This window comes from Mesoplodon densirostris, chromosome 3, assembly GCF_025265405.1.
Source record: "Mesoplodon densirostris isolate mMesDen1 chromosome 3, mMesDen1 primary haplotype, whole genome shotgun sequence".
NCBI classification, from domain to species: Eukaryota; Metazoa; Chordata; class Mammalia; order Artiodactyla; family Ziphiidae; genus Mesoplodon; species Mesoplodon densirostris.
This window is the reverse complement of record NC_082663.1, coordinates 23,592,929-23,737,107: the sequence shown is the minus strand read 5'-3', so window position 1 is coordinate 23,737,107 and position 144,179 is coordinate 23,592,929. Positions and strand designations below refer to the sequence as shown.

The window sequence follows — 144,179 nt, the reverse complement described above, 5'->3', positions numbered from 1 at the left end:
AAATCGCTAAGCTCAATAACAGATGTTCATCATTTTGCTCTACTTGTAGCATGGTAGAATATATTAGTGTTCATCTATCTTCATTACCCTCTCTGTGATACCAGTCCATTCAGAAGTATTATACAATGTTTTCCTTTTGAACTTTAGACACAGCTATAACATGCTTCATGTAACTGAATGAGAGTAGAGATGACATATGTTATTTACAGACTGAGGATTTAAGAAATAGTGAATGGTTTACCACATTTTCTCTTCCTTTTTTCTGAAATTATAGAAGTATGTATTGAGAGGGAGCCCCATTTGCTATTGCAAAATGGACATATTGGATGAGGAATAATTACATTTTTTGTAAACTGTTGGGATTTTTGTGGGGGTTATTTGTTATATTAGCATAAGTTAACTTTTTTCAACTGTTCTTAGTTGTGGGGCAATTTTGCACATCATGTTTATTATTGTTAATCTTTTTTGATGTCATTGTGTTCATGTGTGATATATGAAAACACACTTTCATTAGCTTCCTCCATTACTAAGTTACTTGCAGGTTATTTTTTTTTTAATTATGGAGCTTCATTTTGTTTACTTCATTAAAATTCCATCATGTGGTGTGGTCACTTTCCTAAATAAAACAGTTTTTCAAAACTTTGCTTTATTCTAAGTTTCCCATCTCCTCTTTAATTGGCTTTGATGTATATTTTGTGTGTGTGTATGTATCTGTGGGGGGGGTGGTTTTGATCTCCACCTTAACTCCTTCATCTTTCCTTATAAGCACTGCTTACCACATGTCTTTCTTGATGAGGCCTCGCTTGCTCTGGCTTCTGACTTTCAATCCTCACCTCACTACAATTCATTCTGGTCATGTCGCGAATTTTTTTCTCATCCTTTTAGCTCCTGAGGATCAACTAGCTTACCACAGGCACATTAATCTGCATTTTTACCAGGTTCAGCCACAATAACTTAACAGATCCATATACAAACTTGCACTGAGCAGCACATTTTTCACACATGCTCTTTTTCTTACAATAGAATCCAGTCATTGTGAAGGGCAGTAGCTCAATGCTTTTCTTTTTATTGCTCTATCATAACTGTTCAACCTTATCAAGGACAAGTCCATTTATTTATTTATTTATTTATTTATTTGCGGTATACGGGCTTCTCACTGTTTTGGCCTCTCCCGTTGCAGAGCACAGGCTCCGGACGCGCAGGCTCAGTGGCCATGGTTCACGGGCCCAGCCGCTCCTTGGCATGTGGGATCTTCCCAGACCAGGGTACGAACCCGCGTCCCCTGCATCGGCAGGCGGACTCTCAACCACTGCGCCACCAGGGAAGCCCCAATTTATTTTAAATGTTGAAAGTAGGGTGGCATATGTCACTGGCCCTCTGATATTTTGTGAAGCCCTAGTAATAGTTTGTTCTTTTTGTTCTCACATTTAGATTTATGTAAGAAATGAATAGACCTGGAATCAAGGGAAATTTTAAACTAGCTTACAATATTTTCAGTGCTTATAAAAATATACAATGAAACCTGAGATTTTGTCATTTTAAAATAGAACACCAGGCAAGCTTTGACAGACATATTTCAGGTGTGTCATGCCATTCTTCTGAAGTGAGCCATCAACTTTATGTCGACCTAATATTACTCCTAATCACTAATAATCCTTGTATGACATATCATATCAATGTAACACAAAATGAACTAAAGCACATGCTTGTACCTACAGAGTCTTAAAAAATGAAATAAAAGTGTTAGGTTTGACCCTGGAGTAAGCCTCTTGAGTATGAGTTGTCAAAGGAAAATTTTTTTTAATTGTTTCAAAAGACACACAGCAGGCTTATTTTTCTCTCTGTAGTATTTTGACAGTGGTTATAAAATGTTTGATATTTAAAATTTTGTATTTACAAAATAAAATAGGGTATAAATTTAATTTTAATGCAGTGATAAACATAAGGCATAGAGTATTCATTAAAATGGCAGGGTTTTGTTTGCATATAACTCTACCTACCTTTAAAATAGCAGTATTCCACAAATATATCCATTTGCATTTATTGAGGGCCAGATTATTATATTTTTGTCCTAATTTAACTATAAGAGACATCTTTTCCCTTCCAGTTGCTGACAATTCAGACTCAATTGTGTGTTTGAAGGTAGGAGAGCTGAGGCATTCATATTTTCATGCCCAATAATTCTTTCATATAAAATTTTAAAATATTGCACATAAAGGAAATAGGAAGGCAAGATTAATACTAATAGAGAGGAGAGACTACATTCAGTGAAGTCTTCACAAAAAATAGCATATGATTTTAGAAGGAATTTTAAATAAGAGATGAGAAAAATACATGTAATAAGGTACATGTTATCAGTCTGTGCAGCAGTTCAAGACATGCCACTCCAAAACATGCTGCTTTAGTTTACTGATTATTTTGAGCGAAAGGCATTTGAGAAAAACAGCAAATGCAGGGAAAGTCTTTCTCTGAACTCCTGTTATTGGTCCAAAGACAAATCCTCTAAAGGAACCGGATTGTCACAAGTTCCCTCTCCAGGTGTTTCATCAACCGGGAAAGATTGATACTTATCACAGAAGAGGAGACTAAAAGTTGACCCCACACCCAGACAAATTTTATCACAAACGCTTATATCTCCTGTCTATCCTTCTAAAGGCCCCTTTATCTTTCCTAAAAGTGGTATATTCTCTCCTAAGTTGCTTCCATCTCCCCTCCTGCTCCCCTATTAAGATGGTACATAAGCTCTCCCATGTTTCTGCTTTTTGGGGGGTATTCACTTTTCTTCTGTAACGCCCTTGTGCATGTGATATTAAAAATTAATAAACTTATGTATCTTTTCTCCTGTTAGTCTGCCTCTTATCAGTTTATTTCATAGAGACAGCTGTTGAACCTAGGAGGGTTGAAAGAAAGTCTTTCCTACCCTACATCAGCTAGGGCTGCCATAACAAAATACCACAGACAGGTAGCATAAACAACAGGAATTTACTTTCTCAGAGTTCAGAAGGCTGAAAGACCACAGTCAAGGTGCTGGCAGCATTGGTGTCTCTCCTTGGCATGAAGACAGCCACCTCCTTGCTGTGTCCTCACATAGCCTTTTCTTTGTGTGCCTGTTCCCCTGGCATCTCTTCCTCTTCTTATAAGAACATAGTCTTATTAGATTAGGGTCCCACCTTATGATCTCTTTTAACCTTAATTACCTCTTTAAAGACACTATTCCAAATAGTGTCACATTCTACGGTAATAAGGATTAGGGTTTCAACATATGAATTTTGGGGGGTGACATAATTCATATGTTGAAACCCTAACAATACATTATAAAGAAATGGACAAAGAAGGATAGTAATGAACTTGAAAGTTAGGCAGTGATAATGTATATAAAATGGGAAAGATGTAGAGGAATATAAGAATGATATTATTTTACACAGTTTGGTTATAATGTTTTCTGTTTTGCCAAGGTGTGTATGTGTGTGTATACATGTCCATGTCCTTTGCATTTTTAAAAAAATCAGAATCAAGAGCTGAATTTTTATCAAATGACCTTTCATTCATGTAATATGAGGTTTCTTTTCTAGATTGCCTATTTTCTTAGTAGTTATAGATATAAATTTAACTATTCACTGAATTTCATTTAATATTTCACTCAACATGTCATCATCTGCATTTATAGGTGCTTTCATTTTTATAATTGTTGATTTTATTTTTATGATAAATACTACTTCACAAAACACACTAAATCATTTTCCATCTGCTATTATCAAAAATAGTTTACATAAAATGGCAATTGCTTCCTTTACCTATGACTGCATAACAAATCACCACAGCCTGAAGTGACTTAGAAAAACAATTTACTATTTCTCATAATGCTGTGCGTTGTCAGTATGGATAGGTCTTCTGTTGATCATACCTGACGTTGCTCATATGGCCATAGTCGCACGATGACTTCACTAGGATTTGAGTGTCTCAGATAGCCTGATTCACAGGTCTGGCAGTTGAGACTGATTGTTGGCTATGGTACCTCTGTTCATGTCCATCTTCCAAGAGACTCTTAAATTCATCTCCAAATGAATTCTGTTTTCAACCAGGCAATTAGTGACAAATACAATTCTTTGTCTTCTCTCAAAAAACTTACAGTCCAGTTTGGGATAATTATATGTATTTAGATAAATTGTTTAATATGTTATGATAGAAGTATGCATGGTAATATTTTAGCAAAGATAAGAATTTATTTTTTAACTATTTCATAAAGAAGGCACATTTAAAATGAATTATGAATAATGAGTAGGTTTTCAACAAAGAAACAATGGACATAAAATTAGTTTTTTTGCTTCTTTCCTCTTAAATTTTAGCTTTTCTTGTCATTCTATCATTGGCCTACTTATTTCTATTTCTGAATTCCTTATAATAGGAGCAATTATTGGAATTCAAAACTATAAACCAGTGCTAAAAGCTAATTTTATGTATATACAGACATATAAAGAGGTGAACTAATGGACAGAGGGATTGTTTTCCAGCCAGGACCTGCCTATTAAATATAGGTACAATGATATCTATACCAAATCATACTCTGGAATGTAATAACCTCCACTAGATTTCTGTAAACTTTAGAGTACTTACAGAGTGAATAACCTTACTTGCACTAACTTATTCTTTTATGTTACTTTCTTACTATCTGATATGTGGTTTTTGTGTGTTGCTTTTTTTAAAATTATTGATGTCTGGGTGTCAACCCATCTTGAGCCTTTTATTTAAAAGAATCATTGTTCAATTAATTTCCATAAGCTTGTATTTTGCTTAACATTATTTCAAATTATAAATACCTAATCATGGTTTTGAATACTAAACAAAGTATTTCAGGTAATAAGTAAACTTTAAAAGATGCCAGATGCACAGCCAATATGATTAAATTAAGTATATTTCTGAATAGTAGCATCAAACAATTTAAAAGTAAACTTTTAAACACCATTAATAACATCAAAATTATAAAATCAGCAGAATACATTTGATATGATTTCTATAACCTCTACAATAAAGAGTACAAAACATTGTTATAAAAACATTAAAGAAGTTCTAAATAATTAAACAGATACTAAATTTGTGAAAACATTGTAAAAATATCGATTTTCCTCACATTCTTATATAGTCACTAAAATCTCAATGAAAATGTCTAAGATTTTTTTAACTTTTGTATAAAGTGAGAAGGTGATTCTAAGATTTAGTTTGAAATGCAAAGAACCTACAATAGTCAATATATTCTTGAGGAGGAATAAAATTGGAGGACATACATCCCAGATTTGACAAATTACTGAAAAAGCTAGTTATTATCATCATAGTGTACTGGCATAAGAATAGACAAACAATATCAATAGTACTAAAATAGATCCATATATTTGTGCACTTGACTTATATCGAAGATTAAACAGGTGAAATTATGTTGAAGCAATAAATTAATAAAAGATAATTAAATCAAGTAATTTTATATCTATAATGTTAAAAAATAAATAAAATGACAACTATCTTATACCATTCAATGAAATTGACAAAACTTAGTTCATAGGCATAACTGTGAAAAGAAATCTAAAGTCTCTATAAGAAAACACAGAGGGATATCTATATGACCCTGCAATAGGTAAAGATCTCTAATATAGGAATCAAAAACACTGAAGAACTAGTCATAAAACAAAAAAATTAAAAATTGGCTTTATAATAAAGATTTTTTCCTTTGTCAAAAAACCTCATGAAAGAAGTGAAAACACCAAAGAAATAGTAGAAGAAAATACATATTTGCTGTATGTATGAGCTGTAGGACTCATATTCAGAATATAGAAAAGACTTCTCCAAATCAATAAGGAAAAAAATAAAAATAATGGGAAATGTCCCTTGAAAAGAATTTTCATATAACTTATATTTAAATAGCTAATAAGCATAATAAATATAGTCAACATCACTATTCATCAGGAAAACACAAATTAAAAATACAAAGAAATACTGTTACATAAATACAAATTAAAAGGACAAATAAATACAGCTACTAGGACAATTATAATTAACTAAGAAAGAAATTACCAAATGTGTGGAATAGGTGGAAAAATTGAATACATGGCTGGTACGGATGTAAAATTATAAAACTGCTTCAGGATAGCTGGCCATTTCCATTATTTCCACTCTTAAATGTATACACAAGAGAAGTGAGTCTACACAAAGACAACAATATTTATAACATATTTATTCATAATAATAAGCATCTGGGAAAAACCCATATGCTTAACAATAAAGAATGGATAAATTGTGGTAAATATTATGAAGGAATATTAAGAGAAGTACAAAAGAATACACTTCGAATATATACAACATGAATAAACCTAACAGACATAATACTGAGTGAAATCAACTCAAGACAAAAGTAGTAACTGCTATATGATTCCATTTACGGCAAGTTCTAGGATAGTCAAATCTAATTGATGAGGAGAGAATTCAGAATAGTAGTTAAATTTAGGGGCTAGTTTCGACTGAGAAAGGGCAAGGAAGTGCCTTCATGGGTGCTGAAACAGTTCTGTATCTTGTCCTAGGTGGTGATTACATGGGAGAATACACATGTAAATATCATCATGCTGTATTTGTAGATTTAGTTCACTTCATTCATTTTGCCATATGTATTTTGCCCCTTGATTTTCATAAGACAAGTAAATACTTACATATGTGGAAAATGTATCTCAGGCAACTACTGTTATAAACAAACTTATTTTTTATCCTAAGAAATGTAATATTCAAAAAGAAGAAATAGTCTGATTTCTTCATTATCAAAACAATAAATCCTTATTCTTGTCCTTAACAATTGATATAAAATAGGTTCATCTTGTTGCTAATAATCAATTTGGAGATAATATTATATAATAGAAATTGTATCGTGTATAGTCTCCTAGAGAATTTGCTATATGAATGTTGGCAGAAGGGTGGACTTAAGTATGTAAAAAATATGAAGAAAATAATCAAGAGTATTTCCACAACGATATTTGAACACTAAAGAGTAGCCAGATGATCTAGAACTTTAAGTAGTTATGCCAATTCAAAGTTATGTTCAAAGAGAAATACACAGTTAAGTAAGTCAAGTTCATTATCAGAAAACGGCCTGTCTGTTCAGACATAATATGTAGTTTCACACATTTTTGTTTCACCTTTTGAAAATTTCAGTTATTAATAGAGTCTTCTCAAAAAGCTTTAATCCATTGTGAGATTTTTTTCCTGATAAAAAGAGTATTATAATTACAAACTTTGATGTGGAAATTAAAAAAGCACATGACAGACATAGTTGCAAAGTATGTCTTCTAATTAGTCATTAGGGATGCTTTGGCTAATACTTCCTCACTAATGGTCTGTCTTTCTACAAAGTTTCAGACTTTATGGAAGGAACTCTTCCCCATAATGAGAACCTGCCAGCACATTAGTAGTACTTACCCTATCCTTTTAGAAGTTCATAATTAACACATATATTGTCCTCTACATTTCATTGTTTCATTCTTTATGTAATATTAAAGAAACCCAAAGGATAATTATTTTACTTATAATTTTTTTTTAACTAGGGAAACTGAGGGTCACAGAGGTCAAAAATTCAGGATTACAGTTAATAGGAAGTGGCAGTAAGGCTTGAAATTGTTTAGATTATGTTTCCAGAAGCTAAGCTTTATGGGAATGAGAAGATATTGTTGCTAATTTTTCTCAAATCATTATGGAATTTTAAAAGACAGTCTTTTATATCAAGTTTCCACCATAAGCCTGTGAATCAGATCTCACCATGCTGAGCGAAAGAATTGATTTAGGGTCAAAAGTCACAGATTGGATGTGACCTACATTTTTCATGAGTTCTTTAGTTACTGTCTCATTTATTGTGATCATCTACCATGAAAGATATTAAATCTGTTCTTGAAGTACTAACGATAACCCCTGAAAGATGCTGTTATAATTTAAGCAATGTTTTAATATTCATAGAAGGAATAAGTGATATGTAGCAAGGGAAGAAAGGCACCTTCACTGTGAAGGATCTTACTTATTGTCTCAAACTACATTATTTAAGAGACAAGACTATAAATCACACAGAGGGAGTCTAATGAAATTTACCAATCCACATTTTTTTTGAGCACTTGACTTAACTATATTGAGGTTGATTCTGAAATATAAAGAATTTACTATCTAGTACACCAATTAATAAAAAAATCACAGTCTAATGATAACAATTAAATACTGAATGTAAAAAGAAGAAATACAGTGTTATTTTGAGTAAGGTGATAGAGATGTTAAGAAAAAATCAAATGGAACTAATTAATGATTTTTTACTCTTCCATAACAGTGAAATTGTGCTAAGTACTTAAATACCAACATTAACAAAGTTTTCTTTCACCAAATTAAAGATTTTCAAAGATATTGATAGTGACAAAACACTAAAATAATAATAGTAATAATAATAATCTTAATATTATTTCAATGTCAAATAAAACACAATATTATTAATTTAAAATCATGGTCAACTACTAATGTATGTCTTATTCTCCATGTTTCTATATCTTATTACCTGAACATGAAATAAACATTTAATATTTAATGCAAGACAAAAATTGGTATTTTGGACTTAAGGAACAAAAGCTAAGACATGAAAATTTAAAACCCTGTATACTATTAGAACTTAGTATTAAGACATTAATTGATTTGACTTTATTTATATGATTCTTTTGTTTCCAAACAGCCAAAAATTAAATTAAGAAAATATTTTAATTGAATGTAATCATAAATATATATGAATATATTGAATTATTTATAACTTGAAAGTTAGGAACATCATAAATTACTTAAATATATATTCTTGTCTGTTTGAATAAGCTTTTGCAAAAAACTATACTTCATGTATTTAGCTGTATTCTTTTCTTAAAGGTGTTTATTTTTAAAAACATATTTTCACAGTGTTTGAATTTTCTCTCCAATTGTTTTACATCTATCTCACTTATCTTGAAGAATATTGGGAACAAGTCAAAACTGGAAATGCTTTATACTTTTTCATTACACATTTATATTTACCTTATACATTATTCACTAATTCTACACAATGAAGTCTATTAAAGTGACATGAACAGGGTACAAACATCTGTTAACTTACTTGGGTGATAGATATCATTCCTGCACTACTTCTGGGAGCATTTATACCCCAGACCTTCTAAATCAATCTCTCTCTCAACTGTCTGTCTTTCATTCTCTTTTGCACATATAACACATAAAATTCTTAATCTCCCTTCCATTCACACGTAAATTTGATCAACAAACGTAGTTGCACCTTTTGCATATTAAAAAAGTCTTAATAAGATCATTGTATTTGCATGTGCTTTCATAAGCTTAACCTTCATTTTCATGAAGCAAATTTTAAAATATAAAAAACATTTTAAAAACTCAAAAATGGGAAAATATAAGAACTTTCTCTAAAGGGATCTGCTTATTTTTTTAATAACTGGATCTTTGTAATAGCTGTTTAATTTTCTGCTAAGCACTTATTATGATTTGTATTTACTTACCTTTAATATTGTTTTTCCTATTTTCTCCCAGAATTGTGAGCTCAATGAGAGCAGGAATTTTTTTTTTTTTTTTGCTTTTTAATCACCATAATTCCATTATCTAGAACAGTGACTGACAAATAGTAGGAACTTAGGAAATCAGTGACCAGATAACAGGAGATAGCTAATAATTATTTGTTGAATAATAAATAAGTAAACACACAAATAAATCTAAAATTAGAACTGGAATTCCTACTAAAATATAATCTATAGAAACTAAGGAACTCTCTTTTTTAAATTGTCTTGAGTAACATTGAAAATTTAGAATTTGAAAGACCTATCTTTTTTTTCAGTCATTACAAATCTGAACTGATATTCTGAAATAAATATGAATCTATCACTTACATATTCTTAAACTTGCTGAAGTTAATTTAAAGAGCATTCTGTGTTTTGCTCTAATTTGAAATGAATCATGCTACTGGAAATAACCACTAATCTTTATTAAAATAAAATTATTTAAATTAAATTTCTATTGTTTCACTACTTATGTTTGTAAATAATAATTGTGAGTAAAATCACATGCAAATTTATTATATCAATAAAAATTCCATTCTTCTTAGATAAAGGATAGAAAAGTATCTAGATTGAAAATTCACTGAATTGAGGCTTATAACAAGGATTAATGTTTTACTTCTGCATTCCCAATGTTTTATGCTCCTTCTAATACTAAATTAGAGTGACTGGAGTATTAAACTCCCAATTGGGACACCTTAATTCTAGCTATAAATTCCCACAGTTTATTCACAAATCTATAACAGAAATAAACAAAAAAAGTTCTCCCTAAATATAAAAAAGGGAAAGATACTATAGTAGCTATGAATATACGTATTCTTAAGTTACACTTTATTTTATCAATACTATAGTATATATCATTTGACATTAATATGCTATATTTATAATGACATTGTTTTACAACATTCTTAAAATATAGGGTTTCACTTTTTCAATTCCTTATTCTTAATCATCAATAAGGTATTAAATTAGATGCTGGAGTAAAATGTCAAAAAATCCTAAACACTTTAGAAGGAGATGATTTTGTTATAGTTGCAAAACTAGTCTCTTTAATGCATCATATTAGGTTCTGACATTTCAATCTATTACAAGAATCCTTTGTTGACTGGATTTATCTATTTAAATCCAATTTATCTCCACCTAACTGCTACTTTTCTTGACACATAACATGATTTACCTGGATATTAGAGATAAAGTCTAATAATATTTCTTCACTTGCTTAAATATTTGCTACATGATATTAAATTTTCCTTTATTACTTTGGAAAAAAACATTATATAAAATTTTATACTGAGTGAGTAAGGAAAAGATACATAGTAAGTACCTAACATATTTTCCTTTCCCTTCATATTTTACAATTTTAGTTACCCTCCTCACTAAGTTTCCCAAAAATCACATGGTTCATTTAGTACTATCAAGTTTTCACTTTTCAAAATACAAAGCATTATTTAAGTAATCACTAAAAGAAGGAAGAAGTAAAAATAGAAACTATTAAAAGTATTTGTCTCTAGGAAATTGGGCTACTTTCAGGGAATGGTGAAGTAGGGGATTATTGCTTTCATTATAAATTGATTTTGGCTTTATAACTTTAAAAATCTGGTAAAAATTCTACTTACAATAACAATTATAAAAATACTAATTCTCAAATATCTGCAATTCAAAAGCATTTTAAAATTTTGTATTATGTGGCTCATGGAAACAGACTATGAAAAACATGTGCAAAAATAAAATGAACAGAATTATTTTAGAAAGGCATAAATGCTAAGAAAGCAATAAAATAGTACATATTCCTGAGAGTGATAAAGGATCAGGAGTTCAATGGTCAAGAAAAACTGAACAACAGTTCTCTATTTCCTCCTTCCCTGGACTTTGGTAACCAGAAGTCTACTCTCTACTTCTATGAGTTTGATTATTTTAGGTACCTTATGTAAGTAGAATCATGCATTATTTGTCCTTTTGTGACCAGCTTACCTCACTTACCATAATGTCCTCCAGGTTCATTCATGCTGTCACATATGGCAGAATTTCCTTCTTTTTTAAACCTGAATAGCTTGATTCATGCAAGATGAATAAGTTCTAGAGATCTGTTGTACAACAAGTTGCCTATAGTTCACAATACTGTCTTGTGCACTTAAAAATTTGTTAAGTGGGTAGATCTCACATTGTGTCCTTACCACACTTAAAAAAAAAAAAAAAGAAAGAAAAGAAATGAAAGAAAGACATGTTGGAAAGGTGAAATGGAGCAGATACATGAATGAGGGAGTCAGCCTTCAGAAGATCTGGTGGCAGAATATTCCATAAGAAGGAAAGAGAAAATATATATTTAAAGCGGAATAATAAAAAGACAAGTGACTATGGGAAAAGGGGAAATGAAAGTGAGAACAGAGAAGTAAACCAGGTCAGACTGGGCCTTGGAAGATGTGTTTAAAACTTAATCTCTTTGAGAATTCTAATAGGGTTATAATTCCAATGGGAATTGAATGTAGTGTTTGAAAAATGAGAATGATGTTACCTAATACATATATTAAAAATACAAAAATATTCTCAAAAAAAATGAAGAAAAATTCTAGAGGAAAACAAATTGTACATAGACATGTGATTGATTACTTCATGGGTCTTTGTAGATTTCACCAGCCAGAAATTTTCAAGGATGCTCTATAAATGGGGTTCTATTAATTACATCTTTCCTGTCTTGGATGGTGTCCTTGGTTGATCATCTTATTCCTGGATGGTGACATTGAATTCCTAAATAAAGTCTGTCACTCTATTAAGGGCATTTAGTTATTGTCAAAATAATTGTGAATAATTCCTCACATCTAACCCAAGCTCCAATAAAGTTTCTAGATAAAACAAAAAATGTCTGAGTTCGGAGCTGCTTTCCAGACCATTAAAAAAAAGTATGAATCATTAATATAATTTTTTTTCTAAGATTCCCTCAGAGATAAATGACACATAGTAAATTGTTCCAAATGACATAAACCTAACTAAGAAAATAGAACAAAGTGAGAAACGACTTGAGTTGAGAGTCAGGGGCTAAATAGCAGAATAACACTTTGGAATCCAACTCTAGAGCTGTAGATGCAAATGATGGAGAATAATCTCAATGCTGAACTAAGAGATTTGAAAATCGTTCCCAAGATAGAAGGGTACATTCCATCTGTCGTGTTTTGTGCTTCCTGTTCATAGTATACTGTGAAGAGAGAGAGAAAGAGAGAGAGAGAGAGAAGAAGAAGGAAGGAAAGAAAGAAAGAAAGAAGAAGGAAGGAAAGAAAAAGAAAGAAAGAAAGAAAGGAAGAAAGAAAGAAAGGGGAAGGGAAGGGTAAGAATGGGAAGGGATGGGAAAGAGGGAAGGAAGGAAGGAAGTTAAAAAAAGAAATTAAATAAAGAGAAAATGGGCACAGTATTTTTCTTCAAGAATTAGTCTTCCTGATTAAAGGAAAATTTTAAAGTATGTATTTAAGATTTATCCTAAGATAAGAACAGTGAATTACCTGGAAGTATAAGGTTTTGGAGTAAATATTTGAATTTTTTTACTTTTCTGTAAGTTCTTGAAAGGTTTCAACTCACTTCTATTCATATACTAATACACCAATTCATGTTAATTAAAAAGAACAACAGTAAATATAGTAAGAGTGAGTTTCACCAGAACTTTCACTAAAATTAGGACGTAAGCTCATAAGTTAAAATGTAGATATTTGTCTATGATATCACTATCTGAAGTTTTACTGCTGAATATGTGTGCTTTAAACTGACTATAACTCTACTAAAAAAATAATTGGAGGCTTGGATTTGTGAAATCTCCCACAAAGAGAATACTCTGATTCTTTCATAAATTTTCACTATCTGCTCCTTCACGCTGCTCTGTTCTACCTGGTTGTCTCCAACTATTACACAATTTTTCAGGCCCAGTTTAAAATACAACTCCCCTGTAGTAATCATTTAGTTCCATTGCTTTCATAGTAGACAACTGTAAATTAATATACCCTCTTTCCTTAAATATATTTATATCATTTTACCTTATACTGTAATCATCATTGGCATGTTTTTCTAAACCCCACCTTCCTTCCTAGTACACACAGATCTGAACCAGGTCAAATAACAAGGTTCTTTGTGGTAGATGATACCACTGATATAGTTGGATGAAAGCTGTAGGTTTCCTCTCTCCCCTAAACATTACCAGGTGGATGCTAAAATTAAAGCAAGTACCAGAAAAAAATCCACAACCACACACACCTATATTTATGAGTAAAAAGACACAAAAACTTGTACAATATTTTCTTAAAGATTCAGTAAATTCCTAGCTTTCTAGCCTTTATCCACCTTCATTCAACTTATGTAGGGTTTGTTTCTGAGAGAAGTAAAATTATTTTAGTGTAAGATGAAATTAATTTCAAGTGACAAAATCCTCTGAATCTAAGCCCTAGGACAATAACACCACTCAAAAGTGTGTATTATATTAGGTTTTTCTGTAAATTCAAAGTCAGAGATGTTATAATATTTCTAAGAAATCAGTATATCTTGAACATTTATTAAAATAAATAAAAAAGTATTTCTTGTAAAATTTTATTCTGATTAATAAATCTCTAATATTCATCTAGAAAATCTAGAATTTCTGTAGCATAGATACAACTGACACTTTTCCTCTCTTCCTCTCTGCCCCTCACCCCACACTCACATTCAGCTTTCATTCTTGAATAGGACACTTAAAAGTAATACATTTTGCATGTTGATTAAAATTCACTAATAGATTTATCTATAATTTAATTGCATTTCTGCTAGAATACTTGAAAATAAATTTTAAATAGCATATTTCACAAAGATCATATATAAAATTTCTTCAAGTCAGTATTGTACAAATTTATGATTGTAAAATCCTACAATTTTAGGATTGTATTAGTTTACAAAATATTTGTTGTCTCTTCACTATGAGAGGACTTACATTCTTATATCATTAACTCCAGGCTTGACTATTGTACTTACACTGAATTTGACCAATAAAATATGAACAGAAGAGGGATGAAGCACTTCCAAGGAAAATCTTTAAGAACCTTTGATGGTTCCATCATTTTATCTTTTCCATTTCCCATGAAAACAGAAATACATTTAACTGGGACTGGTCATATAGCTCAGTTCCTTTAATAAAAATGAGAAGAACATCCACAGGCAAACCATCATGAACATGTCACAATAATAGGAAATGCATCATTTTTATTTCCTTTTTTGTATGTGTCCCTGAAACTTTGTGGTTTATAACTTAAGCATAACTTAGCTAAGGCTGACCAATGTGAATACACAATTTTTTGTTTATTTGTTTGTTTTGCATATATATTGCTCCAAAAAAGAGCAATGTTACTTTTCAAATTTTAGGTGCTTAATAATTATTTTTTCCTATGACTGAGTTTTGCTGTCATATATTAAGTACAAACTTGCCATAGAATATTTAAATAAATTGTTTTTCTCTATTTTGGTATTTAGGTTAAAACACAGTTACTCATATCTCTCAAACCTTGTTATATCCCTAAGGAGTGTGTGGACGCATAGATAGATAGAGCAGCTCTATTTTGAAAATTGAATCAAAATCTCTGAAAGAGGGACCAGATATTTGCATATTCATCAACCTTACTCAGATAAGTATAATGCACACCAAAGTTGTAGAACTGTTGTTAAATGCGATGACACTTAAATCTTTTAACCATTCATGAACATAAAAATACAATGTGTCAGAAATAATTTTAGTTACTTGCCATGAAAAGCAAAGACAATTAAAATGTATATGCAATGTATAGGTGTTTTTTATTCAGGACTATTTATCAAATATATATAATTTTTTGTATATGTAATTTTATATATAAATTTCAAAATTTATGCAATCTATATATAAAATTTTAGAATCTATAAGTAAATTCTGGTATTCTCCACATTAATGCATTTATCACTTGAATCTTTCAGAATGGTTTGTCAGAGTTTCTCTTCCATATCCTTTTTTTTCACTTGGAGTTATTTTCATTTCTTTTAACTAAAAATTACAGATTATTTAAGAAAAAAGATTTGTCTTCTCATTAGGGAGAAAAAAATAAAGATTTATTAATTGCAAATTCCTCCTAATAAACATGTGGGGAAATTTACATTTTACAAGGAGATATCAATGTTTTTCCTTCTCTTTTTTAACTGTCCACTACTACTGTCCAAATAAGAATGACATATTAATTAAGCAAAATCAAGATGTTACCTATGAATCTCACATTTTGATAAAGATTGCCGTTCTTTTGATTACATTCCTCCTCAGCTTACCATTAACTAATCATTCACCTTCTCTCTTAACCAGATATGACAAATTATGGAGATACTACTACAAAGAAATGACACAATTTAGAAGAAAATGCTGGATAGGTTTTAGGATGGGTTCTGCTGCTAACAACAACAAAAATGTTATATACGTTTGAAAAATTGTCAAAATAGCAAAAATTGTCAGGTCAAGATTTGAGTAAAATAAGAAAGCCACAGAGGTAACATACAAAAAGATAACATACAAAATATGCAGTAGTTTTTTTTTTTTTTTTTTTTTGCAGTACATGGGCCTCTCACTGTTGTGGCTTCTCCCATTGCAGAGCACAGGCTCTGGACGTGCAGGCTCAGCGGCCATGGCTCATGGGCCCAGCTGCTCCACAGCATGTGAGATCTTCCAGACTGGGGCACGAACCCGTATCCCCTGCATTGGCAGGGAGACTCTCAACCACTGCGCCACCAGGGAAGCCCAGCAGTAGATTTTTAAAATTATATTGAGATATATCACAAAACACTTTAGACCAAGGTTCCTCAACCTTGGCACTATTAACATTTTGGATCAAATAAGGTTTGGTTGATGGGAAGGTTGTTCTCTATATTGCAGGATAGTCCGCAGCATCCTGGTTTCTACCTACTAAATGTCAATAGAAAAAATCCTGTTGTGACCAAAAAAAAAAAAAATGTCCCTTTGAGGGCAAATTAGCCCTCATTTAAGAACCAGTGCTCTAGGTCAGTAAATAAAATTGAGGTTAAAAAAAAGTTTTTTTAATTTCTGGAAATACATAACCTACAAAAATTGACACAAGAAGAAAATGAAAACAATCCTTTACTCATAGTAACAAATTAAATAGTACTGAAGCCACTATCCTCATCCACAAAAATTCTCCCCCCAAAATAATATTTCTAGATGGACCATTGCATAGAGGATTTCTACTGTGCCAACACAGCTAGGCTGATGCTGTCTTTTTCCAGAATTCTCTTTCCTACATAATTACAGGTTAGCATGGACCAAATGAAGCACTTTGCAAGAAATTTGGAAGGGAGACCTATGTAGCAGACACATTACTTTTACATAAGGAAGGTTTTTTTGTTTGTTTTTGTTTCTTTGCTTTTATGACTTCCAAATGGGCTGTGAAACTTGGAGCAAAAAAAAAATGATGAGTTCACAACACTAATTTTCCTGCCCAAATATCTTATAAGGGAGCTGACTACCATAAAATAAAACCTCATCTTCTATAGACATAGTGCTCATATTTATAAAAATCATACCTGCATTAAAGAGTGTTTTTCCTATGTTTTCCTCTATGAGTTTTATAGTGTCTGGTCTTAAATTTAGGTTTTTAATCCATTTGGAGGGTATATTTGTGTATGATGTTAGGTAGTGTTCTAATTTCATTCTTTTACATGTAGCTGTCCAGTTTTCCCAACACCACTTATTGAAGAAGCTGTCTTTTCTCCATTGTATGTTCTTGCCTCCTTTGTCATAATTAGGCAACCATATGTGCGTGGGTCTATCTCTGGTGTTTCTATCCTGTTCCACTGATCTATATTTCTGTTTTTGTGCCTGTACATATTGTCTTAATTACTGTAGCTTTGTAGTATAGTTTGAAGTTGGGGAGCCTGATTCCTCCAGCTCCACTTTTCTTTCCAGTATTGTTCTGGCTATTCAGGGTCCTTTGTGTTTCCATACGAATGTGGTGCTGATAAACACAGTGGCAGGGCAGGAATAAAGATATAGATATAGGGAATGGAGTTGAAGACACAGGGTGGAGGGGGAAGCTGGGGTGAAGTGAGAGTAGCATTGACATATATACACTGACAAATGTAAAATATTTAGCTAGTGGGAAGCAGCAGCATAGCACAGGGAGATAAGCTCAGTGCTTTGTGACAACCTAGAGGGGTGGGATAGGGAGGGTGGGAGGGAGGCTCACGATGGAGGGGATATGGGGATATATGTATGTATATGACTGATGTACTTTGTTGTACAACAGAAACTAACACAGTATTGTGAAGCAATTATACTCCAATAAAGATCTATAAAAAAATCATACCTAAATTATAAGATTACAGAATTGAATTCTCAAGCTTGCAAGGCTTCTTATGATAAATTTAGGGTATCGATTGGGAAGGATTGGGGTCCTAAATATTAGGATAGAGGCATATGGAAAAATTCCAAATAAGATTGGAAAGTTGAACCTTTAAACTCTGCTAAACTGCCTTTCTTTTTGAATTATCTCTTCAACCTCTTGTTTTAAAGAGGTTAGTTTCTTCTTGTTTGAAGAAACTATAATTTCCTCCCCACTGAGACAGTTCTCTTGCAAGAAGAGACTGCTTATCCTCTCCATATCCTATCTCCAACAATTCTTAATGTTCCTAGATCTATAACCAGAGTCAAGTTCCAACAGGACCCAGAAGGTAATGTACAAAGTGTGACATGGAAAGTATTACACATACCAAAAATTTTTCACACATGATTTTAACATTCTACATTTACTAAAACCTAGGTAAACAAGTGAGAATTAATCCTAAGGTTGTTAGATTAAGGTAGAAGAAATACAAATTTGGCTCAGGCTGAGTAGAGCGATAAAGTCTCACTTAGCCAAGATTCTGGATTCAATATGTTAAATCAAGAAGATAGGGGTAGCTTTAACATTTTCCTTTGCAAATGACTAAAATCTGAGACCAAAAAGTGCTTACATTTAATTAAATCAAATGCTAGAAATTCCCTGTCATATTACTGAGGGATATAACCAAAGTCTTAGTGAGATTGGAACCGTAGAATGTATTTATGATGTCATATTTGTTTGTCTCCTAATGTACCCCTCAGGTGGACCAGAATACACTCCCTTCATTAAGTCTGGAAGAAATATATTCATGGGGAGTCCCCAGTGTCCTTAATGAGCTCCTTTGTGATTACATATTTTTTTTCTTTTTAAATATTTAAATACTTATTTATTTATTTATTTAGCTACATCGGGTCTTATTTGGGGCAGGTGGGACCTTCACTGCGCCCTGAGGGATCTTTCATTGTGGTGCATGAGCTCTTCATTATGACGGGCAGGCTTCTCTCTAGTTGTGGATCACAGGCTCCAGAGCACAACAGGCTCAGTAGATGCGATGTGCAGGCTTCTCTCTAGTTGTAGCTCATGGGCTCCACAGAAAACAGGCCCTGCAGTTTTCAGCACGTGGGCTATCTAGTTGTGGTGTATGGGCTCTGGAGCATGTGGACTCAGTAGTTGCAACACACAGGCTCAGTGGCCCTGTGGCATGTGGGATCTTAGTTCTCCAACCAGGGGTGGAACCTGCATTCTTAACCATTGAACCACCAGGGAAGTCCCTGTGATTACTTTCTATTCATAAATACAAGCAGAAACTACTGTCATGGATCTGGGCTCCCAGAAATCAATGGGGATAATGGAATTCCAGGGTGGCAGATGGCAAATAGAGGCACTTAATCCCCAGAGACAAAATATTAATGATAACTCCATTGCAGAGCAGAGCTGAAGCAGGAATCAGAATGTCTATGCTGCAAAGATTTTGGTGTTGAATAGTTCATCAGTATGTACCTAGAACTGAAATAAATGAGTAGTCTGTTAAATTTGTAAAAGTAGATTCCCAAATGTGTTAACCGTGATCTGTTTTAGAACACAATACAGTCACAGACATCCCTCAATCAGTTTACAGTAACCAGAGTCATTTTAATGAAAAAAAGACTGAGTCCTCTTGAGGAAAGACCTAGCTATATAGCCCAAAATGGATATTGTTAATATTTCTCCTAGCTTTTCCCCAAAGACCTGCAAATATTTACCATGGTTACTATGAACTGGTGAAGGTGAAATCATCAGACTTTTCAAGGACATTTGACATTGACTCTGACCTCTCACTGATGCCTGGAGATAAAAATAAAACTGTAATGTACTAGTCAGAAAAGAGGCTTATGAAGGTCAGATAATCAACGGATTGTGTCCATTTCATAGTAGACCCAATGGACACCTAAACCCACACCGTGACTATCTTCTGAGTTCCAAAATACATAATCAGATAGCACATGCTCATCAGCGGACTTTGTTCTTTAACCAGTGGAAAGGGCATTGTTATGGTATGGAAAGCCTAGTGAAAACCCCTAGATCTCCCTTTACATATAAAATATAAAACCAGAAACAACACCACATCCCAAGAGGGATTTCAGAGATTAATGTCACTATCAAGCCCCTAAAAATGCTGGAGTTTATTCCTACCACAGCTAATTCAACTTACTTATTTTGCTTGTGCAGAGGACAGATGTAAATAACCATTATGAAATGAGATTATTGAAAATATAACCATGCAGTGACTCCAATTGCATCTGCTAATCTAGAAGTAGTTTCATTGCTGGAGCAAATCATTACATCTCTTGTCAACTGATAGGCAATGATAGATGTGGACAATGCTTTTCTTCTCTAAACTTTTGAGCAAAGAGGTAGTTTGCTTTCAGCAGATAGAGCCAGAAACACAATTGTACTATTCTAGCTCAGGGGTATATCAACTGTTAAGCTTTCTGTCATAGTCTAGTCTGTAATGACCTGAAACACCTCTCAATTCAAAAGGATGTCATGTTTATACATTACATTTATGATGTGATGATTTTGCATCTGATGAACAGGAAGTATCAGCAACTCTAGAGACTTAGGTAAGACATGCATGTTAGAATTTGGGAATGCATCCCACAAAATTCAGGGACTTGCCACCTTGGTGACATTTCTAGGAGCTCCACCTCATAGGAATGTTGAAATATCCCTTCCAAGATGAGAGATAAATTGCTGCATCTTGTCCCTCTACTATTGAGAAAAGTTTTAACAGTCTATGGGTCTCTTTAGATTTGGGATGCCACATATATCTCACTTTGCTGTATTATTCTTGCCCATTTATTTAGTATAAAATAAAAAAAAAAAGCTGCCAGTTTTGAGTGAGACTAAGTTTCTGCAAAATGTCCATCTGCCAAGAAAGCTGTTCTGCTGCTTGGACCATATGACTCAACGGATCCAATTTTGCTTTAAGTGTTTATGGCAGAAAACAAATGTTGTATTGAACATTTTGCAGGCTGGTATAAATGATTCATAGTATGGAGTTTTGGAATTTTAGAGAAAGCTATAACAGTTCCTACATATAACTTTCCTTCTGAGACATCACTTCTTTTTGATACCTTGCCTTAGCAGAGATGAAGTGCCTTAACACAGGGCAGCCAGTTATCATAAAGCCTGAGATGCCCATCATGAACTGGATTTATCTCAAGGAAACCAATTACTGCTAAGAAAGTACACACATACAAAAATACAATTTACAAAGTTCTATACAGGATGGAGGCTGACGTTTACAAATAATACTTTAATTTTTTTGGTTAAAGGAAAATCATTTTTATATTCAAATGCATATAAGTCTTAAGCAACTTACAGAATTTATCGTTGGAGTAAAAATGATTTTGGGAGCAAGACAATCACCTCAAAGAAGAGAAGCAAAGATTAAAGAATTGGGAGCCGCTGTAATCAAGGCAGGTTCTGCCTCCCAGATACCCTGCTCCTGAGCTGTGTCCTTTCTCAATAAAGCCTGCTGCCTGACATCACCAGCCTCTGTGCAGAAAAAAAAAATGGTTTATTTGTTTTGTTTTGTTTAAGTAAATCAATAAATGACAAATCGTCTTGAATCAGGAGGGAAGGGGGCAGGGCACAATCTTTAAAAGAATGATATAGCCATAGGACATGACAAAAACTGTTTAGAACCAACCAGGTCCAAGATGGCAGAAGATTTGACTCCCAGGGGACCTTGGGCTTCATTATATGCTCATTGTAATACATTAGCATGCTAAATGACACACCCACCAGCACCATGACAGTTACAAGGCTAACTATAAAAGGCCAAAAAGTAGGTGTTGGCCCAATTCCTGGAAATCCCCACCCCTTCCCCCAAATAGTTGGAATGATCCTCCTACTCATTAGCCTATGAAATTACTCACCCCCATGAAAACTGACAACCCTGTACCCTGGGCCTCTTACCTTCAGAGATGGCCCACACTCTGTCTGTGGAGTATGTATCTCAATGAATAAACCTTCTTTCACTTTACTATAGCTCCCTCTTGAATTCTTTCCTGTGTGAAGCCAAGAACCCACACTTGGCAGCCGTCCCAGGGACTCACCTGAGACCTGGGACATGACCATCTTCTTGCACTCCACTTTATCTCCTGCAAGTCTGAATTGAAATAATAAATATTATATTAGCTTTCTTCTAAAGGGATATTTATATTTTCTTTAGTTTATGATAAGCCTAGAATGTGTGGTAACTTGGAATAAGGAAAAAAAATAAGATTTGAACGCAAAAGGCTGTGATGAACTACAAGGGGATGATTGGGTTCTATGGATAAACTGAGGAAGATAAGGATGCCAAAGATTCCACAGTTAAGTCATTTGCTGTTTTGTGTTTAGTTATGAGTTCTCTCCTGTGTGGTCAGGTCACTGGAAGTTGCTGTTCTCTTGCTCTCTGTACATCCCCAGCTAGACCAGTGTCTGCTTCACCTACACCCTGCTCACATGACTGACCTTCCTACATACTGTCCCCAGGTCCCAGCTAGAGATTGTTCTTATCAAAGAGGAGGTGAAGGGTATGTCCGCTGATAGTTTTCCTGGTAACCACTGAGCTAACCTGACTTCAATTCCCCCTATAACTGGCAATCTCCTCTTCCCCCCAGAAGCAAAGACTGGCACCATGTCCTGCCCGCCATCTGCTGCACATGGTGGGGTGTTGCTTCAGAAGTATAAGATCCCACTATCCATTAAACCATTGATGTCTCTGTCACTGACTCCGGGCTCTATCTTTGTCTTGAAGTTGGGCAACTACAGGCCTTGAAGGCCAGTGGGGTGCACCCCAACACCTCCTTAATGCCCATATCTTGTTTACTGCATACAATCAAAGTTGTTATTGACAATTTAGAGAGTAATGTAAAGGACACATTAGTGGTAGGATGTCAGCAGTTGCAAAAAATAAGCCTCAAGTTTGGTGATTTCAGATTGAGCTGGAATAGAACTCTCTTGGAAAAATTTAAAGTATATTTATAATAATAAAACCAACAACAATAGTGGTAGTTGTAATGATATAAACAATGATAATGACTGCCAACATTAATGCACACTCTCTGACTCAGGTATTGTTGAAGTGCTTTACCTGGATTATCACTTAATTATCACTATAATATATGAGGTAAAACTATTGTTCCCTCTGTTTTCAGTGAAGAATTTGAGTCACCAAAAAATTTAAGAAACTTGCCAAAGATCAAACTTCTTACAAATGAAAGTCACAGAGAGTCAGAGTTGGTAGACTTAGCTAATCACCCTTACACTAGTATACTCTCCATTCACAGAAATGAGGGGAGAAGGTATTTAGCCTTTGATTTATATTAATTGATAGAGTAATTCTAGAACACTGAGCTTCTTTGGGTTATGAATGCTATATTTGTGTTTATTTTATATTAGTTTCCTACCTTTTAAGATTATTTTTCATTTTATTTATGTGAGACACAAATGTGTCATGAAATAAATGTCACTAGAAATATATTTCTCATACTGTCAACTGGTTGTCAAGTCACGTACTTATGACTGATTAAAACTGAGCAAGTACTATTATGTAAACAGATGTTTCATCCTCCATAAGACTGGTAATTTATGAAATACATTTTGTAATAAGTTACGAAGACTGTAGAAATATCACTTCCCCATAAAAGAAACAAAAGAATCAATTTATTACACAGAAAGTGGGTAATGTGGAAATTGGCTTCTGTGACAACCCATTGAACAAACAATCATGAGCAACCACAATAAAATGTAATTTCCTTTACCTTAAATTCTTTAAAGTTAGCAGTTAAAGCTAGATTATCATATATGCCATTCCATATCTTCCGAGCAAATGATTTTGTGTGTCAAATATCTGTAGCAAGGAAAATTCATGAGCTGATATTTTAAGGGTGAAGAAACCAATGAAACGTTGCACTGGTGTTCCTTTGCTTCAAACTTATAACTGCACAATGTTAATTTATTTTTCAGTTTTGTGTGAGCTCATGTAGTGGCAGGAAAGCATAATATAATCAAGACAGCAGGGAGCGTCTCTCTACAACTAGAATGATTTACATTTGTCCATTATGTAAATGATTCTTCACCATTTTCCTATTTGCCTATTTGAAGTAGCGGCAGAGTGAATTTCCATGTACACTTATGAAAGTGTTTTCAAAGTCTTTCTACAATGATAAAAAAATACTCATTTTTTCATTAATATTAAGATAAGTTACTGGTATATTTCTATCAGAAATAATAAATTGGTCAAATGTGTTCTTATTTTCTTTATTTATCTTGTATATGATTTATCCTGCAAAACTAAGTCTGTTAATAGATTTATTTCATAACCTGAATTAGCCATGATTATAGTTTTAGTAGTTGGAGGTCATTAAATACTTTTTATAATGTTTTTATAATAATTAGTAAATCCTCTAAATTTTTCACTTAAAAGGGTGTGAAAACTATGTGTTAAATAAGAACAAAAATAAAATAAAAATATCACATCTATGACAGATATCTTTAATCAATAAGTTCTAGAAATTTATCAAATAGAAAGTTTCCAGCCTCTGCAAGTTTTGAATTACATCCCTCTGGTTTTATTCTCTTGTAAGATAAATATAGTTGAATGAATTTTGCTGTAAATATGAAAAATATTTTCAACCCCAGAAGTTAAAGTGCATTTTAAAATGAATGCTTTTCAACATATTTCATTTAACAGTCAACTTTACTTTTGACTCAATGAATGCCATATATTTTTTATTCCTGAAATTTAGTTCATTTTATAGCAGTTGCACAAGTAGTCACTCACTCAGTCAGTGCAATTAATAACATACAGCAGGCAAGTAGTAAAAGTGTTTAAACCATTTATTTTCTTTAGTGCAGACTTGGGGAGGTTTGCTATGGCACAGATTTTTCACTAGTAAGCAAGTTTCTGTTGAGTAGTGTATATGACATTTTTTTCTGAGTTTATTGTCCAAGGAATAGTCTAAACTCACAGCTCCATCTTCCTCAATGAATACTTCTCCCAAATTGCTCATCTACTTTTATGCTTTAACTATCACATTTGTGGCCACAAACCTCATATTAACAACCAGTGCTCTAATTTTTTGTTTCTCTAATCATCTATTCAAAGCTACCTTCAAGGGCCTCCCTGGTGGCGCAGTGGTTGAGAGTCCGCCTGCCGATGCAGGGGACACGGGTTCGTGCCCCGATCCCGGAGGATCCCACATGCCGCGGAGCGGCTGGGCCCGCGAGCCATGGCCGCGGGGCCTGTGTGTCCGGAGCCTGTGCTCCGCAACGGGAGAGGCCACAGCAGTGAGAGGCCCGCGTACAGCAAAAAAAAAAAAAAAAAAAAAAAAAAAAAAAAAAAAAAAAAAAAGCTACCTTCAAGGTATCTCCATTTTTATTTTCTCCCAACCACACAAATTTAATAGTCATAAACAAAAAGCTGTCTTTCTATTGCTCTTGTGACTCTTCTTTCCCTAGACTTTTCTTTTGCATCTGTAGATCATGCCCAGTCTGTCCTCTGCCCAGACTTGGAGGCTTCATTTCTACTTCAGTGTCCACTTACGTCCAGTACCTTCCGTTGCTCTACTCTTGGCTTGTGTTCTTGTTTTAATTTGTTTCACAAAATGCCTTTGTTTTGTAGTACCTCTGTCATCAAACTAAATCCCTTAGGCATCTAAGACTTTTCCGTAACTAGCAGAATGAGTTATTTTCAGAGTCATGCTTATTTCTTATAACTATGCAAATCAACACCTTTAGTTAAGTCATCTTTATCAATACTACTTCTCCCCTTGTATCTCCTTCTACACACACACACAGACACACACACACACACACACACACACACACACTTTATTCATATTGGCAACTGTTCCTTTCCTCATTTTATGCCTCACATGGGCAACCGTTTCTAATATGCTCAATTAATTCAAACCATATATTTTACTCTAAAGGTTGCCTAAGAATTTTCTTACAAATTCTGAATTGCTTATGCTTAAATATTTCAATACTTGATATTCTCTTTTTACTACCTCATCCACTGTGTGATGCATGGTGACCTGGAATTTAAGGAAAAATTCTAGAAGGAATTTCTAGAGGGTGGATGTTTTCTTTCACTTCAATTTTAATTAAATACATTGACATTATTTTAACACAATAACAATTGTTTAAAAATGTTTCCTTATTTATAAATCAGTTAGATATAATAGTAAAGGTCATAAAAACCAATTGTAATAAAACTATAAACTTCAGGACTTCTATGGGGACCTAATGCAAAATGTAATTCAGAAGAGGAGATATGAAAGCAGATTCTGTAGGAATTCTCTGAGTTCAAATATGTCATTGTAGATTTTCACTCTGCTTCCAAATGACACAAGCGTGATTTAAAGTAAACCTCTTTAAAATTTTGTCATTTAAATTTGTGAATTTATTATCCATTCCAGGTTTTTAGTGTTTTTTAAAGACGTGGGTGGGATGCAGGCATTACTTCTTGCACCATTTTGGCTTCATAGCACTAGATTTAAGCATTTAACAGTTGGAAGCCTCTTACATGTTCATTTGTAGAAAATGAACTAGGGAGGATGGTTTCACAGTGACTCTCTTGCCTTCTCTCTGCTCCAAGTAGAACATCTGCTGGAGGTATATGCATTCTTTCTGCAAAGACATGATGTCCTTGTACCCATTTTCAATTTCTTAATGATTGTCAGTGAGAACTGGTGAAGCGTGAAGTAGAGAGTGCAAGTTTGGTTGTCAGGAACAGCAGTGATCTGTGCTAGATAGGAAGGTTAGATAGGAAGATACAGGTTAGATAGGAAGAACGGAGTTGATGTATTAAAAACTATGCTGGATTGAGGTCCTCTGGAAACCAAATCAGAGACATTTATTTGCATGAGATGTATCAGACAGTGCTCTTAGTCACAATTGTCATAAAGGAAAGGAAACAATGAGAGTTTGAACGTTGATGTAGTTGAAATAAAGGTTTCATTCACTCCTATGAGAAGCTCTAGAGTTTGTATGGCCAAATAGAGTACAAGACCAAAATGAAAATTTGCAATAATGACATAGTCAGAAAATTAAAAAGAGGAAAGAAAGAAATAATGAATGAAAGGGAGAAAGATTGACAAGAGACTAGTGAATAGCTGTAAAACTAATCAAATTGAAATGGAAAAAAATTTTAAATGAATAAAAAATCATAAATATCATGAAAAATAAATTAAAAATCATAAACTGTATATCTTGGCAGAGCATAACAGGAAATATCTCATAAAACTTTATGCACTGCACTAAATTTGGGTATCTTCACATAGTAAAAATTTATTTTGGTATTAACATAAAATTTCATGTTGTAAAGCCTCCTAAATAACCATCAACAAGATATAAGGACACATTTTTAACATAATTAACTTATAAGTTTTGATGCCTGGATTTAGGAATAGTAAAATAAATACTGGGTTTTGATAAGCTCAGTGGAACACCAGGATATTTGAGAAGATAAAAAAATTATTAACTTTAGTCATGAATTAAATCAATCAATACATAAAATATCTACTACAACATTAATAACACTTAAATACAACTGATTTTTTTCAGGCAGTATAGACATTTCTTCTTTCTTATTTTCCCTATTTTGCAACTTTTTGCTCTTTTTCAATTTTTTAAATTTCTTCTCTTGTTTTTTTCCATCTGCCTCTTTCTAATGTTTATTATTGAAGCTAGATTTATGGATGTCAAAGGAACATATTAAAACCCACAAAATTTAGTAATAATGACTCTTCTGAAAATATGAAGTAAAGACCAAATGCTGTTGAGTGACATGTAGATGGAAACTCAAGAAAAAAATAATATTTATTATAAAATTAAACTTATCATCAAATTTGTCAACATGTAAATGGTGTTAGAGATGATTTTCTGTCAGTTTCTCTATATCAGTAGAAAAGTCAACAAGTGCAGAAAAATAAACAAGCAAAAACAATGACCTTCCACATGCTATCTGCACTCTCAATATTTTTGTACTTATTTGACATAGCAAACTCTTAATGAAATGCATGCTAGGGTAAGGAATGGCGCTGGGGCAGATCATTGTAACACTCTGCTGGTAAATAACATTGCTCCCCTCCTAATTCTAAGAATCATTCAGTTTCTCTAAGGAAATATATATATTTTGTTGTTGTTATTGTTTGTGGGAGGAGGATGAGATGTCAATTTTGAAGCCATGGAAAAGAAGGAAAGATGTAAAGATAAAAAGTGGAAAGACTAATTCCAGAACTGATCTTCAAAATTGCCTGAGAGAAATAATCTATATTGTCAGAAATCAGGATAGTGATTTCCTTGGGGAGTTGCTACTAGAAGCAAAGATGAAGGAGGCTCCTAGACTAAAATGTTTAACAAAATTAGTGTACCCCCTAAAACAGTAGCTCATTTTTAATGCTTCAAGAATACTTAAAATAATTTTTAAATGATTAATGTGAACTATGGAAATAGCACACAAAATAAGTACAAAACTAATCATGGTAATTCATACCTGTTTTTTTTTGTTGTTGTTGTTGTTTGTTTTTTTTCGGCTGTGCCATGCGGCTGTCAGGATTTTAGTTCCCTGATCAGGGATTGAACCCAGGTCCCCTGCAGTGGAAGCCCAGAGTCCTAACCACTGGACCACCAGGGAATTTCCTCATGTCTGTATATTCTAATCATGTGATAAAGAAGATTCTAAGGTATTCCCCTAAGATCCCTGCACCATAGTGTAAATGACTTATATAATCTCCTTCTCTTGAGTGTGGGTGTAGTCTGGAATATAATGGGATTTCACTTCTGTGATTAGTTTACTAATAAGCTGACTGTGTGTTACGCAAAAGGGAGATTATTCTTGTGTGGCTGACCTAATTATGTAAGCTTTTAAAAGAAGGTGAAACATCAGAAGAACACAAATGAAGATGGGAATTCCATCAATAGTCTATCATAGAAATCAATTAATGAAATTTATTTTGAGTTCATAGATTTTTATTTTATTGCATTTTCTCTTTAAAATTTTAATCTAATTATTATTATTAATTATTATAGGTACAATTCTCTTATTTTATTAATTTCAACTCTTACCTTTCTAATTTTCTCTCTTCTACTTTCTTTGGGTTTAATTTGATTTTCTTTTTCCAGAATCTTAAGGGAATAATTTAAGTCATTATATTCATAATTCTTTTTTTTCCTAATATAAATACTTAAAGACACATTTCTCAAGACTGTTTTTGCTGTATTGCACAAATTTTGATCTACTGTGTTTCCATATTTACTCATTAAAATATTTTCTATTTTCCATTAAAATATTTTCTATTTTCTATTTTTTGTCCTAAGTGTTATTTGTGGGTAAATTGTTTAGTTTCCATACATTTGAATATTTTAATATGTCCCTTTTTATGAATTACTAATTTAATTATGTTGTATAAATGGACTCATACAATATGTCATATTTGTGGATGTCTTTTTATATCTGGAATAAAATGTACAAGGTTTTTCTATATTGTAGCATGTATCATTACTTAATTCTTAAAATGAATAATATTTCATTGTATGGATATAACACATTTTATTCGCTCATTTATCAGTTGATGGACATTTAGATTATTTCTACTTTTTGTTTATTAATAAACCATGCTGCTGTGAAAAAGTGAATAGAAGTTATGGTAGACATATGTTTTTATTATTCATAGGTATATACATATGAAAATACCTAGGAGGGGAATTTCTGGATTATATGGTAACTCTATTTTTAACATTTTGAGAAACAGCTGAACTATTTCCCATGGAGTCTATATCATTTTACATTCCTACCACCAATTTCTCAACATCCTGGCCAGCTAGTTTGATGATCTGTCCTTTTGACTTTAGTCATCCTAGTAGGTACTAAATAGTGAATATGCTGTGAATATCCTACTATATCAGTATCAGAGATGACCATGTGCTGTGTGTCATTTAATCTATTAATAGAGTATATTATATCAATAGTTTTTATGTGTAAAATTGCCAATGCATTCTCTGGATGAGCCCATTTAACTGTATATAATTATTTTTATATATTGTTGGATTCAATTTTCCGAGTATTTTTTGAACATTCTTTGTCTATATTCATTAAGAATATTGGTCTATAGATTGTTCTTATAATGTCCTTATACTAGATGGAAAATAACCACCTGTCTTATTTCTATAGCAAGGAAACTTTTTTTCACACTAATTCATGAACTCATTCTGTTCTATCATGATACATGCAGAAATAATGCAAATTTATATTAGCATAGGAAAATTAATCATCATTATCATGAGGTGTTTCTTTTCAATGAAAGAGAAACATGTAATTTCCATGTGAAGATGCACATTTAATGGGATCAGCTGTATGGTGATGGACAGAAACTACATTTTTGGTGGTGAGCACATTGAAAAGTATGCAGAAGTAGATAATATCATGTTGTACACATGGAACTTATATAATGTCATAAACTGACATTACCTCAATAAAAAACAAATCTAAAAAAAGCACACTTAAGAAGAAAATTATGGTCTTGTTTTATGGTGCTTTTAAAAATGATTTTCCTCCTTCAGTGTTTTTACTTCAAATCTAATAAATTTAAGATGTATATGTAGGGTAGTGTTATATCTTATATGTGGTTGGCCCATAAATATTATTTAAAATATGCACAGTTTTACATTAGGGTATTATTTCCTGACCTGTCAACTAACGTTTATAAATAACTGATTCTGACATTCTGTACATTGTAATATAAATGAGTATGGGGTACAATATCAACCTCTTACCATAACTAATCATTAACACTCAAGAATGTTTTATGTTGGAGTGGGAAAAAAGTTGACTATCATTGAATGGAAAACAGAAACATGATTATACTTAGAAAATAAAGGCAGTAAATGGTTCATTTGCTTTCTTTCCATTTGCAGAATTGTAATAAAAATGCCAACTAGATTGATATTTAGGCAAAAGTACATTGCAATGAAGTTAAGATTACAAGAGGAGCTGCATTAATATACAACATTCTTGTTTGAGCCTGCTTTTCTACTTCAATTTCAAGAGTACTTGGGTACTTTAATTTCAGTTATAGAAACCCATTTAGCTACTGATTTAAAGAGAACTCTCTTTTCTATAAAATAAATGTTAACACTTCTAAGTTATTCCATTTTACCATGTTTTCTTAGATTTTAATCTTAATATTTAAAAAAAATCACAACATTTGAAAGAAGTTACAGTCCTGTATATCACACAGAGTACTGAATGCCTTCTAGTTCACACATTATTAAGCTGCTGTAGCAGCAGCTGCATAGGATTTAGCACAACATATGGTGTTGATTCTTTCTCTTTTTTAATGAAAATCTGATTTATAAATCTCTTGCAACAAACTGGTGATGAAATGTTTAGCAAAGCTATAACACATATTACTTGATATTTAAAAATGACACCTTTTTTTCTCATGAGCAAAATGATGACAGACTTATGAAGGTATGCTAAAAGAGGAGCAGAAATAAAATGGAAGGAAAGAATGAGAAAAAATGTAGAATTACAAGATAATAACTAATACTTCCTAAAATGAGTCTCATAAAATAATGTTATTTTTATTGGTGAAATAATTATTTGAGTTGTAATTTTAGAGTTTAAAAAAAAATTTAAATGTATTAAGGATGTAATAAGGTGTTTTGTGTGTTTTATTGAGGGAGGGTAGAGAGGTAGTACAGCAGCTAAAGAAAAACTACACTATTTCAGGATGTGTTAGAATGCTATGTAAGACATTTCAAATAAATGTTCTTAATATGAACAATATCAATTTTTAAAATATAGAAAAATTGTATTAACAATTAAAATAAAATGAAAAGTGTCACGCAGGCTCTAGCTATACATATTCCAAGAAACAAACCTTGATGAAGATTGCCTTTCTTATTTATCAGTTCCTATTTTTCTATGCCCATGGCATTTATTCTTTCTAGAAATTAACTAGTGACTTGATATCATCTCATGTAAGAACTCATTCTGATTAAAATATTTTCCTTGGGCCTCCCTGGTGGCGCAGTGGTTGGGAGTCCGCCTGCCGATGCAGGGGACACGGGTTCGTGCCCCGATCCCGGAGGATCCCACATGCCGCGGAGCGGCTGGGCCCGCGAGCCATGGCCGCGGGGCCTGTGTGTCCGGAGCCTGTGCTCCGCAACGGGAGAGGCCACAGCAGTGAGAGGCCCGCGTACAGCAAAAAAAAAAAAAAAAAAAAAAAAAAAAAAAAAATAAAATATTTTCCTTATATTCTTGAAGATTCCATGTTATGGTACCTGGGATCTTTCCACTTAAATGTGGGACCACTTAAAACATCTTCCAATGAAAATATATTTATCAAGAGGAGATTTAAGAGGGGAGAAAACCATCCTTTACCTCTAAAGTGATATAATGCAGGTGTTTTAAGGAAAAATAGATTTTCCTTATACATACATATATGCAGAGAAGCTTGATTCTCAAACTAAGTTTTAAACCTCATTAAAGCACAAAACTAATATTTTGTTTATTAAGATGCTATCATAAGCTATACTAGCAGCTTTTCTCACAAACAACACTTACATCATCACCAGTGGTGGTATCTTATTTTTAAATGTCACTGGTAGATTACAGACTGGGAATTACATGTGTTTTTTAATAACCATTTACTTAGTGCCAAGTATTCATATGTTCATGCAGTCTGAGCTTGAGAATATTGGGAATGACAGTTTCTATTTTCAGGCTAATCTTTTCTCTCTGTTGACCAAGTAGCCTTTCCAGTCTTCACTTCCTCTTTATTCAGAATAAGTCCCCATCCCCCAATTCCTGCCAAAAGAGAGCCTTCATATTCTGGAATAATCTTCCTCACCCTAATTTAGATGTGTCAAACCATGTCTGAGTACTAGAGTGAGCGTGATTCAGCCACAAGCTGATAACTCCACTAAGACTAGTGAAGTCAATATCAGACCCCTAAGAAATAAAGCATTTAGGGCTAGCAAAGAAGCGATTTTTGAAAAGAAAAATACTAATATCTATTGCTGACTAGTGAATTTTTATTTATTTTATTTATAATAAACAGCTTAGATCTTATTATGCCAATTGATCTTATTAAGCCAATTAATAATGCTGGTACAATATTTATAGGTGCTTCTAACAGAATTCATTTTATGTATAAATGGCCAGTCACTATTCTTGTTCTCATTATTACTACTGTTATGCACATCCTCACTGAACACAAATAATTTACAGTAATCTGTGATCTCTCTAGAAAAGGAAATGGCATTAAGGGAAATCACAGATCGGCAGAGAGGAAATTACTTAAATATTAAATTAAATCTTGACAACAAGCTTTCAGAGGCAGCAAAAAATCTCTGTTGATGATACAAAGCAAATGCACTTAACATCTTTCCTCATCTGTAGTATCTCAATAGATACTATACAGATCTAATACAGACCTAGATAACAGATCTAATGATCTGTCACATGAAACACCTGCTCCAAAGTTTCTATTCTCCCAAATCCTAAAAACATGAGTTCTACAACCCAAGCTAGTAGGTAGATTTTTGCCCCTTTTTTTTTCTTCTCTCACAGTGCTTAAGAGTCTTTCTACTTCAGTTGTCTGTAACTCCAGAGTAGTTTAAGTTATTCAACTTTTTCTGAATTTCATTTTAATGCATCTCAAGAGGTTGACATTGATCAGACTCAGAGAATCTATCTTTTAATTCAAAGACTGGGTAAAAATCTGTAAATGCCTGTGCGTGAATGCATAGTTAGGGTCAATATTACTTTTTCAGTTCCCATATCTTTACACTGCACCTGACCTGTTGTACTGATAAACACAATCAGGTATTCTAGTTTGAGAAAAATGTAAGGACCACTTCACATGCATCTCTGGGGAACTAACTATTGGAACTGTCCTCAAATTTATCCTGCTGAGGCCAAAGTTTTCTTATCTATAAAATACTCTTCAGGGACTTCCTTGGGGGTCCAGTGGTGAAGACCCATGCTTCCACTTCAGGGAGCACAGGTTCAATCCCTGGTCAGGGAAAAAATATCCTGTATGCCATGACATGCAGCCAAAAATAATAATAACAAAATACTATTCATTTTATTCATTACTTAATTAAAAAAATAATGGGGGAAGCAGTAAAAGTCCTCAATTTCAGAGGGTGAGAAAGTTTGGAGATAGAGAGCTGTGAAGTTCTTTTAATTAATCCAGCACAGAAAGACTGATTTACCTAGAAATACCATTTGCTTAGTTTTCATGAAGTGCTTACTTCTGTGTCTATGACCCTTTCTTCCAACCCCAGGCCCTCTTTGCCCCCCTGTTATTTTTTGGTTTTTTTTTGTTTTTGTTTTGTGGTATGCGGGCCTCTCACTGTTGTGGCCTCTCCCATTGTGGAGCACAGGCTCCGGACGCGCAGGCTCAGCAGCCATGGCTCACAGGCCTAGCCACTCCATGGCACGTGGGATCTTCCCGGACCAGGGCACGAACCCATGTCCCCTGCATCGACAGGTGGACTCTCAACTGCTGCGCCACAAGGGGAGCCCTTTGCCCCTCTTTGACAGATGAGTCCTCTTCACTTGGTTCTGAATTCCAAGGCCAGGACAGTCTAGATGGGATTTCTCTCACCTGAATATGAAAGTGATGATGACTCATATTGGACCTAACTCAGTATTCAAGAAGACGCCTCTGGTAGGATCTGTGTTTGGCCATAGTTTGGCACCTCTGGTAGAACAATACTCAGTAGTCATCCAGATTGCACTGACCATTGTGCAGGATTTTGTTCCAGAAAGTTGGAAAACTTACAGCAACAGTAGGCTGCTGGCCATCTTCTTCAGATTTACCAGTCAAAGTAACTACGTGCAAATCAACTGGGACAGAGTTGAAAAAAGATATAAAGAAAGCAGGAAGACCTGATTCAGAAATGAGCAAATAAAGCAGCACCTGAAATCAGTGATATAATTGAAGCAGCAACAGAATTTATCAAACAGGACATTGTGATGTTCAGTGGATTTTTTGCCTCTTAAGGACATGAATGTTCTGTCACAGTGGATTCAACCTGAGAGGAGAAGGGGTGGTCACATGATGATGTCCCTACAGTTCCAGACACCAGATTCTCCAGGGTGTGAAGAAAAAAGTAGTTGGGCAAAATGGAACTCACAACTTACTGTTTGTCTTCTGACAAATCCTGCAGCACAGCCAAAAAATAAATAAAATGAATCCACTTTAAAAAATATATATGTTTGCAATAAACTGAAAGGATTGTAATGCCCTTTTGTGGAAGGTCTTAGAAATAATAGAATTATTGAATCTATTAAGTAGATTCTACTGATATAAAATAATAATAATGGGGGGAAAATCACTGCTGTTCTAGTCTCTGTGACATAATGAGTGCAGCTTGTATCTCCCAAATCTTATCATTCTGTTTATCTTGCAGGGCCAGAATACAGTGCTGCTCTTTGAATTCTCTGCTTCCCAGCACAGAAAACACTGGCAAAGAACAGGCAAGGTAGCTGGACATTTAAGCCACTCTCAACTACAGATTATTCTTGAAGGAGAATCTTTTAAGGAACTGAGATTTTGGTTTTACATGGATAGTAATGAATGTATACAACTGAATTTTACAGTTTTTTTTTTAATTTTTATTTATTTATTTTTGGCTGTGTTGGGTCTTCATTTCTGTGCGAGGGCTTTCTCTAGTTACGGCGAGCGGGGGCCACTCTTCATCGCAGTGCGCGGGCCTCTCACTGTCGCGGCCTCTCTTGTTGCGGAGCACAGGCTCCAGACGCGCAGGCTCAATAGTTGTGGCTCACAAGCCCAGTTGCTCTGCGGCATGTGGGATCTTCCCAGACCAGGGCTCGAACCTGTGTCCGCTACATTGGCAGGCAGATTCTCAACCACTGCGCCACCAGGGAAGCCCCTTGACAGTTATTTTTAAACAGTTGTATAAATGTTTCCTTAACTGAGAGATGACTAATTTTAGTTTTTCTGTTTTCACTTGTATTCATTACAATGTTTTTTAAATTATAAGCCTTGAATCAATATACTTATGTGAGTATTGATAAGAGTAATCATTTCTAAGCTTGTTTGTCTCATGCCATAATATGTACACATATTTCAAGATATTGAATTTATAGAAAATATATAGAAAAATATATGGAAGTGAATATTTAGAGAAAAAATCCCTAATGCTCACACCTCGTCAAATTATAAGATATGACAATTTCCCCTAACTATTGTCAATACAAATGCTATTAATGCATTTGTATATGCAATGAAACTTTTGAAAATTCATGTAGGAAAATTATATCAGACAGCTCACAGATTAGATTGTACAAATATTGAGTACATTAATGATTATTCATTAAAAACAATCCTAGGTAAAAACAGTAATAAGATGTCAGTATTAAGCCAATCCTTTGAAGTAAAACGTAATGGCATATAGGGTGTTAATAGATATTAGAGACATAAATTAAAGTGATTGGGCTAACTAAGGCTATAATGACACACTAGCAATTCAGATTATTATGAGTGTTTTGTAGTGCCAGCCTGGGAATGCTCAAGGAAGTATATTCCAAACTTCCTTAATGATAAATGTCACCAGACTAGATAGCTAAATGTAATGATTACCAGACCTCTGCCCCAAGAGATTCTCATTCAGTAGATTGTATTTTGACATTGTTATCAATAGTGTATCTGTAGTCCTCCTGGGGACTCTTCAGGCAAGCTTGAAAATCACCAAGGCTAAGAGAAGGTCTGTGACCTTGGCACACTCTGAGCCTTTTAATCTTCCTCATTTGTACTTAAAGTTTGTGAAATAAGTTATAATTGTCAGATTATATAAACTATTTGTTTTATTTTACAACATTTGCTCACTTGGACTTATTTGTGACTAACAACTCTGTGAACTACTTGATATATATTTCATATATTCTTTACTTGGATTTAAGAATGCACATGCATTCTCAAACTTAATGTGCATAAGGATCACTTGGACAAATCATTAAAATGCAAATGCATGCTCTGCCACATAGATTTCGATTCATTTGGTCTCTGGTGGGACCTAGGAATTCACATTTGAAATAAGCACTCCTGCTGATTCTGATGAAAGTGCTGTATAGATTACATATTCAGAAATCCCACTGTAGAGGACTGATGAATTAAAATCACAGTAACTGTTGGAAACCCACCTAAATCTAAACACACACTATGGAAATACTTCTGTGTGTGGAGCTTCCTACCAGCTGTCAGCGTATTACCTGAATCTTACTATAAATGGTGCACTTGAATGTCATAAGACATTATCTTTATTCATTGGAATTATTTTGAGATTCATTCTATTTAAAAAACACTACAAGGACAGAACTTCTAGGTGATTTAATTAAGACAAAACTTATATTATTTGTTATTTAGGTAAACTTTTTTTTTTAATGTCCAAGTAAAAAATTGTTTGCAATTGTAATTATACTTTTTACCAATATATCAAAAACTCCACAAAGAAATTAGTATTATATTTTCCTACAGGAAATCTTGCAATTTTGCAGTTCACATTTTTAGTTAGGTAAAATACAACTTTCATTACTATGCACAATGAGAATAGAGAATTTAGATTCATGTGAGAATTTAAATGTTTCTGATCCTTTCTGCAATAAAATGTTATGTACATGCTTTAAGACAGTTGAATTACTATGCTTCTCACTAATGGTGGAGTAAAATTTTACATGAATGTGTTATAATACTTCTGAATCTCATTAAATATTATATTCATAGAATTTTATTTCAGAACAATAGCTATCATCTCTTAATTGTTATGAGCCTAAAACACACCAAATGCATTTCACTTGGTCAAATTTGCATTGTAACTTATTTTAAATGTTTAATCTTAGACATCTGATTTATTAGAACGGTTGACTCAAAAATAGAATGTGTCTGGCTTGCAGAAGAATGAAACTGTCAATCCTATAATGATTAAAATAATGGATTAACAAATGTGCTAGCCATATAAACAGTGGCTTTTTATAATGGTTTATCAGTGTTTTAAATTAGGTAAAATTTGTCAATGTGATCAGCTTTATGTTTTTTACTTTCAGATGATATAGTCCAATTTAATGAGGAACAATAACACTGGCTTTCTCACAGAGTTATTACCACAATGCAATCAGCAATGCATATTAGCAATTTGTATAAACAGTCCTTGTGTGTGTGTGTGTGTGTGTGTGTGTGTATGAAAGTGCACATGTGCCTGTGTGCACACAGAGTACATGTTTATTTATAACATTGATATTTTAAAACACAGTTATATTTATCTGTGTGAACACATTTTATTTCTATTTTGAACAGTGTTAATAATTCAACCATGCTACTGACCATCTATTTCTGATTTCCTAAGTAATTATTTTAAACAGAAGTCATGTTCCTTTATCCTGGTTGGTTTTCCTCATCAAAACTGTGTGTAGAAGAATAATATCTTGATGAAAAAAAGAAGAAAGACTGTACAGTTTAACCCTAATTTGAGAGGGATCGCTTTATATCTTCATCCCTGACATCAAAAGAGGAGGTATCATAACATTTTAAAGCTTGAGCTTTTTTTTTTTTTTTTTTTTTTTTTGCTGTACGCGGGCCTCTCACTGTTGTGGCCTCTCCCGTTGTGGAGCACAGGCTCCGGACGTGCAGGCTCAGTGGCTATGGCTCACGGGCCCAGCTGCTCCGCGACATGTGGGATCTTCCCGGACCGGGGCACGAACCCTTGTCCCCTGCATCGGCAGGTGGACTCTCAACCACTGTGCCACCAGGAAAGCCCCAAAGCTTGAGCTTTTTATTTGACCGAGATTAGAAAATAAGGAACTCTGGATTTTGTACTTGTTTACCTGAAAATATCAAATTTAATACAACTCAAAAGATGTATTATATTCTAGTTTACCTGTCATATGCCATTGTTATAGTCAAATGTTCTCTTTTTTCCAAGACGATAAAGTTTTCCTTTGTGAATATTATTTTTTTAACTTTTCATTTTATATTGGAGTATAGTTTTTTGTTTTGTTTTGTTTTGTTTTTTTGCCACACCATGTGGCTTGTGGGATTTTAGTTCCCTGACCAGGGATTGAACCCAGACTCTTGTCAGTGAAAGTGCAGAGCCCTGGGCTTCCCTGGTGGTGCAGTGGTTGAGAGTCCACCTGCTGATGCAGGGGACACGGGTTCATGCCCAGGTCCGAGAAGATCCCACATGCCATGGAGCAGCTGGGCCCGTGAGCCATGGCCGCTGAGCCTGTGCATCCGGAGCCTGTGTTCTGCAACAGGAGAGGCCACAAGAGTGAGAGGCCCACGTACTGCAAAAAAAAAAAAAAAAAAAAAAAAAAAAAGAAAAAAAAGAAAAAGAAAGTGCAGAGCCCTAATCACTGGACAGCGAGGGAATTCCCTGGAGTATAATTGATTAACAATGTTGTGTTAGTTTCAGGTGTACAGCAAAGTGGGTCAGTTATATGTATACATGTATCTATTCTTTTTCAAATTCTTTTCCCTTTTAGGTTGTTACATAATATTGAGCAGATTTACCTGTGCTATACAGTAGGTCCTTTTTGGTTATCCATTTAAAATACAGCAGTGTGTACATGTCAATCCCACGCTCCCTAATCATTTCTTCCCCCCACCTTTCCCCCCTGGTAAACATAAGTTCATTTTCTAAGTCTGTGAGTCTGTTTCTATTTTGTAAATAAGTTCATTTCTTGCATTTGTTTTTAGATTTCACATATAAGGTATATCATACAATATTTCTCTTTCTCTGTCTGATTTACTTCACTCAGTATGACAATCTCTAGGTCCATCCATGTTGTTGCAAATGGCATGATTTCATTCTTTTAAATGGCTGAGTAATATTCCATTTTATATATGTACCACATCTTCTTTATCCATTCCTCTGTTGATGGACATTTAGGTTGTTTCCATGTCTTGGCTATTGCAAATAGTGTTGCAATGAACATTAGGGTTCATGTATCCTTTCAGACCATGTTCTTCTCTGGATATATGCCCAGGAGTGAGATTGCAGGATCATATGGTAGCTCTATTTTTAGTTTTTTAAGGAAACTTCATACTGTTTTCCATAGTGACTGTACCAATTCACATTCCCACCAAAAGTGTAGGAGGGTTCCCTTCTCTCCACACCCTCTCCAGCAATTATTGTTTGTGGATTTTAAAATTTGTATGGAGACACAGAAGACCCTGAATAGCCAAAGCAATCTAGAGAAAGAAAAACGGTGCTGGAGGAATCAGGCTCCCTGACTTCAGATTATACTACAAATCTATAGTCATCAAAACAATATTGTATATGCCCTGAGAAAACCATAATTCAAAAAGAGTCATGTACCACAATGTTCATTGCAACACTATTTACAATAGTCAGGACATGGAAACAACCTAAGTGTCCATCAACAGATGAATGAATAAAGAAGATGTGGCACATATATACAATGGAATATTATGCAACCATAAAAAGAAACAAAATTGAGTTATTTGTAGTGAGGTGGATGGACCTAGAGTCTGTCATGCAGAGTGAAGTAAGTCAGCAAGAGAAAAACAAATACCGTATGCTAACACATATATATGGAATCTAAAAAAAAAAAAAAAAAAAAAAAGGTTATGAAGAACCTAGGGGCAGGACAGGAATAAAGATGCAGACATAGAGAATGGACTTGAGGACACAGGGAGGGGAAAGAGTAAGATGGGATGAAGTGAGAGAGTGGCATGGACATATATACACTACCAAATGTAAAATAGATAGCTAGTGGGAAGCAGTGGCATGGCACAGGGAGATCAGCTCGGGGCTTTGTGACCACCTAGAGGGGTGGGATAGAGAGGGTGGGAGAGAGACACAAGAGGGAAGAGATATGGGGATATATATATATATATATATATATATATATATATATATATATATGTATAGCTGATTCACTTTGTTATAAAGCAGAAACTAACACAATATTGTAAAGCAATTATACTCCAATAAAGATGTTAAAAAAAAAAACAATATTGTACTGGAACAAAAATAGAAATATAAGGCAATGGAATAAGATAGAAAGCCCAGAAATAAATCCATACACCTATGGTCAATTAATCTACAACAAAGGAGGCAAGACTATGCAATGGGGGAAAGAGAGTGTTTTCAATAAATGGTGCTTAGAAAACTGTACAGTTACATGCTAAAAAAGTGAAATTAGAACATTCTTTAATGCCATACACAAAAAATAAGGTCAAAATAGATTAAAGACTAAATGTGCGACCATAAACTATAAAACTCTTAAAGGAAAACATAGGCAGAACACTCTCTGGCATAAATTGCAGCAATATCTTTTACGATCTGTCTCCCAGAGTAATGGAAATAAAAACAAAAATAAAGAAATGAGACCTAATTAAATTCAAAAATTTTTGCACAGCAAAGGAAACCATAAACAAAATGAAAAGACAACCCACAGAATGGAAGAAAATATTTGCAAATGATGTGACCAACAAGGTATTAGTCTGCAAAATTTACAAACAGCTCATGTGGTTTAATATCATCAAAACAAACAATCCAAACAAAAAATGGACAGAAGACCTAAATAGATGTTTCTCCAAAGAAGATATACAGATGACCAAGAGGCACATGAAAAGATATTCAACATTGTTTATTATTAGAGAAATGCAGATCAAAACTATCGATACAGTGAGATATTACCTCACACCAGTCAAAATGGCTATCATCAAAAAATCCACAAACAATAAATACTAGTAAATATTATTTTTATTTTGTATTATAAGTAAATTTGTTTTGTTTTGTTTTGTTTTGTTTTTGCGGTACACTGGCCTCTCACTGTTGTGGTCTCTCCCATTGCGGAGCACAGGCTCCGGACGTGCAGGATCAGTGGCCATGGCTCACGGGCCCATCTGCTCCACGGCATGTGGGGTCTTCCCGGACTGGGGGACGATGTCCCCTGCATCGGCAGGCGGACTCTCAACCACTGCACCACCAGGGAAGCCCTAAGTAATTGTTTTTAATAGCTAAGAATTAATACATTTATAACAATGTCTTAAAAACAGAGAAAATCACAATTTGTGAGAAATTAAAGCCAAAATAGAGCTATTTATTTCTCAAATATAAAATTGAAAAATGATTATTATTACAAGTATTCAAGTGTGGCATGAGCAGTGTTTAAAATGATTTATAGACTTGTATTTCATCTAATATAGGATATCATTCTAGATACTTATTTGTCCAGGGAATTAGTTAAACAAATGTCCCTAACCTATTTAAATTTGTCATCTCAATTGAAGACAGGGCTCAAGAAGTGAATTGGTGGACTCAAACACATGCACATACTTTGTGGCCGTCCTATTATTAGAAGCTGAAAGGTAATTAGAAATCACAAAGGTGGCAGCAGCTCGAAGGGGTCAGGTTAGAAAGACAAGGAGAAAAATTACGGTCTAATTTTTTAAAAAAGGGATGTGTGTTTAAACCCAATTGAGTTATTTAATGAGTAGATTTAGAGAAAGGATGGTACCCTGTCACACCATTTTAGCGTACTGAATAGCTCAAGGGGAAAACGTTGCTAGGAAGCTTTAATTAATTTCCTTCATCTAATCCTCTGTTAACACTAAACAAGCCTCTGTCACATGCATCATATGAATTCCAAGGACAAAGTAAAAGCCATTTAAAAGTAGTCATATCCCAATAAGGTTATTAAGAGACCATTTCTAAGTTCCTCATTAAAGTTAATGTATTTAACACTAATACTGTTCAAAATCCATATTACAGTCCAGCAATTTCATAAAATATTGATTGCTTTGGTGTGTCCTTATATACTAATGTATTATAATTTTAAGTAACTTAGTGAGGCAAAAGTCCAGGTTATTTAGTTTCAGCTTGTTGTGAAAGATTTCAACTCCTGTAACAGCTTTAAATTACAATAGCTCAAGCCTTTGGGTATATCAGTTTCTGTATCTAAAATGGAGTGCCAGCATCACAGCCTCTGTATTTTGTCTAGAGCTTTTCTTTCTCAGGGTTATACAAAGCAATACGAGATTAATGGGGTAACATATTAAAAAGTTTTATGAATGATAAATATTATCCCTATTTTTCTGTAGGAGAAATGGAGTCATATGTAGGTTAAGTAACCATTAAAACTGTTATAGAAAAGGATCCATTTATGCTGCATTTAACTGCATTCCAAGCACTTATTCTTTGCTAATCTTAACTGTCACTTTGAGTGCCAAAGGTGAGGTAAGGGTACGTATCCTGTATAAACATATGCAAATTTTGAATCATTTAAGCTGTCTTTTCAAATATTGATCAATATATCAAGTTTGATGATCAAAAACCAGAGTTTTGCTTACTCTTTGCCAAAAGGCCCCTTTTAGTGAGATTTTCTTTAATGTAATGAGGCGGGGTTGGGGAGAGGCATAGCTTTGCATATAAATGTATTTCCCATCAGTAAACTTACTTCCCCAAACATCTAGTACTATCGTCTCAATTGAAAAGCTGGTGTAGAAAGAGTGTCAAAGTCCATGCTGGAGAGTAAAATACTTCCCCACTGAAAACTGTAGAGCAGGTCTGAAGGGAATGACAACATCTCTCGCTATCTTAAGGAAATTCTATTTCTTTTATTTTTTTCCTGTCAAAATGCAGCTTAATTCAGTATGAAGACTATGTATAGTGGCTTGTTGCATAAGGTCCTACAACGTTTTTTGCATAATGGTAATAAAGTGTTTTAATGATACATTTTTCCATTAAGACTTTGGAAGAATATATTGTTGGCATAATGGGTAGAATGAGAGAGTATCTTACAGTGTACAGCAAGAGGAGGTGGGAAAGTTAAAGTAAAAGAAATAAAAATATAATTGTATATTATTTTACGTGAAATAAAATTTAATTAATAACAATAATTTGTAAAGTGATGAGCATAGCAAAACATGAATGTGAGTGAAATGAAACTAATATCAGAGACTAAAGAGAAATCTTCATAGATTCACTTTTCTGTAGAAATTGAAGACAGATAAAGGGAAAAGGGCATGGGGAGAATCAAGTTTTAAATTTTCATACAAAACATTAAAAATCCATTCAGGGGCTTCCCTGGTGGCGCAGTGGTTGAGAGTGTGCCTGTCGATGCAGGGGACATGGGTTCGTGCCCTGGTCTGGGAAGATCCCACATGCCACAGAGCGGCTAGGCCCGTGAGCCATAGCCACTGAGCCTGAACGCCGGAGCCTGTGCTCCATAAGGGGAGAGGCCACAACAGTGAGAGGTCCGCATACCGCAAAAAAAAAAAAAAAAAAAATCCATTGATATCAGATAAGTTCTTTGTATTTAGACCTCCAATGTGAGTGGTGGGAACTATTTCAATGTCCCTAAATTCTTTCTCAATGAATTTCAGATTTCCTCTACATATACTGAAGAGAAATGTCATGAATTTTTTTTAAGAAATTAGCTCAAATGGAAAATAAGAAGAAATGGAGACGAAAGAGAAGACAGAGGAGGTGAAGGATGAAGAGAAGAAGAACAAGGGAAAGCATATGATTAACATCTATGAAAACATATGGTCAAGAGAAAAATATACTCCCCCTACAAAGAACTGGGGAGATCAGTGTCTGGCCCTCTTTCTGCCAGTTTACTTTGTAATTGTTTTTTCCAATTTACCTTAGGCTAGCCATGTATTTCCTCCTTACTTTACATATGCATGGAAATTGCACATTTTCTAGGACTGGACTGAAACAAGTTGTATCTTGAACATGTGGCAAATTTCCTACTCTCTTCTAAGCAAAGTCAAAATATGCCAAGAAAATATACCACAGGGAGGTATAACACAACACATGGTAAGGTGCATTTGGAGGCAAGCAAAGAAGACTTTCCTAACAGATAAAAAACTTTCTAGAGCCCAGGCCTCCTGAAAAAGAAAGTTCAACATGAATATAAAGAGAGGAAGAGAATGCTATGGAATGAGCTTAAAAGAGTAGGAAGGGATCATATCAAGAAAAAAAAACTGAAATTATTCTTAGTTTGCGGTTGTATTAAGTAGAAAAGAGAAAGTGTGGAAATACCTTACATGTGATAACTGTAGGATGAGTTCGTGTTTCTGTAAACTGTTTCCTTTGCAATGTAAATACTGGATTGGAAAGCAAGAAAAACAAAAGGAATTCACATCAACAGGTTAAGGGTCATTTCAGCAGTTAACAGAAAGATAGTGGCAGCTGGAAAGAGGTGACAGTAGAAATGGAGAAAATAAATAATGTAGGAGGGAGAATAAAAAATTTTTGGTGCTTTGTGACAGATGGGCAAAGGTGTCTTGCATGATAACTGTATTAATGGAATGTCAATCCATTTACTAAGAAAGAGATTCAGGAATAGGAGAGATTTTGATGAAATAATATCACAAGTTAAGTTTGGGACAAGTAAAATTTGAGTGGAGCTGTCCAATTGTCTGCAAGATATTATCAAGTAGAAAAAATAAGATTTCTGGGCTATAAAGAAAGTGTGTGAGTACAATGGGCTTATAGACAAGAAGAGGTACTGGATAAATTGGGTTTAAAATCTTGACCATTTACAAATAATTTTCCTAATCAAAGGATTATACCTCGGTTTCTTCATCTGCAAAAGTGGAATTGCAGTGGCACCTCTTGACATTGATCTTAGAGGATTATTGTGGAAATTCAATGAGATATTATATGCAAGACACTTGTCATACATCTAGAGTTTTATACATATTCACAAATGTTAGCTATTATTGTCATCACTATCATCACCATTTAAACATCTGGGAATGTATGACTCTCTTAAGAGAAGAGATGTCTCGAGATTAAATGAGCAACCTCAGCATTGGAATACAGTTAGAGGAGGAGAATCCAGAACACAAAACTGAGTAATATGGGCAGCATTGGAAGTACATATGTAACTATGAAAATGTTGTGCAATAAATATGAAAAAAACTTCAGAGTCGAAAGAAAATGGGGGTTGAAAAATGTCCACTTTATTTAATAAGGACATATTAAATACACTTGCAAAGCAAATAAAAATATATAAATGTATCATTGGCATGGCTTAGGCATTAAATTTGTGGAGAGTAGCTATGCATAAGTAGCCACCAGTAGTAGATAGCTAATATTAGCACAAATTTTTTTGTGCATAGCAGATGGCAGAATTCTGGGAATTGAAGAGAACAAAAGGAGAAGAAAAAGAGAGAAGCTGACAAATTTATCAATTAATTAATTGGAGAAATAATCTTTCCATTTTTTTGGAGGAGAGCAAGCTTAGGGTTATAAGAGAGGCATATAGTCAATTAATTCTTTAGATATGCAAATATTGCCAATGGCTTTCTCCAGTGGAGTAGAGATCAGTAATATGATCTCTTTATGAACTGGTAGGACTAAGAAAAATTTCTGTTGAAAGTTGGAACAACTTATTTGGTCAATGATCCATACTGTGTCATACATGGAAATGTTGTAAAATATCAGCCAGATATCAATCATATAGATCCAACATCATTCCTTAAAGAGAGACATTTTACAGTGACTCAATCTTGGAATATTTATTCCTCCATATTTCAGAGACCATCTCTCCTTCAAAAAGAATCCTCCTCATCAGCAGTTGTTCATGTTTGTCTCATCAAATTAACCAAAATCCTGCTTATTAGCAAACCTTGCATAAATTATCATATTATTTCTCTCCTTTTCTTCATTAACAAACATCTTGAGAAAACTTCCTACTTTTAATTTCTTCTACTCTTTCTTTTTCACCTTTGTTAATTTTTCTCCATTTGCCTCTTAAATGTGAACATTCCAGTAGATTTTTTTTTTTCTAGCTTATAGTCTCTCCTCATTCTACATATTCTCATGCAGCAATTTGTTCTTCAGACATGTTTTCAGTCTGGATGATATGCAGACACGTTCAGCTCAGACTCAAATCCAATTGCTAACATTTTTAGTTCCAAACCAGGAGGTAGGAGGCTGACAGTGCAAATAAGTGGAAAGTCAGACAAGTAAACTGCCTCTGAAGCCAAGGCTTCCCTGAAGGCCTATGATGGTATATTTATCCCAGATCCCAAGGTTGAATAGTCTTAGTGGGAATAGGAGACAATATTTTGTGCTGACACAAGATGGTCAGCTGGAATCGATATTTTGGATGAAACTGGGACTTTGAAAGTGTTATATCTTTATGGAAAAATCAGCAGGAAATAAAAAGTGCATTTGTTTACATGACAGAAATCTAAAATGGCCTGAATGCTAGATGGAGAATACAAGGCAAGCTCTCATGAAAAATCATATACTGTAAGTCTACTATTTTGTAGGATTTGGGTTTTAAATTTACATTATTCATAGAGTCAAGGAAATGCAAACTCAAAAAGTTAAAGATATGACTAATTGCTATCACTCCAGAAACTTAATAGAAACAAAAGAAAATATTTTCCAGATTAGCCATTCTGATTGGTATAAAGTGTTATTTTGCCTTTTCCCCAACATCTAGGGAAGTTAAGCACCTTTTCATATATGTATTGGTTATTTGGATATCTTTGTTTGTAAAAGGCCTGTTCAAGTGTTTTGTTCATTTTTTCTATGATTTATTCATAGAAACTTATTTGAATAAATTCAAATTTATTCAATTTCTTAGTAAATATTTATGTGTGTCTTACAAATATATGAATTGAAAATATATTTTCCCATGCTGAAGCTTGCCTTTTTAGACTCTTAAAGGTGTCTCTTGATAAGTAGAACGTCTTTATTTTATGTAGGTAAACTTGTATTTTTTTCCCCTCTATGCTTAGTGGTTTCTGAATTTAAGAAATCTTTCACACTCAACAGAATAGGTAAAATTAAAAGAAAAACAGTATCAGTGTTGGCAATTTTATGGAACAACTGAACATCTAGTGTTCATTGACCCAACTGCTTTGGAAGACTGTCAGTATTGTACTAAAACTGAACAATATTATTCCATATTACCCAACAATTCCACTGTTAGAAAAGTAATTTATTTATAGAAATTACTATACATATTTACCTAAAACCTTGAACAAAACTATTGGTATCAACACTACATATAATGTAGCCAAAAAAATGGAAACAACCTTAATGTCCATCAATAATAGAATGAATACACAGAGTTTGCTACAGTCACACAATGGAATGATAAGGAATAAACTGGGTACACACATAGTAGTTCAATAAATTATTATTATTATTATTATTTTGTCTTGAGTATGCTAAGACTCTTTATTGAAAAGATCTAATAATTTCACTTTGGATATATCTTGACATTGATTATTATGACTACATTTACTTGTCAGCTTTAGATATTTTTTTATTTCAATAAACAGTTACAGGAGTACACAGGTTTGAGAATATTTTTGTTGTTGTTTTTGACTTATTTTTTAAACACTATGGGAAATACTTAAATATTTTTATACATACAGAGAAAAGAGCAACTGATAAGAGAACTGAAAATGTAGAAGAGAGAAAGTCCTAAATATAGGGCAATATTTCAGTACTGAAACAGATGGAAGAAGATAGAATCCAATGCAGAGACAGTTGATATAACCTTGCAAAAGAAATGAGCACCCAGCCTTTGGAACTGAGAAAAAGGAAGCATGTAGTTGAGTTTCTAAATAAAAAATACAATGTGATTGACAAAGAAAATACCTATCTGGTGTCTTCTGACCCTAATAATTCTAGTGGTACAAGGCAAGGTCAAGAGCTGAGAAAGAGGATAGCAATGACATAGAGGTTACTCTATATTGATGACATCTTGCAATAGATAATTCATGGGAAGCTTTAAGGTATGAGGAATTTGAGCAGAAGGGTAGTTCAAATGATTGGTGAGGGTTTAATAGAGAGCTGTGATCAAAAAACAAGTCTCGAATCAGAATGAATTGGTTTGAAACCCACTTCTACCACTTCTGTATTTTGTGACTTTGAGTGTCAGATTATTCATCTGTAAAATGAGAGTAAAAAAAATGGATATTCCTATAGGATTATTATGAAGATACAAATAAATAATAATAGGTAAAATGATAGACACACTATCTTAATTAGTTACTTGCATTTTTTTTTTTTGGTTAGTCAGTGGATCTATAGTGACAGGATAAGAAAGTAGAGAGATTAATAGAGTAGGAAAATGGCAATGAGTCAAGACTCATGATATATTCACCTTTATTTTTATAGATCAAAAGTCAGTGAAGTAAGGAGTGAAGGAGATAAAGGGGTAAATGGTTTTAGTAAAACAAAAAGAAGTAGATTAGCAGTCATCATTTAAGATATGGCAAAATTATGCTTGATGTCAATGTGTAAAATGTAAAAAAAAAATTACTAGAAAATGGAAAATTGTAAAGATTCTTAGTGGATTCAGGATGCCTTCACCTACATACCTACTCACTTTTTAACCAACCTCTGTGTGTGCTTGGCACCTAACCCTCAAATGACTTTGCTTTGCTAAGATCTGATATCTAATTTTATTTGATCTAGCAACAACATTCAATACAGTTGAACTCTTTTTCCTTTTTAAAATACTCACATTTCTTGACTGGCCTCCAAGTTTGTACATGTTTTTCACAGTCCTCCTACATCCTTGTCTGCTCCATCACTATCTTCTATGAAATTACGGCTGCCTTTCCAATGATCCCAAATACTGAATTTGGGTGTCTTCAGTGTATAGGTTGTATAGTTTACTTAGTTCTGGGGAAAAAAGTGTGAATTGAGAACAGGAGAGCACAAATCTATATCCAGAGCCAATTTAATATTCAGAGTTGCTTAGAATGGAAGAGTCTATCTTTCTCTACCATGATGCTGGCTGCTTGAATCAGTAAGAATAGCCATCCATCTCCATGGCTTCCTCTTTCCCATGGTAGGGAGAATAATCATGATTTACTCTTTTTGTAGTCTCCATCACAGTCCTTACTAAAGTGTTATAAATAATCCATATGTATTTTCCCTAGAACTCCTTAGCCCTAAGCTTCTTGCATTATTCTTTTCAGGCCATTGACCTCATGACAGAGTTCTCTACCACAGCACAGAATTTAGAGTATTTCCACACATCAGACATACATATTGGATAACTAAGTGTATTGCTTGTGTCTTTGCCTATTAGGAGTATTTTCCATCACCAAAACCCTGGTCAGACCAGGGAGAGAGGGGGCACTGCAATGAAATAGTAGTTAATTTTCCATAGTGGCACTAGAACATGCCAAACGTTCAACCAGGCCTTCGTCTTTTCCACCTCTATCTATACAACTTCTGGTTGTAGAGAATCCTTTAAAACTCCACCTAGCATCCTTACCTACCTCAGATATATTTATTACCATCAGATCTGCTGGATTATATACCTAAGTGGTAGTCTGCAATATCATGTAGCACCCTCTCTATGCTTCACTCAAATCAAGTAACCTTCTAAAATACCACATAAAAACACCAGAACCGTAACCACAAGCCCTCTAAAATTCAAGTGGTCCACTAAAAACCACACCTCATTTTTTATAGGCTGGAAATTCAAAGTATAACAAGTATTATAAATTAGGAGAATTTCCTCTAATATCACAGAACACTAGACACATAAACGTCACAGATAACTGCAGATCGATGAATCTTTGAAACTTTATCTCTCACCCTCTGGTTTGCCTGTGTCTTAGTAGATAAGACTACATGCTACTTATTGCTTCCCTGGTCTAATGAGTATATCACGAATATAGTGAATCAGCATGTTGTTTTCTGGAATATCAAAATGGTCTAGGTCCTAGAACTACAGAGCAAGAGACTTAACAGTGTCTGATGAAAGTTAAAGGTTTGAAAACTGAGTGGTAGAAGTAGGAAAATTCTTATCAACAGTCTTATGCCTCAAGAGATGAAATTCTCATCACTCCATCAGATAAATGACTGAGAATAAAAATGTTGTCCAAAGGTGAATGAAATCTAGAATGAATGGTAAAGGAAGTATAAGATAAATATCAACTTTGATTCTAGGATCACTTGTAACTTCAAGAAATATATTGAAAGATATTGACATTGACCTCTACTCTGAGGGATTGTACTTGCTCCTTCTTTCTTGAGATAGAATGAAGGGCCTCTTTTACTAATAACAAATTTGTATATCATAAGAGTGTATGCTATGTAATTGGCATGAAGGTTTAACTGTTACAGACCGAGTCAATACACCACTTATAGTTACTTGGGTCTCATTCATTTCTCTCACTTCCAGAGTGAAGGCAATGATTTTAAAATACTGGCTCCAGTGACTGCCTCTCATCTCTGAACACTGTAAATTGTCCCTGGGTGCCAAAGGACCAGGGATGGATATTAGACATGACCACCTGTGTGCCCTCCAAGGCATGAGCTACAGCAGCTACAGCATCCAGCCCACCTGAGCTGGACTCATGTCCAACTGCAAATTCCTGCCTTCCTAGTGGTCCAGTTTAGGTGAATTAATGCCTCACAAAGATTTTGATTACAAGAGACAGGAGGTGGAAAGCAACTAACAGAAATGTCTTTCCTTTCTTCCTTCAAGGAACTGCTCTATGTGGTGCTGTGTAATCTCATGGAGATGTTCCATAACTGAGCAATCGTACTTGTTTTTTTGAAACTATGTTCAGTTTGATAAAACATGACATTTTATTTCCTATCCCTCTTTTTCTACACTTTTGCTTTCAGTTGATTACCACTCCTCCAATAATAATTGAATATGTAAGATTTCCCTCATGTTCTGCTTTCTAGGAAACCAAGGCTAAAACATGATGCTTATCAGACAGGTGGATAAGATAAAACTGAGGGCAAAGTAGAAATTATTTAACATTTTATAATCCTGTGATTATCTGAGGCACAGAATTTGTGCCTTTAGTTACACTTACATTCCAAGCCCCACAATATTATTGAGACTATAGGCCATACCTAAAACAGCAGAACTATGAGTCTTTACTACAGGAAAGACTTGTACAATTATGTTTTCCAAAAACAGTTTTTCTAGTGTGAACAGATGCAACAAATTAATTTTTCTTCTTGTAAATCTATAAAAATATTGCAAATAACCTGTCAGTTATGACCTTTAGAATGATATTGACCTTTTAATCTCATAATGGTGAAAAAGTGATAAAGTATAGCTGCACGTAAATTATATTTCAACCCCACCCACCCATGAGAATTGATAAAACAATAAGCAGAAAAATACAGAGTTGTTCAGTACAATCACATACCAGGATTAATAGACATTGGGAGTGTTTAATGGACAATTAATTATTTTTCACATCCAGAAAAGAAACATGTGTGTGAGAATCTTGCTGCTCTCATCTGTATATAAAATAGGTTTTTACACAATGTTTGGCAAAATGCAGACCTAAGTTCAAAAGGTCTGTACTACTGTTAGAATGAATGTGAAGAAGACAGTGTTATAATGAGAAATATATGAAACAGTGAAAAGTTCATGCCTACTTAAAGGCAAACTTATATTACATTGAAGTTTATGTACCAGTACTAATGAAAAGGGGCAATAAAAGAGGTTATTTTATGCTAAGTTAAAGAAGAGCTGTATATCAGAGACTCTTTCTTGTTAATGCTTTAACAGAGGATCACCAAAATGATCTCTCTTTCAAGAGAATACCTGCATTACACATAGTCAGCAACTGGATACCTGTGTATCTATGCTAAAGCTCCAGACATGTTTCCTTCAAGTTCTCTGACAAGGATAGAGGCTCCAAAGCCACCTGTTTGAGCTACTAAACCTCCTTTATGTCACACCAGGTTCAAGGCTCTTGATCAAGTAGTCATTTACTTCTGGAAGGTAAAGGAATTGTGCAACGATGTAAAGGGTGCTTATACCTTTCTGCTCCCAGTCTCTTAAACTTCAGAATTTTTTTTTTTTTTTTTTTTTTTTTTTGCCACACCGCGTAGCATATGGAATCTTCCCCAACCAGGGATTGAATTCACAACCCCTGTACTAGAAGTGTGGAGTATCAACCACTAGGCAACCAAGGAAGTCCCCAACTTCAGAATTAAAGCCTTGTTCCAACCCACAGTCCTGTCTCTAGCATAGTTGACTCGATTCATAGATATTTTAACCAGTGAGTCAGGGAATTTTTAAGAAATAGCCTTATAGACTTTGGGGTAAAAGACCTGGAATCAATGAGATATGTGGTGTTAAGTCTTTTCTGGATGGAAAAGTAGGTAGGGGCAACTCAATTTGAACTCTTGGCCATGTTAGAGTGTGATAAGGAAATAGGTGAGCCAGACAACTAGAAAGGAGCCCTGTAATATAAATAAAATAATCTAATGTGATAGCAATGAACTGCTTTACTCTTATAAAAATGACAAACTGTAACTTAGACCCACTCTAACCTAAACAAAACACGTCATTAAAGACAATTAATGTTCTTTGCTAACTCCTATTTCTTCTGTTGGCTTTTCACATTTCCCAGTCTCAAGCTGCATAGTCATGCAGAGCCTGATTCCTACACCAGCTGCTAACAGAAAAGAGGAGCCAATGGGCTCAGTCATTTTTAATTCCCAAACATGTTTAACAAGAATGAATGGTATATTTAATTATTTACATTTAAACCATTACTATGTTTTTTGAGAAAAAATATATCAAATAAAATGCAAAGAAAAATTAAGAGAATATGGAAACTGCAGTCAAGTTTAAAACATTTTCCTATTGAGGTAAGTCCAATTACAATTACAAAAGAAAAGAAAAATTTCAAAAGCAAAGTTTCAAATTTACCCATAGAATAAAATTTGGAACCCTGCATATGTATGTCACCTCTAACTTTAATGAGTATGGGTGTTTTCTGACTCATGCGTTCCATGTATTAATAATGGATAAATGCAAAATTATAAGCAGTACCAAATAAGCAAAACTGCTAGGATACATTTAAATCTCTTAAGTATTTATAAAGGAATTGTTATAGTAATTTCATTAATTGAAAGTCAATTTATCCATACTCCCACCAAAAGAATTTTCAACAATATCAAAAGACTATGAGTTTGAATTAGGATTTTTAAACTATTGTGCTATGACAAAGTTAACTCATAGTATGTAATCCAGGAAGTTCATTGCTTCTATGAAATATTTCTTGCCTACAGCTCCCACATTATAATGAGAATTACAATTGCAATATTCCTCTTACTTATCCCTTTTCATCTATACATGCTTTTTTTTCCCTTAGAAAGTGATGACTTCTTCTGCTTGCCTAATCTTTTAGTTTGTTTAATTTGATATGAATGTATCTTTCCTTATTAGATTGTTCTAAAAGACTATATTTTATGTTACATTTCCAAATTGTGTGTGTGTGTGTGTGTGTGTCCTCAATTATCTGCATAGTTTCTAAGGCCAGTAAACAAACCCTTGAGCCATCATCTGACCCAAATTCTAGAAACACCTCACTGTCATTTGATGGATCATAATATTTTACACCAATGACTATAGGTTGTTTTGTTGTATATGTTTTTTTTTTTTTTTTTTTTTTGTGATACGCGGGCTTCTCACTGTTGTGGCCTCTCCCATTGCAGAGCACAGGCTCCGGATGCACAGCCTCAGCGGCCATGGCTCACGGGTCCAGCCGCTCTGTGGCATGTGGGATCTTCCCGGACTGGGGCACGAACCCGTGTACCCTGCATTGGCAGGCGGACTCTCAACCACTGCACCACCAGGGAAGCCCTGTTGTATACTTTTTATTTGTTATATACATTATGTGAAGTATGATAATGATTATAAGAAGGCATGAGAATTATTTTATTAAATGGACTTTTCCAAATGTCATCATTAATAAATCAATCTATAGATTTAACACAATCTAAGTTAATACTGCAGAAAAATATTTATTATTTTTGTAGCAATTGACAAGTGATTTTAAATATTTTATGAAAATGCAGAGGACCTGGAAAAGCCCAAATGATTTTCAAAGAGAAATAAAAAAGTTGGAACACATGTACTACCTGATTTCAAGATTTACTCTAAACATACTTTATCACACTGGTATGGTATTGGTGTAAGTATAGAAATATAGATTAATGTAACAGAATATCAAGAAATAGATACACTCATACATGGTTAATTAATTTTCAACAAAAATGCCAGTGAAGAAAGGGATGTATTTAGAACAAATCCTTTTGGAACAAGTAGATATCCATATGAAACAATAGGTAAATAACCTCAACTTTTACCTTAATAAAACAGAAAATTAGTTCAGAATGGATCATAGACCTAAACAGTAAAAGCTAGGAATAACAAGTAACTTTCTAAACTGGATAAGCTACTTCTAATATTTTATGTAATGGTAAAATTATAAAATTTACTCTTATGTTTGGGCACAAGAAGGTTTTTCCACTCTCACTAATTCTTTTCAAAAATGAACTAGAAATACTAGTTGGTGGAATTAGGCAAGGGAAAGAAATAAAGACTCTGTAGTTTGGATAGAAAGAAATACAACTCTCTTCATTCACAGCTGACCTGTTTGTATACATTGAATATCTTAAGGAATCTATTAAAAAAGCTACTAGAGCTTGCAAATTTGTTTAGCAAGGAAACAGAGTACAATATTAATATACAAAAGTCAATTGTTTTTCTATATACTAACAAGGAAAAATGGAAATTTGGTATTAAAAATACCATTTAGAGTAGCATCAACAAACATGAATATGTTGTGATACATTTGATAAAATATATGTAAGTGCTGAGGACTAGAAATTATAAAACATTGCTGAGATAAACTAGAGAAAACTAAAATAAATGGAGAAACAATATTATGAAGTTATCTCCAAGTTACTCTATAGACTTAATGCAGTCTTTTTACAAAGAAATAATCAAACTGATTCTAAAATTCATATATAAATACAAAAAATCTAAGATAGCTAAAACCATTTTGGAAGAGAACATACCCTACATAATTTCAAGATTTATTATAAAGCTACTATAATTAAAATAGTATAGTATTAACATAAGGATAAACAAACAGAATAGGGAGTCTAGTTATAAACTCATACATATATGGTCAAAAATGCTGATATCGTTCAGGGAGCAAAAGATGATGCTCTAGCACATGTGATGATGGAAGATAGGAAAATGCAAAACACATAAAATAGGAACTACTTTGAAGCTGGTATGATATTAACATACATTTTTGAAAGTGAGCTTTTCAGATCTTTATGTAAGTGTCAGTGCGGCAGGCTGGAGGGATTCGTAGGAAGAGAAGCACATGAAGGACATCGAGTAATAGAAGAGTTAAAATAAGCTGTCTTTCCAAAAGGAACAATACTCTGTGTCAGACCAAAGGCACTAAAGGCATGGTTTGATTATTGCACAACTTTGCATAGGATTGATACTTTGTAAATGTTAAAAGCTTTAAGAAGAAATCAGATAAGCAGTGTTGCAAATACTATACCAATCCACAATTTACTGACTACAAGCTCTGTGTTTGTGGAAGTGTGTGTGTGTGTGTGTGTGTGTGTGTGTGTGTGTGTGTGTGTGATTGAGAGAGAGAGACTATCTCTGATACTCCCTTCTGGTTACTTAGAAGACATCTTAGAAACTTTGGGTCATCTTTTAGGGTATATATACTGTGGCATTGGCAGCTAGAGGGTAATGTGAAAAAGAGGTCTGAAAGATAATGTTTTCTCCTGAGAGCTAACATTTTCAGAACAAATCCGGCAGCTGAGAAATATTCACTCTCCAGACCTCAGAAGATAGTTAAAATCAGTAATCTCAGAGTGGTCAAAGAAAACAAATACCAAAGGCTGACTCAGAACCCAAACACTTGTTGTGACTCTCTTCAAATAACTCTTGGGTGATATTTTTATTTAAATCAAAGTTTACAGATTTTGTCAAGTACACTCAAGCACTTTTTCAATAAATAATTGGAAAATTATTTATTTTCAATGTAAATGAACAAAAATAGTCCAATCCAAGATAAAAATAGAAAAAAATAAACATGATTTGAATCAAGTCTATATATTCTTTAGTACCTGGCATGTATAGTATATATAGTTCAGATTGTTTATTCTTATTCATATATTTTGTTTTATTTTATTTCACTGAATTCTGACAACAATCACTCTGCTCTTTATCAATAAGTATTTTCCATTTAATAGGAGAAGGAATGATGAATTTCTAAATATAATCTTGTTTATCTGCATGTTCCCTACTCTTAAAAGAAAGGAGTTTGTCATTTTTCCACTCACGTTATGTATTCAGGTTTAAGAACAAAACAGAGAGGATACTGAGAATAAATATTTAAGAATATTTATAAGATTTCTAGTAAGTTTGATATTCTTGGAAAAATAAATTTTTATACCAAATGGCATAGCTTGAATTCTTAAGTGGAAGAACAATGAGAATTTGAAGTGCTGTTATATTTGTTCAAGGACATTGCTCTTAAAAATTGGAGAAACAGTATTTAGTGTAATTGTTAAGAGCACAGATTTTAGGTCAGACTATTTGGGTAAAATAAATACATCTGCCTTTTATTGGCTGTGTTTACTTGAGCAAGCTATTTAATGTCTCTGGGTCTTTGTTCCTCATCTGTAAAATGGAGATAATATATTCATATCTGTTGTCAAGAATAAATAAATACATGAGAAACACTTCGAATTCAGCCTTATCTACATTAAACTACTGTGTGTTAGTGATTATATTTAGTCTGTTTTCCTATCCAGTGATAAAAATTTTCATTTCCCACTTAAATTCCTAGGGGCATTTTAAAACAACTAGAATCCACAATAAAAACAAAAAAAGTTCTCAACACAATTATTTTCACTTCCGCAACATGCTTTCCATATGTATGCATTTCCCCCTTGATTGATCTACATTCTATAGTTGTTTAACCTACTTTACTGAGATTTCTCCCTGATGATATTGTCCTCTCAAATTTCATTTCAGACATTCCTTCCTTCATCCTAAAGCCCAACTAAATCCCCTGATATAAATGATCATCTCTCCATCTTAAGTCCCATAATAATTATCACCTAAGTTGTAGCAAAGATTGCATTCTGCTTTGACTTTTTTTCATCCTCATCCAGATCTTAAATAACTTATCTATGAGCTTTGAGTTGAATCATTCTCCATCACATGTATAACTTGAGCTTTTTCTTTGTTGTTTCATAGGTAATTTTTAAATTATAAAACTAATGATTTTAGAATATTCAATGTAACTTAATACTTTATATGTATATGTAATACCTTATGTAATGTATAGTTAGAATTCAGATTCAATTATTTTCCAAATACTTTTATTTGTGGATATCTATATAAACATTTGCCCTTGCTCTGTTTTCTAATTTTAACTTTATAAAAAAGTAGTATTTTTCCTCTGTATTTACCAGTGGTTTTACAATATTTTAAAATGTATTTTTCTCATATAGTGCTCATCCATAATATTACAAACATTGGGTATTGCATTAATATGACTAAGTTGCTGTAACTTAGTTTATTAACAAGAATATATTTCAAGAAGTATACTGTCCAATTAGTTTTCTATTTTAATAATTTACAAACCTGAAAATGGATAATAGTGAATAATAAAAATGTCATACAAAGTAGTAAGACTTCTCTCTAATTATATAACTATATGATATATTCTAAATCTTTGGGCCTTAAACACAAGATAAATCTAAAAACCCTTATAATTTAAATAAGATACATAATAACAAAAACAACAGCAAAGACAAACATTCCTATAGTTCCTACTATTTATCACACAATTTAAGAACTTTACTAATGCATCTATTTGAAGGCAAACAAAAGCTTAACACTGACTATTTCTAGTTCTATTGCATGTGATTATTTCTCCTTATACTTTTTTGTTTTGTGCAATAATTTTGTTAACAAATATGTTACTTTGGGGCTGAAAATTTTTGCATTTATGCCTTTTTTCTTTATTTTATTTTAAGAAGTTACTTTTTGTTTTTCCAAATAATTGTACCAGAGTGGGTTTTTCATAATTCTGATACTCAGTGGAGGAGACTCTCATACACAAATGTTTTTTTAATGATTTGATCTTAAAAAATCTTATAGGATTTTTAAAATTCGAAATACAGGTATTTATTTCTAACTTAACCTCAAGAGAAAGTCAAAATAACTGCAACTATAAGATATAAGAAATAGGTATACATGAAATGAAAGAGAAAAAGAAATTCTTAAAATCAGCAACTATCAAAAAATCTTATATATTTACTATATACCATTTTCAACATATATATAATCATATGCCTCATTTTATGGAAAAAGTTGGCAATATTATATATAGTAAAAATGTAAAAGCATCAGCAAGTTCAATGTGAGTCTTCTTTATTTATAGAAAAATTTCAATGAAATGTTTATTATCTCATGATCTATCCCTTTAAAGAGGTTCTCTGATTCCACCTTATCCCCAACCCCATCTGTATATGTGTGTGTATTTGAAAAGTTTTAGATTTTTATTTGGAAGAAATTAAAATGGTGTGATGTGTCTCTCTAATGTGGGTCTCGTTTTTCAGACTTTTGTATACTTCAGTCTGAATGCAAGAAATAAGGTCACTGGTGTTATACTTTAAGGGTTTGGGGGTTTATTTTTGGATAACTGTGAGACTGGGACCATTTCCACATTAGCAGTGACTTGAAAATTATTCCATTGGGTAACAGACATATTCAAAAACCACAATCAATAAAATTAATATTTTAGATATGATCATAATAAAATATTATTAATAAGTCATTAGGTTTTGGGGGAAATATTTTATGTGTATTTTGTTAATAAACAAAATATAACATGCATTCACTTTTAAGTGAATAACCAGTAGCTCAAAGTACTGCCAGTATTGCAGTTTTGAAAGAAGAATTTCCCTTCACCAAATAAATGTTAGTCCCAGTATATTTCCTGAAACAATCTAACTTTTTATTTTCCAAGTTAGGTTTTTAGCCTATGAACTTCAGCATATGTTTGAATGTTTTTCTTTTTTTAAAAAAAATTTATTTATTTTATTTATTTATTTTTGGCTGCATTGGGTCTTCGTTACTGTGCGTGAGCTTTCTCCAGTTGTGAGGAGTGGGGGCTACTCTTCCTTGTGGTGCACAGGCTTCTCATTGCGGTGGCTTCTCTTGTTGCGGAGCATGGGCTCTAGGCACGCGAGCTTCAGTAGTTGTGGCTTGCGGGCTCTAGAAAGCAGGCTCAGTAGTTGTGGCGCATGGGCTTCATTGCTCCATGGCATGTGGAATCTTCCTGGACCAGGGCTTGAACCTGTGTCCCCTGCATTGGCAGGCAGATTCTTAACAACTGCGCCACCAGGGAAGCCCAAATGTTTCTAATAATGGTGAACCATGAACTAATTCAACACCGATCATTTTCACATACTGAATTTTGTTGTTTAAAACAATAAAAGCCACTTAACCACAAGGACATCCTTTATTGAGAAATAGGATACCACTTAGAAATGCAACACAATAGTTGCAGAATATATATTATCTAATATTCACTGTGCTCATTGTGAGACAGACTTGAGCTAGTAATAAAGCAACCTATTTTAGTAATTTTCATTTACTTAAGGGTCATTTAGTCCAAACTAAATATAAATTATCATTAATTCATTCAACAATATTTATGGAACACTGATTTAGGGTCAGGCCCTTCTCCAAGCTATGGAATTTCTATAAGTTTCCAAAAGACATCAGTCCTACACTCATGGAGCTCAGTCCTATAAATCTTAATTACATTAAAAAGTCTTTTGTAAAGAACTTTTGTTGTTGTTTCTAAAACAGGCTCAATTCAAAGAATTAAAGATAAATTATATACTCATATAAAATTTCAGGTTGATTTAAGTTAAGAAAAGAAAAACAAGAGAGAGAAAGTATATCTTTCAAATTTCAAAAACAAAATTATCCATTTCTCACTAAAGCATTTACCTTGTGTAAAATAAGGATGCTTCAGCTTTTTCTCTCACTTCCATAGGAAGGGATTTTTCTTCTTTTAAGACAGAATTTCCTGGCATTTTTCTTTTTTTACTAAAAAGAAACTATTCTTATATTTTTTACCGGATTTTCACAGCACCAGGACCTGGGGTAATCAAAGTCATTCACCAGAATGACCGTGCATTGTAACAAGGCCTTCTACTGCTGCCATCTGTCAAGAATGGAATCATTTTTTTTAATGTAGAGAAGCCAGGAAGAAATAAAATGGAATGTCTGCCCTTTAACATTTCAGAACTGGGAAACTGATTCACTCTGCCCTATTCCAGTTAAATGTAATAGATGTATTTTTGTACTTGTTCAAACCACAGAGCTTCTGATGGACATTCTTTTAAAATACTCCTATAGATAGAATATATTCTTCCTCTCTGTTTATTTTCTTTGGAATGGCAGCTGCCTCAAGTTAATGAGATTGAGACCATTTCTCTGAGGATCAGGTGCTAGTTCAGTGAGATTAATGAACAGTATGAAAGCTTAGTTTGATATTTGAAAAACTTATTTATTTATTTATTTATGACCACTACTCATGGAATTCTGCTCCATAACCAGCGAATTCTATTTCCTCAGGCCTGATTCAGGGTAACGTGTAGACTTTAAAATATGACCAATACTATATTTGTTCTAATTTTCCCAATATTCAACTCTAATAACACTGGGCTTTTGTTCATTTCAATAGCTAATTCTAGCAATAAAAGGTTATTTTTCTTTATTTACTATTTTAGACCCTCAATAATTATCCTCCTATTCTGTCAATTTGTTATAATTTCATCATGATGATATTTTGACATCCTTGACTCTCTAGTAGAATCAGTAGATTTTTAACAACATTTATTATTTGTTCAGAGATTTAGAGTTCATTCTTTTACATTATCTGTCTTATCACAGTGCCTGAGTGAAGAATGATGGTGATGGTTTCTATAAATACACATTCTCAGTTGAAGGAAACATTTTTTCTAATTCTTTCCTATGGTCATTAAAAATATTTTGAAAGTAAATATTAAATATTTTCAATACCAGTTAAAATTAAAGTATTATATCTCTGTGTATCTATTAATATTGTAATTGCATCGTAGTAGGCTGAAAAATGTCTCCCCGCAAAATATTCACATACTAATCCCTGGAACCTGTGAATGTTAACTTATATTGCAAAAAAACAGGGATATTTGCAGATGTGATTAAATTGAGATCTTAAGATAGAAAATTATGTTGGATTATCCTAAATGCCATCACATGTATCCCTATAAAAGGGTCTCAGATTTTACACAGATGGGGAGAAGGCAATGTGAAGATGGAGCAGAGAGATACTTAAAGACACAGGAATGATGGGGCCACATTTGACGGGATGCCTGCAGCCACCAGAAACTGGAAAAGTCAAGGAAAAAATTCTCCATTAGAGTCTCTAAGTGGACCACGGCTCAGCCGCCACTATGACTCAGATTAAGTAATACTGACAGAACTGTGAGAGAATAAATGGAACACATTTTGCTTGTTTTAAGCCAAGTATCTGCTGAATTGTTACAGAAACTTTTTATGACTTGGAAAAAATATTCTTATGTTATCTTCTTGATTGAGGGCTTAGCTAATTTATTTCTTAGTTTTTAGTTGATTCTTGAAACATCAATGTCTTTCTGAGAACTATTTTTATCATATTATATATTCATCAGCTCATAATCCATATGGTTGCCATTTAAGCAAATTTAGTGAGATTTTTCTTAGTGCCCATATTCTATGTGTGTAAAACATTATAGATGTTTGAACAGATTGAATGTTATTCATATCGTAGACACATATATTATAGGTTAATATATAGAGGGGTATGGATAGATAATTTTTAATATCAAGTAAAACCAAGTTTTATTATGATATAATTCCTTCTTTATTTTTTCCTCTTAGTTTTTTGCTTGCTTTTCTATATTTGAACAAAACTGTTTTCTATTGACTTATTACTTATACATGTCATACAGTTTGTAATGATTTCCTGTGAATTTAAAATATACATTGCTATGTTTTTAATTAATATACCATTAGTTAACCAGTTTCTACCTATAAGTGATATGTTGTTTCACCTGTCATATAAGGTCTTTAAAACTGGCCTTAAAATGCCCTAAGGCCAGCATCGTCACTGTTTTTTTAGCTTAAGACTTTTGTCTTGTGGTGGAAATAAAGGGGAAACATCAGGATACATATACTTGTCCCACCCACATGGCTGTGTTCCCCTCTCGAGTCTGCATCACTAATAAGCATTTCTAGTTGATCTTTCAGACCTTTACTGTGAGAGACCAATGGGGTTCATGAAGAAAGAGTCCTCCAGGGCATGCAGACTCTCCCAGTTTCTTCAGTGCAGGGTTGTTTCACATGGCATTCGCAGCCTGCAATTAAGCTTCCTCAAGGGTCTGTCCTTCTAGCTAAATTCTTCGTACCAGTGTCCTGCTGTGTCTATCAATTTTGTTTACTTTTGTGTTGTTTTAAGAACGTGTTTTATCTGTATGTAACAGTACTGTAGTGAAGAGATAAATTGGACTCCAGGTTAGATCTGTTTCTTTGCTTTTCATTGCTTTTGTTATTATATCATACATAATGGCCTGCCTCAAGGAACACTGCCCCTCTGCCTGAATGTTAAACTAAACTGCCTTTGTTCAGCTCACAGGGAGCCAATCTGACCCTGCCCACTTGTGAATGGCTGCAGATAAGAAGAAATTAACATATCACCTCCTATTTTGCAAGATAAATGGCCTTTTTACTTTACTTCTTCACCTCCCTTCCCTCTCTGTTCTATAAAAGAAACTGGCATCCAGACCCCAATAAGATAGTTTTCTGGGGACCTTAGTCCGCCATCTTCTCGGTCTGCTGGCTTTCTGAATGAAATCGCTCTTCCTTGCCTCACCACTTCCTGCCCCGATTTATTGGCCTGTCGTGTGGCGAGCAGAGGGAGCTTGGATTCGGTAACACTATTGCATTATTTGGAACATTAGTTACCTCTTAGATGTCATTTTCTAAGAAAGACAGCTTCACATCTGACTCTGACAAATTGTAAATTCTTAAGTATGTCTTAACTGTTAGAATTTTCTATTTTCTATTTCTTATTCCACTTTTTAGAGTATTTCCCTAATTCACATGTGTGTTATATTGTCCAAGTTTTACACATCTGTGATGTTTCTCTGCTCTTGTTTATCATAATTTTTACTGATATAAAGCAAACCCCTTGATTTTTAAATCATTTTTACTGTAAATTCTATTTTGACTGAGATTTATATTGAAAATCTTGTTTTAATCTTGCTTAAAATTTCCAGATCTATAAATGGAGATACTTTTAAATATCTTAAATTTAGGTTTTGATTTGTCTACTATAAATAATATAGTGATAGAATTTTAAGTAGTCAGTCTAGGAAAATTTGTCTTAATGCAAGCTTTATATCAATTCACAATTATTATGATCCATAATATACTTCATCTTATATCTGGTTTTCATTTAAATTCTTTTGCTTTTTCCCTTGTGTCTGCATTTTCTTGTATTCCAATTTAAAAACTTTTCTAGAAATAGCTTGTGTTTTATATTTATGGTTCTTATTTTTCTCTAATACTTAAAAATGTCTATCCTCTCTTTATAAATGGTACATGTGAAACCGAGCAGGGCCCTTTTGAGGCTCCCAGGCATGGAGGTCTCTTTTTTGTCCCCTATTTCTTGTTGGCGAGACTCCAGCCTCCATAACCTTCCCTGAGTTCCAAAGGGAAGATACAAACAGTTGATAATCAAGGGAGGAGCAGTCAAGAAACCACTTGAGTCGAGATTAGAGGGAGCAGAGAAGCTCATGGAGATTAGGAGACCAACCACTGAGACCCTGCACACACCCTAGTCTTGTCAGCAACCCCACACTTGGGAAGCGTTGTTATAAAACTCATCAAATCCTCCTGGGTGGGGACACACAGTTTTTTGAGGCAGAAGCCCACTGTGTCCCCCTGTGCCTGGCAAAGTTATAAAGTTATCTTCTTCTATCTCATCCAAAACTCCATCTCCAGGGTTTGATTCAGCACTGGTGTACAGAGAAGCTGAGCTTTTGACATCACAGGTAACTGAAATGACCATATCTAATGTAAAACAACTTTAACTGCAGCATAAACATCTATGTATATATCCCTGGTAAAACAAAAAATAATAAAAATATCAATATGCATAACTTCTCCTATAACATAACAATACATTTTGCATGGAATTTCTTGATCCTTCTCCCCTCCCTACCACTAAACCCAAGGGTTGGTCATACGATCTAAAATATCTTTTCTTTTTTATAAGTTTTTATATAGACAAACAAAAACTGCAAACAACATGAACATTCTTAAATGGTAAAAATGCTGAATAAATGATAGTACATATAAATACAGAAATTTTACCGTTTTTTATGTGACATGTATATCCGTCCTCACATGATATCCTGACTGTTGTTTAAGTGGGAAATGCAGGTTTCAGGGTACTGTGCATAGTTTGCTTCCATTCTTTATAGAAATAAACAGCAAACACATCTACATATGTGTTTGTGTGTATGTATGTTTTTGTATGGGTACGTGGTATTGAAGTCGAATCCAGCCTCTGTACCCTGACACTGAATTGAATCTCAGAGACAGAGTTTTGGATGAAGTAGAAAAGAATAGCTTTATTACTTTGCCAGGCAAAGGGGGACACAGCAGTATAATGTCCTCAAAACTGTGTGTCCAAAAAGGGAGGGGGGGTTGTGAGGAGTTTTATAGAGTTTTATAGTCAAGGGGGCAGGGTTGCTGATAAGGATCTGGCTGTGCATTCCTTCAATCCAAATTTCATCTGGCATCAGGTGGTGATGGGCAAACTGTTACCTTCTCCGGAATAAAGAGTGCTTCATCAAGTAGTTAACATCTTCCATTTGGTAAGGGTTTTAGTTCTGCAGAAGAGCTCAAAGATATTGTTAAGAATATCCTTTGTTGGGGGTGGGGCGGGACAAGGACCCTGCCCCTCAGGGCTGTACAATTGTTTCTTGACTGCTCCTCCCTTGTCTCTGCATCCCCCCCTCTCCTGATTAGCAACTGTTTGAACCTGGCCTTTGGAACTCAGAGAAGGGGACATAGAAAGGCTTTTGTGCCCAGGAGCCCCATAGGGTCCTGCTGGGTTTCAGTATTTTTTAAATTCATGAGGAAAGATGTAATAAGTTATATATTTAAAAAAAACCTCATTGCTTGAAGGAGCTAGAAAATGTTTTATTTCTGTGATTGCATTGAACTTGTATTATTTTACAATACAAATATTTAGTACTTAAATTGCATTACATTCCAAAGCAGTGTTGTCAAAAAGTATTTATGTTTTAGTTAGTTTTCTCCAGAAAAACAGAGCCTGTATCAGATATAAAGATATACAGAGAGCCCCACCTTGGGCTCTGGTCACACCTATAGACTCAAAGTGAAGGGGGATAAATCCAGTTACAAGTCCATTCATGTGGTTGTTGGCAAGTTTCTGTCCCTCGACACATGAGCCTCCTACAGGGCTGCTCGAGAAGGTGGCCTAACATGGTGATCAAATCCAAGAAAGCATGAGAGAAAGCAGTCAAGATGGAAGCCAGTCTTTTTACAGCCTAATTTTGGAAATGACAAGTCACCCCTTCTGCTATTCTATGTTACAAACGACTCCATAAGTCCAGCTTCCACCATTCACAGCCCCTCCCTCCCCGACCAACACCACCACACATACGCATGCACACTCCATCCTTACGATCTTCTCCATCTCACTGTCTATTGCTTCTGTGCCCAGGTTGACAATAAGCTGTGGCTGAACCATAAAAATCTTCACATATGCACAACCTGACAGTGCTTTGCAAAACGCCCATACTGTGCCCCTCTTACTCCTTGAGTAAGTCTGATGACTTCTTTGTTTGAGCCGTTATAGGACCTCATTTGGCACGTTCCTTTGCACAACCTGAAAGTATGTGGGAGTTAATGCCCTAAGGGATAAACTTTGAACAGTAAGATTCAGTAATTTGTGGGTAAATTTATTCCTATTTATCCCTTCCAATAGAAGGACCCCAAATGAAACTAGTATGGATTTTTGAGAGTAATCATGGTGTTCTGGAATTTGTCTTACTTAGTGGTAGGTAGTTCAATAATCTATACTTGTATTGTCTGTCCCTTCCTCCTTGCCACTTTGTCTTTCACTTCTGCTCCCTAGAAATGAACATAACTCCTCTGCCTCAGGCTCAGCTTTCTGAAAAGACTAAGCTACCAGTTTGTACTTAGAATGCTAATCTTCAAGGTGGAATTTCAAAACTGAATTTTACCCTCAACTGAAAGCAATAGGAACACCATGTAACAGCACAATCATTAAAGATTTTATGTGTCATTTGGATGAAGTATAGGTGGAAGGTGAAGAGTTCAGATTTATAATGGCTAAGGCACTTGAGCAGTATGACAGCAAAAAATTATAAGGACTGTGAAGTGGGTTGGCTTTTTATAAACTGCTAACCATAAGAATGTACTGTAAACTTTTGTTATTTTTAACCCAAATTTTAGTATAAAAATATGTGACCTTCAAAAATTAGAAGTTTTGCATTCCTATATTCCTTACCTAGAGTTTCCAGGTTTCATTATTTGCTATATATCCTTTATCTCTCACCCTCGGTCTATCTAAACATACACTCACAACAATACATATTTTGATTACATATTTATCAATTATTTAAAACTGAGTTTCTGATACTTCACACAAATATTTTAGCTTGTATTTCATTTTTTAAAAAAGATATTTTATCTAATTGTAATGTAATTATCACACCCAGAAAATTTAAGCCTGATATAAAAAAAAGATCTTTAATATGTATGTCGTGTTTAATATAAAAAAATACAAAGAGAAAGGTAAAAAACTTACAAAATGATATAATTTGAAGAAATTAGGAAGAAGTAACAGATAATGAGGACAGAAAAAATCATCCATTTGAAAGATAATTGGTATTTCTAGACACCTTAACAGTGAGAAGAAAATGATTTTAAAATAACATTTTTTTCTGAAAGGAAATTCATAAAAGAAGGAAATAACTGAATTTGAAGCCTACAAGAGCACACTGGGAAATGATACAGATAATTGACACCAAGACATATCCATTTTAAGTTGTAGAACTTCAAGAATAAAAAAAAATAATTTAAGCAACCAGGCAGAAAAAAGTAATATGATCTCATGAGGTGAAATTCAAACTGGGCACAGATCTCTTGTGAGTGCCATTCAGAGACAGAAGATAAAGGAGCCATTAGCATTTTCTTCAGGTAAATAAAATATGACCCTATATTATACCTAGTTAAGGTTTTGTTCAACTATGAAACCAGAACATGTACATTGTCAAACCTGAAAAGCTAAAAACTAAGACCTAACACCCACTGGTCTTTCTTGAAGACAAAATCCAACCAGACAAAAAACTCATAGAGAAGGAAGTGAAGGACTAATGTGATGTTTCTTCACAGAAGACAGAAGGGTTATGTCTGAAAACTTCTGAGAGAAATTGTGAAATAAAAATATTCTACCCAGCCTTTTTTTTTTTAAACTGGATAAAAGCAACACTCAAACATGCACAAACATGCAGAAACTCAGACACCTGCAAATGGCTTTCACAAATATTAAAAACAAAGAGGGAAAAAAACTAGACAATTAAATCCAATGAACTAAGACATAAATGTGAAAAAGTTACTCATGACTGGAGAAGCTTTGACAAAGAAACTGGTGGTCCTGCTGAATTATGGTGAGGACCCAAACATGTTCACTACAAAGGAAAACTAAGAAATGTAAGACTTCAGTACATTTGAATTGACATTGATATAATAACAGGAAATATCAGAAACATTCTGGCATTTTTTATGCTTATTACAATTGTTAGAATATTTCTAAAACAGCTGTGGATGAAGTGATGTAGATCCTAAAGCAATCTCTATTTGACCTTATATGGTGAAAGGACTTTAGTCTATTTTAAAATATAATTTATATAAAACATCTGTGGAATTTAAGGCTATAGCAGAAAAATTTAAGTAACAGAAATGATGAAAGTTGGAAGAGAATGGGTGGAAATGTGGGAGGAAAGGTAGGTGATCTAATTCTCTGATCTTTCAAGAAGGATTCAATCCCAATTCAAATTATGCATCTTTTTATATATATAAAAAGATAATGCTCCAAACTCTTAAATTTTCTTCACAGTCTACTTTCTTTTAACTACAAAGTAATATTTAGAAGAAACTTATATCTGAAAAACATACATTTGTATCTAAAATTCACCATGCCTTTCACTATCATTTCAGCTTCCTTTAGTACTTCAAATCCAAGTATAACTATTTTATTAATATAGCATGCATCTTATGGCAACTCGCTAAGAAAGAACAATTTAAAAAAAGGTATATGTGAATACATTATTGAGGAGGTGATCTCAGGGAACAACGGTGAAAAATAGTAGAAGGGAAACAGAACTGAAGGTAGGGCCGAAAGAAAGATATTCTGAATATTTCCATCACTAGGGGCTGCTACTTCCATGATTCCAAGGGACTGCCTGAGAAGCAGTGTGAAGTGTATTTCAGGACCAAGGAGCAAAAAGAAAAATCATTGATCCATCAGTTCCCATTGTATGTTTTTCAAAGATTTACTCCATAATATGTTGCGTATGTAAGGCAGCCAGGTTGTATTTAGAATGATTAAATATCCTGGTATTCCTGGGACTGAGGGGTTCCAGAGAGCCTTTTGGTGTTAAAAATAGGAAAGACCAGGAAATACTGAAACGAGTTGGTCTAGTCACCTTTGGTTATACCTTACCTCATGCCTTAGAGTCAACAGAGAAACCACGTGGTGAGGGGCAAAAGTCATCTGTTGTGACTTGAGGCAAGACTCTTCTATGCTGAAGAACAGTTCCCTTCAGTGGTGGCTGGAATAAAAGTGAGTAAAACAGCTCCTACAGTGTTATATAGAAACAGTCCACCATTTGTAACACTAAGATATCATATTCCTCCAGTAGTTCTATCTCTCATGTCACAAAATGGGTCCTGCATTGTTGGGAGAAAAATTTACCATCACTTCTTCTCTAAGAGAGGGGAAGTACGAGTACCATCCATCATGGAGACCATTTAAAATTAGTATCCATCCTCAATCTTTGAATGGACTCAAGGCAAGAGGATTAGTGAAAAAGCAACAGTCTACACTGTTTTAAGTGGCTCAGGAATCTAGGTGACTTATACATGCAGCTGGTTGGATCCTTTCATAACTGTTTGGCCTAATCCTGAATGTATCATTTTCATTATATAGTCAACTTCTGCTGTGCCTACTTGACTTTATGGCTTAATTATATGATTATGCCCAGTTGATGATGAGTAGCTCTGGTCATAGGATCACCTGAAATCCTAGTCATGTTTAAATAGAACATAGTGGCATGTGAGAAGCTCTTACTCAAACTAAGAGTAATTTACTGCCACAGAAACCAAGACTTTGTCCCTCAACTTCAATTAGGCTCTCTAATTAGGATATGATGTTTTAACATAATATTTCATTCCTCTCAGATTTCCTATCTTTGGTTGTAGGACCAGATGGTTTCACTGGTGAATTCTACCAAATATTATAAGAAGTCATACCATTCCTTCTCAAACTCCTCCAAAACATAGATGAGGAAAGAATACTTTCAAATTCATCTTACAAGGCCATCATTACCTGATACCAAAGCCAGACAAGGATATACAAAAAAAATTAAATTATAGGTCAATAATCTGTGATGAACATATATGCAAAATTACCCAATAAAATATTAGTAAATCAAATTCAACAGTACATTAAAAGGATCATACACCATGATCAAGTGGGCTTTGTTTCTGGGATGCAAGGATGGGTCAACACTTGCAAATTAATCAATGTGCTTCACCACATTACAAAATAAAGGATAAAATCCTGTGATTATCTTAATAGATGCAGAAAAAGCATTTGACAAATTCAAAATCTTTTCATAATAAAAAAAAAACTCTTAACAAAGTGGATATAGAAGAAATTTATCTCAACGTAATAAAGGCCCTATATAACAAGCCCACAGATAACATCATAATCAGTGATGAAAAGCTGAAAGCCAATGCTCTAAGATCTGGAACATGACAAGAATGCCTGTTCTCACTATTATTTAACACAGTACTGGCAGTCCTAGCCAGAGCAATTAGTCTAGAAAAAGAAATAAAAAGCATTCAAATCAGAAAATAATAAGTTAAATTGTCTCTGCTTGCAGATGATATGATATAATATTTATAATAGACTTCACCAAAAGACTTTTATAACTAATAAACAGTTTCAGTAAAGTTGCAAGATACAAAATCAATATACAAAGGTAAGTTGTGTTTCTATACACTAATAATACCTATCAGAAAGATAAATTAAGAAAACAATCTCATTTACAATTGCATCAAAAAGAATAAAATACTTGGTAATAGGTTTGATCAAGGAGGTGAAGGATTTGTACACTCAAGAATTGTTCCAGATTGAACGTTGAGCATCTTTTCATGTACCTGTTGGCCATTTGTGTGTCTTCTTAGGAAAATGTCTACTTAGTTCTTCTACCTATTTTTTAGTTGGATTATTTTGTATTGAGTTGTATGAGTTCCTTATATATTTTGGACATTAACCCTTTACTCCATATATGGTTTGCAAAAATTTTCTCCCGTTCTGTAGGTAACCTTTTCCTTTTGTTGATTGTTTCTTTAGCTGTGCAGAAGCTTTTTAGTTTGATATAGTCCCACTTGTTGATTTCTGCTTTTGTTGCTTGTGTTTTTGGTGTCAAATCCAAAAAATCATTGCCAAGACGAATGTTAAGGATCTTTCCCTATGTGTTTTCTTCCAGATGTCTTATAGTTCAGGTTATTTGTTGAAGTGTCTAATCCATTTTCAGATAATTTTTATGAGGAGTATAAGATATAGGTACAATTTCATTTTTCTCCATGTGGTTATCCAGTTCTCCAGACACCATTTGTTGAAGAGAGTATTCTTTTCCTAGCAAAATAAGGTATCAAAGAGGTATCATCACTTCTGTCATTATTGCAACTTTATTCAGAATAACCAAGAGATGAAAAAACTGAAGTGTCCATCAATGGATGAATAAATAAGATGTAAAATATATATGTATGTATATGGATAATTATATTATAATTAATATTATATATATATATATATATATATATATATAATTCATCCATGAGAAAAAATGAAATTCTGCAATTTACAACAACATGGATGGACCCTGATTTATTATGCTAAATGAGCCAAGTCAGACAGAGAAAGATTAAATGCTGTATGATATTATTTATTTGTGGATTCTAACAAAGATAAACTTGTAAAAACAGAGAGTAGAATAGTGATTACCAGGGTCTGAAGGTTGGGGGATTGGGGAGATGTTATTTAAGGATACAAACTTACAACTAGTAGATAAATAAGTCCTGGAGTTCTAATGTAGAGCATAGTAATTATAGTCACCAATACTGTATTATGAACTTCAAATTTACCAGGAGACTAGATCTTAATTGTTCTCATCACAAAAAAGAAGTGATAATTATATGACACATTAAAGGTGTTAGGTAACACTATGGTGGTAATCATATTGCAATATATAAATGCATCAAATCAACACACTGTACACCTTAAAATTACACAGTGTTATATGTCAATTGTATCTCAATTAAAAAAAGAAAAATAAAGTAATTGGTTGAATAATTTAGTTATCAGAATTGATGTATGTGTAACTTTACCACCTCAACGTGAAGCCCTGATTTCTTTCTAGTCTAAGCTTCAGAATTCAGTTTTACAGTTGTAAATTAGAAATGAGGATTTTGAAAAGTCTACACATAAATCCATGTAGATACATATAGCATGTGCACACACACACACATCATACTTTGTATATTTATTTTGAATAGAAAATGGAATAAACAGGTGAGTAGCTTCAAAGTTGAAGATTTATTCATTTTTGGAAATGTTTAGGTAATTTTAGTCAGTTTGATATAAATATCAATATACTATATGTTGGCTGCCATTGGTCTAAAAATCTACCAGATCTCCCAGCTCCATGCTACTAATAATATCTAGTACTGTTGTGAGCTGAATTGTGTCCTCCTGAAAGATATATTGAAGTTCTGAACCCAGGCACCTGTGCATGTGACCTTATTTGGAAACGGGGTCTCTGTGATTTAACCAAGTTAAGGTAAGGTCGTATTGGATTGAGGTGGGCCCTAAGTCCAATGACTAGTGTCCTTATAAGGAGAAAGAGACACAGAGAGGTAGACACGCAGGGTAAAGGGCCATGTGATGGTGGAGACAGAGGTTGGAGGGATGAAACTTCGAGTCAAGGCACGCCAAGTGTTTGCCAGTGATCATTAAAAGTTAGGGAGAGGCAATGAAGGATTCTTCCCGAGAGTCTCCAGAGGGAGCCTGGCACTGCTGACGCATCAATTCCAGACTTCTAGCCACCAGAACTGTGAGAAAATAAATTTCTTTTGCTTTAAGTCATATACTTGTAGTATTTTGCTATAGCAGCCCTAGGATATTAATACACATACGATATACAGTAGTAGATAGTAGATTGGCCAGTGATGTTCCAACTGGGTAAACATTTCTTTGACATGTTCTTACACAGATGGGCATTCAACATACCTTAATGACTTGCAATTTATAATTTTGCTTCTGTGACAGACCCATGATATGAACTTTGGAACAACAACAACAACAAAATGTACTGTGTGAAGGAACAGTATTGTTTCTCCTGAGAGACAATTAGAAACTGGTTTCAGACAGGCTGGAAGTGGAGAATGCAAATTTTCTGTTAAAAATCCGTGGAATAAAAGCGTTTTATTTCAATCTTATCTTTTCAACCCCTGGCAAATGCCCAAAAGAACAAAAGAATAGTAGAAAATTCAAGATTTAATATAATAGAAAAAAAATTTTCAAGGTACAAATATAATTATACTAGCCAAAAAATGTGAAATATTAACCTAAACAAGAGTGCATGATATTTATTTTCACAAACTTCCTCAGTCTCCAAGATATTTCTACATTTCCAAAAAGTCAAGTATCTTATTCTTCATAATCACTACAAAATGACAGTTAAGACATCAAGAGTTATAGGAAGGCTCTGGGTACTGTGGAATATATCCTGTTGGGACCCAGGTATTTGCAACAGAAAAGCAGATACCTGGCAAATAAAAAATAAATAAATAATAAAAATAAATAAAACCATCTGTACACTTTCTTTCCTAGCCTGAAAGTTGCTTCACTGAAAGCTGAATAGTGGAGAGAAGGAAAGGCATTGCCATAGACTAAATGTTAGTGTCCCCATTCATATGTTAAAACTTAATTTACAGTGGGATGTCACTTAAAGGTGGGACCTTTGGTTGGTGATCAGGTCATAGGGGCAGATCCCTCATGAATGAATGACACCAAACCTGCTGGCACCTGATCTTGAATTTCCCAGCCTCCAGAAGTGTGAGAAAGAAGTTTCTGTTGTTTATAAGTCACCCAGTCTATGGTAATTTGTTATAGCAGCCTGAATGGGCTAAGACAGGAATAGAGGCAATCCATGATTTTATAAGTTGAGGGGTGCTCTGGATACTCTAGCTTACAAAATGATGGGCTCTCAATATTACACTTTCCTTTCTGCACTTTCTTCTGTACTTTTGAGGGATAAACCTGCAAGCCACATATTTCAGACAACCTAGCTTTCTGAATTTCTCTTGATTTCTGCCAATTGGAGGCACTAAATGGAATTTAGAAGGAAGAAAATCTAAACAGAATATTACTTTGCTATCTCAGTTTTTCAGCACCTAGGGGCTATGAGAGTAGCAGTACCATAATGACAAAAGAAGGCATCTTGCTCATGTTCTTCTTGGCATGGAACCTCTATTCTAGGAGAAGAGTATGCAGGGGTGGAGGCAAAGAAATGCAGACCAGATCTGCAATATACAAAATTTATTGAATTAAATGCTCGCAAAATGGGTGAATTTTATAATATTTAACCTATATTTTATAAAGCTGTTTTTTTTAAAGGTGATTTTAGGCAGCAGTGAATGTCAGCAACTTTGAGAGTAATTTAGCAGCAATGGGAGAGTGGGTTCCTGGTTTTTGCTTAATAGCAAAATACATTTCTAACAGTAGCAGACACAGACAGAGAGCTTACCCCTCATACTGTCAGCAGCTCTGGGGCGAAAATGGTCACATGAGTTGTAGTCTAAGGCAGTGACAGTTTCTTGAGCTATGAAGAACAGCCCCCCTCTTCCCTTAACACCTTTAGCCATTCCATCACTCTAGTCACCGGTGATCAGCTATAAATTTCCCCATCCTTAAATACTGAATGGTTTTCACATCCACCAAATTTATGCTGAATACCAAAGAAGATTTTTCTGTCACCCAAGCAATTGGTTGAGGAAAAGTTTGGAGTCAACACCTCTGAATCCACGCCCCAGATAGTCTCAGTTACCACAGTTGTCAGCATCTCTGGCAAGCAGCAAAACTAATTCAAAGATGGATCATACTTAGAAAGAAAATGATATGTGCTCTGTGCACAAAACATTTTTCTTTAAATCAGTAAACGGCCATTTCCGATGAAAAGATGGTTACAGTAAAACAAAGGAATGAAATAAATGCTTCTCATTATTCTCACAGAATTTATAGATAATTTCATCTTTATAAGTAATAAACGAAATTTGAACAATGAGAAAAAAGTATTCCAAAGAGACTTTATAGGATGTCCAAAGAATATAGAATTGAGTTTCAAAATGTCACAATATGACAAAAAATGAAAAGCCAGTGTAGAGACTAAATGCCCATTATAGGTGGAAAAAGTTAGATGTTTATAAGTAGTTATGAGGGTGACTCAGAGAGAAAGAAAGAGAGGGAGGGAGGGAGGTGGAGCGGGGAGAGAGAAAAAGGAATGTAAACATGATCACAGAAGGAACGCTAGACTTTAAAAAGGTATATCTAACATGCATTATTGATATTTTTGAGAAGAACTAAGCAAATGAAAATATAGAAGGAGTCTAAAGTATATTTTTTCAACATTTTTCTGAAATAAAGACAAGTTGAATGTGTAGACTGAAGGGGCTCATAGATTTCCAAGAAATAATGAAACCTAACATTCATACATACCATTCCAAATCAAAGCATATTCTGGTAAGGATGTTAAAATTCAGGTACAAAGAAAGAATCCTAGGAGTAGGAGGGGAAAATATCATGCCCCCTACTAGTGTGAAATATCAAGATGGATTCGACATCTTCACAGTAATATTCATGCAAAGAGACAGTTTGATCAGTATCTAAAATATACTGAGAGGAAGAATATGTGATGCAAGAATTTTATAATCAGCCAAGTAATTCTTTGATTTTAAAGAGAATTTTTGAGTAAAAAGGAAAAGGGTGCACGAAGTTATGCCATTTATGAATAACAAGGTCTGAAACTCCTAGGGGACAAGGCTAGGCAGTGATAAAGAAAGAAAAGAGACAAAATGGAACTGAAATCAACGGATTAGGTGATGAGAACTAAAGGATATATTTTTAATTGACAGAGTAGACACCCACCTCCACCTGCCCAAATATGTTAAGATTAATTTTTATTTAATGAAAGTGACAGAAACGTGAGATGGTCACATGATCAGAGCAAAGGTAACGGGAATATTCAGCCAGCCTCCTTTGGGTTGCAGAGTCTGTTAATTTTGACTCTGTTCCCATGTGAGGACTCTTGTCAATATGCAAAGCTCATTTTTTCTAAGCTCAAAGCTTTTTCAGAATCAAGTCACCTAACACCATTCAGAAAGAAATTTAAGCAGCATCTATGTCCTTCCTGTGAAATATTTATGAGCAACTTGGATTCTGACTTTCCTGTCAAACCCACCAAAACCTAGTCTACATTCTCTTTTAAGGACATGATAGATGTTGGAAATGGAAATCCTGTTTATCCCCAGCCCACATCCATCTTTCTATTTTTGTTCTATTTCTATAGATGATAGATAGAGAATAGAGATATGGTTAATTTATCACTGAGCTTATTAAAAAATCTATTTTCTTACATGAAGTTACTTATATTATTTAATTTGATTTCCCCAATACTGTTAATAGTTGGCATCATAATTCCCATTTTACAGCATAGAAATTTCAATTCCATTAGGTTAAGCCAATTTGTTCTAAATTACACAGAAATTCAGTTTTGTGTCTGATATTAGAAGAATCCCTTTGTACTTTCACACCACCCCTTACTGTAGTTGTAAAATTCACCTATTGACAATCACATATGATAAATGATCATATGATTCCAGAGAATAAATTACAAGCATTAAACTTAAAAATAATGGTTAATTAGTTCCCTATCCCCACATCTTTAATGACAGAAATCACAGATCTTGTTCATGAGGATCACAGTTTTTGAAGTAAAATACTGGATTTTTATTTCTATTGCTATGACAGTATTATTACAGTAATACCAAAACAAGAAAAAGACAATACACAAAAAGAAAACTACAGACCAATTTCCATCATAAAATAAATGTAGAAATCCTTAGCAAAATATTAATAAATAGAATTAGAAGCATATAAAAATAATTATATACCATTACCAATCGATATTCATTCTCAGCATGTAAAGCCAGTTCAATATTCAAGAATTATCAATGTGATTTACCCAATCCTAAAAAAAAAAAAATTGCATGGTCATATAATTCAATGCAGAAAAAGGGTTTGACAAATTTCACAACCATTCATGTTGTGAAAACAACAAACAAATAAAAAGCTCACAGAAAAATAAGAATAGAGAGTAACTTCTTCCACTTGATAAACAGCATCTATGGAAATCAAAAACAAAAAGAAAACCAAAACCCCAAATCCCAAAGTTAACATTATACTTAATGATGAAAGACTGAATTATTTCCCTCCTCAAGATCAGGAACAAGGCAAGGATATTCACTCTCACCGCACTCATTTAACATAGTATGAGGTGTTCTAGCAAGTTCAGTAAGGCAAGAAAAATAATTAAAAGACAGATATGTAGGTAAGAAAGAAATGAAATTGTCTCTATTCACAGATGATATGATTATATACAAACTGAAGCCTAGGAATACACACATACTCAAAAAATATCCTTTTAGAATTAATAAGGTAAGCAAGGATACAGGATATAAAATAAACATAAAATATTAATTGTAAACCTATTTGCTAGGAATTAGCTATGGGTTATTTGATCAAATATGTTTCATGCAAACTGCCTAAGAACATCAAAACAACTAGTCAGACCCAAAATTCAATCTGAGTTAGCATTTATATTCAAAGATTTGAATTCAAAGGTAAGTTCATAGACCAAATATCATATTTTTATTTGTTTTGAAGTGTCCATCTGCCCATATGAAAAAAGCTACTGCAACAGTTTGGCAGGCAGTTTAAAGAACCAAAAAAACTACTCTGTGCAGGTCAGGTTCACAGGCAAACGGTTGTTGACTTGGAAAGCACAAAAAGTAATAATCACAGTGTGTGATACTTTACTGAGTAGCCAGCCAAAAGTGTCTGTCTAAATAGTCAAAAATTTCAGCTGTCATAAGAATCCTTTGAGGAAACATTATAAATACCTATCAAATTTCAACTATCAGTGGCCAACATTTTTAAAAACAGCATAAATATCTAATAAAACATTATAGAAAAGTTATAATAATCCTGAGGTACCCATAATTTATATCCTGGCACATTTAAAATGTCCCTTTTGTTTAAAAATGGGCTTTAAAGATATCAATAGTTTTACTTGTATATTTTATAAATATTTGTGTGCTAGTCAATAGTCTGATTTTTAATTGTTTAAAGCAAATCCAATGCCACAAAGAGCTACTTTAGTCATGCCTTGCAGGAGTTCAAGGGGAATATCCTCTATCTTCACCCCTCTGTCCCTCCCCTACCTTCAACTCTTCTCCTCACAGGTCTCTGCCTGGGAAAGGCGGACCTTTGCTGCTCCTTTTCTTGGAAGAGTGGCTGTTGAAAGGAGTTAAATATGGCTCTTGGGTAAGTAAGTCTGGGTTAGAGGACCATGAAGAAGGGTCAGCAAGAGGACAAGCTCCCTTGGTGTCCAGAACTTGTAGAATACCCTGCAATTTAGTGGACCACCAGCTGAGCTCCTTGAAGTGAGAGCTACAGGCTGGCAGGGAGAAGGGTGACCCCAGTGTCAACCAAGAAAAGTTAGATGTGGCTGCACTTCAGAGAGCTCACCAACCAGGTGATGGTCACCAATAATAGCAGGAGGATGTTCCCAGTGCTGAAGTTGAATATGTCTGGCCTGGACCTGAACACCATGTGTTGTTTCAGCTTGGAATTTGTGATGGAGAGCAACCACTTCTGGAAGTGTGTGAACAGAGAGTAGATGCCTGGGGGGTCAGTCCAAGCCGTATGTGCATATTGAACTCCTTACATAAATAAAAACTCTAAATTCATATAGTATGAGTTGAGGGTCTACAGGGGATGATTACCAGCCATGGCATTCTCAAGACTCAAGGCATATCTGCCAAGGCTTATCAGAAGGAGATTACGGCTCTTAAAACTAAATACAACTGATTTGCAAGGGCTTGCTGTGATGCAAAAAGAAACAGGGATCAAAAAGATAAGATGGAAGAACACAGAGACAAACAGCAACCTGGGTATTACTAATGGAAGTAGCTTATCCCTGGACTCAGTTCCTTCTACCTGCTGTCAACCCCCATCCTGAGTTTGTAGGTCCTGTCTCACTTTTCTCCACCCATGGTTGTGAAAAATGCTCTATGCTGAGGAACCACAGTTCACCCATCCCTGTCCCTGTCCTCAAAGTTGTGCCTAGGCCCCCTTCCCACTTGGAGAAACTCATACTTAGCCCATACACTCATTGGAAAAATTCTCCAACCTATTCTGATAATTCATTTGCAAGTTGTCCATGATCTGATCCCATGAACTTAGCCCAGCCTCAGCATGTGTGTGCATACTATCATGTTACTCCTGAGCACAACAAGACTGCATCAGTGCCTCAACCTGTGGTCAGCTAGCAGGGCACCTTCACACCAGGGTCTCAGGCAGCATAGCTGCCTAAAGGGCTGGGAGTCCAGTCCTTCCCAGTGAACACTATCTTACCCAAATAATCTCAGGTCCCTTCTCCTCAGGATTCTCACTCTTTAAGAACCATGTCATGGCCACAGATATTCCTGACAGCCAATATCACACCTTGGCTTCATAACCTCATGGATATCCCCGTCAACACCTTCCATGTAAACCAAAGCCTTTCCTTAAAATATACACTATTCTTTTTTCTTATGTCTACCAGTGTTGATTTGATCTAGGTACAAAATGACAGTCTCATGGGTCAAGAAAGAAAAAAAAATCTTATTAACTTCACTTTAAAATATGAAAAGGAATATATGTTCTGCTGTGCATCAAAAAAATAACCCCACCCATCATCTGCAACACAAGTGTAGCCCTATGTTGTGTTTATATGCTACAGATGAATTTAAGTATGGAAACAAAATTCAGTTGGACTATTAAATCACCATTACTTGATCATAATAAAATTTTGTTTGCTAAGATCCAGAACCTTATTTTTTTGTGTCTCATACAGCATATAGAAGGTTTGACACACTAGAATTAATAAACTCAACTCGTCTTATTTAGTGAAATAAAAAGCATAATTTCAATTGCATTCCTTGTTGCTTCAGAGTAGTTTTCAGGTCCCTTTTGTGACAGCTATCATACTTATAGTTAAGCTGTTAAGGACAAAATAATAAATTCATAGTTGAGGAAAACAGACTTTAATTGAAATGGAAATTTCACTGTTCTGCCCACTAGAATGTGTTTATTTTGAGCATATGTAATTGCCTCTTGTATTGTTAAACCTACAATGGCAATATTTTTCTTCTGAAAAAAATAGCCAAAGACAATCAGCAAAACATTTTCTGCAAAATAAAGGAAATATGCAAAAAAAAAAAAGAAACAACAACAAAAATCTAAATACAGTTCTAAAAAGATCTAGTGAGAGGATTTAGTACTAGAAATTAGTGAAAAATATAATCCACTAAAATTTTCAAAAGTTACATAGCTCAGCATTCACTCCAGGAAAAAATAAATTTTAGGATGGAGAACTCTTATTACATATGTATATTTTTAAAAAAACTAATGAATGATTTAAATGACTTTTCTTATTAATTATCTCCTCAATCTACCTCTTAAAGACAGATTAAAATGCAGTAATTTTTCTTTAATTTTTTTAAATTAATAGACTATTTATAGAGACTATTTTTAGTTTAATGAAAAAAGTAAATGTAAAATACAGATTTCCCAATTGCGCCCTTGATTGTGTTTAGCATTTTTTGTCTGGACTATAAAAGTCTCTGACTTAGTAAACTTCCCTTTTTAATCCATCCATTGTTAAAACTGTAACAGAAATCTTTTTAAAAAGAAAATCTTATCTCCTGTCATATCTGTGTGGTAAACTAGAGTTGAAATATTGAAAAATATACCAGTCCATTAGTGAACACCCCTGACTCTACCACTTACATAAAGACTTCACTGTGGTCATTGTTCTCACATGCAATGGGAATCACCTGAGAGCCTGTTCAACCCTGGGTTGCTGATTCAGGTTGTGAAACAATGGGTCTGGGTAGGCCTTGAGAATCTGCATTGCTAACAAGTTCCCAATTGATGCTGATACTCCTGGTCCCAGAGCCAAAGTGTGAGAACTACTGCCTTATAATTTTCCTATTTCTGATACATCTTGTCTTCTTCCTTCTGTAAGTGTTTTGTTTTTTTATTGCTGCATTAAAAAAATTCTGATATTTAATGACAATAAAATTAGTTTATTTAGCTCCCAAATCTGAATTCCTTTATGTCTCTTCTAAAAGAAAACTTTTTCTTCTCTACATCCTCAGCCAGTATATTTCTATCAGCTTTCTGTCTATAATATCTTATTATCTTGTCCACTGTTCTTCCACTCCTGTTCCCTTTGTATTGTAAGTTTGTATCATTTTAGTACTGAATATCATTGTATTGGGATGTCTGAAAAAAAGATAAAACAAACTTGTTAGGATCATCATTTTGGGTAAACATATCTTTATGATTTTATCATATCTAAATCTATAAATATAACTGTAGCATAAAAAGAGAAAAACATGAGGATGGATAACAAAAAAATCTTCATATTTATATTTAGGAACTGGTTATAAGAGAAAAGTGACCAACAGGAACAATCAGAGAAAATTTGGAGTTTGTATTGACATTAAAATCAAGAGAAGAGAGAAAGGAGTAATAACAAAATAAGAATAGAAAAGTGATGAGCTGGTTAGTATCTTCATGTATTATTTTGGCAAGAAGCTATAATTTTAAAACAAAATTTTGTAAGGCTACATGTCTTGCCCCTTAGGAAATATTTTCCTCTCTTCATGTAATACAAGGAGTAGAATTATCTGGAGAAACTCAAGGAGCTCACTCTGGGAGAAAGGGACAGTGAGTCCACTGAGACGAGGGTCTCCCATTTCCTTGCTCAGCTCTTCCTATGGGAAGTGTGTCTTTATTTCATGACAAGAATATCTATAAAAATCCTTTGGGCCCCAAAATATCTCTGGATGCTGGGAAACTCATTTGTCCAAATAACTCCTGTAAGTGGTTGGCACCTAGACTTCTTGACACCAAGCAGTCTGTTTATCCCAAAGTGACAAACTTTCAAGTTTGAACTATAAAAAGGAAGAGTAACTAGGGGTGGGTCTTTCCAATGAAAATCAGACTGACCATATTGGCCCACCAGCTTTACCATACATCTCTCCCTGTGGTAGTAGGGGAAGGAAGACCTGTGCTCTTTTTCTTTTTTTTTTTTTAATTGTGATAAAATATATATATACACCAGAACTTTTTCATATTCCCCAATTGAAACTCTGTAACATTAGGTATAACTCACCAGTCCCCCTCCCTGTTTCCTCTGACAAGCTCCATTTCACTCTCTGCCTTTATGAATTTGACTACTGTAGATACTTCATATAAGTGGGATAATACAATAATTATCTTTTTTGTAACTGGCTTATTTCACTGAGCATAATGTTTTCAAGGTCATCCATGCTGTGACATGAGTCAAAATTTCATTCTTTTTTTAAGATTGAATAATATTTCATTGTATATATGCCTTGTTTATTCATTTATCTGTTGATGGGCACATAGGTTGATTCCACCATTTGGTTATTGTGAATGATGCTGCTATGAACATAGGTGTACTGATATCTTTTTGAATCTCAGCTTTCAATTCTTTGTGGTATATGCTCAAATGTGAAATTGCTATAAAATATAATAATTCTATGTTTACAATTTTGAGGAAGAGTTATACAATTTTCCACAGCAGCTGCATCATTTTACATTCTCACCAGCAATGCACAAGGGTTAAACTTTCTACACATCCTCACCAACACTTGTTATTTTCTGTTTTTGTTTCTGTGTTTTGTTTGTTTTGTTTTGTTTTTTATTATAGCCATCCTAAATGGTACAGAATGGTACCTCACAGTGGTATTTATTGATTTAGCCTCCTTTACATTGGCAGTCATTTCTTTATGCAAGTTTTCATTTCTTCAGTAAAGCTTATTTCTTAACCCATGTTATGTAACATTGAGAAATTTGTCCCAAAGCTGGTGCATGATAGGTAGCAACAAAAGAGAGCACTGCTTTTTATTACAAGTGGAGACCTAGAAAGACCCACTTTGCACACAATACCTGTGACAAAGGGACCTACTTATAGGTCACATCAGAACTATCTAGTAAGAAAATGAAAAAGTTTTTGACTTTTAAGAACCAACTTTTAGAGGGGACCTTCAAGATGGTGGAGTAGTAAGATGTGGAGATCACCTTCGTTTCAACAATACATCAGAAATACATCTACATGTGGAACAACTCCTACAGAACACCTATCGAACACTGGCAGAAGACCTCAGAGTTTCCAAAAGGCAAGAAACACTCCACGTACCTGGGTAGGGCAAAAGAAAAAAGAAAAAACAGAGACAAAAGAATAGGGATGTGACTTGTACCTCTAGGAGGGAACTGTGAAGGAGGAAAATTTCCCACATTCTAAGGAGCCCCTTCACTAGCAGAGACAGGGTGGGGGGTGGGCAGGAAGGAAGCTTAGGAACCACAGAAGAGAGTGCAGCAACAGGGGTGCAGAGGGCAAAGCAGAAAGAGTCCCGCAGAGAGGATTGGTGCCAACCAGCACTCAGCAGCCCGAGAGGCTTGTCTGCTCACCCGCTGGGGTGGGTGGAGGCTGGGAGCTGAGGATCAGGCTTTGGAGGTCACAGCCCAATGAGAGGACTGGGGTTGGCTGCATAAAGACAGCCTGAAGGGGGCTAGTGTGCCACAACTAGTTGGGAAGGAGTCAGGGGAAAAGTCTGTACCTTCCAAAGAGGAAAGAGACCATTGTATTGGGGTGTGCGAGGAGAGGGGATTCCTTCTGCCTGTACCCACAGAAGACAGAGAACTGCCTAAGCAACCTCTAGAGATGAGCATGAGCCTTGGCTATCAGCTCGGACCCCAGAAATGGGCATGAAACGTTAATGCTGCTGCCTCTGCCACCAAGAATCCTGTGTGCAAGCAGTTCATTACCCAAACACCCCCACCACCCTGGGAACTTGTGCAGCACACCACAGCTAGGGTCCCGAGATCCAGGGACAACTTCCCCGGGAGAAAACATGGAAAGCCTCAGGCTGTTGCAATGTCAAGCTGGCCTCTGCCGCTGCAGGCTCACAGCTCATTCCAATTATGACTACCATACCCCTCCCTCTCTTACGCCTGAGAGAGCAAGAAAGACCTAATCAACTGCCGCTATAACCCCTTCCTGTCTAGGTGGGGAAAAGTCACCTGAGGGCAACCTACATGCAGAGGCGGGGCCAAAACCAAACCTGAACCCCAGGAGCTCTGCAAACAAAGAAGAGAAAGGGAAATTTCTGCAGCCTCAGGAGCAGTGGATTAAACCCACATAATCAACTTGATGAATGCTGCTTCTGTGGAATACCTAAATAGACAAGAAATGTTCCCAAAATTGAGGCAGTGGACTTTGGGAGCAAGTGTAGACTTGGGGATTGCTGTCTGTGACTGACTTGTTTCTGATTTTTATGTCTATCTTAGTTTATTTTTTAGTGCTTGTTAACATTGGTGGATTTGTTTATTGGTTTGCTTGCTCTCTTCTTTTTTATATTTTTATTTTGATTTTTTTAACGTTTATATATATGTATATATATTTTTCTTCCTTTTCTTCTAAGCCATGTGGCTGACAGGGTCTTGGTGCTCCGGCCAGATGTCAGGCCTGAGCCTCCTAGGTAGGAGAGTAAAGTTCAGGACATCAGACGGCCAGAGACCTCCAGGCCCCACATAATATCAATCGGTGAGAGCTCTCCCAGAGATATCCATCTCAACACTAAGACCCAGCTCCACCCTATGGCCAGCAAGCTCCAGAGCTGGATGCCCCATGCCAAACAACTAGCAAGACAGGAACACAACTCCACCCATTAGCAGACAGGCTGCCTGAAAATCATACTAAGTTCACAGACACCCCAAAAACACTTCACCAGACGTGGACCTTCCCACCAGAAAGACAAGATGCAGCCCCAACCACCAAAACACAGGCACCAGTCCCCTCCACTAGGAAGCCTACAGAAGGCACTGAGCTAACTGCATCCACAGGGAGCCAACACCAAAATCAATGGGAATTATGAACTTGCAGCCTGCAAAAAGGAGACCCCAAACTCAGTAAGTTAAACAAAATGAGAAGACAGAGAAACATACAGCAGATGAAGGAGCAAGGTAAAAACACACCAAACAAATGAAGAGAAATGGACAGTCTACTTGAAAAAAATGCAGAATAATGATAGTAAAGATGATCTACAATCTTGGAAATACAATGGAGAAAATATAAGAAATATTTAACAAGGACCTAGAAGAACTAAGGAGCAAACAAACAATGATGAACAATACAATAAGTGAAATTTAAAATTCTCTGTTCTTCTGCCTCAGTTATTCTGCTATTGATTCCTTCTAGAGAATTTTAAATTTCACTTATTGTATTGTTCATCATTGTTTGTTTGACCTGGAGAATAAAATAGTGGAAATAACTGCCAAAGAGCAGAATAAAGAAATAAGAATGAAAATAATTGAGGACAGGCTCAGAGATTTCTGGGACAATATTAAACAAACCAACATTCGAATTATGGGGTCCCAGAAGAGCAAGAGAAAAAGAAAGGGGCTGAGAAAATATTTGAAGTGATTAGAGTGGAAAACTTCTCTAACATGGGAAAGGAAACAGCTAATCAAGTCCAGGAAGCACAGAGAGTACCATACAGGATAAATCCAGGGAGAAATAAGCCAAGACACATGTTAATCAAACTATCAAAAAGTAAATACAAAGAAAAAATATTAAAAGCAGCAAGGGAAAAGCAACAAATAAAATACAATGTAATCCCCAAAAAGTTAACAGTTGATTTTTCAGAAGAAACTCTGCAAGACAGAAGTGAGTACCAAGACAAATTTAAAGTGGCCAAAGGGAGAAACCTACAACCAAGATTACTCCATCCAGCAAAGATCTTATTCAGATTCAGTGGAGAAATTAAAACCTTTACAGACAAGCAAAAGCTAAGAGAATTCAGCACCACCAAAACAGCTTTACAACAAATGCTAAATGAACTTCTCTAGGTAGGAAACACTAGAGAAGGAAAGACCTACAAACACAAATCCCAAAAAATTAAGAAAATGGTAATAGGAATATACATATTGATACTTACCTTAAATGTAAATGGATTTAATGCTCCAACCAAAACACATAGACTGGCTGAATGGATACAGAAACAAGACCTATATATATGCTGTCTACAAGAGACCCACTTCAGATATAGTGACACCTACAGACTAAAACTGAGGGGATGGAAAAAGATTTTCCATGCAAATGGAATTCAAAAGAAAGCTGGAGTAGCATTTCTTATATCAGAAAAACTGACTTTAAAATAAAGGCTATTACAAGAGACAAAGAAGGACACTACATAATCATCAAGGGATCAGTCCAAGAAGAAAATATAAAAATGATAAATATTTATGCACCCAATATAGGAGCACCTCAATACATAAGGCAAATGCTAATAGCCATAAATGAGGAAATCAACAGTAACACAATAATAGTAGGGGACTTTAACACCCCACTGTCCTTTGGATGATCACCAAAGGACAGATCATCCAAAATGAAATAAGTATAGAAACACAAGCTTTAAATGACACATTAGACAAGATGGACTTAATTGATATTTATAAGACATTCCAACAAAAAACAACAGAATACACACTCTTCTCAAATGCTCATGGGATATTCTCCAAGACAGATCATATCTTGGGTCACATATTAAGCCTTGGTAAATTTAAAGAAATTGAAATTGTATCAAGTATCTTTTTCAACAACTACACTATGAGGCTAAATTATCAATTACAGGAAACACACTCTGAAAAATACAAATACATGGAGGCTAAACAACATGCTACTAAATAAACAAGAGATCACTGAAAAATCCAAGAGGAAATTAAAACATACCTAGAAACAAATGACATTGAAAACACAATGATCCAAAGCCAATGGGATGCAGCAAAAGCATTTCTAAGAGGGAAGTTTATAGCAATACAAATCTACCTCAAGAAACAAGAAAAATCTCAAATAAAAAACCTAACCTTACACCTAAAGCCATTAGAGAAAGAAGAACAAAAAAACTCCAAAGTTAGCAAAAGGAAAGAAATCATAAAGATCAGATCAGAAATAAATGAAAAAGAAATGAAGGAAACAATAGCAAAGATCAATAAAACTAAAAGTTTGTTGTTTGAGAAGATAAGAAATATTTAGTTTTTTGTCCAATACTGACAAATTTTCGTCTTTTGCTAACTTGCTCTGCATCTAGAAATATTTATTTTGGAAAATATTAGCAAACTTCTTTTGCCCAGAATGAAAAACATTAAAGTTTAAGATGGATTATACAAAAGAACACATGCTTTTCTTTTCAAAGGAGAGTGATTTTAAGAGCTTATAATTACTTAGTAAAGCTTTTCTGAAGATCAAATGTTTTTTAAATGCCCCTTTTTTGGTAATCTCTAAATTAATTGGAAGCATGTAAAATTGTTCTAAATTAATGATAAAAAATCAACTTCAAATTTTTTAACTGGCTCTTTAAGTTTTATATTAACAAATTGTAGTTCATGATATACCTTAAAATATTCTGATAAAGTATCCAGATTAAGTTCATCCAAAGAAGAGATAATGCATTTCTACATTTGTTTGTGATAATTGGAGTGAAGACTGTATTAAATTAATAATGATATTTTGACAGTGTAAAGGTGCAAATGTACATGAAAGTAATATTTTGCCAATGATGAGAAGATGTATTTTATACTAGACCTGACTTAAGGCTTTTGCACAGGATATTTCTTTGTCTGGAAATGGCTTTCCACATATAATCTCCTGGCTTACTCCTTCAATTTCATTCCTCATGGAGGCCACACCTGACCACTCCACATCAACTGCCCCAATGTATTATGAAAACTCTTGCTCTGTTAGATTTGTTTCATAACATGAATTTTTATCTGCTATGTTTATTCTTTTATTTTCCAGATTGTTTATTGATTGCCTCCCTTGCCCCTGCCAGAATTCAAGTTCCTCAAGTGCAAGAACTCAAGTTTTTCTTGCTAGTTGATCAGTCCCCAAGACCTAGAATCATTTTTGGAAAATAGGAGCCCAGTACATATGTGTCAAAAAAAACACTCAATGACCTAGGAGGAATTTCAGGAAGACTTTTGTTGTAATAATCACATAAAAATACATAATGCCTATAAAACAGCAATAACTAATTAGATGGGAATAACAGGCTGGAATGAAAAAGGAATAATGAGCCAAAAATGGGTTTAGGTGAGATTAAAAAATACCGCTAAGAAAGTAAAAAACACAATCTAAAAATTACGGCCACACCAGAGGTCATAAGACAACAAGAAACATTAATATGATTATAAATGTCACAACAATAATCCTTTTTTGGTTAAATTCCTGAATCAAAAGCAAAGTATAAAGTCTGAGTTTTAAAGATGAAATAACTACATGTACACAGAGAGAAACAAATTACCCAAATATTTGATAAAAATGTTAAAAAAATAATTATATACAAAAAATATTTAAAAAGTGATGAAGAATGAAAGAAATGTCAATTGATATTTACAAACATATCAGTCTAAATTAGGGATATGATTAGTCTGAAACCATTGAGTGTCAGAAAAAAATGATAAGAAGGTAAAAGAGAAGTTAATAAGAAATCAATGATAGCATGAAAAAGGAAAAAATTTCAACATAAAAAGAAGATAATAAAATAAGGATATTGAGGTCATTTAAGTACTAAACAGTAGGCTGTTCTTTCTATGTAACTATGTTCTCACTCTATCCACTTTCTGTCTCCTATTTTTCCAACATACTTTGGACATTTTAAAATTGCAACACACTTGAAAACAGATAAATTATAAGGGTTTACATCACATTTTCTTACCACAATGTTATAAAACTAGTAATTATAACAAAATGTGATAAAGTATTTTGAAGTTAAAACACACATTTCTGAAAGTTTGTGTAAATAGGAAAATAAAAGCTGAGTTTTTAGATTTCTTATAAATATCAAAGTAAATTATGTACCTCAAAACTCAAGCACAGGGGAGGAGTCAAGATGGTGGTGTGGGAACATGCAGAGTTAATGTCTCCCCACAACTAGGGTGCCTGCTGGCCACTGGTAGGGGACTCTGACCTGCAAGGAGACAGGAGGAACCCCAGAGTGAACCAGTGGGATGTAGGTGGACCAAGGAGGGAGAAGTGGAGCCCAGACAGGATTGGCGTCCCTTGGGCTGGGGAGCTTGCTGCATTCCCAAATCAATTCCCCCTCCCTCCAAAGCCCCATCCAGGCCACGTGGATCCTGGGGACATAGGAGGGAGGCCACAGAGATCAGGAGTGGCAAGAAGGAGGGGCCATCCAGGAGGATCAGGAGAGGAGCAGAGGGTGATTACCCTGCTCACTCGGGTACAGAGAGCCTGCTGAGCACCCAGGCTGGTTCCCTGCCCTCCAAGACCCCCATTTCCCCCTACCACATTGGTCCTGGGGCATAAGAGAGAGGCCTGGGAGATCAGAGAGACAGGCAGGAGGGGCCCTCCCAGACCCCAAACCAGAGGAGCAGGAGAGGAGAGGAGGGCATTTGCTCTGCCCCCTCGAGCACGGGAAGCCTGCTGGGCTCCCAGGTGAGGTACCCTGCCCTCTGAGACTAGGAGTGGGTGGCACGCCTGGGTCCCTACTGTTCCTTGAGTATAAGCCCCACCCCCCACAGCACTCAGGACCTTTTCCAGCCTTTGGGTCCTGAGCATTGGCCCCATCCGCCACCCAAACCTCACCCTTGCTTAGGCCCCACTCTCCACAGCCAAGGCCTTCCTTCCCAAACCCTGTTTTTTTTTTCCTTTTCCCTCCTCCTCTTTTCTACTATTGGGTACAAATGTACATTCCAGTTGTTGATTCATATATATTTTTATTTTTACATTCTTTCTAATAAATCTGTTAGTTTCCTAGTTTAATTTTATTTTTTACTTCGTTACTGTTTTTTTTTTTTTTTTGCTGCCACACGTGGCTTGTGGGATCTTGATTCATGACCCATGGGTCAGGTGGAAGCTCCTGCAGTGGGAGCTCCGAGTCTGAACCACTGGACTAACAGAGAACCTCAGACCCCAGGGAATATTCACCAGAGTGAGTTATCTTGGAGGTCCTCATCTCAGCACAAAGACCAGCTCTACTCAATCACTTACAAACTACTGTTGGAAGCCTCAGGCCAAACAACCAGTAAAAGAGGAACACAACCTATTCATTAAAAACAAAAAAAAATGAGACAGCAAAAAAATATGTCACAGTTGAATGAGCAAGGTAAAAACCTACAAGACTGAGCAAATGAAAAGGAAATAGGCAATCTACCTGAAAAAGAATTCAGAGTAATGATAGTAAAGATGATCCAGAATCTCAGAAATAGAATGGAAGCACAGATTGAGGAAATACAAGAAATGTTTAACAAAGACCTAGAAGAACTAAAGAACAAACAAACAGAGATGAACAACACAGTAACTGAAATGAAAAATACACTGGAAGGAATCAGTAAAGGAATACTGGAGGCAGAAGAATGAATAAGTGAGCTGGAAGACAAAATGGTGGAAATAACTGAGGAGGAGAAAAATAAAGAAAAAAGAATGAAAAGAATTGAAGACAACCTCAGAGACCACTGAGACAATGCTAAATGCACCAACATTCAAATTATAGGCATCCCAGAAGAAGAGAAAAAGAAATGGTCTAAGAAAATATATGAAGAGATTATAGTGGAAAACTTCCTTAACATGGGAAAGGAAAGAGTCACCCAAATCCAGGAAACAAAGAGAATCCCAATACAGGATAAAACCTAGGAAAAATACACCAGTACATATATTAATCAAATTAACAAAAATTAAATGCAAAGAAAAATATTAAAAACAGCAAGAGAAAAACAAACAAACAAAAAAAATATACAAAGAAATCCTCGTAAGGTTATCAGCTGATTTTTCAGTGGAAACTCTGCAAGCCAGAAAGAAGTGGCAGGATATACTTAAAGTGATGAAAGAAAAAAACCTACAACCAAGATTACTGTACCCAGCAAGGATCTAATTCAGGTTTGATAGAGAAGTCAAAAGCTTTCCAGACAAACCAAAGCTAAGAGAATTCAGCACCATGAAACCAGTTTATAACAAATGCTAAAGAAACTTCTCTAAGCAGGAAACACAAAGAGAAGAAAAAGACCCACAAAAACAAACTGAAAACAGTTAAGAAAATGGTAATAGGAACATACATATAGATAATAAACTTGAAAGTAAATAAACTAAATGCCCCAACCAAAGGACACAGACTGGCTGAATGGATACAAAAAAAGACCCATATATATGCTTTTGTAAATCAATTGTAAATCAATTACAGGAAAAAACCTGTAAAAAACACAGAAAAAAACATGGGGGTTAAACAGTGCTCTCCTAAATAACCAAGAGATCACTGAAGAAATCAAAGAAATAAAAAATACATAGAAACAAATGACAATGAAAACAAGGTGAGCCAAAACCTATGGGGCCCAGCAAAAGCAGTTCTAACAGGGAAGTTTACAGAAATTCAATCTCACCTCAAGAAACAAGAAAAAACTCGCATAAACAGTCTAATCCTCCTTTTAAGACAACTAAAGAAAGAAGAGTAAAGAAAACCCAAAGTCAGAGGAAGGAAAGAAATCATAAAGATCAGAGCAGAAATAAATAAATAGAAATGAAGAAAACAATAGCAAAGTTAAATAAAACTAAAAGCTGGTTCTTTAAGAAAATAAACATAATTGATAAACCCTTAGCCAGACTCATCAAGAAAAAGAGGGAGGAGACATAAATCAATAAAATTAGAAATGAAAAAGGAGAAATCACAACTGACACTGCAGAAATACAAAGGATTATAAGAGACTACTACAAACAACCATATGCCAATAAAATGGACAACCATGAAGAAATGGACAAATTCTTCGAAAGGTACAATTTTCCAAAACTAAACCAGGAAGAATTAGAAAATATGTACAACCCTATCACAAGTAATGAAATTGAAACCATAATTAAAAATCTTCCAACAGGGCTTCCCTGGTGGCGCAGTGGTTGGGAGTCCACCTGTCGGTGCGGGGGACGCGGGTTCGTGCCCCGGTCCAGGAGGATCCCACGTGCCGTGGAGCGGCTGGGCCCATGAGCCATGGCCACTGAGCCTGCGTGTCCAGAGCCTGTGCTCCACAACGGGAGAGGCCACAACAGTGAGAGGCCCGCGTACCACACACACACACACACAAATCTTCCAACAAAAATATGTCTAGGACCAGATGGCTTCTCAGGTGAATTCTATCGAACATTTACAGAAGAGCACATTTAGAGAAGAACAAACACCAATCCTTCTCAAACTCTTCCAAAAAATTGCCGAGGGAGAAACACTCCCAAATTCATTCTACAAAGCCACCAGCACCCTGATAACAAAACCAGAAAAAAGATATCACACAAAATGAAAACTACAGGCCAATATCACTGATGAACAGAGATGTAAAAATCCTGAACAAAACACTAGCAAACAGAATCCAGCAGCACATTAAAAGGATCACACACCATGATCAAGTGGGATTTATCCCAGGGATGCAAGGATTCTTCAATATATGCAAATCAATCAATGTGATACACCACATTAACAATTTAAGGAATAAAAACAATATGATCATTTCCATAGATGCAGAAAAAGCTTTTGACAAAATTCAACACAGATTTATTATAAAAAAACTCTCCAGAAAGTGGGCATAGAGGGAACCTACCTCAACATAATAAAGTCCATATATGACAAACCCACAGCAAGCATCATACTCAATGGTGAAAAACTTAAAGCATTTCCACTAGGATCAAGAAAAAGAGAAGGATGTCCACTCTTGCCACTCCTATTCAACATAATTTTGGAAGTCCTAACCATGGCAATCAGAGAAAAAAAAAGAAATAAAAGGAATACAAATTGGATAAATAAGGATTAAAACCGTCATTATTTGCTGATGACATGATACTATACATAGAAAATCCTAAAGATACCACCAGAAAACTATTAGAACTAATCAATGAATTTGATAAAGTTGCAGGATACAAAATTAATGTACAGAAATCTCTGGCATTCCTATACACCACAACAAAACATCAGAAAGAGAAATTAAGGAAACACTCCCATTTACCATTGCAGCAAAAAGAATAAAATACCTAGGAATAAACCTGCCTAAGGAGGCGAAAGACTTGTACTCAGAAAACTATAAAACACTGATGAAAGAAATCAAAGATGACATAAAACAGATGGAGAAATATACCATGTTCTTGGATTGGAAGAATCAATATTGTGAAAATGACTATATAGCCTAAAGCAATCTACAGATTCAGTTTAATCCTTATCAAACTACCAATGGCATTCTTCACAGAATTGGAACAAAAAATATTACAATTCGTATGGAAACACAAAAGACCCCGAATAGCCAAAGCAATCTTGAGGAAAAAACAAAAAATGGATTTTGAGGATTCAGGCTCCCTGACTTCAAACTATACCACAAAGCTACAGTAATCAAGACAGTAAGGTACTAGCACAAAAACAAATATAGATCAATGGTACAGGACAGAATGACCAGAGATAAATCCATGCACATATTGGCACCTGTTTTATGACAAAGGAGGCCAGAACATACAATGGAGAAAAGACAGCCTCTTCAATAAGTGGTGCTGGGAAAACTGGACAACTACATGTAAAAGAATGAAATTAAAACATTACCTAACACCATATACAAAAATAAACTCCAAATGGATTAATGATTTCAATGTAAGACCAGACACTATTAAACTTTTGGAGAAAAACATAGGAAAATCACTCTTTGACATAAACCATGGGAAGAAATTTTTTGACCCACCTCCTAGAGTAACAGAAATAAAAACAAAAATAAACACATAGGACTTAATTAAACTTCAAAGCTTTTGCACAGCAAAGGAAACCATAAACAAGACAAAAAGACAACCCTCAGAATGGGATAAAATATTTACAAATAAAACAACAGACAAAGGATTAATCTCCAAAATATACAAATAGCTCATGCAGTTCAATACCAAAAAAAACAAACAATCCAGTTAAAAAATGGGCAGAAGACCTAAATAGACATTTCACCGAGGAAGACATGTGCCAAGAGGCACCTGAAAAGATGCTCAACATCACTAATTATTAGAGAAATGCAAATCAAAACTATGAAGTATCACCTCACGCCAGTCAGAATGGCCATTATCAAAAAATCTAGAAACAATAAATGCTGGAAAGAGTGTGGTGAAAAGAGAACCCTCCTGCACTGTTGGTGGGAATGTAAATTGAGCCAACCACTATGGAAAACAGTATGGATGTTCCTTAAAGAACTAAAAATAGAACTACCATATGACCTAGTAATCCCACTACTGGGCATATACCCTGAGAGAACCATAATTCAAAAAGAGACATGCACCCCAATGTTGATTGCAGCACTATTTACAGTAGCCAGGACATGGAACCAATCTAAGTGTCCATTGACAGAGGAATGGATAAAGAAGATGTGGCACATATATACAATGGAATATTACTCAGCCATAAAAAGAAACGAAATTGAGTTATTTGTAGTGAAGTGGGTGGACCTAGAGTCTGTCATACAGAGTGAAGTATGTCACCATATGCTAATGTATATATATGGAATCTAAAAAAAAAAAATGGTACTGATGAACCTAGTTGCAGGGCAGGAATAAAGAGGTAGACATAGAAAATGGACATGATGACATGGGGTGGGAGGGGGAATCTGGGGCAAAGTGAGAGTAGCATTGATGTATATACACTACCGAATGTAAAATAGTTGGCTGGTGGGAAGAAGAAGCATAGCACAGGGAGATCGGCTAGGTGCATTGTGATGACATAGAAAGGTGGGATAGGGAGGTTGGGAGGGAGGCTTAAGAAGGAGGGGATATGGGGACATGTGTATGCATATGGCAGATTTGCTTTGTTGTGCAACAGAAACTAACATGGTATTGTGAAGCAATTATACTCCAATAAAGTACTAAAAAAAAAGGTATCAGTAGAAAAAAAAAAAACTCAAGCATAAGGACATTTTGAAAATCTGCAGTATTTACAAAAGCTGAAGATACACAGTTCCAAAGACAATCAGCTCCACTCCTATATATATATCTAAACCCAACAGGAGTGCATTCATATGTTCACTGAAAGGCATGCACTAGAATATTCATTATAGCATTATTTGTAAGCCCAAACTGGAAGCTACCCACATATATGTCCACTCATAGGAGAAGCCATAAGAATTGTGGAACATTCACACAATGGGAATTGACCATCTATAATGTACATAATGCATAATTTATCAACACTAAGTACAAAAACAGACAGGACTAATCTCTGGTTTTAGAAGTCATGAGAGCAGTTAACTGGAATGGTTTTTACTGAGATGAGAATGTGCTAGGTTATTGGTATTCTGTTTTTGATCTGAGTCTGACTAAGCAGGTATCTTCTGACATGTGAAATCAATCCATTGAGCTGAACTCTTTTGATGTGGTCACTAGTCTTTACCGATACTATGTTCAATAAACACTTAAAAGTACATAGAAATTAAAAATATCATTCCCATGATGTTTTTATTTATTAATTCATTAAAATAAGTAGAAACACATTTTTTTTTTTATGTGGTACGTGGGCCTCTCACTGTTGTGGTCTCTCCTGTTGCGGAGCACAGGCTCCGGACACGCAGGCTCAGTGGCCATGGCTCACGGGCCCAGCCGCTCCGCAGCAAGTGGGATCCTCCCCGACCAGAGCACGAACCTGCGTCCCCTGCATCGGCAGGCAGACTCCCAACCACTGAGCCACCAAGGAAGCCCAGGAACACATTTTAATCATGACATGTTTCACAAAACAAAAGAAAAAAAAATACCCCTACTTTCAAAGACTTTTATGATCACTCAAGAAAACAAAATTACAGAGACAAAGAAGCATCAGGAAATCAGTAAGGAAAAATAAATGATAAATTTTTAAAAAATGATTTAAACCTCAGGAAGTGTTATTTATACTGGTTCTATGGGCTCCATGACTATGAATTATTCTGTTAAGTGGATGAAGACTCCATCCAGGACAAATTTAACCTCAGTCAACTCAATGAACAGGTGCCTCACAATAGACAAGCTCTAGACATGATCTTGGACCTGGAGTCTGATGAAGAGCTGGAAGACAACCCCAACCAGAGAGCCCTGATTAAGCAGTCAGCCAAGATGTTGTATAGGTTCACCCAGACCACCTATATACTCACAAACCATGGCACCACCCAGATGTTGGAAAAGTACCAGCAGGGAGAGTTTGGCTACTGCCCCATGTGTGCTGTGAGAACAAGCCAATGCTTTCCAATAGCCTTTCTGACACCCCAGGTGAGGCCCTGGTGAAGCTCTACTGCCCCAGGTTCATGGACGTTTCCACACCTAAGACACCATCGAGGCAGCACCACACGGAAGGCCCCTACTTGGGTACAAGTTTCCCTCACAATGCTCTTCATGGTGCATGCTGAATGCCGGCCCAAGTAGCTCACTAACCAGTTTATGTCCAAAGTGTACAGTTGCAAGATCCATCCACTGCCCTACCAGGTGCAGTTCCAAGCCACCAGCAACTTTGAGTCCGTCAAGACCGTTCACTAATTCCCAACCCCACCTGTCACTCAGGCTTTGACAGTTCCAGTCCTCCCTTGCCACCTTTAAGGAAACCTCTATGGTTTATATTTTAAATTAAAAGAGTCATTATTGTGGTGTGAATATGAAATAAAGTAGAAAAAAGGCAAAAAAAGCATTTACTCAAAATTTATATAAAATCTTACCAGATATCTTCAGGAAAAAATATTTTAGGGCTTGATGGCTCCTAATATAAATGTTGTAAAATCATAAGGTATTTTTAAAATAATTCTATGGTAATTTATTTAATTACTAAATAAAATCAATTATTTATATTAAGATACTTTAGCTTTATTGATTAATGTATGAGAAGAATACTGAATAATACCATAATAATGAAGAAATTTTTTAAAAGATCTACAAAAACTACCACGTTGAAAGGTACAAGAATCACAGGTCTTTAGAAAGGAAATTTTCATATACCTAAAATCAAATAATTCTCATATTATTTAAATAGTTCTGGGCTATAAATTGAAATACACTTTGCTGTGTCAAACCACAGACTGACTCGCATTATTTTAAAAAAGCAAATCTCAAATATCACTAGCATATAGCAATTAAATCTTAAGAGAGAATATATTTTTATACTTGACAAAATCAATTAAATGCTTAATAAAATTCAAAGAAAGCATAAGTACCAACAGACGTATCTAAACATGACAAGAATGTGGATCTCAATCCACCTATATTTCAAAATGTTCTGGAAATTAATTTAATAGATTTATGATTATAAATGTGAAAAGAAGCTAAAATTTAGGTATTTGATCTAGCAACTACTATAATGTACTATAAAACCTTTTATTTTTGCCTTGGAATAGAGAGTCAAGTCAAAAATAATGAATAATCCAATGAAATCAGAGGGCATACAAAATTTATGAACATCAGTGGGGAGAGATTGGATGACACATTAAATTGAGAATTGGCTAATTATGTCAAGTTGGGTTGATATAAAACATCTCTTAGTTGGAGAACTGAAATTCCAATCCCATCTCAGTGGAAAAACTCAAGATGCCTATTTGGAAAGTGTTGTTAGCCATCAAAATCTAGCTAGGCTAATTCAATGACTAATGATAACACCACACTTCTATGTGAGTGACAACAAATATAGACACTGTAATATTCATATTCTTCTCAGTATATTGTTTGCTAAGCACTGCATGTTGTTCTAGTTTTTTTTTCATATTATAAGTGTTAGTTTTTGTTAACTTGATCTTTCTACACCTATCTATCCTTGAGGTGCTTGGATTTATCCTGTAGATACTATGTTGGAATCATGTTAGCCACCTCAGGGTCAGATATTATGAAACATTTTTGTAATCCACAATGGAGACTTTGTAACAAGCTACAGGAGTGGAGAGTAGCAATTTATTTAAGTATAAGGTATAAATGAGGCAGCAAAATAATAACACTAAAATTCAAACAAGGCCCTTTCAAATAAGCATATTTGTTGAAAATATTTAATCTAAGAGGCAAGTAGACAGATGATTAAGGACAAGGAGCAGAAAACTATGGTGTCTTGGAAAACCATATCCATGTGAAGATTGACTACTGTCAGCACCAAGTTATTTCATGTAGTCTTGAATTCAACTGTTATTGAAGCACAGATCATAAATCAGAAAGGTTTTTCAATCTGGCACCCTTAGAGGAAAAAAGTGACAAATGTAATTTTCAGATTGCAAAGCATTAGTTTATCATTGCACTTTGTTGTGAAGATATAGAACAAAGTTGGAGAATATTTATATGCCACATCCTAATGACACATGGAATAAGAAAGTTGAGCTCACCATTCTGAAACTTAATATCTCTTTTGTTTACTAAAAAAAGCAAAACTGTGATAATCAGATATGTTTCACTTATATCTAGGGATAGTTATATTAAGCATGGTGTTTGTAATAAGAAGCTGCTGTTGCTCAAATGGATATTGCAACATATTTTTCTTGTCCACTCAATTTTATAATCTATGTTAGACAGAATATTTAGCTTACCAACTTACTCTAATTATCCATATGTATACCCCAGTTACCATGTTTTAATTAATGTGAACATTATATAAGTTATATAAATCATCTTGAGTTATGAAAAACTTTTTAAACTATCTTTCTAGCATATTGTTAAGATAAAATTAAAATTTTATTTATAGTCAATTCACTTAAAAATATTTTATCTGAAGATTTTGAGTGGAAAGAAAAAGCATTACCATTACCTGTACCCTCAGAAGGATTGACTGAGTATCTTAGTATCAAATAACATTTACATAAAGTATGAGATAACTTGTTTCTTAATCATATGTATTAGGAAGTATATACTGCCTTGCTAAATAAGGGTTTGAAAACTCTTATTCTGATGCTTTCTAGTTTCATAACCTTGAGAAAATATACCTAATCTGTATTAAACTCAATTTATTAATCTGTGACATTGACAAACATTGAGTGACTCCTCATAGATTAATTGAAGAGATTAAATAACATAAGCCACATAAAGTATACTACTATACATAGAAAATGATCAAAGTGTATTGACTACTATTGATATTAATTTAATGTAAGTAAGTGTATTTGGTAATTCCACCCAAACAATCTCTGTATAGTGCTCCTGGCTTCTGGAATATTATGAGAGCTATTTTCACTAAAGATGGGAGATGATTCCACTTCAAATACAGCATATTTCTTTCAAATATATCTTCGATCCTGTTTCTATTTAGCATCCTTTGAAGTACAAATAAATTTCCAAAGGGAGCCAACCCTCTTTTGCTGAATGTTGTAAACAGATTTTTTCTTATTTATTTACTTATTTTTTGTAAACAGATTTTAATCTCAGTACCTGACAGGACAACACAGCTCTTCTCTTCAGCACACCATGTATTTGTCACTCTACTCAGTGTATCCAGTTTTCTGTGCACTGTAGATCAGTAGCTGTATCTCCATCTCCAGGCATATTTATTTCTGCACTTTTTGTATCACCAAATGATCCTAAGTATGCATTTATTGTTTCCTGAATTTTATATTTCAAAGGCACTAGTTATTGATTGGACAGCTCCAGAAACCTAGATTTATGCCCTTGTCTCCAATCCCCATTCAGGGACAGCTAGAGCAGTGGCCTCTATGCCATTCTTCTCAAAAGCCTAATTGCTTCAGGTGACTATCCCTATTATGTTCTGAAAACTCTGAGACTGAATTCAGAGAGTTGAATTCCGTTCTTTTTTGACATGTTCTAACTACATTCATAGAAGGAAACTTGTACACATTTTCAATTTTAAAAATTACCTAAAATAGTAAGACTTTAACTCCCCCTGGATGCCATGCCTCACAATCATGGTTGTTTCTTTGGGACATCAGTCTGGGCAGGAATCTCCTTCTCCTTCTTTGTCAGGAGGTAAAGTCATATATTTGTGCTTGCGTTTGTTCAGTTTCTCCACACTAAGTTTGGAAAGGCTGTTCTGATTATTTTACAATCCTGACATTCAATTGTGATCATGACTAACTTCTTGCAACCAAAACTATTAAGAATCGAGGAATAAATCCTCATCTTTCTGTTCTCAGAAGGACAAAGAGTGCCACACTCGAAAGGAAAATTGTTTTTAGTAGACCTATACAATTTTTCAGAAAGGATGCAATTAAAATGTAGACTACAAACACATATTGTACATATTTTACTGCATTGTGTAAGGAAACAAAAACACAGGTAAATAAAAGTAAAATTTCCTTCAGAGTTTTCCAGTTCACTAAAATAGCACTATAAAATGTCTTTGTGAAAGAAGATAATAGGTCTGTTGTTGGTTTCAAAACAGTTCTAGTAGGGTAAAAGTATCTTGAACTGTCAACAAATGTGGCATCCATCTTATCTATTAATGGTCTTGGGAAGACCATTTTCAGAATGCAAAAGTTTAAAACTGAAATTCACTTCATGGGGTTAGAACTTTTAATGGACTGTCACTGATAAGGAAATGATGGAGAGCACAATGTTTCTGCAATCTCATTAGCTGGATGTGTTGTGTGAAGTTGAATTTCCCAATCTCCAGAATACGAACATATACTACTAGTGAGGAGAGAAGAAAAGCAATTCAAAGTTCTATATTGAACTTTTATTCTTTTGAATACAGCATTAAAATAACAATTTCCATGGTATTGTATTTTCCTTATTTCTTTAGTGGGCAATAAAAATAAATCTCATATTACTTTAGCATAATAACATCCTTCCCAAGGAAATCTATTTTGAAATGACATCTCATGTGGTCAGAGAACTTCCCTTAGTTCATATAAAGTTGGCAATTACACTGTTTTCTTCATTAGAAAGAGACAAGATAATATATTCAATCATCAGTGTCACAGGGGCATGCTTCACAAGTATTTGCTTAAAACTTTTAATGCTGTGCAAATGTGACATTTAAGAAATATTTATTTAGAGTACACCAAATAAATTTGTTGGCTCATTCATGATGCCCATGGAATATGATTTTCTATCGATCATTTATATTAAAATGTCAATGTGTAAAACTAGATCTCAAAGTGCAGGAATATCTGTATATGAATGCAAACTATGTCAATCATGTAGAATTGGTTGACAGGTACACAGATGTTTGGCATACTGCAGCTTAACTGACAAAATTTCCCTATAAAAATAATGGTTTTCTCTTGTTAATGTAACATTTTTTTTCCAATTTAATGGAAAATTTAATTTTAGTCCCAGTTCTGCCACTTTCTTATTTATTTATCCCAGGCAAATCACTCAATCTCTCTGAGTTCCCATGTATTGATACTTTTGTGTCTAGTAACTAGATAATTGCCAAAGACACTTATAATTGTATGATAACTTTAAAAAGACCAGAAACGGGGTAGAGTAATCTCAAAAATACATTAAATATGTGCAGCAGTGAATAAGAATTCTGTTTTCCTCTATGAAGATGGTTGCTACAAAAGTGCAATGTTTCAGGTGGGAGAAAAATGTGTCTTCTGACATCTGCAGCAGTATTTCCATGTAAACCAGGAAAAAAGAATGACTTCAAAGGACATAATGATAACTAAGATGTATGGAACACTTTCTATCACTGATAGCTTTAACGATTTCCTTACAAAATCCTCATAGTAGTAAGCCTCTGAAGTTGATCCCAAAATGACCATTATTTTCTAGATGAAGAACCTGGGACTCAAGAAATTTGGGTAAGACACACAAGGTGAAGTAGCTAGTAACATCAGAACTGGATTCAGAATATGAGAGTCTGGCTATAGAGGTGATATAATTTAACCATGCTTACAGTGACAATTTTGAAAAAATGTGAGAATTCGTTCAGAGATTTGGAAGAGATATGGAAAGAGACCATCTATTTTAAGCAAAAAATGTATTGAAAGCAATATCCCTTTGTTTCAAAAAATACCTGTATTGCTGTAATTTTAAAATAAACTTTTAAATACTCTTCCCCTTTATCAACTGAGAAACAATTATTTGATTATTGGGAAATATATAAACAATCATATTAGCCAAATGATTAGAGTTGCTTGGTCTTCAACCAATGGCTTTTGGAAGAAAATAAATTTTTCTCTTGATGCTCCTCAAGGAAAAATTGGCATAAGAAATAATTGTCACTTAAATATTTTCTAAATGCTTTTAAGGACTTTGATTAAAATTGGGGAGGAGCAAGACCAAGGTCAAGTACATAATGCTTTTTCTGTTCATTTAACAAGGAGGAACTTCCTGACTTATTTGATTCAGCTCATAAGGACCTTTTTTTTTGTTAACATTCAACACTCAAAAATTTAGAGAGCTCACATTAAAATATGAATTTCTTTCTTTTCCACAAACACTGGAATATCTGCCAAACCTGGTTCTGAATTCCAATGTGGCAATGATCCATGGTTGCTGGGTAGCAGCTGCCACCTTTAGGCAGGCCATGCACTTTGCAATGCTTCCAACCACCCGGGGCCTGCTTCACTCAATTACATTTCCAATCTGGCATTAAAAAAAAGAATGTTCAGTGCTTTACAATCTCCTACTTAATGCCACCATTTAATACTTTTTTTTCCCCTTCCCAATACTCATTAGGGTCTTGTGAAGTGCCCTGAGTCCAAAGCAATGAATAATTTTTTGTTACCAGTGGAAAGAAGGATGGATTAATTTGATTAATTTCCTCTGAATGCTTTGAAGTAAAGCATCAAAGAATCACTGTTTACCTCTTGAAATGCTCAGATTTGATTCTATAGCAAAGAAAATGTGATTCAACTTTCATCCGAAGGACAATTGGAGAGCTTTGGAACTTTGTGCTTAAACAAAGACATATCATAGTTAGTCCATTTTATTCTTTTATTAAAAGGTATGTATTTAGCATTAATATTATTTACCCCCTGGCATGTATCAGTAAAAATAGTTTCCCTTTAATACGATTTTAAAGTGTAGATTTATAATTAAAATACATTTGCACCGTAAAAGAAGCTTTTATCCAAGGAAAAGAAAATTTGAAACTATTTTAACATACTCAAATTTGTGCTTTCAGAAAACTTCCCGAATTATTGCATTACAATTAGTTGCTATGAAATCATCTAGTCCTTGCTGTTCTGAAAAGAACCTTGCACAGTAGCCCTATAATTATATGTGCAATTTCTGAGTGGATTGAGAACAATAAAAATAATAAATTATATTAAGTTTATGAAAGTATAATTTGTATCATTTAGGGCATAATTTTGATTTTTCAGAATATAATTAGTACTTTGATTCTTTATATAGCTAAAAACTGAAAATTAGATAGAGTCATGCCGCCTTTACAATCCTTAGTATCTCTCTGTCTTTGTCTCTGTCTCTGTCTCTCTTGCTCTCACAAGCACAGAAAACACACACACACAAGCACACACATACACATTACTGCAATATCTTTTCTACTCAAAGTCTGAAAGGTTATACTTACATGATGTTTTGAAACAACAACACAAAAGAAAAATTAATGTTAAGGCATACTCTCTTAGAGATAGTCTGTGGTATACTCACACATACTGATGGTTAAAATGAAAAATATTTTTAAATGATACACAAAACAGCAATTTTCTATGAGCTTTGATAATGCATGCCTTTTGCCTCTCAGTTCAACTTTATAGATACTATATTGAAGAATCTTAAAAACAGTTCAGATCACCTTTATGCATAGAACTGTTCATCATAGTTTTACAAAGTGAAAACCTGGAAACAGAATTTCAAAACTAGGAATTAGTAATTTTTTATTTCATAAAGTATATTATTCTAATGCTACTAAAGTAATATATAAGGAGTGTGTAAAAAAACAAATTCCATCAAATGTATTTCCTTTAATGTTAAGTGACCAAAAAGTGCCAGACATTTCAAAATCCAGTTGTGTTTGTGTGTTGGTATGTGTGAAAACTGACAAGTAGAATATATTAAAAATCAAGTAGCTGAACATAGCCAAGACTACCTTATTAAACAGAAAAAAATGGAATGACTTACATTATTGAATATAAACACATATCATGTTACCATCCTCTAAAACACAATTTTTGTACAATCTATACAATCTACATGTAGGATATATATATTCTGTAAAAGTTACTTTTAAATGCTTTTGAGAGCTGTGGTTTTCCCTACTTTATCTTATTCTGATTCCATATTTTTCCAATATTGACCTCATATTGCATTTGTAATCAGAAATAAATTTTTAAATAATAAAGTTGGAGTGAGTCGCAGTGCATCCTGCAGGCAGCTTCCCAGCAAGTACTGTGGGACATCAGTTAAGCAACATCCCAATGGGTGTTCCAGCCACTTCCCTTCGAGTCCAGGACCCACCCCATCTACCCCAAATGTAGCTCCCCACGAGTTTCCTCTACATAGTAAGGAGGCAGTTCTCTGCTTGCTGGCATCCTCCTGTGGAACTTCAGTGAACTTCTCCACTATCTGCTGGGCTACAGCCATGCACCACCAGAGGGGTCTGAGCCTCAGTTTGGGGTGGGGCGTGGTGTTTTGGGGGTGGGAGTGAGGGAGGAAGTTTTGCACTGATATCACCCCTAAGAGTAGTGGCTGCTTTCTCTATTAGGTAATACTGCATTCTTTACTCCATTCACTTGTTATTAGGTATGAATTCTTTTGATAAACTGCACCCATTCCACGTGCCACATGGTTTATCTCCTGACTGAACCATGACTGAAAAATCAGCATTATTTACAGAAGACAGATTAAAAGAATCCAACTGTTAAAATGTAAGGGTAATATTTAGGTCAAATGTGAGACACAGGGTAACATGAAAGAGCTGTAAATGAAACCTTCCTCATTTGAGAAGAAGAAAGTGAAAAAAATGTGACTTCGGATATAATGACTAAGCTTCTGAAGAGGAAGAAAAAAAATTATCTTACTGAACTAATTATACAAATAATTGCAACAGTTAGGCATAAAGGTAGGGCTTTTTTAGTTTTTTCTTTTTTTTTTTTTTTTTTTTTTGGTGTATAGTTGATTTACAATGTTGTGTCAGTTTAGTTCCAGGTATACAGCAAAGTGATTCAGTTATACATATACAGATATCTACTATTTTTCAGATTCTTTTCCCATATAGTTTATTAGAGAATATTGAGTAGAGTTCCATGTGCAATACAATAGGTCCTTGTTGATTATCCATTTTATATATAGTACTGTGTATATGTTAATTCCTACCTTTAAGGCAGTTTTTGAAATCTATTTTTTTAATGTTTTTCTTTTTTAACATCTTTACTGAAGTATAATTGTTTACCGTGTTGCGTTAGTTTCTGTTGTATAACAAAGTGAATCAGCTGTATACATACGTATATCCCCATATCTCCTGCCTCTGTGTTTCCCTCCCAACCCCCTTATCCCACTCATCTAGCTGGTCGCAAAGCACCAAGCTGATCTGCTTGTGCCATGCAGCTGCTTCACACTAGCAATCTATTTTACATTTGGTAGTGTATATATGTCAGTGCTACTCTCTCACTTCATTCCGGTTTACACTTCCCCCACACCATGTCCTCAAGACCATACTCTACATCTGTGTCTTGATTCCTGGCCTGCCCCTAGGATCATCAGAACCTTTTTTTCCCTTTTTTTTGAGATTCCATATATATGTGATAGCATATGGTCTTTGTTTTTCTCTTTCTGACTTACTTCACTATGTATGACAGACTCTAGGTCCATCCAGCTCACTACAAATAATTCAATTTTGTTTCTTTTCATGGCTGAGTAATATTCTATTGTAAATATGTGTCACATCTTCTTTATCCATTCATCTGTCAATGGACACTTAGGTTGCTTCCATGTCCTGGTTATTGTAAATAGTGCTGCAATGAACATTGTGGTACATGACTCTTTGAATTATGGTTTTCATGGTATATGCCCAGTAGTGGGATTGCTGGGTCATATGATAGTTCTATTTTTAGCTTTTTAAGGAACCTCCACAGTGTTCTCCATAGTGGTTGTATCAATTCACATTCCAAACCAACAGTGTGGTTCCCTTTTCTCCACACCCTCTCCAGCATTTATTTGTTTGTAGATATTTTGACGATGGCCATTCTGACCAGTGTGAGGTGATACTGCATGGTAGTTTTGACTTGCAATTCTCTGATGATTAGTGATGTTGGGCATCCTTTCCTGTGTTTGTTGGCAACCTGTATAACTTCTTTGGAGAAATGTTTATTTAGGTCTTCTGCCCATTTTTGGATTCGGTTGTTTGTTTTTTTGATATTCAGCTACATGTGTTGCTTGTATATTTTGGAGATTAATCCTTTGTCAGTTGCTTCATTGGCATATATTTTTTCCCATTCTGAGGGTTGTCTTTTCATCTTGTTTATTGTTTCCTTTTCTGTGCAAAAGTTTTGAAGTTTCATTAGGTCCCATTTGTTTATTTTTGTTTTTATTTCCATTTCCCTAGAGGGTGGGTCAAAAAGGACTTTGCTGTGATTTATGTCATAGAGTGTTCTTCCTATGTTTTCCTTTAAGAGTTTTATAGTGTCTGGCCTTATATTTATGTCTTTAATCCATTTAGAGTTTATTTTTGTGTATGGTGTTTGGGAGTGTTCTCATTTCATTCTTTTACGTGTAGCTGTCGAGTTTTCCCAGCACCACTTATTGAAGAGACTCTCTTTTCTACATTGTATATTCTTGCCTCCTTTATCAAAGATAAGGTGACCATAGGTGCATGGGTTTGTCTCAGGGCTTTGTATCTTGTTCCATTGATCTATGTTTCTGTTTTTGTGCCAGTACCATGCTGTCTTGATTACAGCAGCTTTGTAGTATAGTATGAAGTCAGGAAGCCTGATTCCTCCAGCTCCATTTATCTTTCTCAAGATTGCTTTTGTTATTCGGGGACTTCTGTGTTTCCATACAAATTGTGAATTTTTTTGTTCTAGTTCTGTGAAGAATGCTATTGGTAGTTTCATAGGGATTGCATTGAATCTGTAGATTGCTTTGGATAGTATAGTTATTTTCACAATGTTGATTCTTCCAATCCAAAAACATGATATATCTCTCCAGCTGTTTGTATCATCTTTCTTTCATCAGTGTCTTATAGTTTTCTGCATACAGGTCCTTTGTCTCCTTAGGTAGCTTTATTCCTAGGTATTGTATTATTTTTGTTGCTGTGGTAAGTGGGAGTGTTTCCTTAATTTATCTCTCGACTTTTCATCATTAGTGTATGGGAATGCAAGAGATTTCTGGGCATTAATTTTGTATCCTGTTACTCTACCAAATTCATTGATTAGCTCTAGTAGTTTTCTGGTAACATCTTTAGGATTCTCTATGCATAGTATCATGTCATCTGTTATTAGTGACAGCTTTACTTCTTCTTTTCCAATTTGGATTCCTTTTATTTCTTTTTATTTTCTCTGATTGCTGTGGCTAAAACTTCTAAAACTATGTTGAATAATAGTGGGCAACCTTGTCTTTTTCCTGATCTTAGTGGAAATGGTTTCAGTTTTTCACCATTGAGAATGATGTTGGCTGTGGGTTTTTCATATTTGGCCTTTATTATTTTGAGGTAGGTTCCCTCTATGCCCACTTTATGGAGAGTTTTTTTCATAAATGGGTGTTGAATTTTGTCAAAAGCTTTGTTTGCATCTGTTGAGATAATCATATGGTTTTTATTATTCAATTTGGTAACATGGTTTATCACATTGATTTGCATATGTTGAAGAATTCTTGCATTCCAGGGATAAATCCCATGTGATCATGGTGTATCATACTTTTAATGTGCTGTTGGATTCTGTTTGTTAGTATTTTGTTGAAGATTTTTGCATCTATGTTCACCAGTGATATTGGCCTGTAGTTTTCTTATTTCGTAACATCTTTGTCTGGTTTTGGTATCAGGGTAATCGTGGCCTCATAGAATCAGTTTGGGAGTGTTATTCCCTCTGCTAAATTTTGGAAGAGTTTGAGAAGGATCGGTGTTAGCTCTTCTCTAATTGTTTGATAGAATTCAGCTCTGAAGCCATCTTGTACTGGGATTTTGCTTGTTGGAAGATTTTAAATCATAGTTTCAATTTCAGTGCTTGTGATTTTTCTGTTTATATTTTCTATTTCTTCCTGGTTCAGTCTCAGAAGGTTGTGCTTTTTTAAGAATTTGTCCACTTCTTCCAGATTTCCGTTTTATTGGTATATCATTGCTTATAGTAATCTCTCATGATCCTTTGTATTTCTGCAGTGTCAGTTGTTACTTTTCCTTTTTCATTTCTAATTCTGTTGATTTGAGTCTTCTCCCATTTTTTCTTGATGAGTCTATCTAGTGGTTTATCAAATTTGTTTATCTTCTCAAAGAACCAGCTTTTAGCTTTATTGATCTTTGCTATTGTTTCCTTCATTTCTTTTTCATTTACTTCTGATCTGATCTTTATGATTTCTTTCTTTCTGCTAACTTTGGGACTTTGTGTGTGTGTGTTCTTCTTTCTCTAATTGTTTTTGGTGTAAGGTTAGATTGTTTACTTGAGATTTTTCTTGTTTCCTGAGGTAGGACTCTATTGCTATAAACTTTCCTCTTAGAACTATAAACTTTCCTTAAAGAACTATAGGCTTGAATTTAAAAAGCAGAAGGAGATTTCTGGAAATAGACATTTAGTTATAAGAGATTTTTATGCTGGGGCAAAGGATGAAGGGGAGAGAGAATTAAGAATGTTAATGAAAAGGTGTACTAAATTATTTTCTATATGTACAAGGTAATCATGGCAGGAAACAAAACTTTTCCTTTCAAATCCAGTCCTTGTGCAAATTCAAGCTCAATATATTTACAACATGAAGCAAGATATGAGCTAACTTCACATTTTCAAAACAGATACCCTTTTCTGCATGTTTTTTTTCCTCTGTAAGGATTTAGAGTTAGTACCCATGATCATTAAAATATATATATATATATATATATATATATATATATATATATGAAACTCAGCATTCTTATTCAAAAAAAGTGTTCATACAAAAACCTGCCACTCAACTAGATGACAGTTTTATAAGTTGCTTCTTTTTTTTTTTGACAACCTATTTATCCTACTATATAAAATCCTTGAAGGAAGGCTTGCTATAAATTATAGTGTATTTCACAGGTCATGTAATTTGAAATTTGTCATTCTTCATTTTGCAGGAAATGGTTCATGATGTAAACAAAACATGAGCAATACAGTAAAATGTTTTGCTGTCTTTCAGTGTGAATAGATTTTTCTCTTAATTTTGATCACAGTCAAGGCAAACTATACATTGTTCTGGTCAACTATGGGTTGTAAAGAAGAAGATATGTATTAAATTATATATGTTGTTATGCTGTGGTATCTCTAATTGTTGTGCCTTGCTTGTTTGGTAGAGGTAGATTCTAAATTTCTAGAAAGAAACTTACTTTTGATTATTCATTTATTAATTAATTCATTCATTCATTTAAATACGCATCAATTCTGTCAAAGTGCTTATATTAAATGCCTAATAAATTCAAGAAAGAAATGCACTGTTATTGCACTGAGGCCAGAAACTGGTTGTTTTCTATTTTTAATAAATGATTAAAGTTACTGCTTTGAGAACATAAATTTTGAACGTTTTTCAGATATTTGGGAGCTCTTTGCATGTCTATTTAGTCTAATTTTAAATTTCAGTATAAACCTATTAATTCAGACTTGTACTTATACTCTTCAAAATCTATATCATTTTAAAATTTTTCTATGGACTTGCTTGAAATCATTTTCAGAGATGAGTCAAAGATTTCCACTTACATTATAAGACCAATATTAATCATCTTCTCATTATCCTAAAAGTGTTTGCTATCATATTATTATATATTCTTTGTGGATCATGAATTTGTCCATTTTAATATTGATATTGCCCATCCTCCTTTTTTTTGGTTATTGTTGGTATTTATTTGTTTGCTTTTATCAAGTAAAGAAGTGTCCCTTCACCATTTGCCAGTCAAAATCTCTTCAACACAGACAAGCTGTACAGGAAAGGAATAAAACCCAAGGTCATAGGCTTATTCCAAGTTTCAGAGAATAGTCAAATTCTCTCCAAGTATTCTTTTCTTTAACTGAAGTATATTTGGTTTACAATATTGTGTTAGTTTCAGGTGTACAGCAAAGTGATTCAGTTATACATTTGTATGAAAAAATTAATATATATTATTTTTTCTCAGTTATTTCCATTATAGGTTATTATATGATACTGAATATATTTCCCTATGCTAGACAGTAAATCCTTGTTGTTTATCTATTTTATATATGGTCTCTCCAAGAATTCATTTAAGCACATGCCTGGCAGCCTTGCCCAGTCAGTCTCTCCTTGACCCAGGTAGAAGTTTTCCAGATTGACATCACTAACAGGTTTGACTTTATTTATGGCTATGCATACTCAGTGCAAAATGAAAATGCAGTGCTCCTTATTCAAAAGTTCTTCAGAATTTCAAGATGGCAATAATAGAGCATTAAATCAAGTGTGTAGTCCTTCTGTCTGGGTCTGAGTGGATGCACTTGGTGCATGCCCATAAAGCTGGCTCTTCTTGTACCTTCTTTTTCAATGGTAATGTTTCCATCTTCTACTTCAGCCACTTTGGGAGAAACATGGGGAAAAAAACGGGAATTAATTTTTTTCTTGCAATCACTGATTTTCAATTTTAACATACAATGGAATAAAATCCATGGAGATAAAGACACAGTTGAAGTTCAACTGTCATAATAAACCACGAAGGTATTATATACTTCTGATTTTATAGTGTATACAGGATTATTTTTTGTAATGCATCTCCAGATTAAGGAATTTAAATAATTTAATAGTCAAAATTATGTTTAGGATTTAAAGAATATATTTAAGAACGCATAAAATTTGCCTTTTATCCTTATCTGTAATTTTATTCTATTTTTACTCTCAATATTAACTTACAATGTTTTTTCTTAGTTATATAATTTTTTACATTTTAGTAATGTGATATTCTTATTGTTATTCATTTGAATTTTATTCCAAAAACTCTGCTGTATCGATGACAATGATGATGATTGATGATGGGGGAATAAAATGTACATTACCCATGAATTATTTGTCTTAAGATTATCTACATGTAAACATCGATGACTCTAAGAGTTAGTTATGAAGTTCATAAATTAATCATTTACCATTTACTCATTATGTTATTTTTGTTGATATAATTTTATTGATAAATGAATCTGTTGCAATTTCGAAGCTAGAAAAAATGTATTGCCACTTCTTCTCAATGTAAGTGTATTGCTTAATTTTTAAATCCAAATGCATCAAAATTCAAAGGTAATTGCAGAGACTTTTTGTTAAATTATCACAACTTATCTTGCTCTTTGTATTTATAAGCTCTTTAACATTGCATGTATTCAAGATATCAAAGTAGCCTTAAAAGCTCATTACAAATGATAGCTTTTTTACTTAGATTAATCTGCTACTATGATACAAAGGGTGTTTTATTAAATATTCATTTTCTTCTATCAGCACTGATACTAGTAATTTAAGTTTGGCCATAGAGTAATCAATTAAAGTAAAGCATGCCATGTGAACACTAAACCTAACACATTAATTTAGTCTATTTTGACTACTCCTGCTGTCTTGCAAATAATTCCTATGCTTACAACACATCTATCAAAGTTTCTAATAGAAAAACATTCCATGATGACAAGGCCTATACTAAATAAATATAAGATTTATGGATAATAAATATATTTAGATTTAATTTCATAAATTAAGTGACATTTTCCTAATATCACAGAACACATACAATAAAAATGAGCTAAATACACTAAAATTTTCTTTAAATTATTGTGGAAAAATGACTGTGTAAGGTTAATCATAGAAGATGCACAAATGATTATACAAGAAGAGCATAAAATTTAATTAACTCTGTGATAAATTAAGGATACTGAGCAGGCAAGCGACATCTTAGAGCTGGCATATAAGTGAAATTTTGTCCAAGTGTCACCTTGGTTGGAGCTTTTTCATATTCCTAGTAAGCAGGTGTCATTATTTCAACAGAATAAAAGGACAAGAGACTTTAAAACGTTGTCTGAACTTTGGAATCACTATTGCAAATCCTTAAAATGATAATATAAATGTGACTTTGGTAAATGTACTTGTATTGTAGGGAATTTAACTTTACCCTAAAGAGGTCTGGGCTTTGCCATTGCTCTCAGGGAGATATATCCTTTGGAAGGTCATGCCTGAGAGGAGCATCTTTGTATAGGGGTCTGACCACACCAGATTAAGGTAGGGGTTGACCAGTATAGAAAGACCAACAATGTGATACAGAGTAGGGCTTTGGGTCATACAATATCACTTGAAATGGAGGCTGAGCTCAACCAGGGGGCAAGTAGAACCCCAGTAGTGACTGAATACTGGGGTGAGCTTCCCTGGTTCATAATGCAGAAACCTTAGGGTACTGTCTCACAGGGATACCAGGAAAACAATATCTCCTGATTCCACAGAGAGAGGATTTTGGAAGCTCTGCATTTAGTACTTCTCCAGACGCTGCCCTATGTGATTTTTCCCTTGGCTGATTTTAATCTGTATCCATTCTTTGTGATGAACCATTAGCAGCCTCTAGTGAGTTCTGAGTCCTTCTAGGAAATCTTGAAATTGCAATTAGTGTCAGAAGGAAGGATAGTCTTGTTTTATTTAGGACTGAGTTTCCTCTTAGTATTTTGCCTAAATACAAAAAATAATTTTAAAAAATTAGTTTAAAAAAGGTAAAATGTGTTATTTTTCTGACCCTTGACAAAAAAGAAACTTAAATCTATTAATATAAAATGATCCATGAAAAATTGGACAAAGAATTATATTCATAAAAATAAGTGGTATATTAAACATGACAGATATTTCAAGTGGTTTTAATCATGTCATCTAAGCCTATTTAAACCTGAATATTCACCACTGGAAAACTAGGAGGTTGGGTTTTAAAACTCTTGTTGTCTTATTAAAGAATTTAATGCCTCTATGTATAACAATTGTAATGTTCTCCACTCCTAGATCTTAGTTTCCTTTATATCTATTTCATTAAATGTTTGTAACTTTAGCTGAACTCTCCATGGCCAAGTCATAAATCAGAATTTCTATTAATATTTCACTTTCAACTGTAGACAAAGTCTTTCAATTGTACTGTCCTCTCACTGGATTTTGAAAGAAATTAGTGTCTTTGATCAGCTGACAGCAAGTTTTGTTTCCTGCCATGATTACCTTGTACATATAGAAAATAATTTAGTACACCTTTTCATTAACATTCTTAATTCTCTCTCCCCTTCATCCTTTGCCCCAGCATAAAAATATCTTATAACTAAATGTCTATTTCCAGAAATCTCCTTCTGCTTTTTAAATTCAAGCCTATAGTTCTTTAAACTATAAAGCATAATTGTTCATGTCCTTTGGTTTGATTGTTTTGGTGGGCACAATGCTAACCACAATGGACATAAGCTCTGTCTTCTGCAGAAGTCTTTTTTTGGGGGAAAATCAGCAAAAAATTACAGAGGCTTGCAATAATTTCTATGATGGATTAAATAGAGAGAACATGTCAGGATGATCTAGCCAAATCAAGGACAATGGAAAGGTCAGTAACTACTTCCCAGAAAAAAAATGCCATCTAAGCAACATTCATTGGCAGCCTGTAAAACAAGTTGTAAGACACAGTCCTAGTCAATTAGGTAAGCTTTGAGTAACATTTGCCTCTGATTTTACACCTATGGAACCCTTATTCCATATTTCTATACTAAGAGTTTCCATAATAAACTATATTCTTTTCTAACCCCCATTCACTTCCCAAACAATTACATCCTTTATTTCCCTTTCTAGTTCACCACTAAAACTATTTTGATAAAGATAATTTTCTATTTTCAATATTCTGACTATATTAATTCTTGGAAATATTTTAGGTATGCATTTATTCTTTAACGGTTTGCATATCTAGAGATAAATATATAGTCTTTCAATAAAAAGGATTTGAAGTTGACCCCTGAGTCCTACTATTCCTGAAAACATATTCATTATTAACTTTTTTTTAATTGGGGTACAGTTGTTTTACAATGTTGTGTTAGTTTCTACTGTACAGTGAAGTTAACTTCTTAATAACACATTTAATATTGATTTCCACAATATCACTTTCCTAATTCTTCTATTTCTGTTGAAGAGTTCCTTATTTTTAATAATGGTAAAATACAAATAAAATTTACCATTTTAACCATTAAGTGTCCAGTTCAGTAGTGTTAGGTATATTCACATATGTCACCAATCTTCAGAGTTCTTTCCATTTCAAAAAATTGAAACTCTATAACCAATAAGCAATGACTCCCCATTCCAAACTCTCCCAGCCCCTGACAACCACCATTCTTCCTTCTGTCTATATGAATTTGATTAGTCTAATTACTTCATGTTAGTGAAATAACACAGTATTTGTCTTTTAGGGACTGGCTTATTTCACTTATCATAATGTTCTCAATGATCATCCAAGCTGTACCACGAGTCAGAATTCCCTTCCTTTCTAAGGCTGAATAATATTCCATTATATGTACAACGTTTAGTTTATCCACTCATGAATTGTTGGACAGTTAGGTTGTTTCTACTTTTTAGCTATTGTGAAAAATGCTGCTATGAACATGGGTATACATGCCTGAGTCCCTGCTTTCAATTACTTTGGATATATATCTAGAGTGGGATTGCTGGATTATATGGTAAAGCTATTTTCATTTATTTGAGAAATCATCATACTACCTCCCATACCAGCTGCACCACTTTATATTCCCGTCAGCAGCATAAAGGGGTTCCAGTTTCTACACATTCTCAGTAACACTTGTTATTTTTTGTTTTTATGATAGCAGCAATCCTAATGGGTATGAGGTAACATCTCATTGTGTGTTTAGTTTGCATTTCCTTAATGATTAGTGATGTTGAGCACCTTTTCACCTGCTTCATGGACACTTGTATATCTTCTTTGGAGAAATATTTATTCAAGTCCTTTACTCATTTTTTAACTGGATTTTTTTTTCATCGTTTAGTTTTAGTCTCAACTTTTTAGGAGTTCTTTACATATTCTGGATATTAACCTCTTATTTTATATGATTTGAAAATATTTTCTCGCAGTCCATTGGAAGCCTTTTCATTCTGCTGATTGTATCCTTTGATGTGCAGTTTTAAATTTTGATATAGTTCAATTTATCTGTTATTATTTTTATTGCCAGTGCTTTTGGTGTCCGCTACATGAAATCACTGCCAAATACAATATCAAGAAACTTTTATCCATGTTTTCTTCTAAGGATTTTGTAGTTTTAGCTTTTACACTTAGATGTTTGATCCATTTTGAATTAGTGTTTTTTATATGGTTTAAAGTAAGGTTCCAACTTCTTTTTTTTTTTTTATGTGGATATATAGTTTTCCCAACACTATTTGTTGAAAAGACTGTCCTTTTCCCTGTAAATGGTCTTGGTCAAAAATCACTTGGCCACGCATGTGAGGGTTTACTTCTGGGTTCGTTATTCTATTTCATTGGTCTATATGCTTGTCTTTATGCTAATACCACATTGTTTTGATTACTGTAGCTTTGTAATTACTTGAAATTAGGAAGTGTAAAACTTCCAACTTTGTTCTTCTTTTTCAAAGTTTTGATTCTTTGGGGTCCACTGAGATTCTATATAAATTTTAGGACTTTTTTCTGTTTCTACAAAAAATATCATTGGAATTTTGAGAAGGATTGTATTGAATCTGTAGATTGATCACTTTGGGTGATATTGATATCTAATAACATTAAGTTTTACAATCCATAAACATGGAATATTTTTCTATTAATTTGTCTTCTTTAATTTCTTTCAGAAAGGTTCTGTAGTTTTCAGTGCACAATTATTTTGCCACCTTGGTTAAGTTTACTCCTAAGTATTTTATTCTCTTTTATGCTATTGTAAATGAAATTATTTTCTTTATTCCTTTTTTAGATTGTTCATTCTTAATGTATAGAAACACAATGATTCTATGTGTTAATTTTTTATCCTGCAACTTTGCTGAAATCATTTATTAGTTCTGACAGATTTTTTTGTGGAATTATTAATGTTTTCTACATATAAGACCATGCCATCTGTGAAGAGTTAAAATTTTACTTCTTTCTTTTCAATTTGGATGCCTCCCTTAATTCTTTTAATTCACTGATCCATTTAGCTTCCATCCCTTTTCTTTTTTCAAGTATTGCTCTCCTTTACTTCTGACTTTAGCCTTCCATTGTTTTTATTCTAAATAAGCAGTGCTTTCAATTACTTATTTATGATATTGAATCCCTTATCAATGCCTTTAACCCTGACTTTGTTCCAGCAATACATTTCCAACTGACTGCTAGATCTCTCCAAATTGATGTTTACTAGAAACCACATATTTAGCATGATATATATATATATATATATATATATATATATATATATATATTGACCATAGCAGCTCTAAACTCACCACTGGACAGTTAGCTGTGGTTCTAGAAATGTGTTAGCTCTACCGTTGTGATGTATTTCTATAGGTTTTTCCACAACCTTCCCTTCATCTCCCTGCTTCAGCAGGGGGATGGACATGGTTTCCCAGATTCCCCTTCAATTTCTGACTTATCTACCTATACTCCTCTTTCAGGAGTCTTCTTACTGATTTTTTTCCCCTGATTCTCCACATTTCCCAGATTCTGAAACAGTTATATAAGGTTTTATATTAAATTCCATATCCCATAATACTCATATATGTTCTGCTTCCCTGAATGAACTTTATCTCATACAAAAATCTAAGAAATTTTACATTGCATTGCCTGTGAAGAAACAAAGGTCGTTGGAAAGGCAATAAGAATATTGTTTGGGGAGGTTGAAAATAAGGTGGTTTATGTTATGTATGCAGGAATGTTGACAAGACTATGTCTATTTATTGTGAATGGTAGAAAATGTATCTCACTCAGTTCTTGTGATGTTGCAAAATAAAGCTATTTCTCACACTCAGCTTTGCTAGCAGGATAGGAAAATAATTTTCAAAGTAAAGCAAGGCCTTAGGGGGAAAAAAAGACCTAATCCAGGGCACTGCCAGCAAAATATCAAGGTAAAGTTAAAGGTGTTTTAATAAAGCATTTTATTAAAAAATAAAATTAAAGTATTGCATTATAGACACACTCAGCTATTTAAAAAGACTGCAAAGATTATAAACAACAAATAACACAGTGCACTGGTCCATAGCCCAAAGTGGCCTGTCTCAGAAGGATTTGTTGTTCTGGTTTTTGTCTAATGGAGAGAATGCCATTAAGATATCCCAGATTTCTGTATTTAGTTTTTTAAGGAACCTCCATAGTGTTATCCATAGTGGCTGTATCAATTTACACTCCCACCAACAGTGCATGAGGGTTCCCTTTTCTCCACATCTCTAGTATTTATTGTTTGTAGATTTTTTGGTGATGGACATTCTGACTTATGTGAGGTGATACCTCATTGTAGTTTTGATTTGCATTTCTCTAATAATTAGAGATGTTGAGCAGCTTTTCATGTGCTTCTTGGCCATCTGTATGTCATCTTTGGAGAAATGTCTATTTAGGACTTCTGCCTATTTTTTGATTGGGTTGTTTGTTTTTTAGATATTGAGCTGCATGAGCTGCTTGTATATTTTAGAGATTAACCCTTTGTCAGTTGCTTCATTTGCAAATATTTTCTCCCATTCAGAGGGTTGTCTTTTCTATCATATGACCCAGCAATCCCACTACTGGGCATATACCCAGAGAAGAGCATAATTCAAAAAGATACATGCACTCCAATGTTCATAGCATCACTATTTACAATAGCCAGGACATGGAAGCAATCTAAATGTCCATTAACAGAGGAATGGATAAAGAAGATGTGATACATATATACAATGGAATATTACTCAATGATAAAAAGGAACGAAATTGGGCTATTTGTAGAAACATGGATGGACCTAGAGACTGTCATACAGAGTGAAGTAAGTCAGAAGAAGAAAAACAAATATTGTATATTAATACATACATGTGAAATCTAGAAAAATGGTATAGATGATCCTATTTTCAAAGCAGAAATAGAGACACAGACATAGAGAACAAATGTGTTGATATCAAGGAGGAAAGAGGGGAATGGGAGGACTTGGGAGATTGGGATTGACACATATACACTACTGATACTATGTATAAAATTGATAACTAATGAGAACATACTGTATAGCACAGGGAACTCTACTTAATGCACTGTGGTTACCTGAATGGGAAGGAAGTCCAAAAGGGAGGTGATATATGTATATGTATGCCTGATTCATTTTGCTGCACAGTAGAAACTAACACAGCATTGTAAAGTAACTATACTTCAATAAATATTAATTTAAAACATTATAAAACATGCTGAACATATTTTTGAAATAAAATACAGTTATTATAACTACAAAAAGAAAAAATAAGATATCCACAGAGTTTTTAGGAGAATTGTGTAGACAGAAGTACCATCAGTTTATACTAAAAGAGATAGAGGCAATTTAAAATGAAAAGGAGCCTCAGGGTTTCCAAAGGATGAGAAAACTAATCAGCCCAAAGTATAGGGCTTTCTTTGTGGGAAAAAAAATAATAAAAGAAAACAAGAATAGATAATAAGACAGAAGTAGGAGTCCAAGGTTGGTTCAAAGTACCTACAACAACTATTCTGAAGGATCAGAACAGCACCCTAAGCAATGTTCACTACCTTCCTTCAGAGCAGGGGGAATTGGTAGCATGTGCCAGGCTCAATTTCAAAAATACTATGAAACAATGCCAGTTATATGCCTTCTGTTTCAATTTTTTTTTAAATAAGAGTATTTACTGCAGCTTTCCTTTTCCTATATGTAGTGGTATGAATGGTCTCCCCCACCCCAAAGATATATCCACATCCTAATTCCCAGATTGTGAACATCATCTTATATGGCAAAAAGTAATCTCTGTCTTTTGGGGCAAAGGTTTTGAATAAGTTAGGGATCTTGAGAGGGGAAGCTTGCCCTGGCTTATCTGGGTATGCTGTAAATGTCTTCACAGGTATTCCCATAAGACAGAGACAGAGGGGGATGAGAGAGAGAGACACGTGGAAGGGGGAGGTGATGAAAATTTAGGCAGAAAGAGATATAGACCGAGGCAAGGAATGTCTGCAACCACAAAAAGCTGGGAGAGACGGAGAACAAATTCTCCCTGAGACACTGTGGAAGGACCATTGCCCTGCCAAAATTCAGATTTCCAAAATCCACAACTATGAAAGAAAAAATCTCCATTGTTTTAAGCCCCAAAGTTTGTGGAATTGGGTTTTTTTTGCCTGATTTTTGTTTTTTTTTAATTTTTAAATTTAATTTTATTTATTTTTTATATAGCAGGTTCTTATTAGTTATCTATTTTATACATATTAGTGTATACATGTCAATCTCAAGTGGACTTTGTTACAGCAGCCACAGGATACTAATTTACTATCTCACCTTGTACATTGTGTGGGGATGGTTTCAAGATCACTTGGTTTTTTAGGTCACAGATCTCTGTTTCTGAAGATTTGTATCAAAAGACCCATTCACGAAGTCTTAATTAGATGATTTGACTTTGCGCCTAAATCCTGAGCTTGTGCCATGGCTGGATGAGATTTTTGAGGTTTAGGTTATAATTTGCGCTTGGATTATGTAAGCTTTAGGCAGAGGCCATTCCACAGTGAAATATAGATAGCCCCAAATCTTTGCCACTCCTCTAATCTAGAGTCGGAGTCCATTTCCTCTTGACATACAACGTTGTCATTATAATTGCTGGTCTCCTATAAAATTATTCCATTCTGTGCTACCCAGTCTCATGCTGTTTAAGATTGTTTTCTTTGTCACTGTCCCTCCTATTCAACTTCTCTGTTGGGGAAAACACATTCAGGAAAATAAAGATCCTGAATTTGCAGTTCAGTTAGGGGAGAGTAAGTACATGATCACACTAACACACACACAAACACACACACAGTGAAATGACATATGTGATATTTGAAAGAAGGTACCTGATATTACAAAACCATGAGGAAGATTAAACCTGGTTATGGAGATCAGAAAGGTTTTGTTTGTTTGTTTAACTAATAATATGACCCTTTGGCTAATGATTCAATTTTATCTTGGTAGAAATAAGAGTAAATAATTGTCTGAAGAGGGAGCATTATGTAGAAAGGCCAAGGGGTGAATGGATCTAAGAATCTGAAAGAGGACCCCTGGAGCTACAATTAAGAAAGCAAGAGATAACTTGTTAGAGGAGGAGAAAGAAGTAAGTAGGGCCCAGACACAGGGATCTTTGGAGAACATGTTAAGATTTTTTTTTAAAGCCTAAGAGCAATGAGAAACCATGAAAGGATTTTAAATTAAAAGTGAAGCACACGGAGCTTCCCTGGTGGCGCAGTGGTTGGGGGTCCGCCTGCCGATGCAGGGGACGCGGGTTCGTGCCCCGGTCCGGGAGGATCCCACATGCCGCGGAGAGGCTGGGCCCGTGGGCCGGGGCCACTGAGCCTGTGTGTCCGGAGCCTGCGCTCCGCAAGGGGAGAAGCCACAGCAGTGAGAGGCCCGCGTAACGCAAAAAAAAAAAAAAAAAAAAAAAAAAAAAAAGTGAAGCACAGGGAGATCAGTTCAGTGCTTTGTTACCAGCTAGAAGGGTGGGATAGGGAGGGGGTAGGGAGGGAGACAGAAGAGGGAAGAGATATGGGGATATATGTATATGTATAACGGATTCACTTCCTTATAAAGCAGACACTAATACACCATTGTAAAGCAATTATACTCCAATAAAAATGTTTAAAAAAAGTGAAGAACAGAATATGATTTGTTTTATGGAATGATTTTATTTTTAATTTTGGTAAAAAATTATGTTTAAAACCAACCAAAGTCTGTTGGTTTAGAGAGTTCCTTCTATTAGCTTAGATGAAAGCTGAAGGTAGTTTAGGATAAGGTGTTGGATACAGTGAGAAGTCCATATTGTAGAAATATTTAAATACTAAGAGGGAATGCTCTATCCATATAATTTTAATAGTTTCAGGAAGATTAAGATCACAAGATTTGTTCTCTCAGTTGGCATGGTTAGTATTGTGACAAAATCAATCCCCCTTAATTGAAATGGCCAGAATATATTGCCACATGTTATGATTTGAATTCCTCCTTAAACTTAGTCAACAAAGGTATATCTCCCAAAACACACGTGCACGCGCGCATGCACACACACACACACACCCCTAAAATGTAATATTTTAAAAAGAGAAATAATCTAATGATTTGAAAATACACATTAAAAATTAAACATTTATTGCAGGGATAAACAGAAAAATATAATTTATTAAACTGAAAATATTCTTGAATTTGACTAATAAATATAACGTTATTCCACCAGTAATCAGAATGATTTTAAATAACAAATTTTGGAAAATTTTACTGCCTATCTTAACATGAGTATTTGAAAAATGAATGCATTCATGATTACACTATAAAGTCTAGTGATATTTTAAGCATTTTTATGATAATAAGTGCTTCAGTCTCAATTTTCTCTTATTTTAGAGAGGATGTAAATTTAGTCTCCTAGGTTTTCTAAGGACAAAATTATTAGAAACACAGAGACACTATTTATATGCCATGTTTACAAATTCTAACCTTTGTAACTTTTGCATATAAAAGACACTTTTCTCTCCTTGTTCAGACATTGAGCTCAAACACTACACATTTTAAAGTTTTTGAAATCTTTCAAAATGACTGAATAGTGATGCCCACATGGAATTGTGTAAATATTCCTAGAGATTAAGTTCTGTCTCCATATTGTTGCTTTAAATTAATTACTGAAGAAAAGATTGTGTAACTAAACTTTTTATATAATTAAAAATAGGGGGGCTTCCCTGGTGGCACAGTGGTTGAGAGTCCGCCTGCTGATGCAGGGGACGCGGGTTCGTGCCCCTGTCCGGGAGGATCCCACATGCCGCGGAGCGGCTGAGCCCGTGAGCCATGGCCGCTGGGCCTGCGCGTCCAGAGCCTGTGCTCCGCAACGGGAGAGGCCACAACAGTGAGAGGCCCGCGTAATGCGAAAAAAAAAAAAAAAAAAAATAGGAAAGCTTAAGAAAAACTAGTAATTTGTGCCCTTTTTTAAAGTTTCAACAAATGAGCACACATAATTGTTGAACTTTAAATAGGACTTTCCTTGAGACTGTTTTCAGGCACACCATTTGTGAATCTCATATGAGTGAAAAAATAATGCCATTATTTACCAGATGAAGAATAAGGGCAAGATTTAGCAAAGATTCATTTATGCCTTTCTTAATGTTTAAAAATCAGTAAATATTTATACTAAACACTAACCATTTACTTTATTCGCAGAGACACAGTCACCACAACACATGGACACACATCCAAAACAAACTACTTTTAGGTGGAAGATTTGCTTTTCACATTAAAATATCAATTATTTGACCTGCTTACACACGAGAAAATAGATAATTATGAATTGAGGCATGGAAGATATTAAACATATTAAGTTTAATATGTCTTAAAGGATCATTTATATGTAACATATTATTTCTAATATTAATATAAATTATATAATATATGCAAATTTATTTCATACAGTTATAATATTAGTATAAATTAGATATACAGTATTTATTTTATATATAATTTGGTTGATCAAAATTGTTTTAAATAAAAATGTTGGGATATAATTATGAGATCAATTTGACGGCAAAAATAATTCAAATATTATTTTCTCTCAAATTATTTTGTATAATAAGAATGTTTTTTGATTGCTAGGTTATGTTTATCAACTATGAGTGAAAAGTTTGAGAAGTTCTTCATAGTATTTTTGTTTCTGCAACATTAAAAATTAAAAAAAGAAACTGATACTATACCATGTTTTAAAATTTAGCCATTGTCATAATAACAAATTCAAAATGTACTGTCACATTTTCCGTAAAAATCAAGTAACTTAAATTTTATGTTAAACAAAATGAAATATTTATATAATGGGCATGTTGCTGTAGCACATTCATGAAAAAATAAACAATAATTATTAAAACATTTATATATAAATACTATATTTTTAGATTGCATTTGTAGAACATTTGGTCCCCAGTTATGTCCTCTCACTTACTTATCTCACTATTGGAAATCTGGGAGAAAAAAGCAAATCTTGATAATCCTGGGAAAATATACATACACTTTATTTAGTCTCAAATAATGCTTTTGCCCTTTTTTATTGAAATTATGAGTTAATTCTAATTCAGAACAAAAGAAAGGACTCTCTGGAAGAATTTTAATTATTTCCAAATGCCTCTGTAGCATATAAATGCTAAACTGTGTGACTTTTCCATTTATGGGCTGTGAGAAATAAACAGCTGGGATAAACAGCAGGCATTTCATGATATTTTATTTATTTCTCAGCAGAAGTTTAAGCATATGTCATAATGATGGCATTTACATCATAATATATGTTGCTTCATACAGCTCTGCAAACCCATTAAAATCTGCACAAATGACTGTGGAATGGTAGAATAAGAAGAGTCTATCAAAGAAACTTCCATCTGTTTCAATTCCAAAAGTTCAACTTTTATTATAAACTAAGCAACGGAAAATCAAAGTTCTGAAAACTTAATTGCTGTCCTTAAATCTTAGTTTTAGTTTAACTTTTAGAATGATCTAATATGCCATTACACAGGCATTTACATTTTCTGTGTATTTTTCCTTTCCTCAAAATCCTGTTACATTGGCTTCCTAATAGTTAATCAATGACATATATCAGTTTATGGAAAAAAATACTTATGTTTAAGATCAGTCAATATCCTGTTAGCTCCATAATAAAATCGTCCTTTTGAGATTTATTAAGAAAAGGAAGAAGAGAGATTTTTGAATAAATGTAGCTCTTGTTAGCATATGGAGGACAGGTCATATGGATAACTGATCATGTAATAATATTTTATTAGATCATAAGCCAGGGACAACTTAGGGTAGAATGTGACTGTAATCATACTTTGCCACAGAGGAAGAGAAAATGGAAAGTCTTTTCCTTCCAGTTCAGAGAATTGAAGGAAGGAAGAAATTGATAATGATTTTTACAAATATTTGGGTTCTGTGTGACCTGAATGCCTCATTTCTGAAAATAATTTAGTAAGGTTTAAGGTAAGATGCTAGGTAGATATGGCTCTAAAAGCAGAGGGGCTTTGCCATGTTCTGTTTGTACCCCTAGAATACTGCCATTTGGGATAGGATGGTCCTGAGACATCATTCAGCCTGCCATGTTAACATTATTTCCATGAATTCTCATGATAATATTTTCATAGACTAAACATTTCCCTTTGTCCACAAAGTGGCTACAAGATACAAATGTCAGTTCCAATGCTATAACACAGGTGATCCTGGAGCAGAGGTGGCTTTGCTACTTGTATATCTTAAATAATCCATAATGTTACAATATTTTGTATGGAAACTTATCTGCTCAACACTTAAGGGAATTACCCCCATAGAGCATATTGTTTGCAATTTGTTTTTTTATATCATAATGTTCACTGTATGATAGGACAGAGCTTCTCAACTGTACTGGGCTTAGGAATTCCTTGTTAAAATGAAGATTCTGATTAAGTGTATCTGCCTGGTTGGAAGCTGAGATTCTGCATTTTTAATAAGATACTGGTGATGCTGAGACTGTTCTGAAGACCACATTTTAAGTGGCAAGATGTAAAACATTATACTAAATACTGAGAAGCTACCATATTTGATAAGACCTGTTGTCCAATTTCAGAAAATTCATAAGCTAGAAGTAAATTAGACATAATTAGTCATGATAATTTCTCTGAAATAAAAGTCACCTGCATATTAAATGTAAAACAATCTCAATGATGAGAAATACAATCAGAGACTACCAAAATTAATTCAATTTCTTCACAGCTTAGAACATGTGCCTTTTCAAATCTCAAAATAATTGTTTAAATAATCTATCTGTTTAAATAAAATACCTGCTTATACATCTAACAAGAAACAACAACAAGGACAAAACCCATTCCTTCTTATGGGAGGTGATGGGGAGTGGTAGTGGTTTCATTCATGCAGATGAGGGTCTGCAATCTAGGATCTGCTGGCCAAATCCAGAAAACCATAGTTTTTGTAAGGACTTCAAGCTAAGAATGATTTTTACATTTTTTAATGATTGAATGCAGTTAAATTTTCCTGATGAGTTGAAATTATATGAAATTCAAAATTAAGTGTCATAAATGTATTATTAGCACACAGCCACACTCATTCATATAGGCACTGTCCCTGGCTACCTTCATGCTTCTGAGGTAGAATTGCATAGTAAAGACAGAAACTATGTGGTCCACAAAACATAAAAGTCGTATCATCTGTAAATTTCATAAAAGTATGGAGAACAACAGTGAAACAATTTGTGCCTGCATTTATTTTTTTCTAGTGTGGTGTCATGCAAATATACATCTTCTGTTTCCTAAAAGAAGGTACCTTTGAGTTAGGAAAAGCCAACTGGACTTGGAGCTAGAAGTCATGTCTTTAAGGTCCCAAAGAATCCATCCAGCTTCTCTAGACCAGTGGCTCCAACTCTGTTAAATGAGAAGTTCATATCACATGCTGCTGTGCTCTTTTCCTGGCCAAGCATACATTTACATATTAAGCTTTTATTTATCTCTTTCTGCTAATTTGCCAACTCTGTGGTGTTTCCATAAAAAAAGAATATTAGTACTATTTAAACTGCTTTACACATAACTTTCCTTTCTACCAAACTTGATTTTTTTTTCCTGTTTAGAAGTGTTTTATTATCTTGGCATTGTAAGCTTGCTTCTTTTGCATACTTTGGAAGTTTCAGTTAGGTTATTTGTGTAGTCATCTGATCAAAGCTAATGAAGTTTTATTGCTATAATAAAATAACATTTAACACAAACTCCAAATTTTAATAAAAACCCCATCTATACACAGATATAAAATGCAGTGTGCAGCTGAGTTATAATTTTTCCCTAAAATATGTGCTAAAGATTCATGAAGAGAACCTAAATAAATGAAGTATTTAAATAGCCACATTAGAGAGAGAATTACATATGCTTAAGGACATTCTCTAGGAAAATTAAAATAAATGAAAATGTTTAGTAGTTTTGAAAACTGCATTTGACATTTAATATGAAGAAAGCAAAACAATGTGAATCTAAAGAGCAGTAAAAAGGATTCATGTGTTACTGGAAAATTTGTTATATAGAAAGGAATCCATAGTGTATTCCATAATGTATTAAATAAATAATCCAATGAAAAAAGTTCTCCAACAATTCCTAGTCTTTAGGCAAGTGTTGTATACTTTTTCTCAAGTTATAATTCCCAGCGCTTACTGGCTGGAAGATTTAGCCTGAAGAATTTATGTCTTTAAGCCTCAGTCTCCATATATATATTTTTTGGTTAATTATCAAAATAAGTTTGTGTGTATTTAATGAAATAATTTATAAAAAGTAATTATGTTTATATCATCAATAATAAATATTTGATAAACATTAACTATTATTATCAATTTTGCAGGCAGGTACTTTCCAGGGAAAAAAGGGATCAGATTTAGGAAAGATTTTCTAATGTATATTTTTGATGAAATTTATAAACATATTTTAGCCATTATACTGTTTGATATTATGTGATATTTTATAAAATGTACCCAAGCATACAGAAATTAACCACCCTGAAAAGAAATAATCCTGCAAAGGATGTTTCCTATTTTTTATACTTTATTGATATATAATTGTATACCAAAAAATGCACATGTTTAATGTATAAAATTTGATGTTTGCAGATAGATATATATATATATTTCCACACACTTGTAAACCATCACCACAATCAAGATAATAGATATATCTAACACCTCCCAGAGTTTCCAAGTACCCCTTTGTATTTATTTTATTTTATTATTTTTTATGTGAGTCATAAGAGCAATTAACATGAGATCTACCTTCCTAAAAAACTTTAAGTGAACAGTATCACACTGTCAAGGACAGGCATTATGCTGTACAATTGATCTCCCAAACTCATTTGTCTTTCATAACTGAAACTTTATACCCATGGAACAACAAATCCAATCCATTCCAAGGACCAGGTCTTTACTCAAATAGCCATGTATGTATCCCCATTTATTTAGCTAAAACACATTTATTCTATAAGTAAGTAGTTTTCCAGGCAACAAAGGACTTCTCAAGTTTTATTTATACCTTTATTTGTTTAACAAAAAATTTTAGAGCTATTGATATGGGACAGTCACTTTTCTAGAAGTTAGTAAATTAGTAGTAATAAAGCAGAAATGTCCCTGCTTTCATGGAACTCATATTCTAGTGGGGAGAATTAGGAAAATAAACTGGAAATGGAAAACTGATATCATTTTTCAGTTATACGTTCTATTAACCTAAAATAGAGGAAGAAGAGAGTAACTGGAGGAAAGGAAATGATATGAGAACATTGTTTACATGTAGTTGTGTACATGAATTTGGAGGGCAGAAGGAATATCTGAGTCCAAGATATCAATGGGAATATAATTAATACATAAATGATGAAAGCATTAGTCTAGTGGACTAGAAGAGATCATGGAGAGAGGAGAGAATTAACCATATCAATTTCATGAGTGTTGGAGAACAAAAACCTGAAAAGGAGACTTGAGAAGGCATAGCCTATGAGGTAGGAGGAAAATATTAGTAAGATTTCGAGAAGAAGACATGGTCACTGAGTTACCATTTCTGAGAAGTGGAGAAAGATTTCAAAGGCATGAAAGTTCTGGAAATTTTATATATGGCAGTTTTAGCAAAGAGGTGGAGTCAGAATCTGAATGTTTTGAGAAGAGAATTAGAAATGAGGATATGAGACAACAAACCTAAAGAACTCTCAAGAAATTTTACTGTGAAAAGGATAAAGAAATGGGCATTGCTGTGAAGAAATTTAGTTTAAGGAGGATATCTTATGATAAGGAAGAAATACCATATTCATCCATATTAATATATTAATGGAGTTGTTGACTAGCAATTGATGATCCAGTAAAAAGATATAATTCCAGTAACAAAGTTCCTGAGAAACTACGAAGAATGTGGTTTTGAATACAAGTTGAGAAATTGACTTTTGGTACAATGTAATAAGACAGAAAATGAGTATGGATTGATATATACTTGGATATAATTGTCCGAGGAAATAATTCCTGTCTGAATGCTTCTATTTATTTTTATTATTTAAAAATTTTTCAGACTTATGAGGCAAGAGAAGGTAAGAGCAAACACTAGGGTATATTGAAGTATATGAAGAACACTGATGACAATACCAGAAAAATGAGAAAACATTTTTAGGACAGTTGTGAGTATGAATTTGAGATTTTTCATCATGAATTTAATGTTAACCCACCACCGTGCACAGCTGTATGCTTCTCTAGTAAGATTCAGGCAAATGAAATCAGTGAGGATCATATAGCAAAAATTATATAAAGGTTTTAACTGACACTTTCTGCCCTTTTCTTGTGTTTAAACAGGAGTTAACTCCTGAGTGTAACAATGTTCACATCTTAAAGATTTTCACAGTGTGTGCTTAATTGCTTCTTCTAAAATAAGGGAAAAGTGAAAACCACAATACCAAGTATAATTCTTGACCTCTCGTGAGAAAGTTGAGCACTTATTCCAGGACCTCTTTCACCTTCAAATGAACCAACCCTTCAGGAGGATGTTCTTAACAGAGACTGGGCTTCCTGACCTACAATTGTGTTGATTCAGTAGCGACAATAATGCAACTTAAGTCAATATGGACACTTTCCTCACCATGATAAAGAAGGATATTATCCTGGTAATAATTTTCTGTCTTTGTCCTTCATTGTCATATTGTCTGTGCTTGAAATGTCCTCATGTTGATTCAGTAGCAGTTATAATTTAATGAAAAAATAAGGGATTGTAGAAAGATTCCAATAAAATTGAGAGAAAACTTACAGGACTAAATGATTCCACACTTATTCTTAAGGAAATTATGCAGTTAGATGTTCTATAATATATTCTTTATTGGAAGTTAAAATGACCTATTATTAATTGTATAAGCATATATTCATATATTTGGCTTTAAGAAAGCATACTGATGTGGGAGATTATGACATTTCTGTTTATGTAAAAACAAACAAAATGAAATATATTTTCCAGAGAAGATGGAATAAAAAGCAATTGCTGGGACTTCTCTGGTGGTGCAAGGGTTAAGAATCTGCCTGTCAATGCAGGGAACATGGGTTCGAGCCCTTGTCCAGGAAGATCCCACATGCCACGGAGCAACTAAGCCAGTGCATCACAACTACTGAGCCTGCACTCTAGAGCCCATGAGCCACAACTACTGAGCCCATGCGCCACAACAACTGAAGCCCTCATGCCTAGAGCCTGTGCTCTGCAGCAAAAGAAGCCACACAAGGAGACGCCTGTGCACCACGTCGAAGAGTAACCCCCACTCTCTGCATCTAGAGAAAGCCCGCGTGCAGCAGCGAAGACCCAATGCAGCCAAAAATAAATACATAAATAAATAATTTTTTTAAAAAAAAGCAATTGCCAGGGAACAAATATGCATTAACCAAAATGATAAAAAGACAGGTCATGGATTTATAACACCTAACCAGGAAGAGGCTTAAAAAACAAAACTTTGAGTTTTCTATTTGCTCCAGTCATATAATAATATTAGAATGATAAACCAATTTTGTTTCCTCAGATGGTTAGACACTAAGTTGAAATAAGCCCTCTAAAAGAGCTGAAAATATATAAAATTTATTGCAACATTTTATCAACCTGAATTCATTATCTTGTCATCTGTTTTCCTAATTTCTTTTACTTGGGTGTCCTAGAATTTATGAATTACTCTACTTTGTAAACCAATTCAAACTCAAGTTAAACAGTATTTAAACAGGTTCAGATTAGTACTCAGTCCGGGTTGTATCATCCTATGTTTTATTTTAAATCCTTTGGAAATAAACAGTTCTGGTAAGTAAACACTAATTTGTACCACTTCTTAATGCAATAATTGCACTGCATCATTGCATAACGTATGTTATGCTTGGCACCCCAATCCAAAGAATGGGATAGATCACTTAATCTGCATTTGGAATCTCAAAACCAACAAATCCTCAGGCAGTTATCCAAGTTACTTTTCCACTTATTGAACTCCCAAATATGACAATTTTTAATTACCTGCTTCCTTATTCTACATATCTGCTGACAGAATCCTCTCCTGTTTTGGGTTCAACTACTTAATTTTTATTAAAACATATATTTTACTTGTCAGACGAAACTTTCTTTTCTTCCTTGTTGGGTGGCTTATGCGAGGTCCTGAACCCCTTCCCTTTAATCACTGCATGTCATTATGAGTAGATGACAAGCCTTAGACATATAATGCAGCATTCAGTAATTTCAACAGGTAAGTCCTCTGAACTATCGCTCAGGAGAAATGTGCCTTCTTTTAACAATAGGCTCTGCATTCTAGAGTTACATTAAAATTAGCAAATCATTTTTTTTCTAGAAAAGATTAAATTCATTCTAAGTTGCATATCATTCCAAACTATAAGAGCTCCCCGTAATGTGATCAGCAAAATTGAAATTTGAACGTTGATGTGCTTTGACATATTAAAAGCAGAAGTTTGGAAGAAATAAGGTTAAAACAAAACATCATGATGGCAATGACATTCTTTCAAAACAAAGATAACAACTTGATTTTTATTCAGCCTCTCACCTGGTCAAGGTCATATGGGACAGGTACCCACAAGTTGGCATTATCTTGGTGAAATTACCTTTAAGGCTGAAAATCCAAGCCTTCAGCTAAAACTTTGATCTCATCAGGGGCCCAGGATTGAGCAGATTCAGGATATGCACTTATGTTATTTGGAGAAAATAATTTATAAAATTGCAAAAAACAAAACAGTTTGCAATAAAAATATGTGTCAGGCACAGTCAGCATATTGGTATCTGTCACTGTCTGTAGTTGGTGAATGGGCAATCAGAATATTGACAGTTGCTTCAAGCAAATGTGTGATGGCATCAAGTTGCCATGGCATTTGTTATCTACCACAAGTTAAGCAACATACCTGCCAGGTGGGTCAGCACTGCCCTATCTACTTTGGGTGGTGCTCGGGTAGATCCTGCCAAACACCCATCCCTCTCCACTCTTTTTCATACTGATTTGAACCTTTCTCTGGCTAGTCACGACTATCCCTCGTGTTTAAACCATAAACTCCTTTGTAGTGATATTAACTATTTTTCTTCTGACAAAAGATCTTCTGTCCTGCCTCATTTTCTTCTCAGATTTATTCATATTTATATTTCCAGTTTTTCATGGGCAATTCTCTACATTTGTATCCCCAAGGCAATGTTTGGATTAGCCACTGATACAGTTCTGTGACTTGTACGTAGCTCAGCACGTGGCTTCCAGCTCACTTTTATAATCTCTCAGTATATATTTTTATCACATTTAAAGTGTATTTAAATTTATTTTGCTTTCTCAACTTTGATGCATTGTTTTCACTGTCAAATAGCACTCCTTTTTTTTCTTCTTTTAAAGTTGTTATAATTTCTCCATGGGCTACTTATAAAATAAAACTTCAATTATTCTAAACTCTACATCTAAGAATTTTCTAACTCTAAATACTAGCTATTATTAATGTATTATGTATAGTCCGATTTTTTCCATGTATTTTATACTCAGCTTTAAATATGTAGATGTAATGCTTTATTCAGATATATCATGAATGTTTTGGTTGAACCATTTATTTGTTCACTGTGAAATAATTAATACCTATCATTTCATGAACTTCTATATCATTGATATTTTACATATTCAACAAAATCATTTGTGATATAAAAATATAAACCTCCAATAATTTTATATTCAACATGCAGAGTTGTAGAAAAGTTTACTTTGGGTTTTTAAAATTATTTTCAATCCTTCTCTTTTTTATATTTTAAATACTCAAGAGATTAAATCTGTTAAAATGAAGCTCATCTTCAATTAGCAAGAAGAACATATGTATGCTCTTCATTAAAATCCCCAGGTATCACGAGTAACAGTTCATTTCGGGTTTTCAGATAATTAAAACCTCATACACATTTTCTGATATTCCATCTGGCTTTAGAATGTATTCAACTACAGACCACTTGAGTTACCAGATAGCTGAAAAGCTTAATAACAAACATTAATATTGCGACCACCTCCTTTTTGATCTTGTACAGATAAATGCATTATTATAACCTCAAATATCCTCAAACAAGAAAAAAATAAAAGATGGTGGATCTTATCTTCTTTGATAACCTTGCTAGACAGAAACAGAAGTCTCTTGAAAGTTTAAGTTTAAATAGATTTTATATGGCTGCTAAAATGGAAATGCAGATATGAAATAAGGTTTGAATATTTATTTTAAGAAATACTGTTTCTATTCCACCCTCCAACTAAAATGCCCCTCACCCTCATAGCCACTGAAATATGTATGTCATAAAAGTAGTGATCTTCTGACACTTATTCACTGAGTAAAATCTAGTACACAATTTGTGTCCAATAAATATTGGTGAAATATTGTCTATTCTTAAGCATTGTGAAATGTAGGACCTTTAGATTATGTGACTCATGTGCTACCCACTGTGCTAAGGAAATTGCAGGTAATTTTGTTTGTTACTTGACCCATTTTCTAATTTGTATTATTATTATTATTATTATTATTATTATTATTATTATTATTATTTTGGTACGTGGGCCTCTCACTGTTTTGGCCTCTCCCTTTGCGGAGCACAGGCTCTGGATGCGCAGGCTCAGTGGCCATGGCTCACGGGCCCAGCCACTCCACGGCATGTGGGATCTTCCCAGACCAGGGCATGAACCCAAGTCCCCTGCATCGGCAGGCAGGTTCTCAACCACTGCACCACCAGGGAAGCCCTCTAATTTGTATTATTAAGTATATTATAAAATGTTTCCTATAATTAAAATTGTATTTTATAATTACAAAATATCCCAGGAAATAGGAATCTTGATTTTCAAGCTGAGTCAGAATTTCCCTTGATGATCAGATTATTTTCATATAATGGCTATCTGTTATATATTTAAAAAAACAATAACGTTTTTTAAAAAATCACCTAACATTGAATAATCTTTCTTCCAGTGTTATGTACCAACATCTGATGAATCATCAGAAACCTATGGCTAAAATATCCTTTTCTTTAAGTGGAAGATGAAGAACTTAATAGTAATGGGCGTCCAGATAAAGCCTCAAGGGAAAAAATGATAAACTTTTAATGTACATTTGTCTTAAGACAACAGTCATTTTACTGGATATATTTACATGAGTTAGCTGCATTCCCCTCAGAGATTTAGAGGTTCATTCTAGAGTCTGTTTTTGCACTGTGATCAACAGGTTTCACTGGTTCACTACTGCTCAGCAAGGATAGGGTTTCAGGGTGGACCTCTTGATATTCTTTCTCCTCCATCATTTTAGTTGGGAAATGTGCACTTGCCATGGGAAATTGAGAAGGTCTGAATTACAGAGGGAGAGAGTTAACTGGTTCAATAGTGAAGTGTGACCTAATATGTCAAATGTAATTGCTTAAACTGAAGTTTCTACCTGGATCAAAGTCAATACAGTTATTGTAGTTACTATAAGGGTCTGCTGTATTTCTGGTGTTTTGGAAATTAGTATTTTGAAATATGGAGAAATGAAAGCTGTAAACTAACTTCCATGGAAAGTTAGAGTTGGCATTGACCACCAACATAAATATGATTAATATTCTGTGGCCCAAAATAGCAGCTCCTACAAATATCATGAATGCAAGTGATGTTTGTTTGTTTATTTAAAAGTGGCTAGATGGTATGTCAATACAGGGATGTGAGGAGGAGTAAGACAGAATGAGAATAAGATAAAAATAGAATGATGAAATAAATAGATAACTTTTTTTTTTCTACCAGAGTGAACAGGCAAATTGGAAACAGGCAAATACTGGATAACATAGGTGATGTCCAAATATGGTATCATGGAGGTAATGCAATTTCTACATCAAATTTTCAGGTTAGTCAAGGCAATCTGATCAATGGTATCAATGGGAATAAACAGAATTTAGAATGAAGACTGGAAGGGTAAAATCATCCTCAGGCTCTGTTACAGATTGAAAGAATATCAAGAGAGGAGAGATGATTTTGTTCTTAAGAATATATGTAAGAAATTTAGGGTGATTTTCTTTTCTTTTGGATAATTTTACTTAAAGTACCAAACAAAATACTACTTCTCTTAACATTAAACCACTCTTAATTCACAGAGATAAATGTATATGAACATTTTTCATTACTATTGATAATATATTTTGGTACTATATTTTTCTTGGAAAAGTTGAGACATTTTATATTTCAGAGGAATTTTCAAATTAAACTAGCATTAAAATAAGCGACTATATATAGAAAGGTTTATACTTAATGCAAAATAAAATTCAGGTTTAAAATTTTTATCTGTAAAAAACAACTGCATGGAGTAAAATTTGTTCTGAGTTTTGATTTTTAAGAAAGGTACTTAAAAATTTCAAGTAATGGGGCTTCCCTGGTGGCACAGTGGTTGAGAGTCCGCCTGCCGATGCAGGGGACACGAGTTTGTGCCCTGGTCCAGGAAGATCCCACATGCCACGGAGCAGCTGGGCCCGTGAGCCATGGACACTAGGCCTGCGTGTCCAGAGCCTGTGATCCACAACGGGAGAGGCCACAGCAGTGAGAGGCCCGTGTACTGCAAAAAAAAAAAAAAAAAATCAAGTAATGAACTTATGAAAAATTGGTAACAGGAAGAGATCATAACACTATTTAAAATAATCTTTATTTTCTAATAAAGTAAAGATAAATATCTCTTTAAAATATGCAACAAAATATGTGTTTCTATGAGGGATATTGAATTGAGGTAAAGATGAAATCTGTTCAGTTTTAGTTTAGCTTGATAAAGTGAATTTGTATATTGGGACCCACCAAATGGAGGTCGCTGTAGTGGTCTGGCCCAAGTCACAGATCTAAACGTATATCAGCCTGCACTTATGGGAAATAGCACATTGTCAAGGAAACCTAAGAGCTATCACAGTCCTTCAACTCAGCTTTAGCTAGTTTACCTTACCCTAGAAAAGAGGACCTGTTAGCCTTATAGGAAAATCCCTGACCTCCTAACCAATCATGCCCTGTTTCTGCATTACCTTTTCTAATGCTCTCTATATATTCTCTTTTGCCAAAGTCCCTTGGGAAGAGTGCTCCAGTCCTGTAAGGCACTGTGCTCCCTCATCTATGGATTATTTTCTCTTGAATAAAGGACATCAAACTCTTACCTAAATTGTATTATTTTTGTCATTTGACAAGCTATATTTGCGTAAGAATACTGATGGCATTGATCATTTACCAAATACTTACAATGAACTAAACACTAACTTAAAAACTATATATTCTATTTCATTATAATTTCACAATCTGTCAAGAAATATGTCATTGTCTTCACTTTTCAGATGAAGGCATAAAGGCTGTGAACTTTTAAAGTGGCAATGGACTGAATAAGGATTTAAACAAAGTTATTTCTGACATTAATGGATGTATATTTAACTACCACTGATACACAGAATAGAATAGAAAATGTCGTGTGTGTGTGTGTGTGTGTGTGTGTGTGTGTATGTTTTCTGCTGTGCTCCTGGGCTTTTTGGTCAGTATACTTTGCCCAGAAATGTATCACTTATGACATTTTGCTCCTGGAATGAATCAGGCCATGCCTAGCATGCTATAATCCATTTTATCAGCTTCATGTAGACAGGTTTAGAGTGTAATTCTTGTTCTTCCCTCTTTCCCATATGTCTTTAGAACCTCCAGGTCTCCAGCAGTGGAATTTACCTTTCTCTTCTGCAGCAAACCCTGAAGGTTGGTGAAAAATTGGTTCTTTTCCCGTTGCCTGATTGAAAAGGGTATGAATTCAAATCACTTCCAAGTTTAAATTGCCTTTTCATTGATGAAGTTCTTCCTCACATATCTGTCCTGGCCGATGGCTGAGATTTTTCACAGCTAAAGGCTTTGGCTTTCTTCAGAGGAAAATCACTACCTAACTGAAAAATGTTACAATTAATATTAAAGTGAGATTCCACTGGGTTTAAAAAGACTCAATTTAAAAGAAGCACAAGAAATTGGAGAAGAAAAGCAACATATGGCTCTTTGTATTTTATAGATATGCTTTTTTTCACAAAGTGAACATGGTTTTTCAACATATGTAATTTTTAGAAGAGAACTATAAAAAACTACATATGTAAACAGATACAATATTAAGAATTCTGAAATATTAAAAAGGAACTCTGTAGTTAAGATATTTTTCATATTACTACTTACATTTAAATTTAAACTGACACAGAAATTTCACTTTGCTCTTTTTTATAGCTTTTATAACTGACCATACATACACTTGACTATAACTATTGCATTAACAGTTTTGAATAGTAAGCAAGTATCTCATTGTTTCTTAAATACAGTAATGATACTGAATAAGGCAGTGAGAAAAACATCAACATAACAGCAACTGTTTTCATAATCCTCTAAGAATAGGAAAAATGTGCTCATATTCTGAGTTTCATCTTTGTTCAATATGAAAATAAAGTCCCACTTGATGAATACAAAAGAAATGTGTTTTGAATAATTCAATGTCTATATAATGAAATTATTTTTATTCAAACTTATGTGTGTAGATTTTTAATTTTGTCAACTCGCACAATAATAACATGGTTCTTTAGAAGAAGACATGAATAAACCATGCCCACAACAACGTGTTTTCCTAAAGGAATTATAGTTTATGATTTTGTGATATAAATATTGGTAAAATGTATCTTACTTTAAAATATAATGTAAATAGTTTAAATACACATATTTCTCTCCTTATCTATTTATGTATCTTTCCACCTGTGTATAAATAAGTATTGCCATTACATTTATCTGTTCCTTCAAACAACATAGATTTCGAACCACTGAACCACATGATATGGCATCTGACAAGCAATTGCATCTTTTCATAGAGAAAATGCCAAATAAAACTATAGGTACTATAACATAACAATTTAGTGTGGTAGTTTAAATTTAAATTTTAATCAAACCATGTTCATAGCACTATAATAAGCATTAAAAAATTAGAGAATTTAAATGAAATTCCATCCATTGGATTGATGTAATTTAGTAATAAATTTTATTTATTCAAGAATATTTTATTATTTTGATGTAGTATGAATTTCATTATTAAAAAAAAACTCTTAAACACAAGAGTTTTGGAGTGCATTTATTATCCACAAAATGTAAATGTATGAATCAATGCAGAAAATTAATGGAAGACAAGGATTTGAAACTGGATCTATTTCCTCTTCCTGGATTAAATATTTATGAGGTTATGGAGATGGATCTCCAGATGCAGATTTTCCACAGGAAATTCAACTTAAAATACTATTAACACATTTGACAGGTGACGGAAATCACTTACCGTCATTATGCTTCCCTTAAATGTTGTTAAAAGAAATAAAAACTGCTAAGGGAAAAAAGAAAAGTCTTTGATAGTTTTAAATGGTAAAACGTAAGAATAATTATAAAACATGATATTCGGTATTTGGGGCTAGCTGGTTTTTGAAAAGGAAGCATGACTGTTTCTTTTACTTTATTGATCCCTTCAGCTCTCAGTGTTGTATGACAAGTTGATGATCAGAGTAGCTCAATTGTTATCTCCATTGATGAGAGTGAGAGTGAGAGCAGGTAGCTCACTTTCCAATTAGATGATCTGATTTTTCATTAGTTTTATCTGGTTTCTGTTCCTCTGCAGAAGCATATGTCTAAAAGTACATCTTCCCAATATCAGTGAAGGTAGTTCATCCACAGGTTAAAAAAGTGATGTTTCATATATACACATATATATATTACATATATATATATATATATATATATATATATATATAATATTAATTCAGAGTAAAATAATTCCCTTCATTGTGTTTTCAAGCAAAGTTTTCAGGAATGAGTTGTATTATTTTAAGAAAAATGACTAATAAAACTGATTATATTTGAATATTTTATTTTGAGAATGTTACACATGTGTGTACACATACAAATTCATAGAAGAAAATTTATCACAAATTAGTTTGTGATGCTTTTGTTTTTTGCTTTGTGTGATATATTTCAAATATGTATTAAGTATTTAAGATTTTATTATAAAAAGATGATTTGAACAGCCATCCTCCCATTTTGAGAAGTATATATTCACTATTGTTCATCCATGTTTTAATATCCAAGATCTCCCTTAAGTTTAGCATCTATTTTTCAAGTCATATCAACATTTTGATTGCTTAAACAATATGCAAAAAATATTTTTGACAGCTGTATAGTCTATTTAAAATGTTGCTATATCATGTATGTATGTATCTACATTTATTTACTTATTAATGGCTACACAAAACTTTTTGTTCCAGTAATGTTATCCACATGAAGGAAGAGGAGTAGAGAACCAGAACATGTTTCCTTATTGTAGCTCATAAACGTTAGTTACAGTGGAGACTCTATGTCATAAAAATTCTAATGTATTTCCCTTGTAAATTTGCCAGATGTTAAGTCACACCGCTTGGAAGGTTTGGAAATAATTATTTAAGTCATTTCTCTGTTATTATATTCTGTGGTGTGATACAAAGTTGAAGTTGATAAATACGAAGTATTAACCATCTCATTCTGAGTATAGACTTAAGAACTTTTGTTTTAATGAGTAGACGGAAAAATGAAAAAAACAATATGTGTGCTCTAAAGAATTTATTCAGACAGTATTCTTATATCCTGTATAATATTTATCAATGGTAAGTAACAACTATTTATAAGCTCTTAAACTCACTTCTATGTGTCACAATACAATTAATTATGGTAACAGGCCAGGAAAATAGCAGAACTATTTGTGTCACATTTAGATGGCAGTGCTAATTTGCCTTAGAAATTACTATATAATATTATAGCCTAAACAGTCATTGACATTAATTTCAGATTATACTTCAAATTAAGAATAGAAAAATTAAATAGTTATAAAGTAATTAGAAAACAGCTTAGCATGTCATTTAAGACATGTTTTTTCCAGTTTTACATATGCCATATAAAAGTACTCAGATGAAGATTTTTGAGTAACTTATCTCCTATATGTATTTTTTTCTTACTTTAAATTTCTATCATATTGTTTTAACATTCATGTGTAATTGTTATACAAATTAAAATGAGTCCATAGTTGTCCTTCTTCACACATCACTTCACTTAAAACTCTCTATCTCACTGTTTCTCTCCTCTTACGTATAAATCAAAGAGAGGTAACTAACCTGACTTCATCTGATTCATTCATTTTCTTAAGCGCATAAAGTGTTGAGTAGTTCTTCAATGAATGAGAGATACAGCAGATGTCAAACTTGGCAGACTGAAGAGGTACTAACTATCAAAATATAGGTGATTAGGGCTTCCCTGGTGGCGCAGTGGTTGAGAGTCCGCCTGCCGATGCAGGGGACACGGGTTTGTGCCCCGATCCCGGAAGATCCCACATGCCGCGGAGCGGCTGGGCCCGCGAGCCATGGCCGTGGAGCCTGTGTGTCCGGAGCCTGTGCTCCGCAACGGGAGAGGCCACAGCAGTGAGAGGCCCGCGTACAGCAAAAAAAAAAAAAAAAAAAAAATATATATATATAGGTGATTGAAAATAAATGCTAGAGTTACTTATGCTTGAAAAGCAGTTGACAGAGCAGTCACTGACTGAGTCTACATGAACATAACTTCAGATATGTCCTATGAAACATACTTCATATCAAGGCAAGATCATACATTGAACTAGCACTTAAAAAATTAAGGTTAGGATGAAACAGATATTCTCATCTAGTCTATAGGCAATTATTTGTGGGTACAAAAAAGTGCTGGCAAATATTAAATTTCAGACATTTTGAGGCTACAGTTGTGATAATGGAAGATTGGTATTTTAACACCAGATAGATTAAGGTAACTTCCTTTAATAAGAGCTTTATTTATCTGCAGAATAAATGTTACTAAGATGTCATTTGTTACTCTAATTATAGCAATATGTCTTCCACTTGGCTAGAGTAAAAAGTTTAATTAATAACTCAGTCTTATGATTAAAACATCAAACACTACATATGCTAAATTCTCACACCACTTACAGCACACACACATAGATTGCTTGAAAATTTTAGCTACAGACGCTGCTGTGGTCATCAGGTTTATTGAAAATCTCTTGAAAAAGAATTGTTTAATCTCTTATGTGCAAATGTTCAGCTGTCATTTATAGTTGATAGTATTTGAAAATAATATGTTAAAAATATTGAATTTGGGATTTAGCATTAACACACTTTCAAATCCCACAATGTTAAATGGTTATTTCAAAAGAATAACTCCTGCATAAAATATAGTTAGCATAAAATGTAGATTATTTTATTATTTTAGTAAACTATTTGCAGTTTGTCTGAGGATTACGCCATTAGTATTTACATTACAGTCATGAAAAAAGAGAGTTAGATAAAATCTAAATCATAGTTTTGAATTTCAAGACAATCAACAAGAATTGTATGAATAATTAAAGGTAGCAGAATTCTGAAGGCATGCTTATAATATTTTTCCTATTTCACCCAAATGAACCAAGGATGAACAATTGAAGGAATTTAGCAAAGGGAGCAGAGAAGATGGGAATCTTGTTGACCATTTGTAAAAGTGTTTCCCTAAAAATTATAGGTTTCATTAAGTCAGGGATAATGTTGGGAGAATAGACAGATAATTAGGCTTCTTGTCTTCCTGAAGCTTCAGTATTTACTGTTACCTAAGAGAAAAATCATCAGACTAAAATGAAATTCTATAAATTTATAGGTGATATTTGTGATATTCTCCTCTCTCTTTCTTTCTCTCTCATTCTCCTAACTTTTTTCTTGAGTTATTTTTAATATCATCATCATCATCATCTTTTGACAGCATCTGCAGAACTGGTTGAGATCTCTTTATTTCTCTACCTATATTATGAGTAGCAAAATTTTATATTTCAGTTAATATATTATCAAAGTCATGAAAAAGCTATCAAGATTTCAGTAATGGTTAATATCAAAACAATCATTTTAGTTCAAGCAATAATACTGTTAGGCATTTCATATGGGTCTAAAGCAGTAGTTCATTGGTCTTAGTAGCTTCCTCATGGGTTTATATCTTTAATGATATAAGAAGACATAACTTTAGTGAGACACATAGGTTTTGACTGTATATTGACAGTACTTAAAATAACACTATTTTTAATGATATTATGACTGCTTCTGGTCCCCTAATCACTTCCAAAATTCATACAGAAGAAAAGGAAAAGAAGTATTAATGATATTAAATACATTGATAATGTTGTCAACCATTACCAACATCCATCACCATAACTCTTTTTATTTTGTGAAACTGAAGCTCTACAGCCGTTACACATTAACACCCCATTTTCCTCCTCCCCCAGCTCTTGGCAACCATCTTTATATTTTCTGTATCTGTGATTTATACTATTCTATGTACCTCACAGAGGTGGAATCATACAGTATTTGTCTTTTTGTGACTGGCTTATTTCACTTAGCATAATACCCTCAAGGTCATACATGTTGTGGCATATGTCAGAACTTTCTTCCTTTTTAAGACTGATTAATACTCATAAAACTCAACAACAACAAATAAATAATCCAACTCAAAAATGGGCAAAGGACTTAAGTAGATATTTCTCCAAAGAAGATATACAAATGCCTAGTAAGCACATTAAAAGATGCCCAATATCACTAAGGAAATGTAAATCAAAACTACAGTGATATATTACATCACACCCTTTAAGACAGCTACCATAAAAAACAGAAAATAAAAAAAAAACTCAGTGAAGGTGTGGAGAAACTGGGGACCCTAGTGCACTGCTGAAAGCAATGTATAATGCTACAACCTTGTGGAAAATAGTTTGGTGATTCTTTAAAAAATTGAAAATAGACTTACCATGTAATCCAGCAATTCTACTTGTAGACATATACCCAAAGAACTGAACGTAATATCTCAAGAAATATTTTTACACCTGTGTTCATAGCAGCATTATTCTCAGTAGCTAAAATGTAGAGGCAACCACAGTATTCATTGATGAATGAATGGATAAGCAAAATGTGGTTTACACTATATTTTAAACAAATTCAACAAATATGTGAATATCATTCAACTAAAATAGCAGGTCTTTTGCCTCCTGAAAATTCTCTATTTCATTGAGACTGATTTTTCTCTATTAATCCAACCTTGTGTTTTTTTCTATACTGAATTGTAAATTTGCTTAAAATTAAAAAATAATGTAGAAAACACACTATAATAAAAAATAATATAAAACAACTATGTAATCATCATACACAGTTAACAACATTGACATTTTATAACATCCTGCCACATTTTTTAATGAATAAATTCATTAGTAATAACACGATTTCTTAATAGTGATATATTTCATATTTTGTAACTACTTTGAATATATTTTAATTTTAATACAAATAAATTCATACCACCTATAAGAATTCCTGTTTCCCTAATATTTTGGCAACTCAACGAAGACCTGAAAATAATATTTTATTGTTGTTTGAATTTGTTTAATATCTTATTGTTCTTTTAAATTTTCTTTGTAAGAAAGTAAGCACTTTTGCATATATTTTTCAGCCCACTATAGCTCCCTCTCTATAAATTGTCATTTCACATCCATTGTTTGTTAGATTGTTGGTCCTATTCTAATTCACTTATAGCAATTCATACGTGTTAGAATTAATTCTTTATCCATGTTCTCTACTACAAATATTTCCATCCATTTTCCCATGTGATATTTAGCCATGGTTTTCTTTTTGGTGTGTGTGCAGGCATCTTTGATTTTTGTGTGTAGTCAAAATGTTCAGTCTCATATGACTATTTGGTTTTCTGTCTTGATAAGAGTAAATACATGTATAGCTATTATTCTAATATTCTAATTGATTCACTTTTGTATTTTATCCTCAACACAGTAGAATTTTTGTCAGGGAAGAAATAATTATACCTGACACATGACAGCTGGTAGCTGGCCAACTTCTCCTGGATAGGTTTCCCTCCTGACATTAGTAATTTCACAGAAAATAAATATCTGACTAGAACTCTCTGTGACATGGATACAACAACAACAGAAATGATAATTCATAATCATTTATAATTAGAGACTAGAAACAAAGGTACTACACAAAAACAAAAATGACCAGACATTCCCTTGGTTTCTTACATGGGGTGGTGTCCTTTACTTCAGCAAGTGATAAACCCAACCTCATTTATGTCTTCCTGTGTGTTCATGTGTGTCCCTGGGGTCTTTGGCTTGTAGACATCAACTGGAGTAAAATACGAATCTAAAGTTATTTTTTCCAGATGGCTACTTATTTTATCAACATCTTACTATAATTTCTTTGCCAACCTCAGAAGACAA

General features: G+C 34.0%; 2 pseudogenes; both read left to right on the top strand.

Moving 5' to 3' along the window:
- The first annotated feature begins 35,013 nt into the window (after window positions 1-35,013).
- LOC132486721 (T-box transcription factor T-like) lies at window positions 35,014-80,024 on the top strand (annotated as a pseudogene).
- A 42-nt stretch (window positions 80,025-80,066) lies between these two features.
- Window positions 80,067-97,234, top strand: LOC132486720 (casein kinase II subunit beta-like; annotated as a pseudogene).
- The last annotated feature ends 46,945 nt before the right edge of the window (window positions 97,235-144,179 follow it).